Source organism: Perognathus longimembris, chromosome 16, assembly GCF_023159225.1.
Source record: "Perognathus longimembris pacificus isolate PPM17 chromosome 16, ASM2315922v1, whole genome shotgun sequence".
NCBI lineage: Eukaryota > Metazoa > Chordata > Mammalia > Rodentia > Heteromyidae > Perognathus > Perognathus longimembris.
In genome coordinates this window covers 4173115-4298761 of record NC_063176.1, presented here as the reverse complement: position 1 = coordinate 4298761, position 125647 = coordinate 4173115, and the positions used below count along the sequence as shown (strand labels likewise).

The window sequence follows — 125647 nt, the reverse complement described above, 5'->3', positions numbered from 1 at the left end:
TGTGCACAGTGTGTATGTGTGTTCCATATGTGTATGTATGTGTAAATGTCATTTGTTAATATGTCCATTTAGCAATATATCTGTGCTAAAACTCTTCACAGCTACTGAGTTTTGTCATTGCAGAATTCTGGCAAGTATTTGATAAGTTCTTGACAAGGTACAGGTAAGCTCTAGTCCCCTTGGTCTCCTGTTGTTTTAATTGGAAATCAAAAAGGGCTTTTGTGGCAAAGACTCCTTTGTATTGCAGTTCGAAGCCAGCCAGGGCAGAAAATCTCTCTCAAACTCCATCTCCCAACTAACCAGCAAAGAGCCAGGCTGGAAGCATGGCTGAAGAGACTGATCTCTTACCAGCCAAATGCCGGAAGTGGAGCTCAAGTGGTAGAGTATTAGCCTCAAGCAGAAGTGCTCAGGGACAGTGCCCAGGCCCTGAGTTCAAATCCTGTGAATGCCATCGGGGACAAGCCATCCCAGCAAGAAGCACCTAGACCACTGGGACTCAGCCAGTTCAGGGAACAAGGATCATGGAGTGGAGTAAGAGGAGAATTATATCAGATCCTAAATGGAGTCACTTTGTCTCGCCCTTTCAAAATTAATCAGAGCCAGGAGATCAAGAGATAGTAGCTTGTCCATCTAATGTCCATACCTGAGTATAAGAACTGTCCAAGTAATCCAATTTTTAATTTTGTGCGCTAAAATCTTCCTTTTGCCTTAATATTTTTTTTGCCCAGCCCCTGTCTCATGAAACTTCTTCCAGGATTCATTCAAGGACTGGCATCTACCACCAAGGGACCCTGCTGCTCGCCTTCTCCAGTAGGGGCCACATTTCTGCCTTTTACCCCTAATGCCGATGCCCCTTGCTAGCAGGAAGCAGCTAGAGAGAGTCTTCGTCCTTTTTCATAACTATTAAAAGGCTGGAATGTTAGGTCCTCTCCCTGAGGGCTCCATGCAGATGCCCCCACCTCATTAAGTCTCCACTCAGTTACCTGGGTAACCAGCAGACCTGGAGGCAGTTACCTCCCCTTTTCCTGAGGTCACCTCCTAATCCACCTGGCCACACACCTTGCCCCTGCCCTAAATAAAGCAGGACTGGGTGGGGGGTCGCTCTCTCTCTCTCTCTCTCTCTCTCTCTCTCTCTCTCTCTCTCTCTCTCTCTCTCTCTCTCTCTCTCTCTCTCTCTCTCTCTCTCCCTTCTCTCTGGCCATGGATCATCTTGGCCACAGGCCATCAGTTCAGTAATAAACTTTCTCTCCTGCCTGAATACCGCTTGGCGTTCTCCTTTACCAGCTACCTACTTTAAAAACCTAACAGATATGACAGAAAGAACAAGTAAGCTGGCAGTGATTTGAAGAAAACGTTGGAGATTAAGGAGAAGGTAGGAAGTGGGGGTCCAATTAACCACTAGAGCTAAGGTAGATTAAGGTCCCTCATGTATGCTGCCTCTGCTTTCAGTAGGTGGCGCTATTACAAAAAAATAAAAGTTTTCCTTAAGGCTCCTGTTTCTGGGATGGTGCAGGCAGCTGACTCTTAACTTACCTGAATTAGGTGCCCAAGAAATCGAGGTGTCAGGCTTGCAAAGGTATAAGAAGACGATTGACACAGTGACAAAAATCCTTAAATATTGAAAAATGAACAATAAAGATGGGGATCGGGTTGTGGGGGACGCTAAAATGTTAGGATTATATTTCTAGAGATTTTACATTACAGCTTCAGCACCCACCAGGAAATCCTATGCTGAGCATGCCCCCGGCCTTGCTCCTGAATGCAGGGCTCAGGATCCAGGATTAGGAGTGAGACCTGCTTCCTAAGTAACCCTGGGGATCTACAAGTAACTGCACATGCAAATGTTTTGACTTCAGTTGCATCCTTTCCAAAAGTTGTATTCTTGCCACAGGGTAAGCAGATAAAGACAGAGGATGGCTCTCTGCTCACTTTGAGCCCAAATTGTAGTTAAACTCACATTTATAGTGTATCTTTCCTACATATTGGTGCAGGAAAAAGGATAGCCCCAGAACGATGTATTATGATTGGGGCCTTGTGTGGGACATGCCAGGCCTGTTACATCAGAAAGAGGCAACTAGCTGGCCCCGCCTGTTTCCCAGCCCTGGTGCCACGTGTGGCTATTATGCCAGAACCCAGAAAGGAGGTTCCAGCCAGCCCCGCCTCCCAGCCTAGGGACCACGTGTGGCTAAGATGGTGCCTGGTGATGAACCCGGAGACGGTCCTGTGGGCTGTGATGTAGAATTAGGCCACCTCTTAGGATTGGTCCCCCGACCCTCCACTCTTGACGGACAGCTCAGGCCCTCCTTTCACAGTCCCTAGATAGGTGCACTTACCCCTCCCCTTCCTGGAGCTCTCTGACCTATTTAAGAGAGAAACGTATTTCAATAAGGCATGACATGCACAAGACATTCTCCCATAAGTGTCTGAGTGTCCTCCTGTGAGTGGGGGCTCGGTGCAGACAGTCCTTGGAACCTTCTCTATTCTTGGCTTGCACCAGTCGGGATGAGCTTCCCCATCTCTCGTGCATGTCGGGAGAGTGCTGGGGGCTGAGACCCCGAAACCTGACGTCCAACGTGGGGCACAAGGAAGTGTAGGTTTAGAGCTATTGGCAAGCCAAATAAAGCAAGTTCTGAGAGGTAAGGGTATCCCTGGAAAAGACGGGGCAATCTCAAATGCAGCATGATGATCCGGCGCTCAGGGTGCTGAGGCTCATGCTTCAAAGCATAGGTTTAGACATCTCAGCGTCCCAGGCCAAAAGGGTCTGGGAGACCTTGATGCGCTGGGCACCTTGACTGGCGGAGGCCAATCTCTTCAGCTGGGCTACTTGGAAACGGGGAGAACAAGTGGTGAGGAGGAGGGAAATTAATTTGGGAGAGGACCCCCCCTCTCGGAGTTTACCCTATCCTATGCCCCCTCAAGGCCTGTTTCTCCCCAGGCCCCCAAAAGCCTGGGGACAGTAAAGGCCCTTTTAAGACTCTCATTCCTCCTGCTTCTTGGATGGAAGGGAGATGGCCCCCTGGCTGCCCAGGAGGAGAAGTGCTTATTTGCTTAACATCTGTTTTAAAGGTTTCTCTCCATGTTATTGATGTTTGCTAAGTTTGGAGGTTGGTTGAATTCTGCTTGTTGTTGGCTAAATCCTCAATTTTCTGTAGCATTGACCTTGTGGTGGACAATAGAGTGGGTTTTATCAAGGTCCTCCCACCCCTGCCCCAGGTAATGGGCGTGCTGAATTCATGGAGGCTTGGCAGGGATGTGGAGACTCCAGCTCCTGGTAACCCTGCCCCCCACCCTAAAGCCTGCAGCTGTGGCCCTTACAATTCAATGTATCTTGCAATTCAAATGTGCCTTGCAATTCAAATGCTGGAAGGCGAAGGTGTCTTGCTCTGAGCCTGCTGAGGCTCTGCCCAGCTCCACCGCCATTGTGTCTTTGTTCTGTTTGAGTCTTGTCTTTCATCTCCTGGACCTTCTCTGGTCATTGCATCCCACTTCAGCCCCCCAGTGGAGCTGAACTGGTTTCTCAAAATGTGGCTTCTTCATTTGTCAGATAATTTGTAAAAAATTTTGTTTCCTAGGAAATGTTTTGGTTTTGTAACTGACCACGTGGTTCTAAAATATGGGCAAAATAATATCATTTTGCCACTGGAATTCCAGAAAACATACATGGCCAATTGAAAAAAAAAATTCTAAGCAGGCCCCAAAGCTTGTGCACAACTGTCTGTATGTCTGTCTGTTGGTAAAACATGTAAAAACTAGCATCATGGTTAAAAATTACTTGCTTTTGACTACTATTTTAACTTGCTCTTAAGTCTTGTGTTAACTGATGTTTGCAGCCTGTGGGTGGGGTCACAGTAAACAGCCTGGTGGCAATCCTGACTCTTATCACCAGAAAACCAGTGTGTTATTTATAAGGTCCTCTCCCTGAGGGCTCCATGCCGATGCCCCCATTTCATTAAGTCTCCACCCAGTTACCTGGGTAACCAGCAGACCTGGAGGCAGTTACCTCACCTTTCCCTGAGGTCACCTCCTAATCCACCTGGACACACCCCTTGCCCCTGCCCTAAATAAAGCAGGGCTGGGTGGAGGTCTCTGTCTCTCTCTCTCCCTTCTCTCTGGCCATGGATCATCTTGGCCACAGGCCATCAGTTCGATAATAAACGTTCTCTTCTGCCTGAATACCGCGTGGCGTTCTCCTTTACCAGCTACCTACTTTAAAAACCTAACATATATGGTGCCGTGACTCGGATAGGGCTTAAGAGTCAGGACAGGCGGAATTCCCATCTATTTTTCTTCTTTTTCTGGGAGTATCCCCAGTCCTGACGGCCCTTTTTCCGCGAACCGAACTGCTGCGAGTAGCCACGCGGCACTTTTCACTAATACCATTGCTGGCCTCCACATCCACCTCCACCTCCACACCACTAGTCTACCCTGGTGAGTGAAACTGCTGCTGCTTGGGTTCCCTGCCGCTCCGTGCGCCGCTTCTGCTGCTTTTGCCTGCCGCTTCTGCCCTGTAGCTCATCCACTCACCAGGCGCCTCTCTCCCGTGCTTTTTGGGTTTTGCATCACAGTCGCACCCGAGCCGGGACACTGCTAGCACGCCTCTTGACAGTGCAATGAAGCCTGCTCGAAATACTCGCTCAGATACAGTTTTTGCCACTGCAATGGTAAATGGTTAGAAGTCACTTATATTCAGGCTCTCTCTCTCTTTCTCTTTTCCTCTCTTTCTCTTCCTTTTTCTCCCTCTCTCTCTCATCTTCCTGCTTACTTGCTTACTTTATAAAATTCCCAAATCGTACCATCGTTGTGTGCCTTGCTCACAAAGCTGCCTCTTTTCACAGACCTCCAATACTGAGGCTTGACCACCAATGTGCTTTGTCAGCAAAGATATCTAAAAGTTCTTTTCTCTAGCATTGACCGCGTGGTGGATATTGGGTTTAACAGGCATCAGCTCAGGCGCCATTATGCCATGCCACGTGTTCTCTATTAGTGTGTTTATGTCCTCCTACCACCCCCCTCAACATGGCATCCCACTGGAGTTTATCAAAATATGATTTCAACATTGGATAATCTGAAAATTGTTGTTTGCTAGCAAAATTGTTTTTCTAACCCACCACGTGGTTTTAAAATATTGGGCAAAAAAAAAAAAGTCATTTACTATTGGAATTCCGTAAGAGTCTACTACTGAAATTCATTTTTGCATGCTGTAAAACCTATGTGCACAGTGTGTATGTGTGTTCCATATGTGTATGTATGTGTAAATGTCATTTGTTAGTATGTCCATCTAGCTATATATCTGTGCTAAAAACTCATCACAGCTACTGAGTTTTGTCATTGCAGAATTCTGGCAAGTATTTGATAAGTTCTTGACAAGGTACAGGTAAGCTCTAGTCCCCTTGGTCTCCTGTTGTTTTAATTGGAAATAAAAAGGGGGTTTTGTGGCAAAGACCCCTTGGATTACAGTTCGAAGCCAGCCTGGGCAGAAATTCTCTCAAACTCCATCTCCCAATTAATCAGCGAAGAGCCAGGCTGGAAGCATGGCTGAAGAGACTGATCTCTTACCAGCCAAATGCTGGAAGTGGAGCTGTAGCTCAAGTGGTAGAGTACTAGCCTTGAGCAGAAGTGCTCAGGGACAGTGCCCAGGCCCTGAGTTCAAACTCCGTGAATGCCAATGGGGGCAAGCAATCCCAGCAACAAGCACCTAGACCACTGGGACTCAGCCAGTTCAGGGAACAAGTATCATGGAGTGGAGTAAGAGGAGAATGATCCCATCCTAAACGGAGTCACTTTGTCTCGCCCTTTCAAAATTAATCAGAGCCGGGGGATCAAGAGATAGTAGCTTGTCCATCTAATGTCCATGCCTGAGTATAAGAACTGTCCAAGTAATCCAGTTTTTAATTTTGTGCCCTAAACCCTTCCTTTTGCCTTAATATTTTTTTGTCCAGTCCTCATGAGACTTCTTCCAGGCTTCATTCAAGGACTGACATCTACCACCAAGGGACCCTGCTGCTCGCCTTCTCCAGGAGAGGCCACATTTCTGCCTTTTACCCCTAATGCTGACGCCCCTTGCCAGCAGGAAGCAGCCAGAGAGAGTCTTCGTCCTTTTTCATAACTATTAAAAGGCTGGAATGTAAGGTCCTCTCCCTGAGGGCTCCATGCAGATGCCCCCACCTCATTAAGTCTCCACCCAGTTACCTGGGTAACTTGCAGACCTGGAGGCAGTTACCTCCCCTTTCCCTGAGGTCACATGCTAATCCACCTGGCCACACCCTTTGCCCCTGCCCTAGATATAAGGCAGGGCTGGGTGGGGGTCGCTCTCTCTCTCTCCCTTCTCTCTGGCCATGGGTCACCTCAGCTACAGGCCAGCAGTTCGGTAATAAACTTTCTCTCCTGCCTGAATACCGCGTGGTGTTCTCTTTTACCAGCTACCTACTTTAAAAACCTAATATTGTTCTTTATGTCTATCTACTTCTCCATTTTTTTCTCCTGTGCTCTCATAAACTCTATAAGATCAAGGGACCAGAGTCATTTTGGAGCGAGTGCACAAATGAGGCTATTGACCTCGATTTTCCTGATCCGGTCTTGATATTTTACTTTATAGGATGCAGGTCGACATGTGTGCTAGATGCATGGACTGTGGCGGTCTGTGAAGCTGCCTCTACAGTCTGCTCCCAAACTAATATCTTTAACCAGTCTGTGTAGAAATTTGCAGGCAACCCAAAAGGAGGTGTGTAATCCACCTCTCCTGCCTGCCTCCATCACACATGACTAACGAGGACTGCTGATTAGGATGGAAGACACAGCCACTTTCGATCCGCTGAAGCTGAGACTTTTCCATTGTCCTGATCCTTGATTGTCCTCTTGATTGTTATTTATTTGTGCTCTCTAACACCTGCTGGTAAGGTTAAATGATATAATTTGATTTGATGGCACCTATACTTTGGTGGAGCTACCAAAACTGTTAGGTGAGATTAACTGGTTAAGGCCTTGGCTTCACCTGCCTACAGAAGATCTGCTTCTGCTTTTTGACTCTTTAAAGCATAAAGCCCCCACTGATGTTATTACAATAACTCCATCACTTCAAGTAATATTTCAAAAAATTGAGACAGCCTTAAATATGGCACAATTGGCTTGTTATAGGCCCCAATCCCCCCTTTGACTTTGGATCCTTCCTGGCTCAGAGCCATTCCTCAGTTGTGTGAGCCTCTCCAATGGGTACATGCATCGGTTGGAGGGACTCCCAGGTTTTACTCCCAGCTAGACCCGCTAGCTGATCTGGTAATTAAGGGCAGGTATATTTCCCTGAGACATTATGGGTGGGATCCTGATGTGCTAGTTATTTCCTGCTGGCTATCAGACTTTGAGTGGGTCAAAATAATCAGGTGTCCATGCTGTGGAGGATTTCATGGGGAAGTTGGACTGCCATTATGGCACTTCAAGATGGGTGACTTCATTTTTGAGGTTACAGTGGACTCCCCCCATACTTTTCTCTACCAAACCTCTTATTAAAGCTGTCAATGTTTTTACTGATGGGAGTAAATTGGGATCTGCCACGGTGATATACTCCACCTCCTCCCCTGCCAATAGAGATAAGGGCACCCACTACTTTGAGCCAGTTACAGGGTCTGCACAGTGTAAGGAGCTATACACAGTTGCCCTGGCACTAACCCATGTTCAAAAACCGATGAACCTGTTTTCTGATAGTTTGTATGTGCTCAATTTGTTACCAACTCTAATGTCATCGGTCAAGCTATAATCGAGAGGCATAGTAAGACCCTAAAGGACCAATTAATAAAACAAAAAGGGGGAAGCAACCCTCATGACCAGTTAAGGACAGACATGCTTACATTAAATATTTTAAATTTTTCAAAGGCTAACTTCTGACAGCTTTTCAGAGGCATTGGTCAAATCAGACACCTTATTTAAAGGTGGAAGTTCGATGGAAGGACCCCCTTACTGGATCATGGCGAGGTCCTGACCCATTCATTAATGTGGGAAGGGGCTTTGGATATGTTTTCCCGATCAGGGAACCAAGCCCAATTTGGGTACCTGCTAGAGACCTAAAATACTGTTCACCAGAATAACTACCCAAGAGCACCCCCTCTTGAGGTATGATTCCTTGTTTGTTTCTCTCTAGGAATAAGAAGACCATGGTGGATTTTTTCTGAGACTTGCCTGCGTGTATCAGAAATTGTGGTCAACAATGGAAGCAGCCAGCCTCCCTTCCTTCCAGTTGCCCAGCCCTACCCCCTCATTCAGGGGTATCCACCCCTATCCTTTCTCTACTAAATGTTACTTGCTTTGTTGGACTCTACCTCAACATCTTAATGCCGCCCCCCCCCCAATGGCGCGGTGTCTCTCTGTGGTGATATTGCCTACAGCTTATTGTCAAAAAAAATTGGAATGGAGTTTTCACTGTTGTTTCCCTTTTGCCGGATGTTGATGTCATCCCCAATAATTAGTCTTTACTTATCCCCGCTGTCTGAGCTTAGGCATTGCTGTCGGGGTGGGAACAGGTGTTGGGGAGTCTTGGTACCTTGCTTCATGTTTACGATAAACTGTCTACTAATGATATGCATCAAACTGCTAGCACCACCGTAGATCTGCAACTTCAATGTGACTCTTTGGCTGCTGTGGTCCTCCAGAATTGCCAGGGCCTGGACCTGCTCACCACCAGAGAAAGGGGACTCTGCTTTTATCTTGAGCGGCGCTGAAACAGACTGAACTCCAATTTTCTCTGGACTGGGCTAAATGGGTGGCTCCACTACCTTCTCCCCCTTGTGGGCCTCTTGGTTACCATGATTCTTGTGTTTACATTTGGCCCTTGTGTTGTTAATAGGCTTCTCCAATTTCTCAAATGAGCCAGAGCTGTCCAGTTAATGGTGGTTGGACAGGAATATGCTGCCTTTAGCAGATTGGGAACCCTATGAGGTTTGCCATGACCCCTACCAGGGTGTACAGGCATGAGGCAAAAATAACAGGGCCTCCTCTTGAGTGTCAGTTCCTCCCCGGGAGTCCTTCTACTGGCTGGCAGCTCCTGCAGGTGGGACTGCCTGAAGAGCTAGAGTGGTAGTCAATGACGGGTGAGATCCTCAGAGGGGGACAACCAAAGACAGGCACACTCTCAAGTAGGGCAGCTACCTGCTTTAAACCAAAAAGGGGGAGATGTGGGATATGCTAAGGCATGTCACATCAGAAAGAGGCAACTAGCTGGCCCCCCCTGTTTCCCAGCCTTGGGACCACATGTGACTAAGATGGTGCCTAGTGCTGAACCCAGAGGCGGTCCTGTGGGCTGTGACTTAGAATTAGGACACCTCTTAGGATTGGTCCCTTGGCCCTCCACTCTTGACAGACAGCTCAGGCCCTCCCTTCACAGTCCCTAGATAGGTGCATGTACACCCCTCCCCTTCCTGCCACTCTCTGACCTAATTAAATTTCAATAAAGCGAGGCGTGCTCAAGACATTCTCCCAGACGCGTCTGAATATCCTCTGGTGTCAGGAAGCTGGGTGCGGGCGGTCCATCCACCCTTCTCCTTTCTTGGCCCGCCCCAGTCAGGGCGTGCTTCCCCATTTCTCCCACAGGTCAGGAGAGCCCTGGGGACTAAAGACCCAGACAGGCTTGGGCAGCATTAAGTGATTGCAAATTATGTCTCTGTCAAAATGGGCTCCATTTTCAGATTCTTCTTGCTAAACCAAACAGCATGTGGCAGTCATTCTCACATTTCGGGTTGCTTTCCTTGGTCTCCTCTTCCCTGCGGCCCTTGCCCTATTACTGTACATCACTCATGTCTTACTTTTATTGCCATTCACTAAGGGACACTTTAGTAGCAAGTGGATACTGTCTTAGCACTGTGACCTTTTCTGCAAATATATTCCCCGCAAATGTTTCTAATTGCCTGCAGTCTACATGACTAAATAGAATGAATGCAAATTTCCCGGAGTGTGAAGGAATGGAGCCTACTCAACACTCACTTCTTGTGTTCATTCACTTTGTCATTTTTGAGTGAATTCTAAATTATTCTTACAAACTGAGCAATGGTGGCTTTGATTTTCCTGATTGTATTCTTAGAATTGCACTGTATCTCCTGTTATTTCCAAATGCTAATGCCATCTGAGTGTTTACAATAGAGTAAGAATAAATTCATTGATCATGATCCTGACCCTTATCCCACTTCCCATATCTTTTTACTTAGAGCTCAATGTAAGTGATTCATGCACAATCATTCCTATCAACAATACACAATGAACAAAGTATCATAAACAGAAACAGGTTTGCTCAGGTAAGGGGTTGGCAGGTTTGCAGTGGAGTCTTCCCACAAAGTCAACTTTTGATGAGGTTGGGGGGGGGGGAAATCCAAAAACCCAGTAGGTTCTTTTGTTCCCCCCACATACTGAACTTTATTGAAAAAGAAATGATGAACAATTGTCTTCATATTTCTAGGTTGGGAGCAAATAGGCAAATATCTAGCATCAACAGTACAAGTGACTCACTTCCTATATTGAGGAATGTCCATGGGTAGCAAACACAAGTCCGCTGTGATCAGTATAAATAGAAAGAAAGTAGCCTTTAGGTGAGAATTGTATGAAGGAGATAGAAGGCACTCGACTTTCATTTTTATTTACTTATTTAGTGTCAGTTCTGGGCCTGGGTGCTCTCTTTCAGCTTTTTGCTCAAGGCTGACACTCTACCACTTGAGCCACAATTCCAATTATATCTCTTTGATTAATTGAGGTAAGACCCTCACAGACTTTTCTGCCCTAGCTGACTTTGAACCAACATCTTCACGTCTTTGTCTCCTGAGTATTTAGGATCACACGTGTGACCTGACATCTCGAGTAGGTTCTAATGAGCCACATTTCTGCTTTACTCATTGTCCCCACCAAAGCAGTGGGACTTCCTAAGTGGAGAATGCAAATAGAAAGACCAGGGGACAGAAAGAGCGGGGTTAGGGAGGAAAGCCAGATTGCCACATGATGCCACAAATACACTTATGCAGTACACATTAAGCATATGTAATCTGTGTTGTTTAAATAATATAGGAACTGTTCAGTGTAAAAGGCACATTGAGAGTCAATTACATTTGTATCATTACCTCAGTATATATACAATCATATATAGATTGAAATGAGACATGGTAGATTTAACAGTGTGTTTCTTTTCTCAAGTTGAGATAGAGACAGAGAGAAAGAAAGAGAGAGAGAGAGAGAGAGAGAGAGAGAGAGAGAGAGAGAGAGAGAGAGAGCCAGAAGTGGTTCTGTGCCTCAAGTGGTAGAGTGCTAGCCTTGAGCAGGAAGAGCCAGGGACAGTGCTCAGGCTCTGATTTCATGCCCCAAGACTGGCAGAAAACAACAAAAAAAGATATATACCTATATATACCTTAGATATATAAACACACATGTAAATATATAATCAAATTAATATACATAGATACATATCTTATATATTTCTAAGATATTTATTGATATATGTACATATACATGTAGATGCACTTACCTATGTCATTTTGGACTTCTCTTTGCCCTCCTTCTCTCTTCCTTCATCCACCCCTTCTCCTCTGAAACCAGCAGAAATACCCTGCCCTGGTCTTTATTTTGTGGAACTATGATTTTGCCTTTCTAAAGAACTACACTGTTTGAGTTCTCTCTTACATTAGAGCTGAATTTCTTGTATCTCTGGCTGCATTTTTGTGGTCACTGTTTGGTTTGGTTTTTTGCTTTGAGGCAGCCTGTTTCTACATAGCCTTCTTCTGACTTTGTATTTGTTCCGCAGCCCAACCTGGCCTCCTATCTGCTCTTTAGCTTGCTGTGTCCTCCTGCTCATGTTCCTTCTCCCCGAACTTCCCCAGTTCCTGTATTAACAGACTTGACCACTGTGTCTAGCCATTCTATAGCAATTAGTTCATTAGGAGCTTAAATGGACTTGTATTTGTTTTTTAGGTCCGCAACCAGCTGAGAATCAGGTTCTTTTTCTTTTTTTAAATGATTTTTAAAAGTCAGTATACATTAGGAGGGGTGCATAAAATGTATCCCTATCATATTCACTTTCTCTGCCACTCTCTTTTGACCCTTCTCCCTTCTTAAAACCATTTCAACAGAGCAGAGGACAAGGTTGATGAGAGGACTTGGTACCCACAAGTGTGCTGAATTTCTGTGAGGAAATTGACTTTACTAAGATTGTAAGGGTCTTGGATACCAAATAAAGGTATTTAATTGGAGTTGTGTGCCGGTTCTGTTCATTTGAGGCACTCTAATGTGTAGATTGTAAGATTCCAACCTTGAACCTGAAGATTTTAATTGTGGTGGAATTGAAATCGCCTTATGTTTTATTTAGGCTAAAAATACTCTGAGCAGACATGATGGTATATACTTGTAATCCCACCATTCAGGAGGCTCAGGTAAGAGGAAGCCTGAGTTCAAGATCATTCTGAGATACATATGGAGACCCTGCCTACAAAAAGAAAACAAAAAAGTCCATACACTCATGCATGCATAGATATGTGTGTATATATATTATTCAGGAGTATCAGAATTCTGTGTCAGGTCATTAGCCAGCAGCTACATACATCAATAAATCTTTTGGTACTTTCTTGTATGTAATGTACATGTCTGGGGGGCTGGGGATATAGCCTAGTGGCAAGAGTGCCTGCCTCGGATACACGAGGCCCTAGGTTCGATTCCCCAGCACCACATATACAGAAAACGGCCAGAAGTGGCGCTGTGGCTCAAGTGGCAGAGTGCTAGCCTTGAGCGGGAAGAAGCCAGGGACAGTGCTCAGGCCCTGAGTCCAAGGCCCAGGACTGGCCAAAAAAAAAAAAAATGTACATGTCTGTAGGAATTTTGTGCCTTATCTGACAAATGAATATGTGTGAGTTCTTAGGGACAAAGATTAAGTTTTATACAAATACACATAGGACATACAGATGCCAGAAAACAATTTACAGCATTCAAGAGATTGGGGTTTGGGGTATTTTTTATTATTAAGTTTTATTGACAAGGTGTTGTGCAAAAGGGGTACAGTTACATAATAAGTCGGTGAGTACACTACTTGTGCTATCTTACACCCTCATTTTTCTTTCCCTTCCCTAGATCAGGTAGGCATATATACAATATCCAGTGTACCAAAATCATACACAGTAGCCACGTAGCATACACCAAAGGAAATTCACCTAGAACTTCAGCAATGGAATCCTCCTGTGTCCTTGTCTTGGCACTGTTTTTGTTTATCTTAGTCTTATATGATCATGTGTACAAAGCTGTTGAGCTATTGTGATCCACTGATAGGTTTATTCTAGACCTTTTTATGTATAGTAGTGGTTTGGTTTTAGATACATAATGCAAAGTCTCTTGACCCAAACCTGTAGAACTACTATTTGAAAAGAAGTTTGTTGTTTTGAAGACCTGGTCTCTACTGTCCCCCCCAACCCCCCCCACACACACATTAACAGTCATATATCAAGGAGACTATGCCCCTTTGTTCTCTGTGTTCTAGGTTTGTCTCGCTCAACATCATTTGTTCAAGTTCTGATCATTTCCCTCGAATACCAATATTTTTTATCATTTCTAATTGCTATGTAGTATTCCATTGTGAAAAGGTACTACATTTTTTTGATCCATTCATTTTGTAGAGGGGCATCTGGGTTGTTTCCACATTTTGGCTATTGTGAATTGTGCAGCGATAAACATGGATGTGCAGATGTCTTTTTGATATCCTGAGACCTGTTGTTCAGGATAGATGCCTAGGAGTGGTACGGCTGGGTCATAGGGTATGTCTATGCTGAGCTTTTTGAAGAAGTCCCATACTGTTCTTCAAAGTGGTTGTACTAATTTCTACTCCCACCTACAATGGAGAAGGGTTCCTCTTTCCCCGCATTCCCTCCAGCATTTAATATCTTGTCTTTAATATATATATATATAGAGAGAGAAATACTTCCAAGTAGCACTTGGAAACTTTTCAGAAATTAGGAAAATGTAGGTGTTTATCTTTTCTTATTTTAATCATTGTTTTTTTAGAATAAAGAAATATAATCACAAAATAAGAGTAATCTCAAATGTGTTCACAAATCTGTTCACAAATGACTTGTAAAGGCCTGACTATAAAGATACAGAATCACTAGAAATATTAATCACAGCACTTTGATAGCAGTGGAAAAGTACATTTCTGTAGCATGAAGGATGTTTTTAGACAATATGGAAAAACCTTTTAAATACAGTTCTATACAGGTAGTCATGGCTCATGCCTGTAATGCTAGTATTACAGGCTGAAATCTGGAGGCAGGGAGGTCAAAACCAGTACAGGCAGCAAAGTCTGAGAGTGTCCACTTCCAAGGTAATCAACAAAATGCAGAGCGAGTTTGCTTCAAATGGTAGAGCACCAGCCAAGTCAGCCATCCACGTGAGGGCCAAGCCCCTACATGCAAAACAAAAATAAAGAAGACAGCCACAAAACAAAAATTCCCCAAACCAACCCACTGGTCTACCTACAGTAAAACAATCTCCCCAGTCCTACAATCTGTGTGTCTTCAGTCATCACGGAAAGGCTGACCTGACGTATTTATCACAGGAATGCAAAGCTCACAGAAATAAATGTGGCATTTGGGACTTGCCCTTTGGATCCTAGCCAAGGCTGAAAGAGAAAGGGAAGATCAAAGTTTGAGGCCAGCCTGGACAGAAAAGTTTGAGAGACCCTCTTCTAGCCAATAGCTTGCACACGCCTGTCATCCCGAGACACACGAGAGGCCAAGACAGGGAGAACTCTGCTAGAAGACCCCGGCAGACAGGCAGTAAGGTCTACAAGAATGTTAGCCCAAAAGGGACACGATGTGGTAGCTTCCCCTTTGTGGCCCCAGAAATGACAAAATTCTTGAAAATAGGTGAATCAAGTTTAGGCCTGTGGCCTCTACACGGCAAATCTTTATTAATATGGGTGTAATATCATATGGAATGCACAGGAAATCAGGACCCCACCAGATCAGCGAAAGCCAGGACTTACCTAACAATTCGTTGTAAGATTGATCCCACTTCTCATTAAATGTCTGGAACCTAAAGGAAAAATAAATCACACATAACATATTTTTTACCCTCTCCATGAAAGTCATTTGACCACTTAGTCCAGATATCACCATAGGTACATAAAAAGGCAGAAACGTTAGTCCTCCATATGTTTATCCTCTGTCTACCCATCTGCTTAGTGGAGACCATACACAAAAGCTATTTAAAAAATTTCAGCCAGTTGCTTCCCACAGGCACCAAAGCCATCTGCAACAAGGACATCAAACTTCGTTTGTTGCAGTTTAGCCATAGATTCTGGTTTAAAACTGCACCATCACAGAGATTTTCATAGCAATCAGAATAGTCCCCAAACACATTCTGCAGATGTGGGAAATATTCCCAAAATGTGTCTTTGGGCACACCAAATACCCACTTTTGGATCCACTGTGTGAAAAATTCTTCCAGTTCATCTTGGTTGACAGAAGTAGGGAAACTTTTAAATTGTATAATTGGTGCTTTCTTTGGATCAAGAAAAAGGGAAGATGAAGATCTCAGGACTGTCACCTCATGCCCTCTCAGAACAAGTTCACTGAAGATTAGCTTTAAGTTCATCCAATGGCTGAATTCCTTTGGACATGCCAATACCCTTCCACAACTCGTTTTGCTGATGTAATAACTCATTTGCATCAGCAACATAATTGAAAATATTTGATGAGGCATAGGCATGACAGTAAAATGCAAAACTTCCTTTCAAATTGTGTTCTTTATGGACATTACTTGCTCTTATATTAAGAAGTTGACCAAGAAGTTAAAATATAACTTGCATTGCTTGTAAAAGCGATTATAAATAATGACTAATTGGAGCATATGGCCTGAGATAAGAGATGAGAAAAGCAAAGAAAGACATGGTCCTGTTGCTATGTGTTTGTTTAGTATGTTCTCTTTTTTTTTTTTTTCAAATTGTTATTATCAAAGTGATGTACAGAGAGGTTACAATTTCATACATTAGGCATTGGATACATTTCTTGTACTGTTTGTTACCTTGTCCCTCATACCCCCTCCTTCCTCCCCCTTTCCCTTTCCCCCCCTTAGGTGTTCAGTTCACTTACACCAGTTTTGCAAGTATTGCTTTTGTAGTTGTTTGTCTTTTTTTACCCTGTGTCTCTCAATTTTGGTATTCCCTTTCAATTTCCTAGTTCTAATACCAGTATGCACGGTTTCCAATACACTCAGATAAGATTACAGAGATAGTGTAGGTACAACCACAGGAAGGTGATACAAGAACATCATCAATAGGTCTGGGAATATAGCCTAGTGGCAAGAGTGCTTGCCTCCTAAACATGAAGCTCTCGGATCGATTCCCCAGCACCACATACATGGAAAACAGCCAGAAGGGGCGCTGTGGCTCAGGTGGCAGAGTACTACCCTTGAGCAGGAAGAAGCCAGGGACAGTGCTCAGGCCCTGAGTCCAAGGCCCAGGACTGGCAAAAAAAAAAAAAAAAAAAAAAAAAAAAAAAGAACATCATCAATAATAGAAGCTACAGATACACATGGGACGATGAAAGTAGTTACAACTGTGATATAACAATTGTTTCCATAACATGGAGTTCATTTCACTTAGCATCATCTTATGTGTTCATAAGGGTATAGCTATTGGGCCTTGTGATGCTCTGCTATGGCTTGCCTAAACCTGTACTAATTATTCCCAATAAGGGAGACCATAGAGCCCATGTTTCTTTGGGTCTGGCTCACTTCACTTAGTATAATTTTTTCCTGTTTAGTATGTTTTATGATCAGATTTTCATCTAGCTAGGTACTGGGGACTTGCATATAGAAGTCACTTCTGTTAATTTGGCACTTTTTGAAAGGAAATGTACAAAACACTTGCTTAAAAAGAAACTTAAAGAAAATTGCATTACTCTCATGCACTTTGCAAATACCTCACAAGCACAGCTAGCAAAGGGCACCAGGTTCTCTGGGGATATTTTATGTAACTTTTAATGTGCTTTCATAAGTTTGTTGAAAACAACCTGAACGTTGTCAAGAATAAAGTCAAATGCCACATTAAAAAAAAAAAGAGTCACTTGTCTTATGTATGAGATTCTAGCACTGTGCCCCAAACAGTGAAAAGTTACAGATACCGTTGTTTATGGGGACTGTCAAGTGTGAAGTACTACAATGGAGGCCACTCCATAATGTAAATATATCAGTACAAACAAAAAAGAAATCATAATTGTGAATATATATTTACCCAATCCTAGCATTATATGAATGACAGCGAAAGTAAATCTGAACCATCCCAGGTTGTCTCAATATCATGGTTTAAGAGATTTGTTTTGTAAAACTTTGATGCTGAGTATTTGAAATGCCCATTGTTCCCCAAGTTACAGTGTATAGTGCTTAGATTGATATTTAACACATAAATATGTAATGGTCAGAACGACCAATTTCAACCATTTCATTCTCCAGTAAGATTTTTTTTTAACTTTTATTATTTGTGCCACCACTGGGGTTTGATCTCAGTGCCTATGTGTGGACACACCTGGATCAGAAAGAGGAAGTCAACTAGCTGGCCCCACCTGTTTCTCAGTCCTGGGGCCACGTGTGGAAAATCAGGCCGCCTCTAGGATTGGTCCCCGGCTCTTCTGCCCTTACAGACAGCTAATGCCTCTCCTTACAGTCCCTCCATAGGTACACATACACCCCTCCCCTTCCTGTTGATCTGATTGGCTCTTGTGCCTTATAAGTTACACGTGCTCCCCTCAATAAATGAGATCTTGCACTGACTTGTTTCGAGACGCGCCTGTCCTCTGATGAGGGAAGACTGTGGGCAGGTGGTCTGTCAATGCTTTCCTTTCTTGGCTCATCTGGTCAGGGCGTGCCTTCCCCATCTGTCCCGCAGGTCAGGGGAGCGAGTGGGGTCTAAAAACACTGACACCTGGTGCCCAACATGGGGCAACAAGGAAGATGTTCACTAAAGTGAAACTATCGGCTGGCCAAGCCAAGCGAGTTCCGAGGTAAGGGTATCCCCAAAAATATTGGGCAATCTCACACTAAGCATGATGATCTGGCTCTTAAAAGTGCTGAGATTCATGCTCAAAAGCTGAAGTTTAGAGATCTCGGACCCCCAAGCCAAAAGGGTCTGGCAAATCTTATGGACCTATAGACCCTTTTGAGCCTCGACCTAAGCTCCTAGATTCCATGCCAAGCGCCACTGTCCAGGCTGCCCTCTGGTTGGTGGCCGCCAAAAAAGCAACAAGGAAAATATTAGATTTTGCTCAAGTCAGGTGTTAGGTTAACCTTCTCTAACCAGTCTATGCAGAAAGTTGCAGGCAGCGCAGCAGGAGGTGTGACATTCTATTGGAGCCACTGGGAGACACTGCTGCCTGCTTCCACCAGGGCCCTTGCTCATCCCATTTGGGTTAAGATGGAGGACTGCCTGACAGTCATCTGGATTCCTTGGCTGCCGTGGTCCTCCAGAATCGCCGGGGCCTGGACCTGCTTGCTGCCAGAGAAGGGGGACTCTGCCTGTTTTTACAAGAGGAATGCTACTTTTATGCTAACCGCTCTGGAATTGTTTATCTTGAGCGGTGATGAAACAAACTGAACTCTGGACTGGGCTAAATGGGTGTCTCTCTTACCTTCTCCCCCTTGGGGCCCCTTGGTTAATTCTTGTATTTACATTTGGCCCTTGTGTGGTTAATAGGCTTCTTCAATTTCTTAATGAACGAGCCACAGCTGTTCAGTTAATGGTGGTCCGACAACAATATAATGCCTTCCGAGAGGCTGATTGGGAACCCTATGAGCTTGTCCATGGCCCCTACCAGAATGTACAGGCATGAGGTGAAAATAACAAGGCTTCCTCTTCAGTGTCAATCTCTCCCCACGAATTTCCCCCCGAGAAGAACTGCAGCCAGACACAGGTAAGAGGGGGTGCCAGCGGGTAAGAGGGGGTGCCAGTCTGACCAACCTAAGACAGGGCCTTCAGCTTCGCTCTGAAGAAGTTCCCAATGACGGGTAAGGAAGACAAGGTAACCCACCCAACCTAAGACAGGCGGGTTTGATTCTAAAACAAAAAGGGGGAGATTTGGGACACACCTACATCAGAAAGAAGAAGTAAACTAGCTGTCCACCTCTGTTCCTCAGTCCTAGGGCCACATGTGGAAAATCTGGCCGCCTCTAGGATTAGTCCCCGGCTTTTCTACACTTACGGACAGCTCAGGCCTCCCCTTACAGTCCCTAGATAGGTGCACGTACACCCCTCCCCTTCCTGCTGATCTCATTGGCTCCTGTTCCTTATAAGTTACACATGAGTCCCACAATAAACAAGATCTTGCGCTGACTTGACTCCCAGACATATCTGATTGTCCTCCGGTGAGGGAGGGCTGGGTGCGGGCGGTCTATCGACCCTTTTCTTTCTTGGCTCGTCCGGTCAGGACGTGCTTTCCCCACCTGTCCCCCAGGTCAGCGGAGCACGTGGGGGCTAAAAACCCCGACAAATATGTACTGTTCCACAGCTTTAGTGCTTTAGGCGTGAGCACTGTCATTTGCGCCACAGATCCACTACTGGCTTTTCAAGAGTTAATTGGAGATAAGTATCTCAGGGAAATTCCTATCCTGCCTGGCTTTGAATAATGTTCTCATATCTCAGCCCTCTGAGTAGCTGGCGAGCTACCAAGTAAGAAATCCTGCACTATCAGGACTATCATAAACAAGGCGACAGAGGAAAAGTGCTTTAATCCACAAGAAAGGAACAATGCACAGATAAACCACAGTGATTTTCCTGGAGTTTGAAGCAGAGTTCAGGGAAAGTGTGAATAGGACACTGCGTGGAGAACACAAGATTGTACTACAGCTTTACAACATAAGGGAGTAAGAGCATAATGTCTTTGTTGTCCCGTCCTGCAATACTGGACATAAACCCAGAGGCCCTGCTGCTAGTGTGGAAGGGTAAAAAAGGAGTCTTCCCAACCATTCCCAGTCAGAATACCAATCCTGGATATCTGCTGCTGAGAAAGCCTGCTCTCCTCATCACCCCTCAGCCCCTGTGGGGACATTCAGTTAGCAGACAAATGCATTGCCCGGGAGAAAATCTCCATCCCTCCTGCGCCTTCGCTCTCCCAGACCAAGAAAGTCCAGTTGCTAAGTGCCATGGTCCCTTGCACTTAAGGGCCTGAGAAGCTGCTAGCTTGCTGCCCCAAGAGCTCAGCTGCCCATGGGCCAAGTGGTCCCATATGTTTTCTGTGTAGCTTGAGCAGTGCCAACTGCAGAGCGCCCTAGCAAACCACTGAGTCGCTGCCATCACTGACACTGCTAACCAGAAATCTGCTGGCTGCTTTACCCACAGGCCCAGCACACAGCCTGCAGTTCCCAAGCAGCTTGCCACTGGGCACTGGAAACTTGCCAGGACGCCTGTGCTGAGTTGGTCATGAAACACTGGCCCTTTGAAGGAGACAGGGGCCTCTGCCCGCCTGTCTTTTGGGTTCCCGTAACAGCAAACCCCAAGCCTGAGTGTGCGAGCTTACTGGAGTTCTTGTGGAACAGCCAGGAGGCCTTGCAAAGCCTCGTGTGACCCAGGAAGACACTTTCCCGCCATGCGCAGCTTACTCCCGCAGGCCTGAGGAGCAAGTGCTGCCCTTTCTCACACTTTCTCAGCCCCAGGGTGAAGCTGAGTAGCACCATGAGTGCAGTTTTGATGCTTGAAGAAACGATTTCACCACTGAGCACTGAAGCATTGCTCCAAAGCAATCCACATATATTCAGTGATGCTTCATCCTACCTCCTGATCTTCTGCTGTACAGAAGAAATGTACGAAAGCCAAACCCTATTGGAATAGCATGCTTTGCATATAGGATTTTAACTGAATTGCTACCTCTCTTTAAAAATAATCACCAGACTTTGTCTTTTGAAATGTATGATAATAATGAGTAGTCATTAAACTTGGTCTTTCGGCGAGCCTGTGGTGGACGTTATTTGCTGAGTTTTTGTTGCCTGTTGATTGTGTTTTCTGTTAAAAATTTTCAGGTTCCACCATGAAATTCTAGGCTTTATCACTGACCCACCCCCCAGGCATCAAATAAACCCCCCAGAGTCCAACATCTACAGTTGGCTTTACAAACTAGAGCTGCAAGTGACCCACTCTGCCTATGAGAAATACATCTGAGCTGACAATGCAATCTCCTATCCCTACATAAGAAGCCACCAAGACACCCATAGCTCACTGATGTCACCCACAGTTGATGGTCTTCGTTGACACTCCACCAAAACACTCACCTGGCATCAAAGCCAATACATTAGATGTAGCCAATTCCCTAAGGCAGATTACTGCAAGCAAATATGCACAAAACAAACAAAAATGTGATGATAGAAATATATACTTCTTAGTAATGATCTTCAAAGGAAATATGTTAACCTCCTCACTGAAAAACAAATAGACCGAGTGGATTAAAAAGAAATACAATGCAATGGACTCTGTCTAGCTGTGTGATCCACGTGGACTAAAAGTGAAGGAATAAAAACTGTTATGCACAGAAATGAATGCCAGATGAGAACAAGAGTGTTCATACTAAGGAAGATAAAATAGACAGTAGCAAAAACCTGTGAAACACTACAATGGTGGTCACTTCACAATGTAAATATATCAGTACAAACAAAAAAGAAATCATGATTATCAATATATATCCACCCAATCCTAGCAATATATGAATAAAACATTATTAACCTAATACTAGTGTGTTGATATTAAATAACCCTTAGTACAATAAGCATTCAACTTTCATTAAAGGACAGATCATGCAGACAAAAAAATCACCAAAAAACCATTAGAGTTAAATCATACCATAGGCCAAACTGAATTAGCCAATGTTAACATTCAGTTAAAGCTGCCTGAATGGACATTTCTCTCACTAGCATAAGGAAAATTTTCTAGCATAATCTATATGACAGACACAAAACATATATGAAAAAATTCGGAAAACTACCATTATGAGATGTATTTTCCTGATAAAACATTAAGTTAAAAATATAGAGAAATATAAAAGTACTCAAAACAGAGATGAAAGAAAATTCCTTGAACAAAGGATGTTTCAATTAAGGAATCCAAAGGGAATTTAATATTTTATTGGTTCAGATAAAGTGGTTTACAGCCCAAGTAGACACAAGAGGGAACTTAACACGAAGAGGAACAGAAAGACAAATGACAATCAAGAAATTAGAAAAGAAGTAACCAAGCAAGCCTCAAATTAATAGAGGCAAAGAAGAATAATGACCAGAAACAAAATAAACTACAGACTGAAAGATAAAGGACCAATGAAGTAATAAGTCAATTTTTGAAAAAAAGTTCACGAACCGTTAGAGAACTGATGAGAAAACAAGAGGGCAGAAACAAATGAAAAAAAACAGGATATAGGGGGAAATATTCCAATATATGCCACATTGCATGACATGAGAAGCAATCGTGCTAATTCTTTAGAAGGTTGGCACTATTTAGCAATGGCATCAGGCAGTCCTAGTCTTCTCTTTGCTGGGAATTTCTACCATATGTTTCAATATGTCCAAGTTGCCTACATACTTGCAAGTCAAGTTTGTAGGTTATCTGTCCAGAAATAGATCTAGTTAGCTTACATCTTCCTATTCATTGCTTAGATGTTGTTTCTGATAATCTCGACAGCTGCATTTCTGGAGTATCAATTGAGGTATATATGCCATTTTATATGAGTTTGCTTTCATCAGTGAGAGCTAACCTGACATACAGGTTGTCCATTTTGTGGTGGACAGTATTTGTTGCTTGATTTCACAGATTTTCAGTTCACAGACATTTTCTACACTGTTGAATACAGTATCTATATCCAAAAGTACATGGTTCACAGAACAACTCTGTCAATGCCATGGCTTTTCTAGATATTTCAAGTCTCTATTTAGGAAGAGATCCCACACTGAGATGTCAGTGTTATTTGGAAAATGTTTTTTAAACTAACTACTAAAGAGTGATTTTTTGAAGGGACACTATGAAAAAGTCAAGTATACACCTACTGTTTGCTTTGTTAACTTTTCACTTTCCGTGGAAAGGATTCTCCTGTATTCTCTGTCCACTTTGATCAAACCAGCACTGCAGTGGTTACTTTCTTGGGGCACCAGCTTTGATGGGTATTTGTTTTACCTACTGCATAGAACTGGAAAGTGTACCATGAATTGATGTGGCAAATCATGATTTATTAATCTGATTAGCCAATCATTTGAAGTTTATCATTCAACCAAGAGTCAGGGGCTGGGCATTTGTCCCAAAGCATTTCTCTTTATTATTCAGCTCAAGGCTAGCACTCTACCACTTGAGACAAAGCTCCACTTCCAATTTTCATGTTTAATTGGGTATTAAAGTCTCACAGACTTTCCTCACAGGCTGGTTTTAGACGGTGGTCCTCAGCTCTCAACTTCTTTAGTAGCTAGGCACGAACTCTCGAGTTCTGTTTTGCAAAATCTCTATTTATTGACAAATAAGAAAAGTAAATTTATCTTTGTAAAATTCCTGAGTCATAATGATGGTGTCCTGGAGTTACTGGCAAAGATGGGAAATCAATCAAGGTTAGAGAAGAGGTGATAATTAACTAGTAATTCAAGGTTGAATAAGGTTAGATCTGGAAATATTCTTTGGAATTGTTACTGGCAATTGGCAAGGTTAAGACAAAATAAATGATCAATAGAAGAAAGTAATGTGAATTAGTTCAATAAATACAAAAGCCGAGTAGTTGTGGCTGGCTAAATAGCAAGAAACAAGAGTGTGTTAGGAAAGAAAGGATTAATATATGACATGAAAAATGTTCCATTTCACCTGTTATCTGCTACTGTGAGCACTGAAGTCATTTTCAAGTCGACTCTTCTATTCATGTTACTCAGAATTCCAGAAATTTCACTAAATATCTCCATTGCTGCTCATAATGGTCATTTATTGCTTTATTCATTTATTTGGTCCCATTTCATATCATTTCACATAATAAGGGCACACATCTATAACCTCAAGAATTTGGGCTAGCGTTTATTAACTGTCTCACCATGTAATTTTGCATCCACATGCACTATACTGTGCTTTGATTAAATTAATACTGTATAGTACATGTTTATCCTTTTTTTTACTCCCCCTTATTAGTATTGTTCAAAAGCTTTCAGTAGGCTCTATGTGCCATCTTTAAAATAGACAATACATTTTGGTATTGTTTATACCCAAATCATTCTTTTTCTTTTTCTTTCTCCCCTTTTTCTCAAACCACACAATAACTATACACGGTAGTAAATGTAATAATAGATAGACATATATTATATATAGTATCATGTATAAAATATAGGACTATATAAAAATACAATACTATATATGTATGTATATGTGTGTATATATACATATAGATGTATACGAGGCAAGCACTCTTGCCACTAGGCCATATTTCCAGCCCATATACATATAGATGTATAACAGACAACAAAGAGACTCTGTACTCTGCTTGAGAGAAAATATGTGATATTGTCCTTCTAATTACTTGTTTTACATACCAATATGCAGTTCTGCCCATTTTTCTTGCAAATGATATGAAAATTTTATTGCTGTAAAATACTCTAATATATACGTGTACAGATCTCTTTGTACTCATTTTCTTATATAGGTATATGTATCTATATCTGCATACATAGCCCTATTATCATTATCCATTGAAAAGTCAAAAGGCATTTAAACTGACTTCATACCTTGGCTATTGGTAAATAACACTGCAATAAACACCCACATGTGCAATTACATTACTTCAGAAATTACTTCAAGATTGATATTTCCAGATCATTACATAGTTCTATTTCTAGGTTATTGAGAATCTTCCATGTTGCTTTACATAGGAGCTGCACTGATTTGCGTTACTACCAACAGTATACAACATTTCTTTTCCCACCTATAACCTGGTTAGCATCTGTTGTGTTCTTTTCAAACATTTTACATTTGTGTTAACATTTCTTTATAATATGGGGGCGGGCTTGCTTTCCTTGTGATATCTTCCTACGTACACATTGTGTACTCTGAACATATTTTCCCTTTCCACTCTAGTCTCATTCCTCTCAATTCTCTCTCCTCCTTTCTCAAATAGCATTTGGTAGATTGTATTATGACAATGTCAGAGACGTGTTTGTTCTGTGTCCTTTTTTCTTCTTTTCTCCACAGTATTTAGTCCTTTCTCTCTTCCTCCTTTTTCTGAACCCTCCTAGCAGCTCTTCCTTTTATATTCATTGACCTTGGCCACTAATTACTATCATCATCTGCATTATCATCATTAGATTAGCTGTGAACCCCCAAAACGAGCATGAAATTCAGTATTTGGCGTTTTGATTTTTGCTTATAGCAGTAAACATGATGATTTCCAGTTTTATCCACTTTCCTGAAAATGACATCATTTACTTTTTCTCTACAATTATGTTTTACTAAAATATTCCTTTTTTGGATATGCACAATAAAACTTTGGGTTTTATGCTTCACGCAGATCAATAGGCTCAAATCCCCATAGCTCCCAGTTGATCCAGTTATACTATCTACATAAGCCAGGAAAGTAAAACTTTTATAGGAATTCCAAAATTAGAATTGTACATTATTTCATGTACATGCTGAAGAGACCTAATCCCACTTTTTCTTCTTCCCAATCTTAAATACCTTTGGTAAAGACGCAAGCAACATTTTATGACAAGGAACATAACAGTGGCCACACAGGCCAGCAGGAAGCCAATGACATCCAGAGAGTGGTACTGGTACCAGGTGAGGTTGTGGGCAAGTGGCCCCAGGTGCTTGGCTCCTTTGTGGTGAATGACAAATTGGATTCCGAATACAACTCATGATTCCACAAAACTAGAGAGAAAAGCAAAGGATTTTTCTTTTGCTGACTTCAAGTAAAAGCCAAGAGCTTCTTAATGACACTGCACTTAACCAGTGACAAAAATCTTGTTAGACACAAGAATTTCTAAAGTAGAAAATAGAATCAGTTAAGTTTCAAAGGCAAAATTAAAGCTTGAATTATCCTGTAACCAATTATTAATGTAGCTGTTGTTCAAAGTTCAGAATTTTATCATCCTTTAGAGACAGAAGGACAATTTAATGAATGAGCTTTTTGTCAGGAATTTGTATTTATCTTTTATCATTGGTTAATTAGTATATAACAGTTTGTTGCCCCTCTCTTTCTTTGTGTGTTGGAACTGGGGCCTTGGCACAGTCCTTGAGTTCTATTTGCTCACGGGAAGAACTCTATCACTTGAGCCACAGCTCTCCTCTGGCTCTTTGGTTGTTATTTGAAGATAAGAATTTCATGGATTTTCTGCCTGGCCTGACCTCAAACATCAGTCCTCAGATCTCAGCCTCTTGAGTTGTTAGTATTACAGGGATCAGCCAATGGCACCCAGCCTTCTTTTTATTTCTTGACCTGCTTGTTCCATTATAACCCTCTCACTTTCCTTTTTCTTTAATAAACCTCTTTTAGAAACATCTCAGTTTTTCCTGTTATACAAGTAAAAGAAAGGAAATGGAAAAACAAGAACAATTGAGTTCTGGACTCGTGAGTAATAATGTGCTGATATTTAAGTACATCTGATTACTCATATTTTCAAGTAGAATACCAAAGATGATTACTAATATTTTCTTCAGTCTTTCTTCCACAGAGTTCTATCTTGATGTCACTATTATTGATTTTGGTAGCATGGGCATCAAATATGCATGATTTTTGGAACTAGGGAATAGAAGGGGAACATCAAAATTGAGAGACAAAGGATAAAAGACAAACAATTGTGAGGGTAATATCACAAAACTATATGCTGTAAACCAACTGTACAACTCATGTTGTGAAATACTACAAAGGAGGTCGCTCCATAATGATAAATGGATGAGTACAAACAAAAGAGAAATGATAATTCAATGCGTATTTACCCTATTCTGGAATTATATGAATTAAACATTATTAACCTAATACTAGTTTGCTGATACGAAATAACCCTTAGGAGACTAAATATCCAACTTCCATTAAAGGACAGATTATGTAGGCTTAAAAAAGGTTTATAATCCATCTTCCAGTCAGGGCCTTACACTAAGGGCCTAGGCATTTTCCCTAAGTTTACCTCCTCTCTTTTTTTTGTGCTGAAGCATAGCATTCTACCACTTGAGCCAAAGTTCCAATCGCAGCTTTCAGTGTTTAATTGGAGATAAGAGTCTCACAGACTTTCCTGCATGGACTTTTTTGAACTATGATACTCAATCCTAGTCTTGTGAGTGGCTATGATAATAGGCATGAGCTCTCAGTTTCTTTTTTGCAAACTCTCTACTTTCATATAGACAAGTAAGAAAAATACATTTGTTTTTGTGAAGAGAATAATATTCCTGAGTCATAATGACAGTGATCCAGAATACCTGGCAAAAATGGGAGATCAAAGTTACAAAACTGACAATAATTAACTAGTAATTCAAGGTCAAATAAAGTTAGATTTGGAAAACATTGTCAGTTATTTGGAAATAATTGTCAACGAGCAACTGATAAGGTTTAAGACAACACAAAGTGTAAAACTGGAGCGAGTAATCTGAATCAGTTCAATAATTCAAAAGCTGAGTAGATATAGCTCACTAATCAGTAAGAATTAAGAGTGTCTAAAGGAAAGAGAGGACTAACATCAACTTACAAAATATTGCATAACCTGTTACCTAGTTCGCTGGAGCACCAAGGTGATTTTCATTGTGAGCTCTTCTAATCATGTTTACTCAGAAATCCAGAACATTCACTAAATCTCTCCTTTTCTGATCATGCTAGTCATTTATTTTTTCATTCATTCAATTGTACAGATTTCATCTCAGATAATGAATGCATCTATAACTTCAAAAATCTGTAGTAGTGTTTATCATCTATTTTACCATGTAATTTAACATGAGAGTGATCTTCATTGTTAGCTCAGAAAATGTACATGAAAACATTTCTTCTGTTAAAACTTAATGGCAAAGAGCACTAATACTTTGTTTTTATAACCTATACATTGATATTTACTAAATTTTAAAAAATGAGATAGATGATATATTTAAATTTCAATAGAGGGTAGCCATCCTTACCTATTTCTTTTCTGAATATTATGCTCATCATTGGTCTTATTGATCGTATCTCTGTTTCTGTAGCACTAGGAATTCAAATGAGAGTGCTTTGCTTGGAAATTGTTGTAATAGCTAAGCATGTATGGCATTGCCTTTACTGGATTCAAACCATTACGATACTGTCACCACTTCCTACGGATCTGGTTTTACAGACAGTCAACATCATTGTCTCTCAGACTCCACTATTTATTTATTGTCAGTCCTGAGGCTTAAGTTCAGGGCCTGGACAATGTCCCTAAAATCTGTTTTCTCAAAAATACTGTTCAACTGCTTTCATTTACCACACTACTGGCTTTGAAATAGGATCTTCAGATCTCAGCCTCCTGAGTGGCTAGGATTACAGGCATGAGCCACCAGCATCCAGAATAATGCCTGATTTTTTTTATATTCATAAAACAGAACTGTTAAATATTTTCCATATGTAAAAGCAATCATCTTTTCCATCATGTAATTATTTGAACCTATCTTTTGTCAGGAAGAAATAATATTCTTCAATTAATTTCTTTCTTCCCTGTAGTTTGCTTTGCAATTTGTGTTCTGAGCTCAGACTATGACAGCAGAGTCTTAAAAGGTGGTTTGGGGAATCTTTGCAATTTTAAATGTTCTCTATATCTTCAAAATTGCTTTACAATTCGCTCTATATGTTACAATTCATGAATAAGTACAAATATAATTTAGGGTCTCAGATACTCAGTGTAAGTACTCGAAGCTAGAAGTAATTGTAGAAAAAAATTAAAACAAGAAGCAGGATGTCATGTTTCAAGAGGAAGGAAATGTAGCACTACTCTCTAGTCAGAAATTGTCTTCAAGAGTCTCACTGGTCTCTTGAAAGGAAGAAACACACATTTTCTTGCTACACAATTATATGGGATAATTCAGTGACACAAAATGATCACTTGGGAACTCAAGGTGGTACAGGAGAAGAAGCCTTCATTTACCACTGAAGATTTTACTTGGTGGCCCACATTAAATGAAAGCCTTTGAGACTCTACAGATCTTGCAAAAAAACAACAAAAACACACACACACACACACACACACACACACACACACACACACACATCCTGAATTTCAAGAGGGATGTGCACTACATATTATTCCATGCCACTAAACACATAGCAACAACATTGCTGAGTTACTCATCAGATATATCCTGGCTATTACCACACCAAGTGATGTGTTGGTCAATTCAGGAGACCACAGTATTTTTTTGATCATGAGAACATGACACAAAGAATGGACAATGGGGGGCTGGGGATATAGCCTAGTGGCAAGAGTGCCTGCCTCGGATACACGAGGCCCTAGGTTCGGTTCCCCAGCACCACATATACAGAAAACGGCCAGAAGCGGCGCTGTGGCTCAAGTGGCGGAGTGCTAGCCTTGAGCAAAAGGAAGCCAGGGACAGTGCTCAGGCCCTGAGTCCAAGGCCCAGGACTGGCCAAAAAAAAAAAAAAAAAAAAAAGAATGGACAATGGACAACCTGAAGCTCTTCCACCCAAGGCATGCCATTATCAGTAATTTTTCACTTCTTTTGTAGTTATTTATCTTCAGATAGATCTTCAGTCCACGATGATTCTCCTTTCCTCACTTCCTCTTACTCGTTTTTTATGTTTATGAAAATCTCAGTTGGCTTTGACTCAACAGAGGTTAACTTCAGTTACTGTCGGTTGTCTCCTGTATTCCAGAAGTCTGAATAATATTGGTTACCTCTTTAAACCCATCCCTCACTTTTATGTTTTGAACAGACATAAAAATAGTCCACCTGATTATGCTTTATTTAAATATTCCCTTTTGGTTATGCAAAATAAAACTTTGGGTTTTATGCTTCACTCAAATCAATAGCCTCAAATTTCCTCTGGTCCCACTTGATTCAGTTATACTAACGACATAACCCAGGGAAGTGAAAGTTTTTGAGGAATTCTGAATTAGAATTGTACCTTATTTCAGGTTTAATCGGGAGTAAGATACACAGGAATATACAGAAGGTACAGGTTTGGTAAACCCTGAAGGGTTTGTTGTTTGTTGATTGTGCTCTAGTTCATTAGGATGGTCTTGATTCGTAGGCTCTTAGTCCACTCTGTGTGGTGTTGAAAGCTCTACTCCCTCTTTTTCTTCTTTCCCATCTTATCAAATGTTTGGTAAGCAAGTAAGCAACATTTTATGACAAGGAACATAACAGTGGCCACACCGGCCAGGAGGAAGCCAATGACATCCAGAGAGTGGTACTGGTACCAGGTGAGGTTATGGGCAAGTGGCCTCAGGTGCTTGGCTCCTTTGTTGCGCATGACAAATTCGATCCAGAAGACAGCTCGGTCCAGAGGCTTCATAGGCTGATCATGGTGAATGGTTGATAGCCACATAGCGTTCTTTTTATAGCTAAAGGCAAAACAAATTGATATCTGTTTATGGAATGAACTAGAAATATGTTAGAAGATTTCAGTAAATGTTAAAAATGATTCCATAAAAGTTGAAGAGAGCTGGGGACCGGTGTCTCATGCCTGCAATCCTAGATATTCAAGAGGCTGAGATCTGAGGATCTTGGTTCACAGTAAGCCCGGGCAGGAAAGCCCAAAAGACTCACACCTCCAAATATCCATGACAAAACCGGAAGAAGTTCTTTCTCTTAACTGGTAGCTCACTACCTTTGAGATGAAGAACTCAGAGACAGTGCCCAGGAAATAGAAATGATTTTGTCTACTGTTTCCATAGACATCTTAATGTGAAAGGGTGGAGCTTCTTAATGACATTAGATTTAACAATTTAGAGAGATATTTTAAAAGCATGATTTACTAAAAATCGACAGGAGAATCAATTAAGTTTCAAAGGCAAAACAAAAGCTTAGCTTCTCCAGTAAGCAATTACAATTGCATGTGTTGTTCAAAGTTCAGAATTGCATCTTAAGTTAGAGACAGATGGACAATTTGGTGCACAGTTGTTCCCCCCACCACCTTGAGTTATATTGGTCTTTTATCAGTGCATTATTTTATAATAATAAAATCTCTCTCTCTCTCTCTCTCTCTCTCTCTCTCTCTCTCTCTCTCTCTCTCTCTCTCTCTCTTTCTGTCTCTCTCTCTCTCTCTCTCTCTCTCTGTAAAATTTGGTCCTGGAAATTGAGCTCAAGGCCTTGGCAATGTCCTGGAATATATGTTTGTCACAAAGGAAGAGTTTCACCAGTTGAGTCAGGGTACTACTTCCGACTTGTTTTTTGTTAATTGGTGATAAGAATGTTATGGACTTTCCTGCTTGTCCTGACATCAAACCTCAGTCCTCAGGTCCCACCCTCTTGAATACCTGGGATTTCAGGCATCAACCCTGGAACACAGACTTCCTATTATTTCTTGACCCTAACACTTACTTGATCCATGGTTATTCTATAACTTACCTTTTCCTTCAAATGGGTACTGAACTTAATATACTTCTTTAATGTAAGGGGTAAAAATAGAGTTAAATGCATTAATAACTACTGATATGTTTGATACCATAAGCTGTAGTATGCATTCTCTAATTAAATAAACCCTTGTTTTTTTCAGTATCAACATTGTATCTATTCACAATTTAAAACAAAACAATATTTCAGAAAGTTACTTTTACATCCAGTCAGTCTATGAAAGACACATTGGTTTTCATAGGAAGGAAGAGAAAATATGCCTCAGAAAATATTTGTTAGGAGTCCAATACGTGTTTGGAAATCAAAGTGAGAGCCAGAGGCTGATAGCTTCCTCCTGTAATCTTGTCTATCCCAGGAGGTTGAGGGCATAACAAGCACAGCTCAAAGTAGACCGGACAGAAAAGTCCTTAGGTTTCATCTTCAAAATATCCATCGAAAAGCAGGATGGGAGTCAGAGCTCAAGGGGCAGAACGCCAGCTGGGGAATTAAATGAGCTAAAAAAGCATTGAGTTCAAACCCCAGGGCCTTGAAAAAGCATCAAAGCAAAATTGCTTTTAAATGTACCTACTATACTATTACTGTATGTACATTCCAAAACATAAAGCTTTATTTTGCAGTCATGGTGAAAGGAGAGACCTACAGAATATTGCTCCTAAGAGTGAATTTATAGTAGTATTAATGAAATTATTGCATGTATTGACATAATTTGAATTGCAAATTATCGCTATTAAACAGCAATTTGTGAATTCTACTTTTGAGGTTAATTTTTTTAATTATAATATTTCTCATTATGAAAAACATATTTCTGAGGGTCTAATAATATCCACAACGTTTTTCTATTAGGATTAATCAGGTAAATTCAAAAATCATACTGAAAGAATTACAGAATTCAGTATAGATAATTTAGGCATCATAAAATGCAATAGCAATTAGAACTTTGATAGCTTACTGTTTAACAAAAATATAGACCATTGTAGAAGTATTTTTTAAAGGAAAACTTAAAAAAACACAAACTGAAATGATGGGTGTGTTCATCCTTTTCTCTATAGCAACATGTAGTATTTATGGAGTATTTATTTTATAAACTTTTATTTTATCAACAGTAACTAGTGAGATCTTAGGCTGTAAAAAAGTGTTATAACTGAACTGGAGTGATGCGTGTCATTTGTGGAGGGAACATTCATGCTCCCCCAATTCATTGCTTTCCTCAACTTCCTTGCAGTCATTGTGTTACCATCCTAAGTGATTCCTTTCAGTCCACTTTTGCTCTCTTTTAGAATTCTCAAGGGTTTGAAAATTCTTTCCCTTTAAAATCTGTGGTGAAAATAATAACTTATGATGGCTGGAAATGAAAGTACATCCCTGAAATCTCAGCATTGCAAAAGCTAAAAGATGATCCTCCTGAATTTAAATCCACCCTCACCTATACAGCCCAACCATGTTTCTACATACACACTGATATGCACACACACACACACACACACACACAGCTATTGTGATTTGTTACATACATGATAGGTTAATGATGAAGTCTTCAATAGTAATCAACTATAAACTGATGGTAACTCTGAACTGATGGTTCCGACGCATAAATATAGGCATACTACCTGAACAGTGGGTATTTACCAATGAGGAGCAATTCCCTAGGTTTAATGACTAGAACACCACACCCTCACACACACACACACACACACACACACACACACACACAAACAAACACACACACCACACACAAAAAAAACATACTCAAGGTTATACTCACAGAGGGTTGTTAATGACGGTTTCCAGTGCTCTGAGCAAGTCTTTACTTGACAGTGTTCTTATATCCAGTTGCACAGCTGCTCCTTTGGCCACCATGTGAGCAATGTTATCATGTTGTTCCCCAAACAAAGGAATGCCCACCATGGGAACCCCGTGATGGATGGCCTCGTAGATGCCATTAGCTCCACCGTGAGTGATGAAGGCTTTCATTTTGGGATGACCTACAATTAGGTGAATTTCAATAAAATTGTTCATTAAACTTCTTAGTGACAATGTACAATATGAGGCAGGGAAAGGAATATACTTTTCCAAATAACAATTATTGAACCTATGAAATTACCTTTAAATGGCTTTCTTATCTCACCTCAAATAGCCCTTAACTGACTTGAGATATTATTAAAATTCTTAGGGTATGTGCCTTAGATTTTGTGCAAATTGAAATTTGAAAAATGAATGTATCACTTTCAGTTGTCGAGATAGCAAAAGCACCCAATGGATAATATAGAACAATTCCTGAAGCAAAAAAAAAAAGTTCACGTTAAATTATGCTCTCATCAACTTAAAAATAGAGCATTAGCCAAATGAATGAGGGATGCTTGAAACGCAATATATTATCACTTCCTCTTAAGAAACAAAACTCTTTATCACCACATAAAATTCAGACTCATCTATAATAAGACAACAGTATTTGTTTCAGTGGCATTAAATTGCTAATGTAATGTTGGAAATGAGGGACAGATAGATGACCTCAGATAATTATAGAAAATTCTTTGTCCATGGTAAATATACTTTGATAAATAATATACTGTTCATAAACTGTTAAAGCTTATTTTCCACAAGATGGGATTATAAACATAAAATTATGGTTTCATTTTTGAGTTACTTCTAGAATATCTCCATGTGTTTCCTGTTGTATTGTCATCAACTACTTCTACAGCTACTCATGCTTTTGGTATTTGATTTTTCATTGTCTTACCAAGGAGGTCGTTCTGGGGGAGCCACTTGTACAGCCGAGTATTCTTTCCTAAGCTGTCTGGTTTCTTCCCATTAAATCTCCAAAGAATCTGTGAGGTAAACACACTGTTATTTTAAGTTTGAAAATGTCACTTTTTTTTTTTTTTTGGCCAGTCCTGGGGACTGGACTCAGGGCCTGAGCACTGTCCCTGGCTTCTTCTTGCTCAAGGCTAGCACTCTGCCACTTGAGCCACAGCGCCCCTTCTGGCCATTTTCTGTATATGTGGTGCTGGGGAATCGAACCCAGGGCCTCATGTATATGAGGCAGGCACTCTTGCCACTAGGCCATATCCCCAGCCCGAAAATGTCACATTTTAATTAAATTATTTTCATAGAATGGATAAAGAAAAAGACAAGAAGGGTCATTTTGAGGACAATACCAAACTGAGAGAAAAGAGCTATCAACACTTCCCATACTTAATTTTCTATTCAATAAGATTGAATACAATCTTAATTTTAGTGTACTTAGGTACATTAATGTAATACATGACAAATAAATGTATTCAAGATATTTTTACGTGGTGAAAATTATAGATCTGTTGCAAGGTAAGTATCATATATTTACTAAACTAGCTCTCATCTTCTAATGTTAGCTAGTAGTCTTTATAAAGTGACACTAGGGTAATATTCTCTTATTCCAAAGAGTGTTATTTTACTTTAACATGATTTGATTGGCTTTTACTGCTTATTCATGACAAATAGTTTATATACACAGTTGTCCCTGGAGAGAAGGTCTGTGAAAAAATACTGTCCAGTTAACCAACCAGATATAGAGTCCAAATACTTAGCATTATGTACTTCACAATACAGAATATTGTATTTTATTTTATTTTTTTGCCAGTCCTGGGCCTAGGACTCAGGGCCTGAGCACTGTCCCTGGCTTCTTTTTGCTAAAGGCAAACTATGCCACTATGCCACTTGAGCCCATGCACCACTACTGCCTGTTTTCTATATATGTGTGCTTGGGAATCTAACCCAGGGATGCATGTATACAATGCAACAGCTCTTCCCCCAAGGCCTTTTTCCCAGTCCGAGAGTATTGTATACAGGAATATTATATTACGTAACACTCAGCATTATGGAGTGAATACATAAAACTCCCATGCTACTCTTCCTATGAATAACCTCACAAATCTGTAGGTTATAAACTAACATTCAGACTCTTGAAGACATGATCAACATGGGAAAATTTATCTGGACAGACAGACAAATGGACCTCAGAACCAATCCTGTGGTGGTTGCCAAGGGACAATGGTAACACTCACATCAACAATTCACACTGTTGTGCTGTATGTTAAGGCTACAGCTTCTTCCTCATTACCAACACACAAGCAAATGTTATTGTTGTAAGTATTTTTTGACAAACCTGATCAAATCTTTGTAAATAACTCTTTATAGTTAATGAATTCATTTTAGTAATTACAGGAAACCAGTTTTAGATTATGAACTGTTAGTTGTGAAGTCTAGGAAATTTTGAACATAAAATTCATGATACTAACAACTTATTAATTATCACTACTCTGGGAAAAATCACTGAATGTAGAAAATAGATCTGGCTTGTAGTTCATAAGCCATAGGGTTGCTGAAATGAAACTAAATTGTAATGGTGCTACCTTTATTTTTCAGGCGACTATGTACCCATTCACATGAACTGTAGAGATCTGGTTTCAGATATGAATAAAGGCTAGTCCAGTAGGACAGGTTGGGTTTTTTTCTCTTAATGAACTAAGCTGAATAAATACATGGAAGGAGAGATTAACCTCCCCCTTCCTTTCTCTGAATAACCTCCTCATGGGTCAATTTCAAAATTGAAGGAAATGATTACTTGGGAACAAGAAACTGTATAAGATTTCAATGTACACTAAACTGCATGTCAAATGCTATTGTAGGACTCCATTTATTAAGTGTAGTTTACCTCCCTTCTGAAGCATGTCTAGTATACTGATGGGCTTAGTATTCTTGTGATCACTGGATGAAATTTGATGCTTTCTGTGAGGTCTTGCTAGCAATATTATGATAATAACATTTCACTTTGTGACTTTTCTGTTTCTTTCTGATGACAAAATTCATGTTTCATTCATTGTCAATCTAAAAAAATCCAAAATTCCATGCTATTTCAGCATCTTCCATGCATATTTTCACTTTTAGTTGCTTAAGATAAATTAGAGTTATTGTAACAGGAAACTAGTATAGTCAGATACGTACAGAGTTTATGTCCCATACAGTGAAGACCACTACTGAGGTACTACATCTCACCTTTTGTGGAATTTGTGCCAGTGCTGATGCAATTGCATTGGCTGTATCTTCTGTTAGGTTATCAATCATGGACCCCAAAGAAAATACCACCACACCATTGTCCCCAGAGCTTTGCACAAAATCTTCCATTTCCTGTGAAGTAAAAGTGTACATCATCTCTCACATGCACACAGACACCAATACATAGAAATAACAGTTAAGCAAACATGATTGAAAGTTTGGTTATATCAAAGTAGCAATGTGCTGATTATGCTTGCCTACAATGGTAGCTAGAGAGGAGGTTGAGATCTGAGGATCCTATTTCAAAGCCTGCCTGGGCACAAAAGCCTGTGATACTTCCATCCCCAAATAAGCACCACAAAGCTCTAAGTAGAGCTGTGGCGCAAGAGATAAGCACTAGTCTTGAGCACAGAAACTCAGGAATAATGCCAGGCCTTGAGCTCAAAACCTACAAAGGATTGGCACAAAAAAGTGTTTTCAATATAAGGAGAGAAAATCAAATATTATTAGAAATTTTTAGAGTAAAAACAGTGAAATTAAAAAAAAAAACATGATTTTCTACTAGCCACCATTAAGAACACAGGTAGTAGTATGAAGAATATTAAAATCATTATGCTACATTTTCCAAACATTTCCATCAGGTTTCCAAGTTATTTCTCTAACAACTTTTTCCTATTAAGAAATAATGTTAGGCCTTATATGTTGTTCTTACTTTTTATTATAATTGATTTTCTCTATATTTTTTTCCATTATGATTCCTCAACTGATTTCTGAGCATTGTTCACCTGTCATCTTACTATCAAGGACTAGGATTGTGTGTTGCAGAACCATATGCATTGCAAAGGAATCAAATAACACAGACAAAAATGAACATATTTACCTTAGGCAAGGGTTTTGCAGGTTTGCAGTGGAGTCCTCCAACAAAGTCAAAATTTGGTAACGTAGGGCGAGGGAATTCCAAGTCCCAGTAGGATCGAATAAGCCAGATGTCTGCTCTACTCATTGTCTTCAATAAGGTAGTGGGGTGTCCTGAGTGGAGAGTATAAAATGTAAAGAATACGTAAAGATACAACAGAGTCTTTTCTAATAAAAGGTTTTTTTTCCTAGAGGATTGCTATAATTTGTACTTAATGATTAATAAATGTTTTTGTTGGTAAATCAAAAAATCTATGAGATGTGGACTGGGAATATGGCCTAGTGGCAAGAGAGCCTGCCTCGTATACATGAAGCCCTGGGTTCAATTCCTCAGTACCACATATATGGAAAATGGCCAGAAGTGGCACTGTGGCTCAAGTGGCAGAGTGCTAGCCTTGAGCAAAAAGAAGCCAGGGACAGTGCTCAGGCCCTGAGTCCAAGGCCCAGGACTGGCAAAAAAAAAAAAAAATCTATGAGATGTAATTTACATGCATAATTTACTTGGGTGGTAATGAATTATGTAGGTACATGTGTGGTGTTTGTATATTTTTGTATGAAAGGCAAACTGGTAAGAGACAATTTCTATGGTACCTTCTTATATTAGTAGTCATGATTAATGATTAAAATAAGTAAGTGTATTACAGCTAGCATTGTACTTCATGGTGAAAGTTAAAGGCATTCCCTTTAAAATCAGGAGGAAGATAAGGATATCAGCTCTCTCCACTCTTTTTCAATATTGTACTAGAATTACTATCCATAGCAATAAGGCAAGATGCACATATAAATGGGATCCAAATAGGGAAAGAAGTTAAACTCTCTCTCTTTCCAGAGGACATGATTCTGTATTTAAGGAACCCCATAGACTCTACTCCCAAGTTACTTGAGCTTATCCAAAACTTTGGTAAAGTTGCAGGATAAAAAATAAATCTTCAAGAATCAACAGCATTTCTGTGTGCCCACACTATGAAGAGCAAGGCTGAAATCAGGAAAGCAACTCCTTATACAATAGCCTCAAAAACACAAAATAATTAGGATTAACCTTAACTAAAGAAGTGAAAGACCTGTATGAGGAACACTTTAAAAAGCTGAAAAATGAAATTAAAGCAAAACTAAGGAAATGGAAAAATCTCTCATTCTCCTGAATTGGGAGGATTAACTTGGTGAAAATGGCAAACTGCCAAAGACTTTCCACAAATTCAGTGCTATACCTGTCAATATCCCAACACCATTCTTTAATGAAATAGTGAAAGCAATCCCAAAATTCATAGAGAACAATAGAAGAACCTGATTGGCAAAAACAGTCCAAAGCTGGAAGATCCATGGTGGAGGGATAACAATAGCAAACTTCAAACTCCATTACAAATTTAGAGTAACAAAAAGATCTTGGTACTGGCACGAGTATAGGCCTGGGGTCCAAGTAAATAGAACTGAAGACCCAGAAATGAACCTGCAGACCTATGGCTACTTAATCTTTGATAAAGGAGCTAAAAATAGGATGGAAGAAAGGCAGCTTCTTCAACAAATGGTGCTGGCACAATTGGTTAAACACCTTTAACTAACAAGCTAGAGACTGAATTAATTCCAAATGGATCAAAGAACTTGAGGTAAAATCATGTATCTTGAATACATCAAGGGAAGGAATGGCACTGGTTGAAACATTTTGATTAATGGACCATTAGTGCTCATTATCACTAGCTATAAAAGAAATGAAAATCAAACAACACTAAGATTGCAACTCACCCCAGTAAGAATGTCTATTATCTGAAGGAAGCTACTTTTTATTTACTTTTTGCAGTAAATTTGTTTTGAATTAGGGGACTTGTGCTTGCTAAGTAGGTGTTCTACCACTTAGCCACATCTCTAGCTGAGAAATAGAATGTCCATTATAAAAAAAAAACTTATAGCAACAGATGCTGGAGGGTATGTGGCCAAAAGCAAACTGTACTACATTGTTGGTGGAAGTATAAACTTGTTCAACCATTCTGGAAATCAGTATGGGGTTTCCTCAGAAGGCTAAAAACATAGAGCTCCCCTATGACCCAGCAGCCCCATTTTTGGGCCTTTACCAAAAAGATTACAAGCAAGACCACACTAAAGCCACCAGTGTTGGGGATTCAGCTTGGCCTTGAAGGGGGAAGGGCAATGAGAGTGATCCCAAGATGCTGCCCTTCCCCCGCGCCCTGGGGCAGTCTGGAAGTTAGCCACACCTATCTCCTTATGGGTCCAGAAGCAGAAGGAGTAGCTTTGAAACCAGCCCCCCACCCCTCACCAGCAAGCACGTGTGCCCCATTGGTGAGGGCAATGCCCAGAGGGCGGTACTATGGGAAGTGATGTTAGCCCATGAGGGAGGACCTAGGGAGCTGCCCTTGGATGGACAAGCTCACCAGCCTATCGTTAGTTCTTGATCTGTCACCCCCTTTCCTCGTCATCATTGCTATATGACTGTTAGCCCCTCCCTTATTAAACCAGATTGCTCTCTGAGACCCGTGCGTGCTTGGCTTCCTTGGTGGGTATAAGGAGGGAAGAAGGGGTCTCATTCGGCCACGTGCACCTGAGGCTTGCCTGTGTTCCTTCACTCCATCTTGGCTGCCCGAAGGTCAAGCGGCCAGGGAAGAGGGTGAAAAGGGGAGCACTGATAAGGGAGTAAGCTTAGTATCCTCACACCCGGGGAGGTAAATCTAGCCCAGGACACCAGCACAACTATGTTCATTGTAGCACAATTTGCCATCACTAAACTATGGAACCAACCCCGATGCCCCTCACTAGAAGAGTAGATCAAGAACATGTGGCACATGTACACAGTGGAATTGTATGCCTCTATCAGAAAGAATGACATTGCCCCATTTGTAAGGAAAGGAAAGACTGGGAAAAAATCATACTAAGTGAAGTGAGCCAGACCCAAATTATTCCCTCATTGGGAATCATTAGTGCACATCTTGGATAGTCCTAGTAGATCAAAACAGCTCAATAGCTACATATAGCTGAACACATAAAATGATGCTAAGTGAAATGAACTCCACTTTGTGGAAATTAGTGGTTTATCATTGTCATTATTTTCAACATAACATGTGAATTAATGCCATTTTCTTCAGTCTTTCTTCCCCAGGGTTTTAACCCTAATGTCACTATTACTGATTTTGGTACCATGGTATTGAATATGCATGTTTATTGGAACTAGGGAAAGGAAGGGAATATCAAAAGGGAGAGACAAAGGATAAAAAAGAAACCAATGTGAGGGTAACACCCACAAAACTATATGCTGTAAACCAACTATATGTAAACTATATGCTCATGGGGATGGGGGAAGGAATTGGGAGATAGGAAGGCTGGAGAAAATGAGGGAGGAGGTAACAAGTTGGAAAAGGAATGTACTCACTGCCTTACATACAGAACTGTACCCACTCTGTATATCACTTTGACAATAAATAAATTAAATTTTTAAAGGGAATAAAAATAAGAAAAAGTGGTTGTATATTTTACTATGATTTCTTTTTTCTTTATTCATTAAATAAATATCCCATCTCCAGAATTAATAATTCTATCGTATTCACAAAAACTCTTTTCTCTGAACTTCTCAATATAGTTTTCTACATAAAAAACTGGTGCTTGAAAGTGTTTATTTGTTACATAGCCACATTTGCTAATATCACTGGCAAACTTTCACAAATACTGGGGGTGTTCATGGGTAATATTTATTAAATGCAGAAATATGTTAGCAAAGATAGTGAATAATCATATGTACCTTCCCACTGAACTAGATTTTACCTCTATGAAACAGATGGCTGAAAAAGTAACAAGTTATGTTGAATCTGCTATGAAACAGTATCTCTCTTAGGAACAAGGGAAATTTTTAGATAATCCAAAAAAGTGGGCAGCAATGGCTCAGTGTGTAACGCTAGCGATTCAAAATTCTGAGAATTGGAGGACTTAAGTTTAAAGCTAACCTGGGTAGAAATATGTTTCAAGTAGTATAGTACCAGCACTAAGCAAGTAAGCTAAACAAGCTGGACATCCCTAAGTTCAAATCTTGGGACAAGCAAAAAGAAAAAGAAAGAAAGAGAACCCAGATAAAGTATTTTAATTTAAATAGGGAAATTGATCAAGGACAACAAGTTCCTATTTCCTGTCTCCATAGGCAGAGTTAAAAAGGAATCTCCTCATCTACATGTAGCCATCCATCAGTGTCTTAGGGATGTAATTAGTGATTTTGATAATAAAGAAAAATGGACAATTTTCACCATGGATGAAGTCGTTGACACTGGATGAACTCCTACAGTTTACCATATAAGAAATCATCCATTGTCTTCTCTCTGACCCTATAATGGAAGCTTTTCCATATTCAGGAATCTGGTATACAATCTTACATTTCATTTAACTGTTCCAACTACAAAAGACAAATTTATCTTATTTCACGTGCGTGTTACAATACCTCCCTCAACTTTCAGAAAATTATGATTGTTTTACTAATAATGAACTATGACTTACCTAAAACTTCACTGTAAAAGTTACTCCATTTCTTTGAATTATATGTCTCAAACCAAAAGTCAAAATACAGCATGCATATGAAGTTTTCTACCCTCTCCATGAAGGTCATCTGACCACTCAATCCTGACAGAATGACAGGCACATAAGAAGGAGGGACCAGAAGGCCTCCACTATACTTCTCTGTTGTGTAGCCGGGATAGAAGCGAAGAGTGTACACCAAAGGAATCTCCAAGAGCTCAGACAGAAGCTCCCCACAAGCGCCGATGGCATCTGCAATCAGGACGTCGAATCTTGCTTTTCGTAGCCTTGCCATCAGTTCCTTATTCAAAGCTGCTTCTTTACAAATATTGAGCCAAGTATCAGAAAATTTCATATATAGGCTCTCCAGTAATGGCGAATATGCCAAACATGTTGTTCTTGGTAATTCATATGTCCACAGTTCCACAAATTCTCTAAAAGCAGTGATCATTTCATCGGTTTTTGAAGATGAAGGGAAAGTTTCAAATTTGATGCTGGATTGTTCATCGCTATCAACAAAAATAGCATATGATGGTCTCACAACTGTTATGTCATGACCCCTCAAGATGAGTTCATCCAGTATTACCTTCATATTTATCCAGTGGCTGTATTCCATCGGCCACACCAGTACTTTCCCACAGCTTCCAGAACTAAAGCAACAACTCAGCTGCAGTAGCAGGAGAACCAAAATCCTTTTCCCAGGCATCTTGACTGGCACTGGCTCCTTCAAACTATGCTCATTTCTGTCAGTTTCTGGCATTTATATTCAAGATAAAAAAATTGATCCTGAAGTTAAAAAGTAACTTGGGTAGGTCAAAGTAAATATGCTAAATGGCTAGTGAGTACATAGGTACAGAATGGCAGATCTATAAAAGAAGTTTTAATTTCCTGATGATTACACCTGTAAATTTAGCATCTGTTTTGGAATTAAATGCTATCATGTAGCTTGGAGTCAATGTGTTAGTTACCTGCTGTATGTGAGTCCTTTCATAATAACTCAAATATTGGCATGTCCTTTTGATTCCTTTCTGACACAGAAATAAATTAATTTCACAAATACTCAAAATTTCTTAGATAGCACTATTCAAAAAATTTTTGTAGCAACTCTGCTGAAATGTAATTCACATTTATCCAATTCAGTTTAAATTATAGCATAAATCTTTTGTAGTACACATTCAGAAGGATGTAATTACCTCCACTATCTGTTTTCAAGCATTTAATACTCTACTAAGGACTTCTAAAAATGTGCACAGGAAGCCACTGAGATTGCTGATTCAAAGTGTTTGGACTGATTCACTCCAAATTAGGGGGCTAATTAAGTAAAAACAGCAGCTATTCTCCTAGAGTGCATGGGGTAGAGTGCCACAGTGAAGTATGGTTGTGTTGTGATATAGGTATTGCACAATACAGAGGTACAGTGTGGTCTTACAAAGAAGGAATCAAGCACATGGTGTGCATCCATAAAGACTCTAAATACAGATTATATGTCTACTGTATCTCAGTTGGCAGCCATATTTCAAATGTCCTGAAACTAAAAACACATAACTATAGGGAATACTGACTCATAATAAATACAACGACTTGCTGCTAAATCACAACACAAAATGGAGAAAATATACCCACTGAAAAATTAGGGGTCAAACTTTACATGGTATACAAGAGAAAATATGAAAATGATTTTGATCATGAGCAAGTCACTGGGTCTAATGCCCAGAAACACCACACACACACACACACACACACACACACACACACACACCCTTATGGTTATGCTAACAAAGTGTTGTTAATGACTGCTTCCAGTGCTCTGAGCACGTGTTGCTTGATATTGCGTATATACAGCTGAATGTCTTTGGCCACCATGTGAGCAATGTTATCATGTTCCCCAAAGGAATGTCCACCATGGGAACCCCGTGATGGATGGCCTCATAGATGCCATTAGCTCCACCACGAGTGGTGAAGGCTTTTGCTTTGGGATGACTGACGATTAGGTGAATGCCAATACAACTGTTCATTAAAAGTCTTAGACATAAAATGAGAAATGTATAACCTGAGGTACTGAAAGGAACAGTCTTTTCAAATAACACTTATTGAACCAATGAAATTACATTTAAATGGCCTTTGTATCTCATCACAAGTGGCACCAAATCCACTTGAGAGTTAAATAAAACTTTTAAGGTACATGTCTTCCTGAATTTTCTGGAGATTGATTCAATCACTATTTGTGTGCCACATCACCACAGAACATTTTCACAGCTTCCAGAACAAAAGTAACAACCCAGTTGCTCAGCTATCCTTGCAGAAAATCATTCCATCCCACAGATTTGTTGGCAACATATGTGGGGCATGCCTGGATGCCTTGCGTCAGAAACAGGAAGTCCCAGCCAGCCCCACCTGTTTCCCAGCTCTGGGGTCACATGTGGCTATTACACCGAACCCGGAAAGGCAGTTCTAGCTGGCCCCGCCTCCCAGCCTTGGGGCCACGTGTGGCCAAGTGGGCGCCTGGTGGTGAACCCAGATGCGGTTCTGTGGCCTGTGATGTAGAATTAGGCCACCTCTTAGGAGTGGTCCCTCAGCCCTCCACCCTCGATGGACAGCTCAGGGTGCCCTTCACAGTTCCTAGATAGGTGTGCATACAACATTCCCCTTCCTGCCACTCTCTGACCTATTTAAATGCGGAGCTTATTTCAATGAAGCGAGACATGCACAAGACATTCTCCCAGACTCATCTGATTGTCCTCTGGTCAGGGGAGGATAGGTGCGGGCAGTGCGTAGACTCTTCTCTTTTCTTGGCCTTTCCCAGTCGGGGCGAGCTTCCCCATCTCTCCCACAGATCAGGAGAGTACTGAGTGCTAAAGACCCAACAACTGATGCCCAACATGGGGCCCGAGGAAGCTTAGGTTTAGAAGTGAAGCTATCAGCGAGCCAAGTCAAGCGAGTTCCAAGAGGTAAGTAAGGGTATCCCCAGAAAAGATGGGGCAATCTCAAATGTAGCATGATGATCCAGCGCTCAGGGTGCTGAGGCTCATGCTTCAAAGCATAGGTTTAGACATCTCAGACTCCCAGGCCAAAAGGGTCTGGGAGACCTTGGCGCACTGGACACCTTGGCTGGTGGACACTAATCTTTTCAACTAGGCTACTTGGGACCATGTAGAACAAGTGGTGAGGAAGAGGGAAATTAACTTGGGAGAGGACTCCCCTATCAGGGTTTACCCGACCCTATCTCCCCTCAAGGCCTGTTTCTCCCCAGGCCTCCCAATGCCTGGGGACAGTAAAGGCCCTTTTAAGACTCTCACTCTTCCCACTTCTTGGATAGAGGGGAGATGGCCCCCTGGCTGCACAGGAGGAGAAGGGCTTATTTGCTTAACATCTGCTTTAAAGGTTTTCTGTTCTTGTTATTGATGTTTGCTAAGTTTGGAGGTTCAGTTGAATTCTGCTTGTTGGCTAAATCCTCAGTTTTCTCTAGCATTGACCTTGTGGTGGACAATAGAATGGGTTTTAGCAAGCGCCTCCCACCCCTGCCCCAGGAAATGGGCATGCTGAATTCCTGGAGGCTGGGCAGGGATGTGGAGACTCCAGCACCCTGTAATCCTGCCCCCCACCCTAAAGCCTGCAACTGTGGCCTTACAATTCAATGTATCTTGCAATTCAAATGTGCCTTGCAATTCATATGCTGGAAGGCGAAGGTGTCTTGCTCTGAGCCTGCTGAGGCTCTGACCAGCTCCGCCGCCATTGTGTCTGTGTTCTGTTCATGTCTTGTCTCCCATCTCCTGGACCTTCTCTGGTCATAGCATCCTACTTCAGCCCCCCCATTGGAGCTGAACAGGTTTCTCAAAATGTGGCTTCTTCATTTGCCAAATAATCTGCGAAAATTTTTGTTACCTAGGAAAAGTTTTGTTTTCTAACTGACCACGTGGTTCTAAAATATGGGCAAAATAATATCATTTTGCCACTGGAATTCCAGAAAACTTACATGGCCAATTCAAAAAAAATTCTAAGCGCCCCCCAAAGCTTGTGCACAACTGTCTGTCTGTGTGTTGGTAAAACATGTAAAAACTGGCATCATGGCTTCAAAATTACTTGCTTTTGACTACTATTTTAACTTGCTTTTAAGTCTTGTGTTAACTGATGTTTGCAGCCTGTGGGTGGGATCACAGTAAACAGCCTGGAGGCAATTCTGACTCTTATTACCAAAAAAAACAAACAAACCAGGTTTTAAACCCAAACTGATCATGTTTGGGAACAAGCAAATGTGTCTAAGGAAAACTCCAAAAAGTTCAAATACACAACGTGCGATTTAAGTATAATGATGTAAAATCAGTGTGTTATTTTTTATGTCTATCTATGCTAAAAGTCAAGTATACATCTGATCCTGACAATTCTTCAGTATAGACTAAGATTTTAGTTTTCCATTTTTCTCTCCTGTGCTCTCATAAACTCTATAGGATCAAGGAGAACCAGAGTCATTTGGGAATGAGTGAGCAAATGTGGCTACTAACCTCAATTTTCTTGATTAAGGTTGATATTTTGCTTTATAGGATGCAGGTCAACATGTGTGTTAGCTGTGTGGACTGTGGCGGTCCATGAAGCTGCCTCCACAGTCTGCTCCCAAACTAATATCTTTAACCAGTCTGTATAGAAATTTGCAGGCAACCCAGCAGGAGGTGTCTAATCCACCTCTCCTGCCTGGCTCCATCACACATGACTAACGAGGACTGCTGATTTGGGATGGAAGACACAGCCACTTCGGATCCGCTGAAGCTGAGACTTTTACATTGTCCTGACCCTTTGACCTCTTGATTGTTATTCATTTGTGCTCTGTAACACCTGCCAATAAGGATAAATAATATGATATGATTTGATTTGATGGCACCTATACTTTGGTGGAGCTACAAAACTGCTAGGTGAGATTAACTGGTTAAGGCCTTGGCTTCACCTACCTACAGAAGATCTGCTTCTGCTTTTTGACTCCTTAAAAGATAAAGCCCCCACTGATGTTATTACAATAACTCCATCACATCAAGTAATATTTCAAAATTCAGACGGCCTTAAATATGGCACAATTGGCTCGCTATAGGTCCCAATGCCCCCTTTGTCTTTGGATTCTTCCTGGCTCAGTGTCATTACTCAGTTGGGTGAGCCTCCATTGGGTACATGCATCAATGGGATGGGCTCCCAGGTTTTACTCCCAGCTAGACCAGCTAGCTGACCTGGTAATTAAGGGCAGGCATATTTCCCTGAGACATTACGGGTGGGATCCTGATGTGCTAGTTTTTCTCTACTGGCTGTCAGACTTTGAGAGGGTCAAAAGAAACCATAATCGAGTGTCCATGTCTTAGAGTGTATCATGGGGAAGTTGGACTGCCATTATGGCTCTTCAAGATGGTTAACCTCATTTTTGAGGTTACAGTGGACTCCCCCCATACTTTTCTCTACCAAACCCCTTATTAAAGCTGTAAATGTTTTTATTTATGGATAAAAAGTGGGATCTGCTGCGGTGATATACTCCACCTCCTCCCCTGCCAATAGAGAAGAGGGCACCCACTACTTTGAGCCAGTTACAGGGTCTGCACTGTTTAAGGAGCTGTACACAGTTGCCTTGGCACTAACCCATGTCCAGCAGCTGATGAACCTGTATTCTGATAGTTTGTATGTGGTCAATTTGTTACCAACTCTAATGTCATCAGTCAAGCTATAATGGAGAGGCATAATAAGACCTTATAGGACCAATTAATAAAACAAAAAGAAGGAAGTAACCCCCATGACCAGTTAAGGACAGCCATGCTTACATTAAATATGTTAAATTTTTCCAAAGACCAACCTCTGACAGCTTTTCAGAGGCATTGGTCAAATCAGACACCTTATTTAAAGGTGGAAGTCCGATGGAAGGACCCCATTACTGGATTATGGCAAGATCCTGACCCACTTATTAGTGTGGGAAGGGGCTTTGGATGCATTTTCCTGATTGGGGAACCAAGCCCAATTTGGATACATGCTAGAGACCTAAAATGCTGTTCACCAGAATAACTACCCAAGAGCACCCCCTCTTGAGGTATGCTTCCTTGTTTGTGCTCTCTAGGAATGAAAAAGACCATGGTGGATTTCTTTCTGCTCCTTGGAAATATGGGAAACCTGCCTGCGTGTATCAGCAATTGTGGACAACAATGGAGGCAGCCAGCCTCCCTTCCTTCCAGTTGCCCAGCTCTACTTGCCTTGTTGGACTCTGCCTGCTTCTACCTCACCACCAGAGAATGGGAACTCTGCCTGCTTTATCCTGAGCAGCGCCAAAAGGGACTGAACTACAATTTTCCCTAGACTAAGCTAAATGGGTGGCTCCTTGACCTTCTCCCCCTTGTGGGAGAGATCCCCCATGATCCTTGTGTTTACATTTGCCTCTGTGCTTAAATTTGACCATTGTGTGGTTAATAGGCTTTCCCTATTTCTTAAGCAATGAGCCAGAGCTGTCCAGTTAATGGGGGCCCAACATCAATATGCTGCATTTAGCCGATTGGGAACCCTATGAGATTGGCCGTGACCCCTACTAGGGTGTACAGGCGTGAGGCAAAAATAACAGGGCCTCCTCTTAAATGTCAATTCCTCCCCCTGAGTCTTTCTTCTGGGCTGACAGGCCCTGCAGGTAGGACTGCCTGAAGAGCTAGAGTGGTAGTCAATGACGGGTAAGATCCTCAGAGGGGGCAACGTAAGACAGGCACACTCTCGAGTAGGGCAGCCACCTGCTAATAAAACCAAAAGGGGGAGATGTGGGGCATGCCCGGATGCCTTGCATCAGAAACAGGAAGTCCCAGCCGGCCCTGCCTGTTTCCCAGCTCTTGGGTCACATGTGGCTATTACGCGGAACCTGGAAAGGCGGTTCTAGCTAGGCTCGCCTCCCAGCCTTGGGACGACGTGTGGCCAAGAGGGCGCCTGGTGGTGAACCCAGAGGCAGTACTGTGGGCTGTGATGTAGAATTAGGCCACCTCTTAGGATTGGTCCCTTGGCCCTCCACCCTTGACGAACACAGTCCCTAGATAGGTGCACATATACCCCTCCCCTTCTTTCCCCTCTCTGACCTATTTAAGTGCGGAGCTTATTTCAATAAAGCGAGACGGGCACAGACATTCTCCCAGACGCGTCTGATTGTCCTCCGGTGAGGTGGGGCTGGGTGCGGGCATCCAACGACCCTTTTCCTTTCTTGGCTCTTGTGGGGTGCTGGCTGTATACGTAGAGGGGCAGTCCCCGATTGACCTCCCCTCCTCCTGCCCTGGGACCGAATGGCTGGAAGCCACTCCTATGCCTTCCTGGTCCGGAACTGGAAAGAGTAGTTCTGGCTTGGCCCGCCTCCCATCTCGATCTCTGGTCCACGTGGATGCCTTCAAGATGGCGCCGTGGTGCCCAGGGGTGGTCCTATTGGGGCATGAAGTCAGCCCGTGGGGGGAGTCCCAAGGTGCCACTCTGGCCAAGACAGCCCTGCTCAGCCAATTAGCAAAGCCCGCCTTCCCGCCTTCCCCACCATAATAAAAACCTTCCCCCCCCCCCCGCCCCCTGGGCAAGGAGTTCAGTTCAAAACCCCAGACTGCCTCCCTGGAGTCTTCTGACACGTGAGAAGGGGCAGGGGTGGGAGATTTCAGTAGTTCACTCTCCTTGGCTAAACGCAGCCCAACGAGAGCTTCACCTTCTGCAGTCGGAAGATAAGGCCGAGTGCTCTCTCATAGTTTTTGGGGTTCGGGCATTTCCCCAGGAGATAGGGGAAAAGGGATTCATCAGATCCCGACAGGCCTGCCCAGGTTGGGGCAAGCTTCCCATCTCTTCCGCAGGTCAGGAGAGCTCTGGGGGCTAAAGACCCCGGCATTGTTTCTTTTCAAATTCCCTCATCTTTTGACACGGGCCTTGAGAAAGGATAAATCAATCAAGAAGTTAATATACCTCTTACACTTCAAAGTATTAACATAATGTGAACAGTCTAAACATGCAGATTGCAAGTGGACAAACAGAAAGAGGACCTTTGTGTTCACATGCGTTTAATGACTCTTTCATAAGAGCTGTCATCCAGCTAATATTGAATGACCTTTATGTGTATCTCAGTTGTTTTACATAAAACATTCTAGAGCAGAGTCTAGAACAGAAAAAAAGTAACAACTTTTCTATTTGTAGTCTCCTAGACACAAGACTAGAAATTGAATAATTATAAAGTCAAGTTTGAATTTCTTATACCTAAGTTCAAAGACTTTTTTTGTGGCAGTAGACTTTGAACTTAGGAACTTGGGCTTACTCAGATTTCTTGCTGGCATTCTACCACTTCAACCACACCTCAAGACCTGCTTTTGGCTGGTTATTTTGGAGACAGAATCTAATAAACTTTTGCATCTGGCTTGGCTTCAAACCTCAGTTTTCTAGATCTCAATCTTTTGAGTAGCTAGAATTATAGATATGAGCCACCGGCAATGAATGTACAATTGTACATTCATAGGCTTTTGTAAAAACTTTGTTGACATAAAATTCCCATATCATATCATTCACCTGTGCATACTTCAAACTAAATTTCATGAATTCAGAGGTAGAAGTCAATGCTCAAAATATGATTTATTTATTTTTTTTGGCCAGTCCTGGGCCTTGGACTCAGGGCCTGAGCACTGTCCCTGGCTTCTTTTTGCTCAAGGCTAGCACTCTGCCACTTGAGCCATAGTGCCACTTCTGGCCGTTTTCTACATATGTGGTGCTGGGGACTCGAACCCAGGGCTTCATGTATAGGAGGCGGGCACTCTTACCACTAGGCCATATTCCCAGCCCTCAAAATATGATTTTTTTAAAAGGTAGGCAGTAAATACTATGTTTGGCGTGGTGGAGCACACTTGTAATCGCAGCACTCAGGAAGAGGAAGCAGGAAAAGAAGGCTAGATTGGTGTACATACTGAATGCCTAGCTTAAAAACCTAAAGCAAATGAGGGCATCCATGGCTCACTTTCCATAATCCCAGCTACTCAGGAAGCTGAGAGCTGGAGATCATAGTTCGAAGCCCACCTGGGTGGAAAAGTGTGCAAGACTCTATTACCAATTATTCAGAAAGTCTGGCAGCTCAGGTAGTAGAGCACTATCTGTGAACAAGAAAGGCAAGTGGAAATGTGACACCTTGAGTTCAAGCCTTGGTATGGTTCTAAACAAGCAAACAGTTATCCAGAGAAATGCCTCGTGATGGGCAGAGAGATACTGAACAAAATGAACACATTGTACTGCATAGCACCTTCAGAGTCATAGTTTAATAGAGGCTGAGAATAAAACTTTGAAATATTGACTGTTCATTACGATTTCAGTATTTGCATCTTTCCAAAATTCATGTTGAAATTGAATCACCAATGCAACTCATTTAGAGTCAATGCTTTAGCAGGTGGTTTGGTCGTGAGGCCTACATATTTATGGAATGCTTAATGCTTCATGATGTGGATCTTTATCCCTTCAAGGTGCAGCCTTGGAATATAAGAGCAGCCCTCAACAAATCAGGAAACTGCCAGCAGTCCAGGCTGTGAACTTCTTTTCTAGAACTATGACAAATACATTTCTAATCTTTATGAATTTACCAAATCTTAGGCAGTTTGCTAGCTCAGCACAGCACTGAGACAGGGATTAGAACAGTATGAGATAAAGACATGGAAATCACTGGCTTTCATTAGTGTGTGATCATAATCAATATTAGAAGTAGCTAAGGCAAGTCCTTAACAGAGAGATTTCTCTGCTTCTGTCAGGGAAAGAGGGGATAGGTAGAATTCTGGCACAGCTATTGAATTCTTCCCATATCATCGCAACTCTTTTGGTTGTGGTTGTTGTTGCCTCTGCCTAATTCAGTGATACAATGGGAAAGATGATTCTAAAGCTAGACATTGAAAGTCAGTTCTTATGCCATTTTGCCATAATGTAAAAGGTCTTGATAAACTGAAATGTGCCTTCATCCTGGATGATGAAGTTGGCGCTAACCAGTGCTTCTGTCTTACCTGCAGTCAAGAGGGCCTGTGAGTTCTTTGGATAACATTGCCTTATATGCATAGAACCATAAGGAGAAGGAAGCATTTGTAAATTAGTATATCATCCTGCAATCTGGGGCTAGCACCATGACTGAATCTAGCATCATGTGCAATAAGAGGTAGTGTGTAGACAGTTCTGTAGAAATAAGTAAGGAGCCGGGGCGGGGGGGGGGCAGGCCTGGAGAAATGAGAACCGGGAGTAAAGGGAAGAATAAAAGTTGAATTCTAGCAATATAAAAGTATCTTTTGACCTGTGTTTTTGATACACATCTATTGCAAGTGTTGGCGTGGTATAAATGCAGAAATTTCTTAGAACAATGTTAAGTAGTGGGACAAAGGGCGAACTAATTCAGCAGTGATGCTTGCTAGACACTATGTTGAAAATGAACTATGTGACTTGTGGGAAAGGAGAGTTGTGAAGGAGAAAAACAGGGAAGAGAAGACACTGTTTAAAAGGAAATGTCCTTATTACCTGACCTATGTATCTTTAACCCCTCTGTATATCACCTTTATAATAAAAACAAATAAAATAAAATAAAGAATTGCTGTCTGTTGACACTTCAAAGCATGTGTTCTATGGTTCCTAGCAGACTGCTCATTGCGTGCTTATACATCTAGAACGGCCTCTGAAAATAATAACAAAACGTGCTTTTTGTGATATGGGTTTAATTTTTTTGTTTGTTTTTGTATTCTGTGTGTAACTCCTTCAGTATGGTAATGAATAACAATAGAAATAATCTCAAACATTTCCTGCTATTAAGTTTAACGGCCCTATCTCTAAAACCTTATAATATTACTTAAGATTAATTTCATTTCTGAAGCATATGAAAATTTGCCTCCTATGTGCAAGCTCATGTATTATAAGCCACATTCGTTCTCCTTATATTGTGTGTCTAATCTAAATTTCCTCTGAACAAAAATTTCCTCACAGATGCTTGATCAATTAGAATTTTGTGTAACGTACTACGCAACCTGGATCTATGCCACTGATTATTTTAGTAGGACATGCATATTAGTTAGGGCCAATGCATTGCATTGAGACTTTTCTGGGCTTTCTAGCATAGAAGTAGTCATTGCTTCTTTTATAATTACTTGATAAGGAGAAACTCTCTGCACCCAATGTTTCCCCATTGTGAGAGATCAAGCAGCAGAAACTAGAACTGAGAAAAAATGAGTCTCATCTTGGAGATGGTCAGGAAGTAACTAGTCTGTAATGGAATTTTCCGCTCTGTTTACTTCTAGTTACAGTAAATGGACATTCAATTTTAAAGTCTATTTTGTAGGAAGTTGTTAATTATGGCATACAACTTTGTCTTTGTCCTAGTTCTCAGAGTTATAAAATGTTTGGATTTATATCGACAATTTGAGAAATAACAAGAATGCCTGATAGAAGGAAAATGTTCTTTTCTAACTTAAAGAAATGTTCTTACTACACTCCCTTTACCTTTTCAGAATTTAAGGCCTTTATAACATTGACTAAGATAATTTTCTTTTTTGTGACTTAAAATTTTTTATTGATATTATAATGGTGATGTACAGAGGAGCTATAATTATATAAACTAGATAAAGCATATCTTCTTTTTATTTTTATTTGCTTCTATTTGTATATTTCTATCATTATTGTAAAGGTGATATGCAGAGGGGTTACAGTTACATAAGTCAGAAAATGAGTAGAATTCTTTTTGAACAGTGTCACCTTGTCTCTCATTTTCTCCCTGTTTCCGCCCCCCCAAACCCCACACCCCCACCAGTTGTTTAGTTCATTTCCAACATTGAGGCTAGTGTGTATTTATTCACTCTTTGTCCTTCTATTTCTGTATCCCTCTTCCCCACCTAAAGACAGATAAATGAGCAAACAAAATTTTTAAATGAAAACAACACAGAAAGTAATCTACTGTTTCCATTTTCTGAACTTCATTTCAATAAATATTTATATGATAATCTGAGCATAGGCACTGTGCCTTTGTTTTTCTCTCCTAAAAATATTCTCCTTTAGTTTCACTGTGTGTGAATGCCTAGCGTCGGCTATCACTGATCATGTTCCAGTGTATTTTAGATCTAGTTTCTGCATAGGAGTGAAAACATGCACCGTTTTTCTCTTTGACCTTGGCTTGCATTACTTAACATGATTTGTTCTGGGTCCATCCATTTCCCTGCAAATGACATATTATTATTCTTTCTAATGGCTGTGTAAAATTCCATCGTATATATGTGCCACATTTTTGGACCTAGTCTATGGTAGGGCATCTGAGCTATTTCTACCACATAGCTATTGTGACTAGTGTGGCAACAAACGTGGATGTGGAAGTGTCTTTACAGTATCTTGGCTTTTGATGTTCAGGGTAGATGTCCAAGAGTGGAATGCCTGGGTTGTAGGGAAGATCTATGTTTAGTTTTTTGAGGAACATCCAGACTGCAATTTAGAGTGATTGTGCTAGTTTACATTCCAAGCAACAGAGCAATAGGGTTACTTTTGAACTACATTCTGCCAACACTTGGAATTCATGATGTTGGCCAATTAAAAAGAGTAGAGCATATTCATCATTCAGAGGTGTTTTACTATGGTATTTCCAATCATGCATATATTGTGCTTTTATCCAATTCACACTATCACTGTTTCGCATCCCTGTCCTCCTTCATTTTACATTTTTTAGTAGAAACTTCCATCATTTAAAGATATTTTAGAAAATGAGCAAATACTTTAATGGCATTAATAATGTTGAGTTGTGTTCTATTTTACTGTCCCTGAAGTGACTCTAGCAGTAATACAGAGGATGAATTTGACCAAAGTACAGTATATGCATGTATATAAATACCAAGGGCAAACTTTTGCACTTCCAATATATGTTAATTTTGCAACCAGGGGGAAAAAAGAATGATAATCATGTATTTTATGAGTTAAAAAGTACAATAACAATATATTAGTTCAATTGGTGCACAGCTGATTGAAATGCAAATACTTTTAAGTTATTATTTTATATAAATACTCATATTTACAAATGCTTCTCAATATTAGTTTTCATACCTCCTATATGCTAGGGTATTGCGCTGCCACTAAGCTTCACAACACATTCTGATTGATCACAATAAAATTAACTGATACACTGAAGGGTTGTTGTTGTTGTTTTTCTTTTAGGTCTGACATTGGTACTTGAATTTGGAACCTGACACTTTCACTCATTGGCTAGTCCTTCATGATCTGAGGAGGTGACTTGTGAATGGGCCCTGAGATGCAGGAGTTTCCTCACGAGTGACTGGTTGTAGACTGTATTCCCACAGAGACTTTCAAACACTCCAGTGTTGGTAAGAAACAGTTCTTGCATTTTGCTTACCCCTTGCCACAGTGGCAATGTTGGTATAACATTCACAACTAGACCTATACATTTTTCCAAGTACTTCGTATCACTTGCTCTGCCATGTGGCATTTGGACCACCTCGAAATTCAGTGCAGAAGGTTTTCTGTACTGCACTAAAATATTCATAGTATTTGTCAAAACGGTCACCTCTGGTGTCCCTTTGCGATGAGCTCATCAAGAATCCTCTCTAGGTTGAGCCAGTGGCTCATTTCGCAGGGCCACGCCAAGACTTTCCCACAGAACCCCCAGTCCACGCAGCACAGCGGAAGCAGCAGGATGGACAAGGTCCACTTGGGAGGCATGATGCTCCCTCGCTGTGCTGCTTAGATTGAGTGTGTGTTGAGTGGAAGTAGAAATATACGTATTACATAGATAAAAGATTAATTCCCAGTGTCCTAAAAGAACACAGACTGAAAGAACTTTGTCCATTTGGTCACTGAAGTTAAACATCCATATGACATCTATACAATGGATGAAATACAATTAAATATTGGTTAGGAATTCATTCTAGCATTCAAATAAATTCATTTTCCATATGCTAAAAATGATACTTTTACATTAATTTCTATATAAAACAGAAGAGCTCATATACATCTAATATCTCATAGAATAAGAGGATTGTTATTTGGGGGAAACCTTGGTCAAAGTCTTTTTCAACTCACTTTCATATTTATATTTCGTTGCCCCTGACATGAAGAAAAGAACACAAGATAATTTTCAAAAGGTTACACTGATTGCGAATCTCAGAAGATACTCTCACTTGCATGTAAATCAAGATTTTTGCAGTTCTTTTGGAATTGGGGGAGGCTTGTCAGCTGATTCCAGAATCACAGCTGACCAAAGATAGATACTCAGTAGAATGGAGGAACCACACTTGAGGAATGCTTAGCAGGAAGTTTTTATATCACTGGAGTGGTCAGTTATTAATTCCATAGATGTAAGGAGTAAGGGTGACATTGAACTTGTCAAAAATGAAAATACCAGTTAAAAATAGGAGACTTTGGAGAGCCCTGATGATACCTTCTATGTGCAAATATAATCTCTGTGAAAATCGTCATAGAGAATAAAATGTTGGATTATGCACAAAAAGCAGAGGACTGAGTGATGGGTTTCTGTGGGAATCGTAGCATTTAAATGGCAAAGTTGAAGAAGTACTTGGTGACACTAATGCTAGCAAGAACATAAAAGACGAAATTATGAACACCTTCTTTGAGAATTTTTCAAGCAAGTTCATAAGTTAATTATTGAATACATCGGTGTATATAAACATTGGGCTTGTAAATGTTTGAATAATAGGGGAAATGTAAAATTTTGAAATACAGATGTTTTGATCCAGTCATCAATATAAGTTTCCCTTTTAATTCCACACATTTACAAGCACCATGTGGCCCTCTGTACATTGCTTCCAATGCCCAGAGATTAGAAAGGCAATCACACTATTATTCCAAGTCTGAGTTGACATAATGTTTCTGGAATTAAGTCAAATAATCAACACCTTCTCTACAGACATTACACTAATATCATATAAATAACATGTCTAATAAGGTACAACAGCATAGCCCATGGAGAAATTGGCTTGGTTGAGAGAAGGAAATGATGAGGTAATGCCTTTGCTAAGTCTTTAAGACTGAGTTATTTAGCAAAATGAAAAACTTTCTTTAAAATCAAAGAGAATAATGATATGTGTGCAATCTATGTAAGCTAATAAGCTTTATCAAGTGTTATTTCAGTCACTTATGATAAAGGCATGGATTTTATTAAAATTTAAATTTCTTCACAGTATCTTTTGGCTAGGAGGCAGATCCAGTATAGGTTTACTTAGAAGATGGAAAGCTGTAACTAGCATCAAACATTCAAGTTGTGTATTATTTTATCACTAGGATGTGAGTAATTTTTTGTGACATTTAATACAGCGTAGGCCAAAGAAAACCCCCAGCAAGAGCAATCAAGGGTGATCCAGTGACATATAAGTATACTAAGAAAATATTAACAGTATAAACTTACAAGGTAAATGTCTTTATACAAATATGTAACCTAGAAACAAAAATGACAGTGTCAAAAAAAGTATACTGAGAAAATGTTAACACTGTATTCTTAGAAGGCTAAACCTTTCTATGAATAAATGTGCCTGAGAAATAAAGTAATGAATCAAATGTAGTAGAACTAAGTCCAGGTGCCAGGGGTTCAAGCTTATAATCCTAGATATTCAGGGCCCTATTGTTGAGAATCATAGTGGGAAGGCAGAGAGGGCAGAAAACTCTGTGAGATTGTATCTCTAGTTAATTACAAAAAATGCAGAAGCAGAGCTGTGGATCAAGAGGTAGATCACTTGTCTTATCCACAGAAGCTTAGACAGAGTGCCCAGACTCTGAATTCTGGCCTTAAGTAGTCTCTCTCTCCCTCTCTCCCTCCCTCTCTCTCTCCCACACATACACACTGTGCTTACAAATTTAGCAACAGATAAAAATATTGACTTTATAAACAACAGTAACAAAAAAACCCTCTTGTTTCCATGTTTTGGAGTTCATTTCACTTAGTATCATCTTACATGGTCACATGTACATAGCTATTGAGCTATGTGATCCTCTTCTAGGACTATGTGTATCGTGTATATATATGCTTATCTGAATTAAGGAAGGGAAACAAGCAAATGGTGAGACAATGGACAAAGGTTGAACCAGTGCAACAATGATACCCACAGAAAAATATGTTGGAAATGAACATTATACCTTGAGGAGGATACAGAGGAAGGAAAGAGGGAGAAAAATGAGGGAGAAGTTAACAATGTTGGGCCAAGAAATGTACTCACTACCTTACATAGGTAACTGTAACTCCTCTGTACCTCACCTTGACAATAAAATTTTAAAAAAAAATTGACCAGTCCTGGGCCTTGGACTCAGGGCCTGAGCACTGTCCCTGGCTTCTTTTTGCTCAAGGCTAGCACTCTGCCACTTGAGCCACAGCACCACTTCTGGCCGTTTTCTGTATATGTGGTGCTGGGGAATTGAACCTAGGGCTTCATGTATACGAGGCAAGCACTCTTGCCACTAGGCCATATTCCCAGGCCTAAAATTAAATTTTTGAAAAGAAATAATATTCCCAGATCAAAGAAAACAAATTCAGTATTAGTGATTTTAAATATTTCTACCATTTTACTAAAAAAATGAAATTATTTTAATATATGTCTAAAGATATAAAAGCAAATCTGAAATATGAGCCTTCCAAATAAACCGACAAAGAGATCGAAAACATATGAATCAATTCATGTTGCTCAAATTTTCTATCATATTGTTATCCTATTCTAAGCTTTACTGTAAAAATAACTTATTCTGTTCTACTTCAGTATTTCTTTAGTATTAACCAACTATTGTTTCTCATGCATCCAGATCTTACAACTAAGCTCTACAGTTATATTATGTTGGTCCTGCCTACAAATTATACATAGTTTAAAAAAAATAATTTGAGATATATTAAATGAAGATTAGCCATTTCTCCATTCCCTTTCAACATTTATTTGTAAAGTACTTACTCAGTAGAAAGTCTTTTTTATTAGTTCTTCCACATTTGCTAATCTGAATATTATTGTAAGGAATGGTAAAGTATTGATAAATATGTTTCATGGAATTTTAGAGGCTCTAGGATTTCTTCTCAAAAAAAAGAGCTAGCAATTACAGAGGACTGAAGTTAGAAGACTTTGTAATTTATTTAAATGATCAACTTTAATGTCATTGGCAATAATTCATATAAAGATACATTTGTACATGCCATTTAGAGTAGGACAAAAGGTTACCTCTACAGAATTTTTTACTGAAAAATCAATCACGAAAAACTTCAGAAGAAAATAAACTGATGTCCTAAAGTATGTCTGGCTTTTGTTTTCACTGGGAAATGAAAAAATTAGGGAATAAACAAATAAGTCCATTTGGAGAAAAAAGAGCTGCTTAATGAATAGAGCAAAAGAATGCAGCATATTTTCAAAATATATACTTTTTAGACTTAACTTATTAAGGCTCTATAAAAAAGATGATCATTTTCAAGATTTTACTATTCTTTATATAGGATTAGTTGGAATTAAGGGATATCTGTCTAATCCATGCACTAGTTCTTGGTAAAATACAGGCATATGAATTGATGTCATTTGTATTCCTTACACAGTTATTGTCATTACATTTTGTTGCTTAAAATTTCCCAGATTTTGAGTTGGAGAAAATGGTTACGATCTGGTGGACAAGATTGGTTTTTGTTCAGTTACTTCACTAAATTTTAACTTTTCCTTTGATAATGGATCTGACTCATACTGTCTGTCCTTTGGTGGATTTTGTTTTTTTGGGGTTTTTTTTTGCTGTTTGTTTGTTTGTTTGTTTTTGCCAGTCCTGGGGCTAGAACTCAGGGCCTGAACACTGTCCCTGAGCTATTTTTGCTCAAGGCTAGCACTCTACCACTTGAGTCACAGCACCACTTCTGGCTTTTTCTGTTTATGTGGTACTGAAGTATTGAACCCAGGGCTTCACGCATGTTAGGCAAGCGCTCTACTACCAATCCACATTCCCAGCACCTGATTTCCACCTTTTATGTAAGAGAGTGCTTGGGGTAGTTAGCTTCAAAATTTTGTTGGTTTCAGACTCCAAGGAGTAGCGGGGATGTGGCAATAAAAACAATCCCTTTTTTTTTTTTTGAAGGGGGAGCAGCTGGTCATGGGACTTCAACTCTGGTCCTGGATGCTGTCCCTGGGCTCCTTTTGCTCAAGGCTAGCACTCTACCACTTGAGCCACAGTGCCATGTCTGGCTTTTTCTGTGATTATTGGAGATAAGAGTCTTATGAACTTTCATGCCCAGATTGGATTCCAATTATGACTCTCAGATCTCAGCCTCTTGAGTAGCTAGGATTATAGGCATGAGCCACCAGGGCCCACCTCCTAACACTTACTTAATACCTTTTATATGATAGTTAATACTTCATATATGATAGTTTCTATGTACCAAGTTTTTGCATATGTAATTGGTGTCTTGCAGTGGCATTGAATGTCTGTCATTTCCTTTAACATGTGTTATTTTCTTTATACTTTGTGTCTTAAGGATTTAGCAGATATGAAACAGAAACAAGGGACTGGGAATGTGGCTTAGCAGTAGAGTACTTGCATGCATGAAGCCCTGGGTTCGATTCCTCAGCACCACATGAACAGAAAAGGCCAGAAGTGGTGCTGTGCCTCAAGTGGTATAGAGTGCTAGGCTTGAGCAAAAACAAGCCAAGGGGGGGGAGGGGAGATAAAGTGAAATTTGAGAAATTGAGAGTGTCTTCAAAGGAACTGTACTATCTTCATTACAATAATATCAATAGGCAATAGAGGTGATGACTAGAAACACTTAGCTTCTTACATGAGTGCTCTCTTTTGCACAACTCTTTCTCATTTTAGAAATGTAAACATCTCATTTTGGGGAATGGGGAAGTTGGGAGGAATAAAGTCTGTGGATAAGCCTATTAAAAAATCCCTAGATTTTTAAAACGTTATCTGTTTTGTTTTGCCAAAGCACTGACATTTATAAAAAGTTTTCTTTTAGGGGCTGGGGATATAGCCTAGTGGCAAGAGTGCCTGCCTCGGATACACGAGGCCCTAGGTTCGATTCCCCAGCACCACATATACAGAAAACGGCCAGAAGCGGCGCTGTGGCTCAAGTGGCAGAGTGCAAGCCTTGAGCAAGAAGAAGCCAGGGACAGTGCTCAGGCCCTGAGTCCAAGGCCCAGGACTGGCCAAAAAAAAAAAAGTTTTCTTTTAGCATTCTTAACTAACTGAAGTGATGATGTGTCGGACTCTTGTTCTGTTTTCAGTGTGGAGGGAGCAGGAGCTGGGCCGCGTGTTCGCCTGTCTCTCCTGGACTCTGCCACAGGTTTTCCTCCATCCCGGTTATCCGCCCAGCCTCTTACAGTTCTATCCTGACTGCTACAGCACACACAGCGTGGATGCTTTTAGAGGCGAAGTATACAAACCACTGTGACACTCCTTCGATAGAAAACTATGTTTTTTAAGTTTGTGGTTGATAAAATGAAATCAGCGTTATGTATGTCTCTCATTGTTAAGCAGCAGTGAGTATAACATAGGAACATAGAACATTACTTCCGAAGTTTATGTAATTTATTTCATTTGGAACCCTCTATTGTTGGATTAACTCAAATCCTTCCTCTGTAGTTGAGAGAAGGAAATCAATGAAAAGCAAAAAAGAAAAAAGAAAAGGAAAGAACGAATTCATGCTCTATTACAACATGTGAAATTTTTAAAATAGTAAAAAATGTTTTTATTTTTTTTCCTTTTTTATTGTCAATGTGGTGTCCACCTGGGGTGCAGTTATGTAAGTCAAGAAAGGAGTACATTTCTTTTTGGAAAGTGTCACCCCTCAATTATTCTGTGGTTTCTCTGTCTGTTTGTGGCAGTCTCTCACTCCACTTCTGAAACTCTGGGTCTTAGGGTGTGTCATTTTCTGAGCAGGTGGAGGTCAAAGGGGAATCTTGTGGCTGCTATTGCTGCTTAGCCAAGATTAGGGCCTGTAATGACAAGGGGTGTGAAGTCATTTCCCACTTTCCTGTGCATATGTGTGCTAAGGATAGCACACACAATCTTTATCATTCTTGTAATTCTCTGCTTATGCATTCCTGGTCACTTACTTGAGTTGATGTGTCTGTTAAGATCTTAAGTGTTGCTGAGATCAGAGAGCTAGGGGCTCTCCCTAGCTCTTCCCTGTGGCTCTGATGCCAACTTCCTAGGAGATCTACAAGATTGTTTATTGTTATTAACAGAGGAAATCATTCATCTCAGACCTTTTATCTCCTACAATATTTCTTGATTTGTTTGGTCTGCTAGGACTTGTGAATTTCACTTGTGAGCGCCCTTCATCCTCAAAGTTCTGTTTACATTCTATGAACTCCAAAGAATTCAGCATATCATTGTTACACAAGTAACTTTGCTTTGAAAAATGAATCTTCTTTTCAATAGGACCTATTTAGAAATAGTAGTGCACCTGTGTCAGGAAAGTGAGGGAGAAACTGGAAAGGCCACTGGCAAATGACAAAGAAAGAATGACAAACATGGGTATGTTAATGATCATAATGATTCTAGACTTTCTATCTTAATTAAGTATAGGAAGGAATATTTGCAATTCACATGAAGAGGGAATAATCAGTAAGATTCTTGTGACTTCAATGAATAGGATTTCTCTCCAGGACTTGACCAAACTTAGAAAGATTTCCACTTTCTTTTTCTTGTTCTACTCTCTTTTTTTCTTCTTTCCTGTCTTATCACACTTTCGACAAGAAAACAGGCAACATTTCACAACCAAAAATATAGGAACTGCCACGCAGGCCAGCAGGAAGGCAATCACATCCAGAGAGTGGTACTGGAGCCAGGTGAGGTCGTGGGTTGCCACCCGAAGGTGCTTGGCTCCTTTGTGGCGCATGACAAACTCAATCCAGAAGACAGCTCGGTCCAGGGGCTTCACTGGCTGATCGTGGTGAATTCTTGATAATCTCATTACATTTTCCTTATAACTAGAAGGCAAATCAACAGACAAAATTACTTTCTGTGTTTTACGGAAAAACGTGATGGTAGATTGTGCTGTACAAGCCCAAGGCTGCAAATGTGCTAAGAAAATATTTTATTTTTACATAAACTAAGTTAGTGGCACAAAAAGTTTTAAGAATAATGTTTTAAGAATTATGAAGGGGTATATATGGAAAAATCCATTCCTAATGCCTTGTTTTGCCAGAGCAAAAACAGTAGAATATCCAATCATTTGCTTTATAGACTAGTTTTCCCACTAATGAAGTTTGATATTTGATCAACACTGAGATTTCTCCACGACAAAGACGGTAAGCCAATATTATGCAAGAATGCCATTTTAAGCATCCATAGCCACTAATGTCTGACTAGTTATTATGATAAACACAAGGAACTGATAATTAGCACTAATGGGCCATTTTACAGTGCTCAGATAGTTGCAATTTGAGAATTACTGAATTGCACACATTTATATATACTTGTGACATAAAAGGACAATGACTGTAAAGGCAACAATTAGTTTATAGAACTGAATTAAGGTAGTATGGTATATGAAAAGTGGCATGCCGGGCTGGGGATATAGCCTAGTGGCAAGAGTGCCTGCCTCGGATACACGAGGCCCTAGGTTCGATTCCCCAGAACCACATATACAGAAAACGGCCAGAAGCGGCGCTGTGGCTCAAGCGGCAGAGTGCTAGCCTTGAGCGGGAAGAAGCCAGGGACAGTGCTCAGGCCCTGAGTCCAAGGCCCAGGACTGGCCAAAAAGAAAAAGAAAAAAGAAAAGTGGCATGCCTAAGTATATAACTTTGGATGGTTACGCTGTCATTGAATTAGAGAACTTGAGGGGAAAAGAGCGAGAAAGCATAGTAGTGGATCTCAATGGACACAAATGAGACTGAACTATACAACTCATTGGTGGATATGGAAGGGAGGAACTGGGAGAGAGTAAGGGAACAGAATTCCTTATACAAAAGAAAATAAGTCATTACCTGACTTATGTAATACCTCTACATTTTATTTCTATAATTACAATAAAGTAATATAAGTATGAACCAATAGAACCATAGTCTCATATCAATTTGGAATCACAACACTAACAACTATAGAATTAGCAGTTTTCATAATTTCCCATATAACACTGAGTGTATAGCTACGGGATTAAAAGCAAGTCATGTCAACACTTGACATTATCTGACAGAATTAATATGTATTACTTTTGCCTCCTTTTAGCATTGCTAAGAGTGAATATGGTTATAGTTTCTAACTGAATATGGTATACGTGCTACTACAGCGGGGGATGTTTTCTTTGAGCATAGGAAAGGTGAATAGTCATGCTACCTTTCAACTGTAACTAAAAAAGCCCAGGAATTACATAGTCATCTCAGTGCATTTTAGGCAAACTGTATTTGTGGCAAAAGCCTTTATTTTCCAAATCGGATTATTATTCAATATTTTCTACATTTAAAGTAGAAATTTAAAATATGTATATAATAAATTTTTATGCAGATGGATATGAATTTTTTTAAATGAAGCAGGATAATCAAAGACCATATTAGTATGTTTGTGTAATATTTTTACACTGGGGTATGTGATTATTTACATATTTTGGATAATTAAAAACTACTGTAATCCATTAAATTGTGTATCTTGTTCTACTAGTTGCTTTCCAGAAACAAAACAATATCTACAAGATGGGAGTTGGTAGGTAACACTTCTAATCTTACTCAGGAGGCTGAGATTATCTGGGAAGCATTCCTGGGGGTGGAATTCAGGGCCTTTTTGCAGTCCTGTGCATTTGTTCAAATGGTAGAAACACATCCCTGAAGAGAAAATGCACAAGGACTGCAAACAGGCCCTGAGTTCCACCCCCAGGAATACATCTAAAAAATGTACGTATGTACTCTACAATGGAGTACGTATGTATGCTACAATATAACAGTGTTCCCAGATAATCTCAGAGTTAATCCTAGATTGGGAGTTAATGCAAAAGTATTTTACATTGTGTAATTTTCCACTTGGATATTTCTAATCGTTATTTGTGATCCTATAACCTTGTGTCAATAGTTATTAATCAATAAAATCTGATAAATTTATTAGCTTGAAGATAATTTTGAAACTTACCTTCATATATTTAATAAAATGAAAGAAATGATCAGAAATTAGCATACTAATAACATTGGAAATTATTGAAGGTATATACTTCCAACACGGTGCTTATTTTGATTTTGATAACACCATGCTAGTTTTGACATTTAATAACATTAGCTATTAATATAGATATTTCTGAATGATTAATACTCCTGTAATCCCCACAAATTTTCGTTAAATAAATAGGATGTAATATTTAAACATGATTAAATTATACATCCACAAAGGTTATTGAGAAAAATACACCATAATAGGTAGAATCATTAAACAATATTTTGAAAAATATTGAAAGAGTGTTTGAAGTCATTTTTCCCAACTTCAAGAAATTACATTAGCAAGTAAGAAATGAAATATGTGGTTTTTATATTAGCTTCATGGTATTTCTTTGAAAATGAATCAAGAAGTATGAAGCACTGAGGATTTTCTAGTGGGATGGACAAGTTAGTGAGTGACAGGAGAGCCTTGGGAAAGCAGCAGGACTTACGAAGGATCATTAATGACCGTCCTCAGGGCCCCGAGCAAGTCCGCGCTGGTCATGGTGTTCATGTTCACCTCCACAGCTGCTCCTTTGGCCTTCATGCGAGCCATGTTGTCATGTTGGTCAAAGAACATGGGGATTCCTACCATAGGAACCCCGTGATAAATGGCTTCGTAGATGCCATTCGTTCCACCATGGGTGATGAAAGCCTTGGTGTGGGGGTGCCCTGGTTTGAGGATAGAGTGAGAAGGTGAGAAGGTGGGAAATGGGTTCGTAGTTCAACCTCACACACTGACTGAATTTTCAGAACGGGAAGAATAAAGGCTACCATCCCTGTTAGAGTACCACCTTTTCTTCTTCCATAATTAAACACTTGAGACGTTGCTAAGCCAGAAACGTGAATCCTCTGGAGAAGAATGTGATTTCTTCATTATCTGAGAAGGTCTTACTGAGGAGGTGACATGTGACAGGACCTGAGGCGTAATAAGTGTGCTAACTGAACATACTGTGTCGGACCCAGGGGAAGGATGAATCTATGAAACTAGAGACTGGATATACGAAAGTGTAACAGTATGAAATGGTTTTCCATTTGTTTGCTATTTAAAGAGTTATTTACCGTGTCTACAGACCAACTCTATTGCTCTTCTTTCCCCACAGTCTTACCCAAAAGATCGTTCTGGGGTAACCAGTCAAAGATCCGAGTATTGGATCCTAATGTTGCAGGAGTCTTTCCCTTGTATCTCCATAGCACCTGTGGAAGGCAAGGTTGTATTTTAATTTTTTTTTTGCCAGTCCTGGGGCTTGGGCTTGGGCTCTGAGTCCCTGGCTTCTCTGTGCTCAAGGCTAGCCATCTACCACTACACCACACTCCTAGCCACAAGGTTGTATGTCTAAGGATCATTTTACACTGAGGATGAGTTAAGGTTGTCGAATTATTTAGAATTAAAATGGACACAGATTTCTGTGATAGGTCAGTAGTCAAATCATCCCGTGTGGCTAGTAGCCTATTGATAAATGGTTTCATTGGATGCTAATGTGAGGTAGATTCCGTGTATAAAGCTTTTCAGTTTCTAAGATGAGCACTGTTGGCTCACACCTGTAACCCTATCTACTCAGGAGGCTGAAATCTGAAAAACGTGGTTTGAAGCCAATTGGGACAGGAAAGGCCATGCAATTCTTGTCTCCAGAAACCTATTCAGAAAACTCAGAAGTGGAGCTGTGGCTCAAGTGGTGGCACTCTAGCTGTGAGCAAAGGAAGCTCAGGGACACTGCCCCATGTCCAGGCCCCAAGGTCAGGTCCCAAGGTCAGGTCCCAAAAGCAGAATCTCCCACACCACCTTAGCCAAAGCACAAGAGCCTTTACAATATTAAGATAAAGGGCTTGGAATGTGGCCGAGTGGTAGAGTGCTTGCCTAGCATGCATGAAGTCCTGGGTTCTATTCCTCAGTACCACCCACACAGAAAAAGCCACAAGTGGCGCTGTGGCTCAAGTGGTAGAGTGCTAGCCTTGAGCAAAAGAAGCCAGGGACAGTGCTCAGGCCCTGAGTTCGAACCCCAGGACTGGCAAAAAAACAACAACAAACCAACAAAATAATAAGTAAAATGTGGCTTCTTTTGAATAAAGTGGACTTTCAAAATAAAAATTTTCTTGAATGTTTATTTCAAAAATTAAAAGAAACCTCAAAATATTCAAAATATAAAGAGATTATGTGTATGTCTTTAGTTATATAAAATTGTGCTTATTGTTAAATATTAATAAGATTGGTATTAACAAAGTTAACTGTAACTAAAAGATTAATGAAGCATTTTCTTTCCTGAAGTCAGGGTTAATACACTGAGGTAGAACCAAGATCCTATTGTTTATGACCATTGATTAAAGTAATGTTTGTGTACTATTAAGCTTGTCAAGTTTAGAAAGACAAAAAACTGAGTAGCATCTCAAAGTTCATTTAAATGGTAGTTTATGTCAAGATTCTTCAAGTAATCACATTTTAAATATGTATGTAAAAGTGTACCTCTACTTTTTGTTTTCTAATATTTCTATTTCTGAAGAATGTATGCCATGTTGGATACAAAGCTGAAAAGGATACCAAGCAGGGCTGAGTTCTTTGTGCTTCACTATAATCCAAAAGGCTTAGTGACATCTATGGTAGTTTCAGTGTTAGTCTCCTAAAGTACTATCCACAATAAAAATAACTGGGGAATGTATTTTTTTAAAGCTATGATTTCTGCCTGCAAAGTCCTTCATTATATACATTGTCACTCCATTTAGTAAGATGCTTCTCTGCTTTCCTGGATCAGTGATTTACCGACCTTCTGTGGAACTTGAGCAAGGGCTGAAGCAATGATATTGGCCTTCTTTTCTGTGAGGTTTGTGATCATGGAACCCAGAGAAAACACCACCACACCATCTTCTCCCGAGCTCTGAACAAATTCTTCCATTTCCTATAGACATAAAACATGTTTATTGCAGCATTATTTACCATAGCCAAGATACAAAATCAGTCCAGATACTCCTGAAAGGATGAATGTTTACCAAAATGTGGTGTGCATACACAATGAAATCCTACTCATCAACCAAAAAGAATGAGATTTTACCAGACCTATAGCAACACAAGTTGCATAGTTTCCTTCATTTGTGGGAGCTAGAATATGGCTATAAATCAATCAGTAAACATACTGAGTGATATATAAGTGGTTACAAATTAATTAATTGAACCACATTATATTCTATGGAGGAAAAATGCTGTCACTCTTTCGGGAAACAAAGTTAAACCCCAACAAAAATAAGTACCAAGAAATTGGTACTTGCCAGAGGGGAGCAGGGGTGGGCAAATGGAATGAAAGAGAGAAAGGACTAGAATATCCATAAGAATACATCGCGTGCACCACTGAATTGAGAAAAATAAGGGAAGGGCTTGATTAAACTGGGAGGAAGATATTGATGGGATTGTACAAACCCAAATGCATTGTATACAGAAAGTTTGTTGTTTTTTCTGGTTAAAAAAGGTACATAAGCCTAAATATCGACTAAGTCACTACCAAAGTATAGTATAATAACAATTTCACATATCAGAGAGCTCTCTCTGATATGTGAAATTGTTATTAGGAAACTTATTTTTCCCATTTAGCAAAGCTGATTGCAACATTTTTAAAATATTCCATAAATGAAAGCCCAAGATAGAATCCATATCAAGGCTTTAAAAATCATTTGCATGCCACTTATATCTAATAAATACAAATAAATTATCTATATTCCTATTAAACAAGCATTAAATGTTATATGTGTCAAAATTTTCCTTCCCTGACTAATACGGCTCACAAAAAATGTATATAGGCTATGACCTAGAACACTCACTAGGTTTTAGAAGAATATGTAACAAACTCCTGTTAGAAGACCCTCATAGTTAAGCAATTCTGCTTGATGAAAGTCTACATTATTATATGAGGTGAGATTGTAATGGAATCACTTGTCTCTCTTATAAATAATGTCTTAGTTGTCATCAATTTTTGTGTGTGTGAAGTGGGAAGATGTATGTGTATAAGTATGTGGGTAGGAAGGTTTATCTAGTGAGCTGTCTCTCTCTCTGTGTATTGCTTTGACCTTCATCCATTAACTTTCATATAACAATGTTCAAAAACTTCCCTTCAGAAAGTAAAATATAATCAGAATCATGAAATAAAATTTTTTTTTGAAAATGTCTTATTCAACATAAACAAAAATGAAGAGCTCTCCTGGGAGCAACATTTAACCCTCAGCATTTTTGGAATTTGCATTTGTTTCCTTTCTAAGAAAATAATAAAATTATTCTGTCCCTACTACCCATTTCTAATATATGCATGGTACATACTATATTTATATATGAATATTTATGCTTCTCCATGTGTTTTGGTTAATATACATGTCATTCTAAAATTTTCTTCCATCTTGTTATATATTATGTAATGTTTTGTCATCACCAATAATCATAAAATCATTAACTATTTGAGACTGCAAACTTTATAATTTACTTTATGCTGTGTTCTCACAATCTATTTCTAGCACTTTCTGTTAAGCCTGAGAGGATTTGCCACCCAAACAATTGATGAATTTTTTGTCAATAAACATTAAATTCTTCATTATCAACTCAAAAGTTTTTCCACCAGTTATTTGATTTTTCACAAGAAGGTTACCATTATCCAAGTATGAAATCAGAAAGCACTGTATTTCTCTCCCTCAACTCCTTCTTTTTCTAATTCATCAAATCCTATGCACTTCATGAGGTCTCATGAGGCATCTTTCTTGGTCAAAAATTCTGGAAAATCATCCAGTAAATACAACACTTTTAGAAATACTAACAATTTCTATGGTTCTGGTTTGACATCCTCGTATTCCAATAGTACAGCACAGACACACAAAATATTAGCAAAAAAAAAATCTGTTGCAATTTGAAGATACCCATTAACACATTTCTGTGAATGAAGGTATCAATGGTAAGCAAATATCTGATAGTAATAAAACACATAAATTTTTTTCTAATTAGAGACCTACCTTAGGTAAAGGTTTGGCTGGTTTGCAGTGCAATCCTCCAACAAACTCAAAATTGGGTAAGTAGGGGTGAGGGAAATCAAAATCCCAATATGTCCGGATTAGCCAGATTTCAGCTTTGCCCAGAGTTTCACATAATGTCGTGGGTCTTCCTGGAAAAACACAAGGAGGAATATATGTCTTTGCTGAGGAAAAAAGACATCTCTCATTTCCTTTATAACTATTAGGGAGAAAATTCCAATCCTCAGAAATACTTCCTTTTTCTAAATTTGACTTTTCTGGTACTGGGGATAGAACTCAGGGTGTTGCGCTTGCTAGGTTAATGCTTTGCAACTGAGATACATCCCAGCCCCAGGAATACTTTCAATTTAAATGGAAGCAAAATGGTTGGGTGGAGGGATGTAGGAAAGGAAGAAAGGGAGGGAAAAATGAAGGAAGGAAAGCCATTAGAATCACTGAGCCCTTTGCAAGAAGAACTGCTCTGCACAAATAAAGCTCATTAACACTAACAAAGGACTGCTATCTTACGTCACTGAGTTTTCAATGTGGTGTTACAAAACTTAGGTTTCACACCTGCTGACCCACAAACTGCCTTTTACATAAAAATGGAAACTTAAAAAAGACATGTCAATGATGAAATCAGTAAATATGTAGAATAAGAAAATTACTAAAATAATAGTGAACTAAATAGAGTCCAACAAATACAGGTCTGATATAAATTTAAGCATTTACTAAGTAGGAGAAAAATAAAATTCATTTAAGTAAGGAGTTAGGGAAGAAGTATAGTAAAAATAAAAAGTAAAATATTAATATCATTTTTAAAACAGTGTTTCTATATTGGGACTCAAAAGTCATGAATCGTACTGATAAACACATGCCATTTCTTGAAAATAATGAGGTTACCAAACATAACGTAACTTTGTCATCACTGGGGTTTAAACTAAGGGAACAGGCACTTGCTAAACAAGTGTCCTCCCTCTGGAGACACACCTAAGCTTTTTAATAGAAAATATGATAAAGTGGAACTTGTCTAGGAATTAAAATGATACCCTTTAATATAAATATGAATTAAAATTTTAAGTGGTAAAATGGGAACAATCCTATTTTGTGTCAAACAATAAACATATTACATGATTTTAAAAGATATTATTAAATTAGAAATATAGAAGAAGTTTTCTTAAACCCATAAAGATTCCAAAATAGCAAAAGGTTAATTGATAGTAGCCCTTTATTTTAGTATTTTGAGCATTCTCATCATGGTCAAAAAAGTCATTGGTATATTAGATTACAACTATCCAATCACATTATACATTTCTGTAGCAAGATGACAACTAACATACAGTTATCTAAATGATGCTGAAGTAGATATTTCTATTTGTCTGTCTATCTAGCTACCTATCTACTATCTATTTGCCTGTCTTTCTAATTATCTAAATAATGATGACTTGTTATGAAGTAAATCTAAAAGAATATAGAAGGAATGTGACACTTTGCAAATAATAGACACATCCATACATGATGTAATCGCTACAATTCATATGCAAAAATATAGAAAAAGTTTAAGATATGTTTATCTATAACTATGTCTGCACCTGAAAACTGGTCTTCGAACTGTCACACATTCAATCCTACCTCCGCAAGAGCCTGAGACATGAAGGTGGCAATTGAAAAACAGCCAGGGCAGGAAAGGACGTGAGCTCTTATTTTAGTTAAGCGCCACAAAACTGGAAGTAGCACTGTGGCTCAAACAGGTAGAGTGCTAGCCCAGGGACTGAGCTTAAGCCCTCCATGACCTAGACCCCAAAAAGGATATCTATATATTTAAAGGTAAATATATTGAATAATTTTATGAAACTTGTCTAGACTATATATGGTAACAATTCAAAATATATCATTAAAACCAATACTTGAAAAGTAAATAGTGTTAACATGGTAATGGACTAGAGAAACAATTTTTTTTTCTTTGACCAGTCCTGGCTTGAACTTAGTGCCCAGGCACTGTCCCTGAGTTTCTTTCTCTTAAGGTTAGCACTCTATCACTTAAATCACAGCTCCCACTTCTGGCTTTTTCTGGCTTTTTTTTTTTCCTGGCTTTTTCTGGTACTGAGGAGTCAAACCCAGGGCTTCGTGTATGCTAGGCAAGCACTCTACCACTAAGACACATTCCCAGCCTGAGAAACAAATTTTAGAAGAATGTCTATTTTCCCAAGTATATCAACACAATCACTGAAAATCATTCTAATGTCTCCAATGACCAGTTTTGTGGCACTTCGTTATGGCAATGAACTTAATATGTGATTCAAAACCTATGTGGAAAGCAAGGAGTGAAAAATCAAGAATTTTCAGAAAGAAGTCAGAGGAGACATTATTCATAAAGGTATCAAGAACTAATATAAAGAAATATTTGATAACCATAGAAATGAAACTAGTTCAATAATGAAATTTAACAATGACAAAGTAAGCATGATAGACAACTAATTGAAGAAGGATCCTTTGATAAATACTGATGGAACAGGTCATCTCTATGAAAGCTAGGGAAAAAATAAAGGAAAGGTTGAGATGGAAGAAGTGAAGAAAAAAGAAAGGAAATAAAGTACAAGTAAAGACAGAAGACATTGATACCACCTTTTAAAATAAAATGAAAGTTGCAGTACATTGAATACTTTAAAGATAGAATTAATTTATAGTTACATTGAAAACAATAAAGAGTGAAACCTTCAGAAAATGTACAATAGGAAAAGATTTATTTGAGGTCATAAAGAAAAACTTTTATGAAGGATATGGTTGAATTATTCACTCTTTTAAATTAAAGACACAAATCTACATCTCATAAGACAGGAGAATAATAAACAGTAATACCTAATCATAAACAGTGATACCTAAAACTGAAGAGCTTATTTAGTATAATTAGAGAATTTTCTTGTGTTTCCTTAGCGTACAAAAACTTATTACAATACACAAACAAACCTAATAGAAAATGGGCAAAAGATATCTGAAATTCATGCATAAGTGGAACTTGCTGACAGTAAATTGATTAGATTCTTTTTTTTCTTCTTCTTTTTTTCCAGTCCTGGGCCTTGTACTGGGAGCCTGAGCACTGTCCCTGGCTTCTTTTTGCTCAAGGTTAGCACTCTACCACTTGAGCCACAGCGCCACTTCCGGCCATTTTCTATATATGTGGTGCTGGGGAACTGAACCCAGGGCTTCATGAATATGAGGCAAGCACTCTTGCCACTAGGCCATATACCCAACCCTTGATTAGATTCTTCTCCTCAGAAATATTTAAAGAGATATCAAAGTAGCAGAACATAAATGTCAGATCTATTACCTGAAGTAAAAAATAATATATTTGGGGGGCATAGGTATGGCTGAAATGATAGACAACTTGTTTTAGAAAGGAAAAGCCCTTAAATTCAAAACTCACCACTAAACTAGTAAACAAATAAGAAATCATCTCTTTGGGGATTTATGGAATTATCACACAGTGGTAGCTCCATACATTTGTAAAAGTGTTGAAACTTTGAATTATACTTTTTAAATGTACATATTTTATAGTAAATAAATTTGACCTAATTACAACTGTTAATATGCAAGTCAAAATCAGTATTTCGTGATATAGCAATCAGAAAAAAGACACATTTACATAGCAATTTTTCTTAATGGATAATTTCTTGATAGGATGTTGAATAAAGTTAATAGTTTTGAGAGGAAATGGGAAGCCTGCTATTGTTACTTATATATACTTTTGCTTCCCATGAATTTTCGGACTTTTGTGTTCATTACATTTTTTTGACATTAAAACATGATTATACTAATAGTGAATGGTACTCGTCCATCAAATAAACAACAAGAGAATACACAGGAATAAAAATCAGATAGACTACTACCTTACAACAAAAGTAAAACATAATAAAAGTGATAGAGTTGAGCACCTGCCATGTACATCTTAAGGACTGCATTTAATTTTTAGTACAAATACACACAAGACCCCCATACTTTTTCAATGGTTAAATATCATATGCCATATATCACTGCATAGTATCTTCTTGAATTATATAATCTAATCTATTCTCACTAATTATCGCAATAAAGAAAATTTAGTTATTTTAGCAAGAGCTACAATATTTTATTTCCTAAATCTGGTATATTCTGTGTTAACCTTAACTCTTAGTATTAAGCCAAATATTAAAGCACTGATAAAACAAATCTCTAACTTGGCTGGTGCTTAACTTTTTTCACATGTTGGCTTTTACTGGCTTGCTTCTACAACAAAAAGTATTGATCTCCAACTGAGTTAATAGATATCTACAAGATCATTGTTCAATTCAGAAAAACAAACTTGCCAACAACAAAGCTAAGTAAAGAGTTTTTGTCTGTTTGTTTTTTTCTTTTTCTTTTTTGTTTCCAGTTCTGGAGCTTGAACTCAAGGCCTGAGCACTGTCTCTGGCTTCCTTTTGCTCAAGGCTAGCCCTCTGCCACTTGAGCCACAGCGCCACTCCTGGCCATTTTCTATATATGTGGTGCTGAGGAATTGAACCCAGGGCTTCATGTATAGGAGGCAAGCACTCTTGCCACTAGGCCATATTCCCAGCCCCTGTTTTTTCCTTTTTGCCTGTTGTGGGATATTAACTCAGGAACTGGGCTCTGTCCCTGAGATGCATGCTCAAGGAGAGGGCTCTACTACTTGACCTTCAGTGCCACCTTCCGGTTTCCCTGAGGAGCATATTGGAGATAAGAGTCTCACAGACTTTCCTACCCTGTCTGGCATTGAAAAGTGATCCACAGATCTCAATCTCCTGGGTGGATAGGAGTATATGAATGAGTAACCAGCACTGACCTAACTGAAGTTCTTTTTTTTAATTAATTAAATTTTGTTGACAAAGTGTTGTACAAAAGGGGTACAATTACATAATAGGGCAGTGAGTACATTTCTGGTGATATCTTACACCTTCGTTTTTCTTTCTCTTCCCTAGATCAGGTAGGCATATATACAATACACACTGTACCAACTGAAGTTTTTGTACTAACTGAAGTTTTTGAGGTAAGTTTTCTATAAATCTTATGGTCTACCTGAAGAGAAAAATATTTGTTTGTAGAATAAAAGATAAGTTTTTCATCCTAAGTAGTTTTAAGCAAAGACTGTATGTGCATACAGATAGCAACAATATCAAGAGGAAGAAAGAAGATCTTAGTCTTCAGCTCAATGTGATTTAAAAAAAAATACTGGGGCCACGAATGTGGCCTAGTAGTAGAGTGCTTCATGGCATGCATAAAGCCCTGGTTTCGATTCCTCAGCATCACACATACAGAATAAGCCGGAAGTGGCACTGTGGCTCAAGTGGTAGAGTGCTAGCCTTGAGAAAAAAAGCTAGGAGCAGTGCTCAGGGCCTGAGTTCAAGGCCCAGGACTGGCAAAGAAAGGAAGGAAGGGAGGAAGGGAGGGAGGAAGGAATTCTTTTAAGTGTGACATATTTATTCAAAAAAGAATCCACTTCTTAATCATTTAAAACATGTCTAAAACTGTTTATTACTAAAGGAGCTCTTTTAAAAATAGTTCTATTAATAATGTTTCTACTTGGAATTCAGAATTATGGGCCAAAGTATATTTCTCCCAAATATACATGTTTAATGTTGAAGATATGTGTACAAAAGGCCATTAGAGTTGAAGGATAAATGAATTGAAGCAGAGGAACGCAGTCCAGGATATCTGATGTTCCTCTGAATGGGTAAAGAGCAGCCAGGATGCGTCTGTACAGACAAATGACCATGAAAACTACAAGAGAGCTATGTGCACGACCAGAAGAGAAACCCCAGAAGAAACCAACTCATACCACCAAGTGTGTGGAATTTAAGTGCAGCAGCTGTAGCAGTCAATAACTCAAATTAGTTAATATATTCATACCCAATATTATCTTTTGCTTGGTATTACAGGCATGTTCATGATTCTCAAAACACTTGGTTCAGAAGCTTGTGTAAGCTGAAGAATCCAGATGAAAATTATGTGCATAAAAAAACCATAAGGCAAATCAACAGTAATTTCACAACAATGTCATCACTGAAGTAAGAAGAGTATGGTCAACTCATCAAGAAATACGATTGTTATATCACTGCTGTAACTACTTTCAACGTGCTATGTGTAACCGTAGCTTCTATTATTGATGATCTTCCTGTATCCCCTTCCTGTGGTTGTACCTGCACTATCTCTGTATCTTATCTGAGTACATTGGAAACCGTGTTATACTGGTATTAGAACTAGGAAAGTGAAAGGGAATACCAAAATAGAGAGACACTGGGTAAAAAGACAAACAACTACAAAAGCAATACTAGCAAAACTGTTGGGTGTAAATGAACTGAACAACTCATGGGGGGGAGAGGAAAAGGGGGAGATGAGAGGGGGGAATGAGGGAGGAGGTAACAAACAGTACAAGAAATGTATCCAATGACCAACGTATGAAACTGTAACCTCTCTGTACATCAGTTTGACAATAAAAATTTTTTAAAAAGAAATACTTCATTTTACAGTTTTATATTTATACCTCACACTTCCAAATATTTCTGGCATAAACAAAGGAGATTTTCTTTTTTGAATAATAAATAGGGCATTCCTTATTAATATAGATCTGACTCCTAGGACAAAGTACACAAAGTTGTGGAGCTTTTTGATATTCTATATGTGACCAAAAAAATTCTCCCTAATCAACTTCTGTATATTTTGGGTGATTTGATAAGAACCTATTAAATTTCATTAGATGAAACCATTCCCATGAAAACTAAGAAAGAATAATGAAGAACAACCATCCTTGTCTTCGTTCTTCAACTTGTTACTGATACACACTCTGTTGCTATCAGTTATCAAGTATTGTGTAACAAAAGTTTTTGAATATCTCTTTCTTTCACTTTTGACACATTTCTTGAGACATTTCTTAACCGTTTTGATCTAGTACATGAAAAGCAAATCCTCTTACCTAACACTTCACTGTAAAATTGATCCCAAAAACGAAAGTCATATTGTGGGAGCCAAAAATCAAAGAAAAATGCAAATATCATATTTTTCACCCTTTCCATAAAGGTCATTCTGTCTGTGAGTCCTCCAAGGGACACGGGTACATAGGAAGGTGGAGCTGGGAGCTGCCCACAGTATTTCTCAATGATGCCACCCATCGAGATCCTCAGTGTGAGCACGAAAGGGATCTCAAGCAACTCAGCCACCAGCTGTCCACAGGGAATGACAGGGTCGATCACCATTACATCATACTTGGTTTTCTGGAGTTTCCTCACGAGTGACTGGTTGTAGACTGTATTCCTACAGAGAGTTACAAATTGTCCAGTGTTGTGAAAAAACAATCCTTGGAACTTGCTTGATGCTTGCCAGAATGACAACGTTGGAATGACGTTCACAAATAGGTCTGATAAAGCTTCCAGAGACATCTTTCTTTCAGGTGGCACTTGGACCACCTCGAAATTCAGTGCAGAAGGTTTTCTGTAGTCCACTAATACACTCTCAGTATTTGTCAAAACTGTCACCTCGTGTCCTTTTGCAGCGAGTTCATCCAGAATGATCTCTAGGTTGAGCCAGTGGCTCATCTCGCAGGGCCACACCAAGACCTTCCCACAGAACCCCCAGTGCACGCAGCACAGCAGAAGCAGCAGGACGGGCAAGGTCCCCTTGGGAGCCATGATGCTCGCTCACTGCGCTGCTTACATTGAGTGTGTGTGGCATTGATGGGGAAATTTAACAATGATAGAAATCAATGATTAATTTCTAGAGTTATGAAATAACACAGGCTGAGAGAACTTTGTCCATTTGGCTGATGAGGGGAAGCACCGGTAGGACATCTGTACCGAGAATAACCTTAGGGACTAGTTACAAATCGATTCTCATATTCTAATAATTCTACTGTAATGTGCTAAAATGGTATTTCATATTACTTTCTCATTTTTTTTTGAATTAGACAAATTTTATTTCCAAGTTCTTCAAAGATTACCGAAAGTCTCCTTCTCAAAGTATCCCCAAACTCAATGAAAGGCACATCTTCCAAGTAAAACCCTTGGGACATGAAGAATTCCTTTGGTTGTATTATTTTCACATTACTTTGTTTTTAACCATTTGAAGAGTTCTGTTTGTAGGTAACAATTTAAGCATTTTTAAAAACAAAATAAGTAGTTTTGTTTTTTTAAGGTACCACCACAACTGTAAAGTACAAGAACTTAAGAAAAAGGACAAATCTGCTTCATGTACAAGGTAGGGAAACTAATACACATCATTAACATTAATAATTTCAAGTTTGCTGAGATACATCTCCCAAGTTTAGTGTTTAAAACAAATTATATTCTCATTTAAAAATGAAAATCTTTTCATGTAAAGGAAAAGAGACATCTTTTGGTTAGTAAAGCCTATTTATTCCTCTTAATTTTATACTTTATCTAGTAACTGTATCTAGTATAAAAGTCTTAGGAACATGTTACAAATACTCAATTGTTTTAATAAACAAATGTTTTCCTTCCTAAATGTAAACATCCAGTAAATAAAACATACATAATAGTCCAGATATAGCAAAACCAGAAATTCTTATGAAAGAGGTGTATTTTGGTATACTTGGTGGCTAGGGTGGTTGTCTTAATACAAAATCACTTCAGCAAAAGAACTAGGTCATTATTATTTAGAACTGTACTCCTTCACTCAGTTACCTTAGTTGAGTAGAAAATCATCAATTTCTGTGTAAATCTGCCTATACACCCAGGCCACAGAAAAGATGTGAAATAGATCTACTAGTCATTTGGCTAGAGAAAAGTGTTTTCTTGAGACTTGGAGGCTTTCCTCAGCCAACTTCTTTTCTATTTAAAATAAAGCGCAGGACCCGGGTTCCCGGAAGGGGTTGCTTCCTGCGGGAACGCCCACCAGCAGGGCCTCCTTGCAGGCGTTCTGTAAGCAGCACTGCTGAAGTTCTGCGGCTACCTGGGAGACCTGGATCCGCTCCATGCCGGCCTCCAGCTTGAGTTGCTCCACCAGGCGCTGGCAGGGCGCTGACGCTGGCCCGGGACGACAAGGCGGCTGTGGGGTGCCCGAGGGCGGTGGGGTATCCCTCATATTAGTTTCTAAACGCAATAGAAGCACTAATATAAGTCTAATCAGTACTCTGATATGTCTTAAGGAGTGAGGGCATTGAAAAATCTTAGGGAAACCCAGAAGACCTTTTCTTAAAAACTTTGTTACATCCTTGCCTTACATTATATGAAGAAGAAAGAGGACAGGGTAATTTTTCAAGGCTTACACTGTTTCAGAACCTCTGAGGAAGCTCCTGTATCTTTTATGTTAACAGAATTCTTTTTGCTATCTTCTGGAATGGGAGCAGTCTTATAAATTAATCCAGAAGCATAAAGATAGATACACAGAAGAATGGCAGAATGGGAGGGGAGGCATGTTTTGCAAAAACACATCGTTTATCACTGAGCAGTCCATATTCAGTATTAATTAATTAAAGCTATCCATATTAATTCCATATGTAAATAGGAAGGGAGACATCGAACTCATCCAAAAGGAAAATTTCAGTTAAAATAGGAGACTTTGGAGAGCCTTGATGATACCTTCTACGTTCAAGTTTAATATAATTAAAAATGTGTCCTAGAGAATCAAATGAGGGATTGTGTCCAGAAGGAGACAACTGAGTGATGCATCAGTGTAAGGTTATTAGCGTTTAAACAGCACATTTGGGAAGTAGTGGATGATAATTATGCTAGCATAGACAAAAATCCAAATTATGAACATTTGTGGGGAATTTTTCACCTTTGTTCTTAAGTCAATTATTGGACATATCTGTGAATATTTGCATTGAACCTGTGAATATTTCCATCGTATGGGAAATGTGAAAGTCAGAAACATAGAATTTTGTATCTGGTCACCAATCCAAATGTTACTTTCTCTCTGAATCCCTTTTAATTCACAGTTTTAACATACCCTGGAGAGCCCACTGGCCATATCTTACAATGCATGGGACGAGGAAGGGCAATCACAACACTATTTCCATTCAAGTTGAGCTCACACATTATTGCAGGAATTAAGTCAAGTGACCAATACTTACTCTCAAAATATAATAGCTATATGAGATTTGTCCTTACAAGGCAGAAGAGTGTAGCCCATGGAATGACTGGCTTGGTTGAAGGAAGGGAATCATTACATAATGCCTTTGCTAAATATATGAGACTGAGTATCAAAAATAAGTCTAAGTACCTTAGCCAAATGAAAGATAGTCATTCATATCAAAGACAATAATGATATATATGTATTCTATTTGACCTAATACGTTTTATCAAGTGTTAATTTCAGTCATTTATTAAAAAAATGAGGTATGAATTGTTAAAATTTCAAACTTAATAAAAGCACCTTTTTTCCCCCCTTCAGAGGACCCAGAATAGGATTACTTAGAAGATGGAAACTTAGAACTACCATCAAAGATTAGAGATTTTTGTGTCATTGTATCTCTAGGATTTAAATAAGTCCTAGTGACATTTGATAAAATATAGGCCAACGAAAACTCCCCCGGAAAGAGCAATGAAGCAATAAACAGAATAACCAGAACTGTCACTCAAGCATGTAAGGCAGTGTCAAATAAGCGCACTAAATAAATATTAACAATGTAATATTAGAAGATAAAAGTTCTTATACAAATAGCCTAGTATCAACTGTGACCAAGTCAAAGTAGTACACTGAGAAAATATTAACACTGTAATCATCAAATATTAAAATATTTTTAAAGAATAAATATGCTAGATCAATAAAGTAAATAAATGAAAGCAATACAGAAATAAAGCTAGGTGCCAGGGGCTCAATCCTTACAGTCCTAGTTATTCAGGAGGCCAGGGTCTGAGATTGGTGGTTGGAAGCCAGAGACGGCAGAAAAGTCTATGAAACTTCTGTCTCCAATCAACAACCAAAAAGCCAGATGTAGAGCTGTGGCTCAAGTGATAGAGCACTACTCTCGATCACAAAAGCTCATGGACAGACAGAGCCCATGCTCAGAGTTCAAGTCTTAAGACTAGCACATGGGTGCACGTGTGGGCGTGCGCGTGCACACACATACACACACACACAGATCTTTATTTCCATTTTTTTTTCATTTCTTTATTGTAAAAGTGAAGTACAGAAGGGTTACAGTTTCATACATAAGGCAGTGAGTATATTTCATATCCAACTTGTTACCTCCTCACTCATTTTTCCTTGCCTCACCCTCCTCATCCCCCACCCACCACCATCCATGAGTTGTACAGTTGGTTTACACCATATAGTTTTGTAAGTATTGCTGTTGCACTGGTTTGTCTTTTTGTCCTTTGTCTCTCCATTTTGGTATTTCTTTTCCCTTCCCTAGTTCTAATAAACATATATACAATATCCAGGGTACTAAAATCAGTTATAGGGATATTAGGGGTAAAACCACAGGAAAGAAAGACAAAAAAAAAAGGGCATAATTTCACATGGTATGTTGAAAATAACAACAACAATAAACCACTTGTTTCCATAACTTGGAATTCATTTCAATTAGCATTATCTTATGTGTTCTTCTGGATATAGCTATTGAGCTATTTTAATATTCTGCTAGGACTATCCTAGACATGTACTAATTATTCCCAATGAGGGAATCTATAGAGTCCATGTTTCTTTCCGTCTGGCTTACTTCACTTAGTATGATTTTTTCCAGCCCTTCCATTTCCTTACGAATAGGGAAGTATTGTTCTATTGTTCCTTCTGATAGAGGCATAAAATTCCACTGTGTATATGTACCACATTTTCTTGATCCACTCATCTACTGAGGGGCATCTAGGTTGGTTCCATATTTAAGTGATGACAAACTGGCTGTGATGAACATAGTTGTGCTGGTGGCTTTAGTGTGTTCTTGCTTGTAATCTTTTGGGTAAATGCCCAAAAGTGGTGCTGCTGGGTCATAGGGGAGCTCTATGTTGGGCCTTTTGAGGAACTTCCATATTGCTTTCCAGTGTGGTTGAACAAGTTTACATTCCCACCAACAATGTAGTAAGGTTCTCTTTTGGCCACATTCCCTCCAGCATTTGTTATTATTAGTTTTCTTGATATACCAGGATAGAATAAAACCAGAAATCAACAAGAAACTTTCAAACTATGACCTTTGTGTGGTGGGTGCAACTCATTCAGCTTTACTGTGCTTATTGTTGGAAACTTAATGTCTTATTGGAAAATGCAAAAAATTGTATATAATGTGGTAAAAAAAAAAAGGCTTATCCTAATGCTGAATACGCACCATGGCTTGTAGCAAGAATGAGAGTAAGACAAACCTGTGTAATGAATCTACAGAGTCAGAGTCATGGACACAATCTGACAAATTGACCACCAGGAAAAAGTCCTGGCAAAGATCACTACTCTGAAAATCTAGTATAGAATGATATCATTATAGTTTTTAGATTTGGTTTAAAGAAACAGAATATTCCAATTTATTGGGAATTCTCGCCAAGGGCAAGAATTCTACAGAACTGTTACAAATATGAAGCTGAATGAGATGACCTTGCTTTTGCCTACCTGTCAATCTTGTTCCTCTGACTCCCTATAATTTGTTATGAAGCTACACACTGTAGCCCTTACCTTACTCTTTGTCAAAATGGTAGGCTACTTTATCATAAGCATAAAAATTAACTGATATAGCCAGGCACCAGGAGGGTGAGATCTGAGGTTCGCAGCTCAAAGCCAGCCCAAGCAGGAAAATCTGTGAAACTCTTATCTCAAATTAACTACCAGAAAATCAGAAGTGGTGCTGTGGCTCAAGTGGTAGAGTGCTAGCTAGCCTCCAGCTGAAGAGCTCAAGGACAGTGCCCAGGCCCAGAATTCAAGCCCCATGATCGATCTAAACAAAATTAACTAATATAAGTTTATAGAATAGAGAGAAAAATAACACAAAGTACTCAAGTGCTAAGTAAGTTTTTCTTTATTTTTACATAAAAGTGTACTTTTGATTAGAATTAGTTACCATAGATTTTCAATATTACTGTTTTCAACATTAAATGTGTGAATTGAATACATTAAGTATAATAAATCAGTGTTACAATTAGTTCTGCAAATTAAACTTTTCATAAAATTATGAATTCATTTTTCTAAATGCTTTGTGTTCATTCTCTCTAATAATCAGTGCTTCTGAACATATTGCATCTCTGGAATTATGATTGATTTCTTTCTTGAAGACAATACCTCAATATTCCATAAGAGGGCACTCAAGTTTTCTTGCAGATAGGATACAAATTACATCATAACTCAATGTTCTCAATGAAAAAAATGCCTACTGTAATGCAAATCACTTCATGCTCTAATACTAGTAACATAGAAGCAGAAATGTTTATTTTTATTAACAAAGGCAATCATCAATCTTCTCAAAACTCTTTCCTCTCCTACAGTATTTTTCTATTTGTGTGATCTATTCAAGTTTGCAAATTCCCTACATCCACCAAGTTCTGTTTATACTTTGTGAACTCCTAAGAATCAGCTAATCATTACTAAGGATGTAATCTAGGTTAATTTGAAAAAATGCTTTTTTGAACAGACGTATTTAGAATTAAGTGTACCTGTATCCTATGTTAAGGGAAATCAGTAAGGCCAGTGAAAAGTGACCAAAGAATAAATAGGAATCACTGACAAGTTAATGATCATATTAAATTTTAGAATTTACCTTTCAGCTTTGAGAAAATAATGCAAACATCATATATGTTTGCAAAGAATAAGAATGCCCTATTCAAGATTTGCCGAAATTCAGAAGACCTCCTTCTTTTCTTGTTCTATTCCTTTTTTTGCTTTTTGCCTGTCTTACAAATTTTTCGAAAGGAAAAGAAGCAACATTTTACCACCAACAATATAGGAACTGCCACGCAGGCCAGCAGGAAGGCAATCACATCCAGAGAGTGGTACTGGAGCCAGGTGAGGTCGTGGGCTGCCACCCGAAGGTGCTTGGCTCCTTTGTGGCGCATGACAAACTCGATCCAGAAGACAGCTCGGTCCAGAGGCTTCACGGGCTGATCATGGTGAATTCTTGATAATCTCACTGCATTCTCTTTGTAACTAGAAGGCAAGTGGTCATAAATTAATTTGCATCTATATTGGAGGTAAATACATGAGAGATTGTATGTGTGATACAAGTCAATGGCCATGGGTATGTTAAAAAAAGATTTTAATATTTTCATTATTTTTGCTATTGCATATGATTGTACAGAGTGGTAAAGAGGAGGATGTGTAGATAAATCCAGTCTTTAACACAGTAGGTTCAAAATCAGAAAGTTCAATCATGAATGTTAGACCAATTTCATATAAAAGAATTTGGCAATTTGGTCAACTATGATATCTAAGACTGCTCCAAAACCCAGAGAAGAGATAATAGCTCAATATTATGAGATAATGTCATACAAAATATCAATATTCAGAGTCACAAATATATGATTAGCTCATATGACAGATACAGGGAATTGGTTTTCAACATTAGTTAAGGTTCACAGTTCTCCATACTTTGTTCAGGGATACTCATTTGAATGTTGTGATATGAAAGACAGTGCCTTTGTAGGCAATGTCAGGATTGAAAGCAAAAACTAGAATGATTTAAGAGCATATCCAGCTGTTTATAGGGTTTTAGTTGGTTAAAATTATATAGATAGACAGAGAGAGAGAGAGGGAGAAAGGGAGAGAGAGAGAGAGAGAGAGATTCTCTAATTAAGTTGGCACCAAAATAGAAAGAAATGTAGTGCTCATAATTTTCTATGCCACACTGGGTGGATTTCTATGCATTTGAAATTATGTCTTCATTTGATGATTATTAAGGTTTGAGTCTACATTAGTAAATGTGAATGTGCTTTGTGTCAAGAATAAATGCTCTAGGACATGAGTGACAAGATGTCTTGGTACTAGACAGATCTCTATGCACTTGAGGATTTGGAAAAAGGATCGCGGTCCACACAGCCTTCGGATCATTTGATTCCATGATCCCGTTGCAAAGGATGATTTCCATACCTTGTTTGAGCATAGTGAAATGAAGCCCTTCTGCCTTTCACATGTATTGAGCTATCAGTAAGGTCAATATAGTGACTTCACAAAGTCATCTTAGTAGTTAAGACAAACTGTATTATTGGTAGTTAATGCCTTTTGTTGCTAATCAATTTTTTCTTTAAGATTCCCTACAACTATAGAGACTTTAAATTTGAACTTCTTTATGTATGTCTGATAACTTTGCTTATTTAAGTAAAACTGAAAAGAGTGTGTTTTTTTCATGAAGTGTGATAAACAAGGGCCATATTCATACATGTATTATTTCATGTGTTGGTATATTACTAGTTTGTGACTGTGCTAAAATAAAGTGATTCATTACATTTACTGTGATTTGCATATTAAAATTAACTTTGTGTTTCTTGTCTTTAGTAAATGAAATGGAATACAACAATTTCTCTATCTATGCATGTATCTTAAATATACACAGGTGTTTCCAAATAATCTCAGAGTTAGTACTTAGGTCTAGAATTGATGTGAATGTATATTTAATTAAATAATTTTACATGAAGATTTTTAATTCAATTTATGTATTTGACTTGTGTCAAATTCATTTGCAATCAGTAATAAAATCACTGACATTTTCCCATAAAATGATACAAGCCAATAACATATTTAATATGCACAGTATGGTAATTATATATAGTATGTAATTATATCATATACTATCTAAGCCAACAAAATTAGAAGGAAAAAATTCCAAAGGAATCATTGAAGTGCTCAACCCTCTGTCCAGATATACAAGTGATTTCTAAAAAAAATTCTGAAATTATTGTCTAGTGAATTCATAAATAGCTATTACATAGTAACGTTTTACAAAATTCAGCATTAATATTTCTCTTTCAACAGTAAATATTGGGTACAACATCAGAAAAAAAAGCTAAGAAGTTGGAAAGTGAAATTGCTTTTCTTATATTGGTTTTTTTTTAATTGTAGATAAACCAATTACACAGGTATGAAACATGGGAATTTTCTAGGATGATGGATAAGCTAGTCTGTGGTGTGGTGGGTGAGCCTTGGGAAAGCAGCAGGACTTACGAAGGATCATTAATGACTGTCCTCACGGCCCCGAGCAAGTCCGCGCTGGTCATGGTGTTCATGTTCACCTCCACAGCTGCTCCTTTGGCCTTCATGTGAGCGATGTTGTCAGGCTGATCAGCAAACATAGGGATTCCTACCATAGGGATCCCATGATAAATGGCTTCGTAGATGCCATTAGTTCCACCATGAGTGATGAAAGCCTTGGTTTTCGGGTGCCCTTGTTTGAGGATAGAGTGAGAACATGAGAAGTGGGTTCAGACTTCAGGCTCACACACTGACAGAACTTCAGTGACAGAGGGATAAAAGCGACAAAGTCAGTCCTCACATAGCACTACATTTTATTCAACAGTTGAGCACTCGAGACATGGTTAAACCAGAAAAAAATGAAATCTAAGAAATAAGAGGATTCCATAGAGCTTATGTTTCTTTGGTTCTGGCTCACTTCATTTAATATGATTTTTTTTTCTAAGTCTTTCTATTTTCTTATGAATGGGGCAATGACATTCTTTCCCATAGAAGCACAGGATTCAATTTTATATATGTACCACAATTTCTTGACCCATTCATGAGGGACATCTGGGTCAGTTCCATATTCTAGCTATAGTAAATAATACCACTATGAACATGGTTGTGCTGGTGGCTTTAGTGTGGCCTTGTTTGTGATCCTTTGGGTAAATGCCCAGAAGTGGGGCTGCTGGGTCATAGGGGAGCTCTGTGTTTAGTCTTTTGAGGAATCTCCATACTGCTTTCTAGAGTGGTTGAACAAGTTTACACTCCCACCAACTGTGTAGTAGGGTTCCTTTCTGGCCACATCCCTGCCAGCATCTGTTGTTATTAATTTTCTTGATAATGGCCATTCTTACTGGGGTGAGGTGGAATCTCAGTGTTGTTTTGATTTGCATTGCTTTTTCGGCCAGTGATATTGAGTACTTCTTCATGTGTCTGTTGGCCATTCTCATTTCCTCTTCAGAGAAGTCTCTCTTTAAGTCTTTAGCCCACTTATTAATGGGGACGTTGTTTCTTTGAAGATTCATTTTTGGGGAACTTAACTTTTTGAGCTCTAAGTATATTTTAGATATGAGGCCCTTGTCTGTTGCATGGCCAGCGTGGATGTTCTCCCAGTCTGTGGGCTTTCTATTTCCTTTGCCATGCAGCTGCGTAGCAGATGACCACAGTAGCTCAATAGCTACATGTGTATGATCACATAAGATGACACTAAGTGAAATGAACTCCAAGATATTGAAACAAGTGGTTTAACATTGATGTTGCTATTTTTAAGGTGCTAGGTGAAATTAGTTCTTTTTTCTTTTGTTCATCTTCCCTATGGTTTAACCCCTGTTGTCACTGTATTTGATTCTGGTACCCTGGGTATTTTATACATGTTTGTCTGAATTAGGGAAGGCAAGGGGAACATGAAAATGGTAAGACAAAGAGTAAAAGGCAAACTAATGCATCAGCAATACTTACAGGACAATATGATGTAAACTAACTGTACAACTGGGGGAGTGATTGGGGAGGAGGGAAAGTGGGAGAAAAATGAGGGAGAGGGTAACAAGTTTGATAAGAAATGTACTCACTATCTAACATATGTAACTGTAACCCCCTCCTGTCCATCACTTTGACAATAATTGTTTTAAAGAAATAAGAGGAACTAGAACTTTCATTTTCTGAAAAGGTGACATGTATGACGAGAATCTTAACCACAGATGCTCTTTTTTGACTCAGGGGAGCATGAATCTATAAAACTAATGGCTGAATATTTGAGTGTGCTTGTTTAAAACTGGAATTCAAATGTGAAATATTGAAATATGTATCCATTTATTTGTTTTGAAATGGTCACTGAGCATGGTCATGGTTGGTTGACCAACTGTGTGGCTGTTCTTTCCCCTCCGTCTTACCCAAAAGATCATTCTGGGGTATCCAATCAAAGAGCCGAGTATTGGATCCTAAAGTTGCTGGTATCTTTCCTTTGTATCTCCATAGCACCTGTGAAAGGCAAGGTTTAAATCTGGCACATCAGTTCACACGGAAAGGAATGCTAAGCCCTAGAACAACTCATGGATTCATCTCTAGTCTATGCCAAACACACTTTGATAATAATTCTCAGAAACATGCCTATATATAATGTTTTCTCCTACTCTCTGTATAATTCCTCAAATTTGGATTATGAAGCTGAAATACTTCAGGTATTTTGGTAGCAGCCAAAGCAGTCCAAAATGAGTTCAGATGGCCTGAAATTTTCTTATCTCTTCTAGGAAACAGAAATCACTACAAAAGCACATATTCCTACACTTTTACTGCAGTTTGGTAGGCAAATGGTCAAATGTACAAAATACACAATTTATATGTTACAGTTTTCTTTCTTAAAGTCAATGGCACATATATCTAGTGTGTAATGAATGGTGACTTAACACTTGAGAAGACTACGCTTAGCTGCAGTCTTATTCCAATCAATAAAAATATGTTCTGATTTCCAGGATCTGAACATCACTGACCTTCTGTGGAACCTGGGCCAGTGCTGAAGCAATGAGATTGGCCTTTTCATCCGTGAGGTTTTTCACCATCGACCCCAGTGTAAAGACTACAACGCCATCTTCTCCTGAGCTCTGGACGAATTCTTCCATTTCCTGCAGACATCACAAGGCTTTTATTAAAGCGGAACAATGTCAGAAATGAGAGGGAAAAAGTTCACCTTTACTCCTAAGTAGTGAAATTCGTCAGAAGTGCCAGAGACATTATTACACTGCTCCTTTGATGACACATGGATACAGCTGGTGCTTTTAGAAAAGAAGTAAGATTTTGAAAATTGTGGCTACAATATATAGGAGTATTAACAATGCACTAAGTCACTATAAAAGTGAATACATACCTCAGACACAAACTTGAAATTTTTACTCAATCATTTCATAGCTGCTGCTGCTGCTGCTCTGTGTGTGTGTGTGTGTGTGTGTGTGTGTGTGTGTGTGTGTGTTAATTAAAGTGCATAAAATCATTGCTATCAGAGACCTACCTTAGGTAAAGGTTTGGCAGGTTTACAGTGCAATCCTCCAACAAACTCAAAATTAGGTAAGTATGGACGAGGAAATTCAAAATCCCAGTATGTCCGGATGAGCCAAATTTCAGCTTTGCCCATTGTCTCACATAAGGTCGTGGGTCTTCCTGGAGGAAATGAGGAAAGTTACAGTAGACTGCTATTAGCACACACTTTTGCTCAAGAAAAGACATACCATTTATTACCTTATAAGCTATTAGGAGAAAATTTACTTTCCATATAATACTTATCATTTATATTATATGCTATAAGGAAAAAAAGAAAAAATAGAGGAAGGGCAGAAAGGAGAGAAGGAGGTTAACTGGAAGGAAGGGAAGGAGAGAAGGACAGACAGAGAGAGAGTATGAGGATGTTAATTTACCTCAAATTAACTACCAAAATATCAGAAGTGGAGCTGTGGTTCATGTGGTGAGTGCCTCAAGAAAAAGAATTTCAAGAACAGTGCTCAAGCCCTGAGTTCAAGCCCTAGAAAACATACACACACATACACACACAGAAACACACACAATGCTGAAGCACAATTTCCTATCCAAACTCAAGCCTTTCTGCAAAGGCCAGATGATGTGCTTCAAAGTGTAAAGGTGTAGAAATCTGAAGTTTTTCCCACAACCTCATTCATATACAGAAATATATAAAATATTCATGCAGCCTAGCCTCAATGCTACAAATAAATGTTAACATGTTGTAGTATATAACAAGTACTACCTATTTTGACTTCTACAATAGAAATGAACACTATATTATGAAAATCATTAGTTAACATTTGCCTTTATATGGATTTTCAGTATAAATCTCAGCTAGAGGAACCTCTTTAGACAAACTGACTCTAGGTTCAATGGTTTCTCACAGGTAAAACTTAAACCAAATGAGCAATTCCTGTTTACCACAAAATGATGCTCTCTACCAGAATCACTAAGAGCTGGAAATCAGAAATATGAAATTAGTAATTCAATATACTAGCAATATCTCAAATGAAATATAAAATTATTTACATATTTAAAGATGTGGAGGCAGCATCTGAAAATATAAAGAAAGCACAATTTCCTACAAAACAAATAGATGTCTAGACACAAAAAGTAACGACTAAAATTTAAAACAATGGGTAGATTAACACATAGGTTAAATGCTTATAGTTAAATATGGAACCAACCCAGATGCCTATCAGTAGATGAATGTATAAAGAAATTGTGGGGCTGGGGATATAGCCTAGTGGCAAGAGTGCCTGCCTCGGATACACGAGGCCCTAGGTTCGATTCCCCAGCACCACATATACAGAAAATGGCCAGAAGCGGCGCTGTGGCTCAAGTGGCAGAGTGCTAGCCTTGAGCGGGAAGAAGCCAGGGACAGTGCTCAGGCCCTGAGTCCAAGGCCCAGGACTGGCCAAAAAAAAAAAAAAAAAGAAAAAGAAATTGTGGTATATATACACAATGGAATTCTATGCCTCTATCAGAAAGAATGGCATTGCCCCATCCATAGGAAATGAAAAGACTTGGAAAAAATCATACTATGTGAAGACCTAAAGAAACATGAACTCTATGGTTTCCCTCATTGGTAATAATTAGTGAATGTCAAGGATAGTCCTAACAGATTTTCATGATAGTTCAATTGCTATGTACATATATGATCACATAAGGTGACGCTAAGTGAAATGATCACCCAAATATGGAAATAAGTGGTTTATCATTGATGTTGTTATTTTTAAGGTACTATGTGAAATTATTCCTTTGTTCTTCTGTTTATCTTCCCTATGATTTAGCCCCTGTTCCCACTGTATTTGATTTTGGTATCCTGGGTATTGTATATATGTTTGTCTGGATCAGGGATGGGGAGGGGAATATCAAAATGATGACACAAAGGGTATAAGTTGAACCAATGCAACAGCAGTACTTAAAAGACAATTGTAAACCAACTGTACAACTCCGGGGGCAGGGGAAGGATTAGGGAGGAGGGAGGAGGGGAGAAAAATGGGGGTGGAAGTAACCAGTTTGACAAAAAAGGAGGAGAAGGAAGGAAAGGAGGGAGGGAGGGAGGGAAGAAGGAGAAAGAAAGAAAGAAGAAAGAAAGAAAGAAGAAAGAAAGAAAGAAAGAAAGAAAGAAAGAAAGAAAGAAAGAAAGAGAGAGAGAAAGAGAGAGAGGGAGGGAGGGAGGGGGAAGGAGGGAGGGAGGAAGAGAGAGAGTGAGAAAGAAAGAAAGAAAGAAAGAAAGAAAGAAAGAAAGAAAGAAAGAAAGAAAGAAAGAAAGAAAAGAAAGAGCAAGCCAAGCATTGGTGGCTCATGCCTGTAATCCTAACTACTCAGGAGGCTGAGTTCTGAGGATCACAGTTCAAAGCCAGCTGGGCAGGAAATGTCTGTGCGACTCTTATCTCCAATAAACCACCAAGAAACCAGAAGTGGCTCTGTGGCTCCAGTGGTAAAGTGCTAGCCTTAAGCTGAATTGCTCAGAGATAGCGGCCAGGCCCAGAGTTCAAGCCAGATAACCGACCAAAAGCAAAACAAACAAAAATCCTTCTTACTTCCATTTCTTGGAGTTTGTTTCAATGAACATTACAACTTTATGGGAAGGGGAGTGGGGGGTAGTGGGAGAAAATGGAGAGGGGGTAACACTGTTAAAAAAGAAATGTACTTATTACCTTACTTATGTAACTGTAACCCCTCTGTACATGACATTTACAATAATTATTTTAAGTCTGTGCGATTCTTTTCATTCAATGGTCCAGGTGCAGCTCTGTCATCCCAGCTATGTTGGAAGCAAAATTGCAGGTTGAACTGGTATACACCTGCCATCTCCAGCAACATGAAGGATTCGTCTTTGTAGGAGGATAACAGCCCAAGATGGCCTAAGCATAAAGTGAGATCCTATATAAAAAATAACCAATGCAAAAATGGGGCTGTGGCACCAGTCACATTTGAGAATACCTGTCTAGCAAGTTGCAAGGCCCTGAACTCAATTCCATCACCACACAAACACATATGCCAGCTCACTTCACTGATACAGAACACAGGCTCTGGAGACTCAGGGAAGTTATCCTTGCTATGTATCAGTATTCCATTCAGGACATTTGGGATTTTTCTGCTCTATAGTTTAAAATGTCATTTTTCTAGCCTATTTTCTCATACACAATTAACAAACAACTTTGTAATGGGAACTGCACAGAAATTTAACATTAAATCTCCTGTGTTCAAACACAATAGTATAAAAATTGCTGATCCTCTTTTAGTATCAGTTTTCCATTACCAGATGGTGCTAATACTTTAAGAAGATAATTTCACAGAAAAAGAAAAAAAATTTTTTTTACCGGTTCTTAGTGGACTTCAACAAACTATTTGTTGTTTAAATATGCTTAGTAACATGAGGAGCACAAAGGATTTACGTAAATAAGATATTTAATTTCTCAAAAGGTAGGATTTCTGAATCTAGATTATTATTCTGTAGATGAGAAGTTGGGAAGTTTTGTTTGCCAAAGACTTTTTCTAATGTTATATAATTTGTCACTGAGAATGAAGATTTCATTTATACAGAAGCCACTTAGTTTTGCATGTATTTATGACAGATTTATATGCATAATATAACTCAATGGCGATATAATTAAGGTATTGTCATATAGTGTTTTCTTTACATAAGATTTTTTTTCAATTGACTTAGCATATGTACACAAATGATTAAGAGCTTCTGCATTGCAAAGAACATAGGTAGCAAGATAAGTAGAAAGCCCATAGACTGGGAGAAGACCTTCACTGACCTTAACACAAACAATAGCCTCATATCTAAATATACTTACAGCTCAAAGAATGAAATTTCCCAAAAATGAGCCTACAAAGAAACATCCAACCCCTTAAAAAGCGCCTAAAGACTTAATGAGAGACCTCTCTGAAGAAGAAATATGAATGACCAATAAATACATGAATAAATGCTCAACATCTTTGGCCATTAAAGGCAAACCAAAACAACATTGAGATTCCACCTTACATACCAGTTAGCATGGCCATTATCAAGAAAACTAATAACAACAGACGCTGGCAGGGATCTGGCCAAAAGGGAACACTACTACACTGTTGGTAGGAGTGTAAACTTGTTCAGCCACTCTGGAAAACAGTATGGAGGTTCACCAAAAAACTAAACATAGAGCTCCCCTATGGCCTAGCAATCCCACTCCTGGGCATTTACCCAAATGACCACAAGCAAGGTCACACTAAAGCTACCAACACAACCATGTTCTTTGCAGCATTATTCACCTTGCTAAGATGTGGAATCGTCCCAGATGGCCCTCAGTAGATGAATGGATCAAGAAGATGTGGTATATATACATGCTCATATATATATGAGTTCTTACGCTTCCTTTAGGATGACGTTCAGCTATTTGTCAGGAAATGGAAAAACCTGGAAAAAATTATATTAAGTGAAGTAACCCAGTCCTAAAGAAAAGTAGGTTGCATGGTTTCCTCCATTTATAGTAACTAGAATATGTCTATGATATTCTTAAAAGGGGTTCTGAATAACCCAATAGGACCACATATAATGAAGCATTTCAACATGAAATCCAAGAAATGGAAACAAGTGGTCCTTATTATGTCTTGTATGTAACTGGATTTTAATTTGTTTCTTGAAGTTTTCTGTACCTTGTGTCTTGTAGATAAGATACTACTCTATATGTTTTTACTAAACAATTTCCTTTAACAGCAAGACAAAAAGAGAGAAGGAAAGATGAGAGAAGTGGGCCAAAATGAGCATAACAGTGTTTTGCACACAACTTATGTAAAATTATGATGGAGCCAGGTGTCAGTGGCGCCCACTTAAATCTTAGCTACTCAGAAGACAGAGAACAGGAAGACTAAAGTTCCAAGCTTGCCTGGGTTAAAGTTTGTGAGCTTTTTGTCTGAACAGAAAAAGCTGGGCTCAGTGTAACGTGCTTGTCACATCAGCTATGGACTAAAACATAAATAGAAAGAATGTCATACAGAACAGCCCAAGAAAAATGCATCACCTAAAAAACAACCACAACCGAAAGGACTACAGGTATGGTAGAATCACCTGCATCTCAAGGGGAAAGCTCTGAGCTTAACACTCCAATACTAGCAAAAGAAAAAAGAAAGGCAGCATTAATAACAGCACATTTCAAGCCCTGATGCTAAATAACAGTCCTTGGTACTGCTTTCAGAAGTGACAAAAAGTCATGCAATAAGAAAATGTAAAAATAAATAAATAAATAAACAATAACAAAAATACTTTAAGGAAGGGCACTTCATGATTTCAGATAAAAAGGAAATATAAACAACCAATCAGAATTCTACTTGATGGTCACATTATTTTACTTTCATTTCATAAAGAATCTTTAAAACCTCTTTAAAATCTTTAAGTCGTCAAAGGGTCTGGGAAAGTTTACACTGACTGCTAAGGTCAACATCCCCAAAGCATAACACAAATAGTAAAAGGCAGGATCGGGTATAAATTGAGGGTTTCTAATTTTCAACGTTATGCATTGTAAAGATTTCTACAGAAAGGTGAAGATAAAACAGCTCTATCAACATATTTATCATTTCAAAATATTTAACAGTAAATTTCTTAGCGATGTCACAATTTATTTAGTAAATGTACTCTCATTTATATTTTATTATTAATTTATTTATTGTCAAAGTGGTGTACAGAGGGGTTACAGTTTCATACATAAGGCAGTGAGTACATATTTATCAAAGGGAGGTATCCTCCCTCATTTTTCTCCCTCCCTCACCCCACTCCATCTCCCCGCCCCATGAGTTGTACAGTTTTGTAAGTATTCCTGTTGCATTGGTTTGTCTTTTACCCCTTGTCTCTCCTTTTTGATGTTCCCCTTCCCTTCCCTAGTTCCAAAAAACATATATACAATATCCAGGGTACCAAAATCAGTAGCAGAAACATCAGGGGTAAAACCCTGGGGAAGAAAGACAAAAGACGGTGGCATAATTTCCAATGGTGCATTGCAAATAACAATGACAATGGTAAACCATTTTTTTCCATAACTTGGACTTCATTTCATTTAGCATCATCTTATGTGTTCATATGGACACAGCTATTGAGCTATTGTGATCTTGTGCTAGGACTATCCTAGACGTGTACTAGTTTGAAGACTTATTTATACAGTTAAAAGGCATGAGATTATTTTCCTTAAGAAATAGTAATATACAGGTTAATAGTAACATCCTTTTATAGGCATTTCCCACAATACAATGTTCAAGGAATTGTATGAAAGTATAATTAACTTTTCTTGGCACATTCACTCCAAGAATAAAAATAAAGACGTATGAGTTCATTAATAGAAGAGAAAATTCAGGAGACTCACCTAGAACTTTGCTGTAGTATGAATTCCATTCTCCCCAGTAGGACTGAAATATGTAATCTTGCAGATGATAAGATAGGGTATTTTTAACCCTTTCAGCAAAGGTCATCTGGTCAGTGAGCTCTGACAAGGCTGCCGGTACATAGGAAACTGGAGCTGGGATTTTCCCACAGTGCCTCTCCACTGTTGAGGCTGGGGAGAATCTCAGGCTGTACACGAATGGGATTCCTAATTTCAGAGCCACCAGGTCTCCACAGTTTGTTACTGGGTCTGCTATTAACACATCAAAACCACCTTTCCGAAGTCTTGCCATTAGTGTGGGGTTGTTTAGCACACCTTCACAGATTTCTATATTCACTCGAAAGAAAGTGTCTAGGAGCTTTCCTAGTTCTTTGTAGAAAGTCCATAGTGTCAGCGCAGTTGGCCTGTGCTGTAACCACAGCATAATCATATGCTCAATTAAGGCATCTATATGACTCTTCTGGTAGGAAACCGCTATCTCTTCAAAATTCACAGAAGGATCAGAATTGGAGTTGATGAATAGAGTTGCTGAAGAAGCCAGTACAGTGACATTATGATGTCTTTGAATCAGCTCTTCTAGAATGATCTTAATATTTAACCAATGGCTACCATCAGTTGGCCAAATTAGCACATTCCCACTTTGAACAATTTCAGTCAGAGTCAAATAAAAAATGAGCAGCTGAACAATCTTCTTAGGTCTGTTCATTTCCACTGTGGAAAGCATCCTATTGTAGATTTTTTTTTTAAGATTAACAGAAAACTTTAATGTATGTTGGTAGATTTTTTTTCAACTAAAACAGTACTAAATGTTTTGTAGACCAACTGATCTATAGCATCAAAGGAAAGCAATGTCATTCAATTCTATTATGCACTAACATGCTTATGCCACAAGTAAAAATGAAGTCTGAATTTTTAAAGGAAGAAATTATTAGCATAGTGTCCTTGTACTCTGTGTACAGCCAGAATTCTGTGTTTGTGTGGGCATGAGTGTGTGTGTGTGTGGTTAATGGAGGTATGAGTCTTACAGACTTTTCTGGCTAGGCTGGCTTTGAACCAGATCCTCAAATCTCCGCCTTGTGAGTAGCTGAGAATTACAGGCATAAACTACTGACGAATGGCTGAAGCATACATTTTAATATAATGTGTAAGATCTGCAAGTTTATTTGTATGCCAAGTTATCCATATATGTCTAATTTTTTATAGTTAACTTTAAAATTTATCTTAAGTTCCTAGCACCCTGAATAAACATGGGCTCTTTTACACAAAGCTTCATGGAAGATTAAGATACATGAGCTACAGAGTTCAATAGCCCCAGATGAAGAAGCTATTATTTTATAACTTTTGTGACCCTAGAGAATTACCTAAACCCTGTCTGCTTTTATTTTTCAAGTATAAAGGAGAAATAATGATGATAATTTGTTATATTACTTTCTAAAATAGCAATAATACCTCAAAGCTAATTTGAAACGTTGGAAGAGTATAGTATAATATTAACAGATTAACAAACCTTCTGACAGGTTAGCATTTAATAAATGTAACCAGTTCATCAGTGAAGTACGTGTGTGTGTGTGTGTGTGTGTGTGTGTGTGTGTTTAGACATGGATATTATTTGTAATTCTTAATGAAAGCCAAGCTGAACAAGGATAAGCATAGGAGAATGCCATTTTCAAACCATCTAAGGCTGCTATTACCAAGAAAAATATGAACAAATAAGTTGATTAAAAGGACATAAGCCGGGACACCATCCCATGTGTCTCTGTGTTCAAATCCTGTGTCCTGTCCCCTGGCTTGTCTCCGGTCACTGGAGCTGAATTGGTTTGTTGGTATGGTTTTTGTTCTTTCTTTCCTCTCTGGCATGTTTCCTAACACTGTTAAGGGTATTTGTGGGCCTTGGTAACAAGTGGCTGACTGCTGATTACTAGTGCTCTAATAAAGACTCCAAGATTCAATCCTTCAATATGTGGCTTCTCAGATAAAGTCAGATATGTTACAACACAAGCTACTGTGAGGATTGTAGTTTGGAGCCAGCCCAGGCCAAAAAAAAAAAAAAAGACCACGAGCATCTTACCTCTAATGAATCACCAAAAAGCTGGGAATGGGTCTGTGGATCAAGTAGTAGAGTGCCAGCCTTGAGCGAAAAAGCTAAGTGACAGTGCCCAGGCCCTGAGTTAAAGTTTCAGTACAGGAAAAGTAGAAGGAAGAAGGAAGAAGGAAGGAAAAAGAAGCAGGAAGAGGAGGAGGGAAGTATTTGCCTGACGCCATCACTAGTGGAAGGCCCAGAGCAGTGGAATGGGAGAAATAATGCCAGCTCCCTATACTTCACTTCTTCCCCTAGCTCAAGGATTCCTGAAGCTATCCACGTGCGAAGACGAAGCCCAAACCTTCACTCTCAGGTGGAATTCACCACGCAGAGAGCAGGTTTTCTCTGTAACTTTAACTCAGATTGCAACTTTGCCTGGTTCACACAGGCTTTCTTATTCCTCCCCTGAGGGTATCTCTTGCATTTGAATCCTGGGCTCAATTTCCACTGCTAGGAAGATTTGACTAACAATACCTAGCTACTTAGCGCCAATCCCAGCCATTCTTTTCCATAAAGTTTACATTATAGGGGAGAATTAGCATTGTGTACTCACTGTCTTCTTAACCTCTCTCTACTAACAAGTGACCTATGGCATTAACCACGTCTTTTCTGTGCTGCACTAACTCTGAGACTCAGAGTTCCTCTCCACAATGGGATGCAACAAGCCCTGGACAATCCACCAAGGTTTTAACATTTTAACTTCAGTTTGAAAACAACAACATTGTAATCACGAATCTCCTAAATCTCACCACCCTGGAGAATCTCATTCCAATTGGATGGCTCATATTGATTTCTCTGCAGCCGAGCCCACTTCCTAAAAGTGGGTGCACCCTAATATTTTCTTCACTATTTTTCCTTAGGGACTTCTAGAGAGATTCTGTAGCTATGTCATCAGAGTAAAAGCATATGTTTCATCAAATAGGTCATCTAGGGGGTATCTTGGAACATTCCTCAATTAATTTGGATTGAATCTTCCCTCTTTTGAATTTTATGGGCATCTAAATTGAATTTGGAAGCAAGTATATTGAAAGATGCAGATATTTCTCCTCCCTCAAATAACACTTCAAATTGGCTCCTAATAACTAGTCTTTTAAAAGATTAACCTTTTATCACAATGCTTCTGTTTACTTCTTTTTGTCCCTTGTCACAATCTGTAACTATTCTTTTACATTTATATGAACTTGTTATTCTTGGTACCTCTCATTTAATATAACAAAACACTGAAACATTTTTGATAAGGAAAAAAAAAAGATATAAGCTTGGCTGGGAATGTGGCTTAGTGGTAGAGTGCTTACCTAGCATGCGTGAAGCCCTAGGTTCAATTCCTCAGCATCACATAAATAGAAAAAGCCAGAAGTGGCGCTGTGGCTAGCGCTGTGTGCTAGCCTTGAGCAAAAGGAAGCTAGGGACCGAGCTCAGGCCCTGAGTTCAAGCCCCAGGACTGGCAAAAATTAAAAAAGAACAAAGAAAAACCAAAAAGATATAAGGCAAACATTAAGAATGAACATTGTCATAGGATATCTCTCTTTAGCCAGGCGTGCTCAGTAACTGTTCAATTTTTGGAGTTAGAATAAATACCAGAATGAGAGAAAAAAAAAACTGAGAAAGAAAAGTAATGCTAAGTACAAAACATACTGCATTTGTGAATTCACATAGGCATTTTCTGAGTTGAATTCCCACAGATGGAAAAAAAAAAACAAAAAACCTCATTCTAAATATGTCTGATTTAGGAATAAAAATTAAGTTCAGCAAGGTACTGTGGTTCACACTTGTAATAATAGCTATTTAGGAAGCTGAGGTAGGAAGGATTTCAGTTCAAAACCAACCCAAGGAAATTTTGTGCATCCCCTCCCCCCTCTTATCTCAATCAATGGCGGAGCACTGTGTCACGCATCTTTTGTTATCTCAGCTGTGCAGATGCTGGAATTGAGAAGAATTCAGTTCCAGACCAGCTTGGGCAAAAATATTTGCAAGATCTCATCTCCACGGCAAATGCCAGATGTGGGGAGGTTGTGCCTGCCATTTCAATTAGGGCAGGAGACCTCACTAGGAAGACCAGACCTCAGACCACCCCAGACAAAAGCTGAGATCCATCTCCAACAGAACTAGCGTAACAAGAGCCTGAGGTGGGGATCAGGTGGTAGAGGACCTGCCGAGAAGCACGAAGAGAGCCTTAAGGTCAAGCATTAGTACGCCAGAAAAAAAGGAAAAAGCAGTTCATAGTTAAAATAATCAGACCAGCATTTTTTTTTATCATATTGATTACTAGCCCTCAATGTTATCTCTATCATACCAACATCTTAAGGGTATGTTGTTTTGAAAATACTGTTTCTCATTATTGTGGGTGGCCATTTACTTAATTGTTATATTACAGGATCATTATATTTAATATAATACAACATAATATAAATCCAACACCTGCTTCTTTTATAGTAAACAGAAGCTAAAAGGCCGTTTATAGCACTTAATGCTTATGGATTTTAAATATTTTTCTCTTATACAATTGTTATATAATTCTCTTTTAAATATGTACATAAAGTTGGGAAACTTTTTATTGATACTATGAAAAAGTAAAAATTTACCTGGTTCAATTTAAAAAACATATTTGAAATTTGCATAGCCTTTGTTGTGTTCAGGGAGAGATTACCAACCTTTTTCTCTTACAGCCATAATGAATATTCTCAGACAACACATCTCAAGACTGATTCATAACAGAGGCCTGTGCCTTAAGGAATACAAGTTACCTAGTAACAATGTGGCCCAGTTAACCTCATGCAGTGAATTAACAGTAGGGAAAACAGAAACCAGCTTTGAAAACTAAATATTTCTTTCACAAAGAAGGTAAGCACCCAGGCCGTTTAAACCAAAACTATTCTTAGTAATTCAGTTTTCTACCTGAAGTTTAAATTAGGAGACAGTAATTCTAAAACTAGAAAGTCTCACAGACTTAGCTATGCAAAAGGCAATTATATGCATTGTAATTTTGCATGAAAAAGACAATTTATTCCTTGTAAGGACCAATAAAGAAAATATGTGTAACTCTTCTTTCACAGTCTCTAGTGAATGGGAAAACTCCACAAACTACTATTACATCCATGAGTTTGAGTAAAATACCTATGATTTGAAATGAAACAAGTTATCTGACATCATAATACTCAATGCTTACTAATCAACAGAGATTAAGAGCCCATTCGGAGCTTCTTATTACATTCTGCCAATGACAAATATTCTTGGGGAAAGTTGCTCTAATTATTTACTCAGGTGTTACTGTTTAAGACCTGAGTGGATGTGGTCCCATTACTAAGAATATCATTAATGCATTTAAGAGAAATAGGCAAATTCATATTATTTGGAAGGAATTCTTATAAGGCAGATCATTCCATTTAGCGCTGTCACTTAACGCATTCTACATCTACGATGGCGTTCACAAAAATGAGCTACTCCATCATGTCAGTATTTTGGCTTCTTACCTTGTCTTTTAAAAATAAGCAACCATGCCCGTGGCCGGAGCCATGCTGTGTTTTAGCAAATACAAACTTATATAGTCATGCTAAGTCGGAAGAATGTAATTCAATTAGAAACATGAATGTCTACATCAAAGTCAGGTGTAAGAACATCTGAATAATTCTTCCTTGTGTTCCTATGAACAAACCAATAAAAAAGCTTAGTATCATGTTTTGAGACGTGGAGAGTATTTATTGTGCTCCCGTTACCAGCATTACCTAACAGGCCCCACGAGAGAAGGTGAGATTCTGAGACTCTAGCCTGAAGATTACCTGAGGGACAAAGTCCGCATAGGAATAATCACCATCACACTCAGAATCTTGAGATCTATATTTCTAAGATAAAGATGAATAATTAGTAAAAAAAAAAAATAATTAATTAATTAAAAAGAACAGATGTGGTTTGATAAAAAATGTAATTATCCTAAAGCCGTATTCTGGGCTTTAACTGATGTACTGCACATAGTTAGATGTGTCCATCAGCTTATCTCATACAAGAGCTATTGTCACGTTTCTAGTTTTATAGTGCTTTATAAAATTTCCATTTATTCTTCACCACTCTTTGTTTTATTAGTTTATTTTTTGTTGGTTGTGGGGCTTGAACTCAGGTCTTGGAGCTGTCCCTGGGCTCTTTCTTTCTCTCAAGGATAATATTACCACTTAGAGCCACAGTACCACTTCTGGCTTTTTGGTGGTTAATTGGGGTGAAGTCTCAGGGATTATCCTGCCCAGACTGGCTTTGAATCATGATCCTCAGAGTAGCTAGGATTACAGGTTTAAGCCACAGATGCCTGGCTACCTCTCTCTATTTTTAATGAGAAAGAGTTTGGGCTTCATATTGTGACGCATTTACTTTTATCTTTGTAAGTTAAGGTATAATCATTTTAGCTATCCCTGTTTATCTTTAAGGTCAGACTACTTACAAATTGCTTCACACCCAGGACATAAACATTTGTTTCTAGATTCTAATACAACTGATTTCCATAGCCAATAAGATGATGACTACTGCTGAGAAAAAGGGATATTTATTTGCAATTGGTTCAGCAGATCTTGCTTATATTTACTGAGGGCTAGTATTCTGTACTTGTATCCACATTCTCATATATGTATATTTCCTTTGATTCCAATAAATCAATTTTATAAATGTCTTGGAGCAAGTTTGTAGAAAAGAAGTTGTGTTTTAAAAATGTTACTACATAGGAATCTTGAGTTTCTCTTAACAATATTCATTTTCACCACTACACATTTCATTTTGCCATCTCCAAATAAATTTAAACGCCATTTAGTATTTTTATTTGTTAGCTACTAAACCACAGATAGGAAGTAGACAATATAAGCTCTACTTAATAAAAAGTTGACAGTATGTGTTGAGGTCATTAAAATTTTGTTCATCTTAGCGTTATTACATTATTAAATGAGTAAAAGGCTAAAATAAAATGTTGATGTTAACAGAAGTTAAAGTCTCAGAACTTAATAATTATCATGGAAAGTAAGCTTATCAGTTCAGGAGACATTCCCTCTTTATCTTATTATCTATGGGATTAGGCCTATATTTCTGAAGTTTATCATGAAATCAAATTAAAACAGAAAATATATAGCATTTAAGACTGTATGAAATATAAGTTACAATTATGTACTGTGAAATATTTTGGGTCCCTGTAAAGATAATCATGTTTACAAATATGTGCATTGCTTGACTTAGAATAATTTTATTATTGATTAACTCAGGAATATATTATATAAGAAAGCAGAAAAATGATCAAGCAACCTACCTGTACTAGAAAAGCAATAAACAAGAAGACAAAGATGCCTTCAGACATTGAAAGAGCATACTCACTATTATGACACTAAATGACATTCTCTCTGGGCTAACTCATAGTTTTTTACTAAGTCCCTCCCACCACAACATAAACAAAATTAAATGCACATTAAATAGTTTCTCTTCCATGTTCTCTTTTTTCATATTTGTTATGTCAGCTAACCAGGCCATTTACCACACACTGAAATCATAAATCTCAAAATTATTCTAATCTTTTATTTAGTTCCTCTCAACAGTTTTCAATGTATTATTAGGCTAAAAACAGAAGAAAATAGCATGAAGTACAATAGAATTTTTGAGATGAGTGAATTGGTTGAACTATTCCTACAATAATGACACTAGCAGAATTTTTTTCCTCAGGTGGATTCCATGCTTCACACTTGAACTTTCACAAGTAGGAAGAAAACAGCAATCCCCAGTAAATCTTAGGCTACTTGAGATCTCCAACGTCAGACATCTTTTCCTTCCTCACACTTTACAGGAACATGAATATATACTGATTTCACATTTCTTTATGTATCACCTCAACTTTAATGAGTTTTGGAATATTCACCTCTCCCTGTCATTTAACCTCATCTCTTCTATCCATCTATTCTGTATGTTAATCTCCCTAAGAGACTATACAGATAATAGTAGGAAACGTACAATCAGTGAAGAATAAACAATAAAATTTGGATACATTGGAAATGGGAAAAGCCTGTTTAATATTCAGATGACTTTTAGACAATATGACCACATCAATATGACCAGTACAGCTGTGTGTGTGTGTGTGTGTGTGTGTGTGTGTGTGTGTGTGTGTGTGTGTGGTTAAACTATGGTTTGAACTTCCTGCTTGCTAGGCTGAACCTCACCTCTTAGAATAGAATTCTCATAGAATTCTTTCTGTCAAGTGTTGATTCTATTTTCTCCATCGAATAAGCAGCATATCATACTTCAGTAATTCAAGTGAGATTAGTAAGGATGGATCATTTCAATGCCTGATTTTGTTTGCTCTCCTTTAACTTTATACCTTAGGGAAAAAGTGATAAAAATCTTCAAGCATTTTTAATTTTTACCATTTGTCTTGACTAAGCAATGATCAGAAACTGCACACACACACACACACACACACCTCTTTAAACATACACACCAACGTCTATACTAACTCATTAAAAAGTTTAAAATCTTCCCCTTCTTCCGTATAAAACTCCAGTTTCTATGAAATTTCTATTCTAGCGTTTGTAACATCTAAATGAGGTCTAGTTCATTCATTAACTATAAGGTGGTTGTCACCAGATTACTTAGCCAATGCCATCCAGTTAAAATTATAAAAATAGCACCCTGCAGTTCTGCTGTATGTTTTTATTTTAAATCTTCCATGCTAACACATGACAGTCATAAGATACACAAGTATGGGTAGTTATAGAGCAATTTAAAATTGTGCTCATTCATAGTCAAAGAAGAAGACCCAAACTGCTACATACCTAATGCTGCACTGTAGTAGGAATCCCACTGATTCCAGAGAGAATCAAAGATGTAGTCCTGTAGGTGGTAGGAGATGAAATTCCTCACTCTGTCGGCAAAAGACATCTGGTCTGTGAGTTCTGACAGGATGGCGGGCACGTAGGAAGGAGGGTATGGCACTTTTCCACAGTGCTTTTCAACGGTCGAGGCAGGGGAAAACCTCAAGGAGTAGATGAACGGAATTCCCAGTTTTATGGCTATTATATCGCCACAAGGAAATACTGGATCAGACAGCAGGACTTCAAACTTGCCTTTCTGCAGCTTCTCCATCAGTCTTGGGTTTTTCAGAACACCGTCGCAGAGCTCCTTGGACACCACGTGGAAGTCCTCGATGACCTTGGCCATCTCCCGATAGAACGTCCACATGGTGGAGGGAGAGGGCCTGTTCTCCAGCCACGTCAAAACAAAGTTCTTGATCACGCCCTCGATTCTTTCCTTCCCAAAGGGCACTTGGTATATTTCAAATGTCAGAGCTGGGTTCGATGTGGGTGTGATAAAGAGTGCACCAGAAGCAACCAAGACAGTCACATTGTGCCCTTTCTCAATGAGCGCATCGATGATGATTTTAACATTTAACCAATGGCTTCCTTCCATTGGCCAAACCAGAATGTTCCCACCAAGGCTGGTCCCCAGCAGACTGACATGGAGAGACAGCAGGAGAATGTTCTTCAACATGGTGCGTCTTGAAGTCGAAGGTTTCAGGAGATGTGACACAAATGGGGTTGTTGACTGTGGGTGCACAGAGGAAAGAAAAAAAGGTGCTCAGATTCCATCGAAATCATCCACACCTTAAGAATCTGCCCTCTACCAGATATCAGTCGTAATAGTTCAAGTATGCAATTTGGTAGTGCACTATGTTAGGCCAATTACAATTTTATTATTGATTTTTTTTTGTAGTTCACTCATAGTTCAATATTTATGGTAATCATAGGCTTAAGAATAATGTGGCTTTTACAGTCATTATTCTAGTTTAGATCATGATTCTTTATGTCTGATCCTTGTGAGCCGGTTCTTTCAACCTTCTTTTTGTATTTCAGAATTGCTCAATTTTTCCCACTGAGTTGTGAGAAGTCATTGTATATCTCAACTCTACATTTAGGCTTCAATATGGTAACCTTAGGCTGGACTAAATACTGCCTTCACTCAGATATGAGCGAATAATAAAATATGATAATATAATTACCACCATAATATGTGTTAATTATATAAAACAGGAGCTGTACCACAGGTACTATAAATATTATGTGATAACAAAAATAAAACATGACTATGTATTTAAAGAAATATTTACATTGGTATAGCAACAAATGTATTACATGTTTAGCATTTATTATCTTTCATCTGGGATCCTTCCTCCTGCTTGTTGCTAGAAAAAATGACAGTGTCTTCAGATGCAATGACACATGCAAAATATTTACAGAATATTTCAGAAATATTGGGTAGAGATTACTTCCAGCATTGAGGCATTAAAAGAGTGGCAGAGAATAGCAATGTCGTGTGATTTTGAAACAGACTTTGAAGCACAGAGCAACTTTGATATGTACAATTCATTCACAAAGGTAGTGTATATTAAACTTTTTATTGTTTCAACATCTCAGGAATGTTACCAGCATCAAGAACCACATAGGGGAAATTTCATATTGATTTGTGCTCTTGAATAAAATAGGAAACTAAAGGAATCATACTGCTAAAAAAAAATTTGAAATGCTAAAAATGATTTTTGCCATAGTGAGATTCTAAAGTTCTTATTTTAGTTATTCTGACATCAAATAGGAAATATTAATATATTTGAAATATATTTAAATTTTTATCTAGGCAATAGTAACAAAGATATACTCTAACTGGTCACAAAAAAGACTTCTTTAAAGTATTATTTCCTCACTCTTTATGAAAAAAAAAATCAACTGTATAAACTGTATAAGACTTACCTCATCTATCTTTAAAACATATGCATATATTTTTAATTATATTAAATGTGAATAAGAATTATTACATAGTATTATAAAATAAAGTTCCATGGAATAGTGAGGTCTTAATCTTCTTGCGTATAGTGATGAAATTTAAATTCAGCTTTGTCTTTACCATGTATTAGCTCAGTTCTCCTTTATTTATGTGTCAGTCTGTAAAGAAACAAATTAACTCTCCACTGGAAAGAATTAGACTTATGAGATTAATCCTTAAATAGACCGATAAACTCACATTTAGACAAAGCTCAGATAATGACCCTATGATTCTCCTCCTCAGTACCTATAAAATTACTTGAAACACAGAATATGAATAGAAATATATCTCTGATTATGTCAGAATGGAACCGAAAACTTTTTCAGGAGAAAGCCATACAACAAAACAAAAGTGAAACACAGCATTGTAATAACTGACATTTCTTTGAAAAGCAAATGCATAACAATTCCAAATTTACCAATTGTCATGAGGTTCCCAGATCTCTTACCTGAAGTTTCTGGCAACAATTTAGTACTACTCATTTGCCACTGTGAAGAAGCTGAATTTAAATAAATCCTAGCTAGTAAATGATAGGATGGGGAATGTAATCCTAATTGTAAAAAAAGATTAAGTGTATTTGTTTACACTTAATCCCCACCCACTACTTCTGAAGCTGATTAAGTTTTGGTTAGAGGTGTATGGTGTCACTGGAGCTCCGGCAACCTTAAATATGGGATACGACCTTTGCTGTCTACCATGGAAATGATGACATGATGATTGAAGATGATTTGTAAACCTGGGGTTATTGTAAAGAAGAATGTGCCATTCGTGTCCTTCACACTGATGCGACATAAACTTATTATTTTTTTATTAGTAATCCTAAAAATATTTTAATTAAAATGTTCTTACTCAACTTCTTTCGTTTTCCCCCTGTGGCAGTGCTGAGGTTTGAACTCAGGGCTTGGTCCCTGATGTTCTCTCGTTTTGAGCAGTGCCTCCTGAGCTTTCTGCTCTGTTTATCTTGGAGGAGGGGTCTTGCCTTTTGCCACAGCTGGTGAGACCATGATCCTCCTGTTTCCACTTGCCCCTAAACTGGATAAGCTGTACCCCACCATACCTTATCCTTTCTGGCAACATTTTTTTTTTTCGTCTGTCATAGCACTTGAACTCTGGACCTGCACACTGCACACTGCACATTGTGCAGCCTGGGCTCTTCAACTCAAGGCTAGTGCTCCAGCGCTTGAGCGGCAGTGCCATAGCCCTTTCTGTTTGGATGCGATCCTCTTTGGTTTAAGACTGTCATTAAGCCATGGTCCTACAATCTTGGCTTACCAAATAGCTAGAATTACAGGCTTGAGGAAACATAACTGGCTGGACTATTTTCTTTTCTTTTTTTTTTTCTGAACCTTATGATGATGTTATTGGGTGACTTTATAGGCCTTTGCCATTTTTTTTTTATTTTTTATTTTTTGCCAGTCCTGGGCCTTGGACTCAGGGCCTGAGCACCATCCCTGGCTTCTTCCTCTCAAGGCTAACACTCTGCCACCTGAGCCACAGCGCTCCTTCTGGCCGTTTTCCATATATGTGGTGCTGGGGAATCGAACCAAGAGCTTCATGTGTAGGAGGCAAGCACTCTTGCCACTAGGCCATATTCCCAGCCCCCTTTTGCCATTTTTTAAAGCCAGAGTTGTTTGAATCACTGAAGAAATGTTGGAAGTTGTGGATTTCATCATGCACCATCTTTGATAATAAACATTGTTATTATGTTTCTTTATATAAATACTTTGACATAGGAAAAAATAAGTAGTGATGAAACACTTTGGGGCATGGTGTCTCAAATATGTTATATGTAGTAATAGCTGAGCACTGAATTCCACATAATTATTCAATGTTTTAATTCTTCAGCAAGTGTAACAGTAAATTCCATACTTTTGTAGAGATACACTTTTTATATGAAAATATTGGAGAGAAGAAAAAGGAAAGGACATAACACACCGCAGAGGTCTTCAAATTTAAGTCTACTTGGACTACCCATGCTTGCCTGTAAACATTCTTTGCCTTTAAAAATTGAGATAAAAGTTCCATCAGAGTATAAATGCATTTCTTGTCGAATAATTTCTTCATTTTCGAATTGCTAGCAAAATTTACTTATCAGCCAAACTGAACTGATCACCAAGAAAATATTTCCACACATGATTTCAGATTTAAATTTTTGATGAGTTCTTGTACATCTACCAATAAATCTTTTGCCTTTACAGCTAAAAGATAATGCTGTCAGAATTTCTTTTATTCTTACATTTTACTATGTCACAAAAGAAAACACTGAAGTCAATGACTTTTTTCCTTCCAAAGTAACAGTGTCTGAGAATATATGAATGTATATTTGAATTCTATTATTTCTGTATATCAGCCTTATACATAGATAATTTCATTGGGTACACTTGTAGCATTCTTAATCAGAAAAAATGTTTCTTTAATGACTGCTATTTTCAGATTGTTTACACCATAAAATCTGTAACTTCACTTGAATTGTATTAACTCTAATGTAGAGAAGATCCAATGCAGTGATTTAACAACCTTTTTGCTTAGCATAAATCGACATTGGGTAATGCAGACTGCAGTTTCTCCCTAATATCAAGGTATACAAATAAGTTGTTTTGCAAGACAGCAGTGTTTTGTACCATGTGCTGCAATATTATGAATATTTAATAAGTACTTGAAAATTTTATATCATGTGTCTTCTTATCATTTTCAACTGAGTTTATTTTTCCCTCTTAAAACAGATAAGGTGATGTAGAGAGTGAGCTTCTTTTGCTCGAGCTATAGGGTCACATTCGGCCAAAAGGGCAAGTTGAGTTGCTTGATCAGTTACTTTATTGCCTGCTGTCAAAGGCCCTGGGAGACCAGAGTGAGCACAAATATGTCCTATATAAAAGGGACAACGTCTAATTAAAATATGTTGTTGGATTAAGGAAAACAAGCGAGTGGCATTTGTAGTTGGTTTAATATAAGGTACAGTTTCAAGTAAGGGGATGGAGTGGGCAATATAAGCGCTATCTGTATACAAATTAAAGGGAGTATTAGGTAATTGAATAAACACCTGTAAAACAGCAAAAAGCTCAACCATTTGTGCAGAGCGATAAGGGGATTATAGGAAAGTGGTTTGGTTGTCAATAGGAAAGGCTGCCATTCCATTTGAGGATCCATCAGTAAACACCAGGGAAGCGTGGGAAAGAGGTTGAAGAGAAGTTTGAGTGGGGAAAACAAGGGATTGGTATTTTAAAAATTGGAGGAGTTTATCAGCAGGGTGATGATTATCAAAGATTCCTTGAAAGGAAATACAAGACACCGTCCAAGCGTCATCATTTTGCATTAGCCACTGAATCTGGGTGGGAGAATATGGCAATATTATTTTATCAGGGTCTCTGCCAAACATTTTTCTGCTATGTTCTCTTCCAACTTTAATTAGTTCCACCACCCAGGTGGCATAAGGGGTGAGAACTTTAAGCGGGGAGGCAGGTAAATGTACCCAAAAGAGGGGTCCCTCTTGCCAGAAGACTCCAGTAGTGTAAAGCTGGTGGCACAAATAATAAATTGGAGGGGTTTATTGTAAGAAATAAAAGTTACTTGTTGATTTGTGATGGCAGTTTCCACTATCTTTAAGGCCTCTTGGGCGGGGGCAGTTAGTGACCGACTAGAGGTTGGATTTGGGTCCCCTTTAAGGATGTCAAATAAAGGCTTAAGTTCGCCAGTGGTTAGTTTAAGGTACGGCTGAAGCCAATTAATGTCTCCTAAAAGTTTTTGAAAATCATGCAAGGTACACAAATGAGAAGTCTTAATCTGTAAATTTTTGACTAGTAAAATAATAAGGACCTAAAATAAGACCAACAAATACTTGCCAGAGTTCTGCTGTATATCAAGGTGTACAAATAAGTTGTTTTGCATGACAGCAGTGTTTTGTACCATGTGCTGCAATATTATGAATATTTAATAAGTACTTGAAATTTTTATATCATGTGTCTTCTTATCATTTTCAACTGAGTTTATTTTTCCCTCTTAAAACAGATGTAATTATTTTTTAAAAGTCCAAAAATTAGGTAGCTTCAAACAGCAGTCATTTTAGTTTTAGCCCTTTGCTAGGTAAGTGTATTGTAGTGGGGCAGATCTACCCACCTGCTGCTGATGTTAACTCACATCACTTAGTCACCTTGAGGCTTGATGTGGTGCTTAAATTCATGTGTCAACTTCACTGAGCAAAGTTGCCCAGACAACTGGTTAAACATTGTTTTAGATATTTTTGTCAAGTTTTTTTTCTTTTGCTGACATTAACAGATGCCCCTCAGTAGATGAGTGGATCAAGAAAATGTGGTACATATGCACAATGGAATTCTATGACATTGCCCCATTCGTAAGGAAATGGAAGGACTTAGAAAAAAATCATACTAAGTGAAGTAAGCCAGACCCAAAGATACATAGACTCTATGCTTTCCTTCATTGGGAATAATTAACACACATCTAGGATAATCCTAACAGAAGATCACAATAGCTCAATAGCTATGTCCATATGGACAGATAAGATGATGCCAAGCAAAATAAACTCCAAGTTATGGAAACAAGTGGTTTATCATTGTTGTTATTTTCAACATTCCATGTGAAAACATGCCTTCCTCTTTTGTCTTTCTTCCCCATGGCTTTACCCTTGATGTCACTGTAACTGATTTTAGTACCCTGGATACTGTATATGTATTAGAACTGGGGAAGAGAATGGGAATATCAAAATTGAGAGACTAAAGATAAAAAAAAAATGTGTGGGGCACGCCCGCCCAGATGCCTTGCATTAAGAGGCAATTAGCTGGCCCCGCCTCCCAGCCTTGGGACCACGTGTAGCCAAGATGGCACCCGGTGGTGAACCCTGAGGCGGTCCTGTGGGCTGTGACATTGAATTAGGCCTCCCCTTAGGGTTGGTCCCTCGGCCCTCCACTCTTTTTCTTTTTCTTTTTTTTTTTTTTTTTTTTTTGCCAGTCCTGGGCCTTGGACTCATGGCCTGAGCACTGTCCCTGGCTTCCTTTTGCTCAAGGCTAGCACTCTGCCACTTGAGCCACAGCGCCACTTCTGGCCATTTTCTGTATATGTGGTGCTGAGGAATCGAACCCAGGGCCTCATGTATATGAGGCAAGCTCTCTTGCCACTAGGCCATAGTCCCAGCCCCGGCCCTCCACTCTTGACGGACAGCTCAGGCCTCCCATCACAGTCCCTAGATAGGTGCGCATACCCCTCCCCTTCTGCCACTCTCTGACCTGTTTAAGAGTGGCTCCTTTCCACCATTAAACTGAGTCTTTACACTGACTTGGCTCCTGGACTGTCTGTGTGTCCTCCGACGAAAGGGGGGCTAGGTGTGGGCAGTCTGTCTGCCCTTTCTTCTTGGCTTGCCCGGTTGGGGCGTGTTTTCCCATCTCTCCCACAGGACAGGGAAGCGCAGGAGGCTAAAAACCCCGATATTTGGCACCCAATGTGGGCAAGGAGTACGTGCGAGGTGAAACTATCAGCGGGCCAGTCCAATTGAGTTCCGAGGTGGGGGTACCCCCGAAAAGATGGGGCAGGCTCAAACTCAGCATGCTGATCGAGCACTCAAAGCCCTGGGCTTCATGCTAATAAACATAGGTTTAGAGATCTCAAACCCCCAAGCCGAAAAGGCCTGGGAGACCTTGAAGCACACTGCACCCTGGGTGGCGTCTGCCGACTTTTTCAGCCTAGCTACTGGGGTTGGAGTAGAACAAATGGTGAGATGGAGGGAAGTTAGCTTGGGAGAGGAGCTCCCTCTCGCAGTCTTCCCAATCCTCCAGGCCCTTGAGGCTTGTTTTTCCCCAGGCCCCTAGGGGGGAGCATCTGGGCCTGGGAGGGATCTGCGGGGGGAACGTCTTGGATGGGAGGGAAACAGCCCTCCCGCTGCCCAGGAGGAGAGGGTGTCAACACCTCACTCTGATGAGCCCGTAGAGGAGCCTTGGCCTGATCCCTGGATCCCAGGCCAAGTCCCTTGGCCCCAGGACGAGAGGCAGATGAGGGAGGTGGGGGGGGGGCGGCCTCCACCACCTCATCACCCCTCCTCCACCGAAGGCTTCCCATCTTGAGCAGACTGGGAGAGGATTACCCTGGGGACAGTAAAGGTCCTTTTAAGACACTCACTCCTCCCGCTTCTGAGGTGGCCTCAAAGAGTCTGGAAGCATTTGCTGAGAAATGTTTTGGATGGAAGGGAGGCAGCCCCCTGGCTGCCAAGGAGGAAAAGGGCTTATTTACTTAATATCTGCTTCAAAAAAGACAAAGAAAGGCTTTCGGTTCTTGTTGATGTTTGCTAAGTTTGGAGATTCAGTTAAATTCTGATTGTTGTTGGCTAAATCTGCTTTGAAAGAGACAAAAAAAAGGCTTTCTGTTCTTATTGTTCATGTTTGCTAAGTTTGGAGATTCAGTTAAATTCTGCTTGTTTTGCTAAATCCTAAGTTTTCTCTAACATTGAGCACATGGTGGACAATAGAATTGGTTGGGGGTGGAGCCCACCCATCCCCCAGGTGATGGGCGTGCCAAATGCCTCAAGGCTGGGCAGGGACTTGGAGACTCCGGCTCCTGATAACCCTGACCCCCACCCTTAATGAAGGGGTCTTGCTGTGAGCCTGCTAAGGCTCTGACCAGCTCTGCCACCATTAAGCCGTGCCACGTGTCTGTTCTGTTCGTGTCCTGTCTCCCATCTCCTGGACCTCTGGTCCTAGCATCCCACTTCAGCTTACCATTGGAGCTGAACTGGTTTCTCAAAATGTGGCTTCTCCATTTCCTCGCCAGATAATCTGTGAACATTTTTGTTTGCTGGAAAAGTTTTTGTTTTCTAACTGACCACGTGGTTCTAAGATATGGGCAAAATAATATCATTTTGCCACTGGAATTCCAGGAGACTTACATGGCCAATTCAGAGAAAGAAAATTTTTTCTAAGCGCGCCCAAAGCTTGTGCACAACTGTCTGTATGTCTGTCTGTCTGTCTGTTGGTAAAACATGTAAAAACTAGCATCATGGTTTAAAAATTACTTGACTTTTTAACTACTATTTTAACTTATTTTAAGTCTTAATTGATCTTTGCAGCCTGTGGGTGGGGTCACAGTAAACAGCCTGGAGGCATACTCCAAGCCAAAAAAACCCCCAAAACTCCAAAAGGTTCCAATATGCAGCATGTGGTATAAGTATAATGATGTAAAATCAGTGTGTTATTTTTTTATGTCTATCTATGCTAAAAGTCAAGTGTATATCTGATCCTGACAATTCTTTGATATCGACTAAGATTTTGCTTCTCCATTTTTCTCTCCTGTGCTCTCATAAACTTTATAGGATCAAGGGACCAGAGTCATTGTGGAACAAGTGTGCAAATGTGGCTGCTAACCTCGATTTTCCTGACCCAGAATTAATATTTTGCTTTATAGGATTCAGGTCGATATGTGTGCTAGCTGTGTGGACTGTGGACATGTGTGCTAGCTATGTGACTGTGGCTACAGGAAGCTGCCTCCATAATCTGCTCCCAAACTGCCTGGTTTTACTGATTCCTTATTCTCTCTCTCTTTCATGGAAAACTGCTCAGGGAATCTAGGAGTCCTGTGAAGATTTTGACAGGCCCAGAGTGCTCCTGCCCTGGCTCTGCCCAACCCCTCCCAAGATTAGAGTTGGGTTTATAGCAGACCTATCATGACAGAGTTGCAACCGAGGCTTACTCCAAGGTTAAAAGCATCAGAGTTGTGTTTGGAGGCCACAGGGTTGCATTGGGGTAGCATTGGTGTCTTCCCCCTCCATGTCTCAGAAACTGACACGGCTGCTGCAGAGAGCCGACTTGGTTGGCCTTTGGTCTATGTGGATTTTGTGACTAGGAAGATGGTTAAAGGCCCAAGCCTTCTAAAATCTGTTTAAAGTTGTCATCCTGCTTAAACCAGTAGGGCACCAGCCTACAAAAGCCAGAGTACGCAGAGTAAGCAACCAGGGAATACTGGGAGATTTCAAATGTCTTTAACCAGTCTGTGTAGAAATTTGCAGGCAGCCCAGCAGGAGGTATGACAATCTATCCAGGGGACTCTGAGAGATGCCACTACAGCCTTGCCCAGATCCAACCCATCTCTCCTGCCTGCCTCCATCACACATGACTAACAAAGCCTGCTGATTCAGGATGGAAGACACAACCACTTCAGATCTGCTAAAGCTGAGACCTTTACATTGTCCCAATCCTTTGCCCTCTTCATTGTAATTCATTTGTGCTCTCTTCCACCTGCCAGTAAGGTTAAATGATATGATTTGATTTGATGACATATGGATCTCATTCAGTCTGCTGTTCTCTAAGTATTACAGCAGAATGCTAACAAGTACTTGTTGGTCAATTCTTGACAAGGTACAGGTAAGCTCTAGTCAGAGCCAGGAGATAAAGAGGAATAGTTGTTTACCAACCTAATGTCCATACCTGTCCATTTTCCATCTGGACAGAAACTTGCATTCTTGCCTTTGTTATGTGCTATGCATATATATATATATGCCTCTGACTGGTTACTCCCAACCAGTCCATTACCCCTAAACACTTCCTTCCTGCCCCCAGTCCAGTTATCCCTCCGTCCTTGTAATGGGCCACAATTGGGTTTATGTTCCAAATGGAACTTTTCTGGCTTGTGCCCAGGGTGTGTTCTCCCATGTTATTCATGTTAACTGGTCCTGTGAACTTGTCAGCCTTTTGCCTGACCTTTTCAAAAGTCTCTTTTAACAGGATAACATCCCTCACCGACGTCGCCACCTGGGAACTTGCAGTTCAGGCCATCCTCTTACTACACTGCTGTGCCCAGCACAGATCTGGACCCTGAAGACCCCCAGCCCCAGGGACTCCTTGATGTGCCCAAGCTGCAGGAGGCAGCCAGAGGAGACCATGACACCCTTTGGCCCTGATAACCATTCTCGTGGAAATGATGAGAACTTTTACCAACCAAACTGGACGGTACCAGGCCAAATGATGAATCAGGGACCCCTGACTACTTCGCCCCTTTTCAGCAGGAAGTAGCTCCAGAAGACACAACCTCTGCCCATACTCCCAGCCTGGTACCCCTCCTCTGTTGTTAATAAAAAACAAAAGGGTGAGATGTGGGGCACCCCCGCCCAGATGCCTTGCATTAAGAGGCAATTAGCTGGCCCCGCCTCCCAGCCTTGGGACCACGAAAGGGGGGCTGGGTGTGGGCAGTCTGTCTTCCCTTTCCTCTTCTTGGCTCACCCAGTTGGGGTGTGTTTTCCCGTCTCTCCCTCAGGACAGGAGAGTGCGGGAGGCTAAAAACCCCGATTCCAATGCAGCAGCAATACTTACAAAGGTAAACCAACTGTACAACTCATGGGGGGGGGGGGGTCGGTAGAGGGAAGGGGAAGGCGGGAGAAAAATGAGGGAGGAGATAACAAGCTGGATAAGAAATGTACCTACTTCCTTATGTATGAAACTGTAATCCCTCCGTACAACACTTTGACAATAAAGAAATAAATAAATTAAAAAGAAAAGAAAGTAAAACCATTAAAAATTTATTGATTAAAAGGCTAGGTGTAACATTTCTTTTTAAATATGCTGTTTTGACATATTTATATATAGTTAGTTTTGTAACATACATATGCGTTATATTTCGAAGTAAGTAACAAGATATCCACTATGTATAAAATTTCTATTCCATAAGCAAAGCTATGAGAATCCCAATAATCTGGAGTTTTCATATTAACTAAGCACTACGGGGCTTCATCCACATGGGGGCAGCACAGGATAAAGCCAGATGAAAAGTCCTCTCTGCCATCTGACCTGTGAAGGACTAACTGTTGAGAGCTGCTCATGGATACAGCCTGTGTGTACTGTAAAGCATTTAAAAGCCTTCACACGCAGCTCCTCCTGGAATCCTGGCAAAAGATACTGGGCAGAAAGAAATCCAATTGTGTAGAAGGAACTCCCAGAGGAAAAGGGGGATTAAAAATCACAGTTCAAAAAAATAAAAATAAAAATGTAGCCAAGATCTCATTAGGTTTTGATTGCTGTTGTAACAGAAGGCCATGCTCCTAGTTAAATGAAGGAATGCGTAGCATGCACTTTTTCATTTCTTATCATCTTTAATTAGCTGTTGCATATACAGCCATATGTTTTGGAGTTTTCTTTCTCTTCTAGACACAATGGAATGGAAAGGTGGGGTGGGGGGGCTTTCCAGGAAATGTTACACTAGAAGTTCTGAACTTCAGGGTCCTTTCTGAGCTAGAGAGATAAAAAGAGAGACAGAGATGGAGGGCAAATAACCATTCTGATTTTATTTATATATATATATATATATATATTTTTTTTTTTTTTGGCCAGTCCTGGGCCTTGGACTCAGGGCCTGAGCACTGTCCCTGGCTTCTTCCCGCTCAAGGCTAGCACTCTGCCACTTGAGCCACAGCGCTGCTTCTGGCCGTTTTCTGCATATGTGGTGCTGGGGAATCGAACCTAGGGCCTCGTGTATCCGAGGCAGGCACTCTTGCCACTAGGCTATATCCCCAGCCCCCTTTTATATTTTTTTTTATCTTTTATTGCCCTTGGTTTTATTTATTTCTCTGTATATCTGATTTGGGTAATTTTTCTTTTAGTTCTCTATTTCCTTCTTTTTCTTCTCTCTGCAGTCATTATAGTGAGTCATCACAGATAATGTTGAATACTGAATTCTACCTGCCTTTTAATATTCAATTTTAAACCATACCTTCTCTTCTTTGTATTAGTCATCCTTAGTTATACTGTCTTTCCACTTATTAGAAAAACGGATCTTGTGTGCACATTTTCGTTAATCTCCATTTCCTCATTCAAAATTCGTCTTCAGCTCAGGAATTCTTTGTAGGTAATTAGATTGCCTAATTGTCATTTATAATTCCTTTGATTTTGAGATTATTGCATGGACAGTTTAGTGAATGTTCTATGGATGATCCGTGAATAGGCATCTATCATTCACTCTATCAAAAGTATTACTAATGTTATTAATATCTATATTATTGTTTTAATGTTTGTGTGTTTCATGTTGTATACCAAAATTTCATGTTTATTATTTCTTTACTATTTGTTATTTCTCTCATATGTGTTATTTCACTGTTAAAATATTTTCTCTGCTTTTAGTACTCATCTTTTTCTTTCTGCCTTTTGTCTTCCCTTCCTCTTATTTATTTCTCCCTAATCCTTTTTTTTTTCAATTTTTGGCTGCCTCAAATTATGTAACATATTTTTATTCATATATTTAATTTTCTTTCTGGTCCTAGGACTTGAGCTCTGGGCCTGAGCTGTCCTTGAGCTTCTTCTCTTCTGCTCGAGGAAAGTGCTCTACCTCTTGAGCCACAACTATGTTTCTGGCTTTCTCAGTGATTAATTTGAGATAAGAGTCTCACTGACATTCCTGCCTGATTTGGCTTCCAGCAGTGATCCTCAACTCTCAGTCTCCTGATAGCCAGGATTACAGTTGTGAGCCACTGGCTTCCACCTCATTTGTTTAATTTTAAAAGTTACTTTTTAATTTTATTCAGTTCCCACAGATATTTCATAATTTAAATCATCTTACATTCCATTACATATATTATAGTTAAACTTATTTTAGAGAAGGAATTGTAATGTAGAATAAAGTTATTGTCCTCCACAAGAGAAAACATTTTATACTCATATTCAGAATTTTCTCTTTCCTGTCCTACATAAAATGAGGAACTTAACACAGGTTTTATTGAAAAACTTAAGGATTCAGGGTCGTTGGCTGTCAATCTTTAAGTTGTTTCTTAGACCTTTAAATTATTCTTTTGTCTTCAGATCATATTAGCATTCTCCTCTCAATTTGTATCTAATTAAACATATATGATCACTACAACCAGTACAATTTCACCAATCAAAGTTATTAAAAGGTAAATTTTTATAATTTTTCCTTCTGAAGTGTTTTTTATTGTCCTACCCACCCTACTAAGCATATTTTTCTTTACTTTTTAAGTTTTTTTATATTCCTACATATATATCCCCCACACTCTTCTTTGTGTGTTGATATATACATTAGACACACACAGGTTTTGATCACATTGTTGACAGTGACATCTTTTCTTAGAAGCTATCACATTGTACGAATCGCTACTGTAAATCTGGTAGACAAATTGCCACTGTCGTTGCAGTCATGTTTCCTGTTTGACACAAACGGTGTACCCAGCGGCGTGAGATGGGGTCACTCTGACTGTGTGAACATAAAGAAACCCTGAAGTCATGCCTAGCCCCAGACAAAAACAAACACAACCGAACCGATGACAGCTTTGGCCTCACTCCATCCTCCTGGACACAATGCTTAGGATATTTGTCACAGAGAATGAGTAGAGAAATAAGCAATTGTACCGTGTTCAAAGACAAGCAATTTAGAAGAATGGAGAGTGAGGAAAGAGGAAAGGGAATGAGCTCTTTGATTACCTAGTGTGGTCATGAAACTTATCTAATGAAATAACTTGCGAATAACGAGGAAGTGAGTCGTGCGGATATGTAAAAGAATAGTGTCGCAAGGAAAGCAATCTGTCCTGGAGGCATGCTTATGCACAGAATGCTGAAAAACAGTAATGTCTGAGACAGGACTGGTCATGAGATCCAGGTAGACACAAACAAACATAAACAAGATCACACAGTTCCTTGTAGGCCACTGTAAGGATATTGTCTTTTACTCCAAGTAAAATGAAATGGCACAGGATTGTTTTACACTGTCAGTGATGAACATTATTTGAGTTATAATTTTATATAGATTTCTGTTTATTCACCTGAGAGTAGACTGTAAAGAGCAAAGGTCAAAGCATGCAATAAGCAAAGGTCTTGCTACTAGGGAGTGGGGAAATGATCTTTTGGAAGATGGGAGAACTGATCAAAATTTTCAAAATAAAACTAGGAGTATTTTGGTTTTATTTCCTTGAAGAACTGGTGTTGACAGCGTAAGCACTTACTGGAATGAGGTAGATTTTGGTGATGGCTCCCAAAATCCAGATAACAAGTTTTCCAGAAAGTAAAATACTAATTAATGTACCTGGGGCTGGGGGACAAGAAACTAAGATTTTCCACATATGATTTGTGGCAAAATAAAGAGTTTGGGTGAAGTTAGCAAGAACAGGGTAACAAAGAGAGTTAATGCCTTACAGGAAGAGGCTCAAAGAGGAGAGAAAACCTGATGTTAGTGACTACAGCCAACGTCTCCTAAGAGTTGGAAGTGACAGGAGCAGAGAGGTGCGGAAGGCAAACGTGAGTTAAACAGAGTTTTGTGTTTGCTTTGAATACAAAAAGGGGGAAAACCATATTTAGGATTTGATGGACGGATCAGGTAAGAAATAGAGAAATATTAGAGTGATTTTTCTTGAAGAAGCAAGGGCATGAGGTCCACCATAGTCTAGAGTGGTTGGCATTGTTTGACAACATGGAAATTCCACAAACAAGGAATGGCAGTACTGGGCAAGAGTATCCCTGACTGGCAGGAAATTCATGCCCGTTAGTCATCATCCTAAAAGGGAAAGGTTCTTTAGAGGTTTGAGGACAGCAGAACATGCTAGAATGGATCCAGAAGCAGACAAAGAATGCTACCAGAATGTTGTAAGGGTTGAACACATAATTATAGTCAAGAAAATCAAGAAACATAAATGTTTTAAAGTTGAATATAATGATATAAAGACAGCCCAATGCTAGGCATATATATTAATCGATAGCTTTCAATTTTATAGTTAAGAATTTAATGATCTATCTTAGAGATTTTATTTGTTAAATATTTGACAATAGATCTTCCCAACTTCATGCTTTCTGTCAGTCCTTATCATATTTCTCTTTCAAAATCCTAAATTCAACCTTCCTACTCTTTCTTCTTTTTTTTTCTTTTGGCTGGCTCTGGGGCTTGAACTCAGGGACTACACTCTGTCCCTGTCCTGTTCTATTTCTCAAGGCAAAAATACAAACCAAAAAAGCCCACAACTTCATTTCTGCCTTTTTCTTATTAGTTCGTTTATTGGAGATAAGAGGCTCAGGGATTGGACTTTCCTGCCTGGGCTGACTTTGAACCGCGATCCTCAGGTCTCAGCCTCCTGAGTAGCTAGGATTACAGGTGTGAGCTACTTATGCCTGGTTCCACGCACTTTTTACTAAAGAAAAGTTCTGTGAGATGAGCTTACCCCAGCTCTTCTTGAATTATATTTATCATTCTCCTACTCTTCCAACACATTTCCCTCTCCTTTATTGTTTTCTCCATTTTACTTTCCTTCTCTTTGCTTCTCTATTCCTATTCCTCATTTCTTTTTGTTAAATGTTTATTGTAAAGGTGATGTACAGAGGGATTACAGTTACAGAAGCCAAGCAATGACTGCGTTGCTTTTTTAAATCATGTCACCTTTTCTCTCCCTTTCAGTTTTTTCTCTCCTGACTCCCTTCCCACACAAGTTCCGAGAGAAAGTTCCCCATGGCGCCTCTCTCCAATGGTGCATCTCTCTTTTTGTTGAAGTTTTCTCTTAGGTCTTGTATGGACTGCTTTACTTCCTTGACTTGTTTATGTGTGATTCTCTCACATCCTTTAGCTGAGTGACTATTTTTTTCATTAGACTTCCTTTCCTGCTCTTGGAATTGATTTGGTTTTCTTTCTGTAGGCTCTATAAATTCTTCTAATAATCTTTGGTTCGTCTCATCATGCTCACACATAGCCTTGTGCAGACTTTCTATCTTTTCGTTAAAAGTGTTTTTAAAGCATTTTGAGAACTAGCTTTGAGGTTCTTCATTCTCTGCTCTCATGCCTGGTTATTTTGTGGGGGAGCTGAGGTTCCTTTACTTGCCTCTTTTCTTGTGTTGCTAGGATTTGTTTTGCCCATTTGGAAACAAAAAGAAATCCAAAACCACAACAGAATACAATATAAAGTCGAAAAACAACCCAGAGCCCTATAAGTGCATAGACTTTAAATCAAAGATAGATATCCCTTACCTATATACTCCTTGCTCTCTCTCTCTCTCTCTCTCTCTCTCTCTCTCTCTCTCTCTCTCTCTTTATTTTTGGTGTAGAATATTGTGGGGCAAAGGAGATTACATATTGTTGTACATAGAGAGAAAATCTGTTGTAAGGGCCAGAAATCAAACCAAATTGAAAAGATAACAGGATTAGCCACCTAGAGAGAGTCAAAAATGATGCAAATTCAGTCAAATTAGTGGACAAACAATAAAGGAATAGAGAAATAAAGAAAATAAAGAAAAAGAGAAGGATCAGAATAAAGGAAAACACATAGAAATGAAATTAAGAGACATAGAGAAAAATAGGAAGAAAAATAAAGGAAATAAAAAATAGGATAATAAAAAAGGAGAACAAGAAAAAAAAACCTAGAAACTAAAAATAAAAAAATGAAACATCAGAAATACAGCCAGAATTAAATATGCATACAAATAAGAAATAGGCTTATCAATTACCATAGACTGTATATCTAAGACAAAACAACAACAACAAAAGAAAGCAAAGTAAACAGAAAACGTGCATTCTCCAATTTGTTTGGGGGACTTCGTCTCTCCTCATGTCGGGTTTGCAGTCTCTGTGTGGATTTTGTGCTTTAGCGTCTGTGACCTGCAGCTCTCCTGGTCCCCTCGATCTGGGTGGCACCTGTGGGGGCGGGGGAAGGGGTGGAGTTCTTTAGTTCACAGGTCACAGGTATCTCTGATTGTAGGTGGGGATCCACACTGCTGAAGTCCACAGGGTTGCGCCACACTTGAGTTCTGGAGGCTTTTTAATATGGGTGTGATTGTTACCTCGATCACTCTCAGTACAATGGGGAAATAGCTAAGATTTTAAGGATTGTCTGTGCCTCACTTGTAAATCGAAGGGAAAAGATGAGTTCTCTAACCAGTTTGTTTAAGTGTCCAGAAAAATGTTCTGCCTTACAATCTTGGGTCCTCCTGGTACAGACGAGGCAGCACTGAGAGGGGTTTGCTCTGTGTACTAAAATAGGTAAGAGGTAGCTCTTATCTACTGCCTAAACTTAGCAGACCTTGGGTGTGGGTGTGGGCTATGGCTTCTCTGGAATCCAGAGCCTTCCTCCATATGGAAGGGTAGTGAGTACCTTAGTTCTTACTCTTAGCCCAGCTTGGAAATACACTCAGCTTTGAAGACCTGTCCAGTATTGTGTTGTGTGTGTGTGTGTGTGTGTGTGTGTGTGTGTGTGTGTGTGTGTGTGTGTGTTTGAGAGAGAGGGGTGAGAGAGAGAGAGAGAGAGAGAGAGAGAGAGAGAGAGAGAGAGAGAGAGAAAGAGCTTCTAAACAGTTTGGGGTTTATAATTTCAAGGTGCTCAGCTGGCTGTCAGCCATGCAGGAATTTGTCTGGAATGCTGTTGACCTTGTTATTGCTCGCTTCTGTGGGGCAAGACTGACTCCCACTGGGTTGGTCTTTTTTTTTTGATGCCAGAGAAGGTGGTATAATATTATCAGTTTCCTTTGCCCTTTTCAAAAATTGTATCGTTTCTCTGGCGAGTGTTTCCAGCCAGGTGCTCTGGCTGCCTCTTTGCCACTTTCTAAAATGTATGCATCTATCATCTCCTTGGCTTTTGCTAAATACTTGTTTTTAATCTATCTTTTCCCCATGCGTACTCTAAGATTGGTGTTTATGTGCATATTCATTCAGGTACATAAGCTAAACATGTTTTATTTATGTTGTTGCTTTATTTTAAAATGATATCATATTATACAAATTCATATTGAAAAATAAAAAGTCTTGATAAAAGGCAGGTAGCCCGGTACTACCATCTCAGCCCTATTTAACAGAAAAGATTTTGCAGATCCCTAGATTAAGTCACTCTGACTGGGAGAATGAGAAAAAAAAGAAATTCACTCTGAAATCCCTTCTAAACCCAACTCTAAATGAGATAAACATGAGTAAATAAAATGTGAATGTCTAGCAGCACAAATACCCAATCTGGTAGGGAACGAAATGGGTCAGCTGAACAGAGAAGGATGATTTCCATCATTTCAGCATCTATGTATTTGTAACTTTTTAAATTGGGATATAGTGTTTAGTTGCCTTGATCCTGTTTTGACACTGGGCACCTAATGCTTTTAATTAAGACACTATTTTCTTTTATCCATAGCAAAAACAAGGTATCTTTCATCTTACCTGCATAGTAGGTAAAATCTTGTACACAGCCCTGTGTGATTTCAATGGAAAACAGAAATTTTCTAAGGTTCAATATCTCTTCCGTGGTTCTATTATTTATGATTGAAGAGAGTAAGTAATTACTGTAAAATCTAATACATTATTTATCCCAGTCGAACAAGATAAGTAAAAATAATATAACAAAAAATATTTCAATATTTATATTAGCACTTTGTATTAGTATTTGAAACAAAGATGATAAAGTTTGAAGACTTTTCTCTATGAGACAAGTCTCTGAGAGAGTATCGGTAGAGGTTTGTGCCTGCTTCTTACAAAAGGGTATGTCAGAAATTATATTTTAATTTCTGATGCCAGGTTATACAATGCCGTGGAACTGTGATCTTGTTCTCCATAACGTTTGCATTTGGAGTCTTGAGGGTCTAGGTAAGAGGCTGCCATGCTACGAGGAGAGGTCATGGGTAGCACTTTGTTTCCTTTTGTCATTTGAGTACCCATCCTCATGTCATGGTAGCTAACCTGACATGAACAAAGCCTGCAGAATACTCATCTGCCACTCGTGTAAGGCTTCACAGTTGAGTTTGCCAGCATAATGAAGCAGAAACAATACATATTTCTTTACCTTTATGAAATTTCTGATCTATAGCATCTTTGAGTATGATAAGCTGTGTGGAGGACAATTTATTGCATAACATACTTGAAACGTCATTTAACATTATGGCCTATATGTCTGTGTATTTAGTACATTCATGAGCATAAGTCAGATGAAAAATACTCAAATATTGCATTAAGTGATCAGGCCATTTGTAATTTCACACTACAGTCTGAAGTAATTCACTCTTAATTGAAACATTGTACTTTTTTAAATGAGAGATCAATAAAATCCAAACACCAATCGTCTCTAACATTTTTCCACGTTGAAGTGGGTCCATTTTTGGCTGATGTATTAAGCATATGAATATTTTCCTGCATACATTTTATTCATATTTGAGAAAAGACTAAAAGAAATGCTGTGGTACTTTAAGTAGAATTCCTTACAAACAAGTAGGGAAAGAAGAAACTGAATTCTTTAAGCACAAGCATTTGAAAACTGGCCCACACAGACTCTTTATCAAAATAACTTTCAAAGTTCTAACAAACAAGTTATTGTTCTGGACAGAAATTATTGAGGTGAGCTTAATCCTTAAGGGCCATTTCAACCCATCAGTGTTGGAAAAATCTATGATCTAAGTCAGAACTTAGGTCTTAATAACTCATATTTTCCCGTAACCGTTTCAAGTGTAGCAGAGGCAGATGTGGAAGGAGTTCTCCATCTGTCTGCCCCACTCTCTTCAGCTCATAGGTAACTGGCGTGTCCCACCACAATTCAGCATTTGATCCTAGCTTTACCTCCATTTTTCTGTTTTCCCTTACTTCCAACTCCTCACTGTCCACTGATAATAAATAGTGTTGGAGGGAACCAAACAGAGTGAGCCAAATGTATCAGTGCAGCATGGTAATTTTTCTCTCGTGCTTAGAGCTAGACATTTTCGTGCAAAAATTCTGCCCGAATCAAGTTAAGACAAGCATGCTCTTCTTCACCTCCACGCAATCAACCCAAACATCTGCACTGCCTCCTTCCTCTGTAGACATGTTGGCTTTTTTCCCAGAACCTATGCTTATTTATTAGAGAATCATATTTGGGGAATTTTAATATCCTTCCTAATGGTGGGGATTATGGAGAATCTCACAAGGACAAGATGCTTTTGTCCTCTAATAAAATCCATAAAATTTAAGATTAGGCTCTTAGGATTCACTTACTCTTTAGAAGATCTGCCTGCTAAACTTAAATCCTGTTTGTATAGCACTGTTTTTTGGCAACTGCATCACAGAATATCTCATTCTTACTCATGTCAGGATGCTCTTAGTATCTGGAAAATGTCACTCTATGAAAGCCTTAAACAAAACACACCTGTGATAACTAAATAGGGCAGCATCAACAAGATGTTACCTAAGGCAGAAGCAGGGGGTACATTTGCCTCTCAAATCTAGACATGCCTGACTTTGCTGTCCTTTTCTTTCTTTTCATTGGTGTTAGCTTGTTCCTAAATATACCCTCGTAGCAGATAAATCAGATTTCACTTCACTTTGCATGGTATCCACAGGACAGATG

General features: G+C 39.1%; 2 protein-coding genes and 1 pseudogene across 4 annotated transcripts; all 3 read right to left on the bottom strand.

The window, feature by feature from the left end:
- Positions 1-30218: 30218 nt before the first annotated feature.
- On the bottom strand, positions 30219-80208 carry LOC125364900 (UDP-glucuronosyltransferase 2A3-like). 2 transcript variants are annotated; one of them, XM_048364670.1, is made up of 7 exons: positions 80108-80208; positions 76994-77864; positions 70033-70181; positions 67815-67946; positions 66165-66252; positions 65508-65727; positions 62230-62865 (listed from the first exon to the last, which is right to left on the bottom strand). In XM_048364670.1, the coding sequence occupies exons 2-7, from the start codon at positions 77703-77705 to the stop codon at positions 62586-62588; spliced, it is 1581 nt and encodes a 526-aa protein (XP_048220627.1). In that variant the 5' UTR covers positions 77706-77864; positions 80108-80208; the 3' UTR covers positions 62230-62585. The 2 variants fall into 2 exon arrangements, with proteins under 2 accessions (XP_048220628.1, XP_048220627.1); XM_048364671.1 differs by lacking the exons at positions 62230-62865; positions 65508-65727; positions 66165-66252; ... (2 more) ...; positions 76994-77864; positions 80108-80208 and adding exons at positions 30219-30498; positions 33273-33492; positions 34248-34335; ... (1 more) ...; positions 37422-37570; positions 41942-42671.
- Positions 78868-80004, bottom strand: LOC125365010 (annotated as a pseudogene).
- A 3608-nt stretch (positions 80209-83816) lies between the features above and the next one.
- Positions 83817-106922, bottom strand: LOC125364897 (UDP-glucuronosyltransferase 2A1-like). 2 transcript variants are annotated; one of them, XM_048364667.1, is made up of 8 exons: positions 106847-106922; positions 104359-105126; positions 95475-96105; positions 89120-89268; positions 88605-88736; positions 88008-88095; positions 86107-86326; positions 83817-84096 (listed from the first exon to the last, which is right to left on the bottom strand). In XM_048364667.1, the coding sequence occupies exons 2-8, from the start codon at positions 105070-105072 to the stop codon at positions 83817-83819; spliced, it is 2214 nt and encodes a 737-aa protein (XP_048220624.1). In that variant the 5' UTR covers positions 105073-105126; positions 106847-106922. The 2 variants fall into 2 exon arrangements, with proteins under 2 accessions (XP_048220624.1, XP_048220625.1); XM_048364668.1 differs by lacking the exons at positions 95475-96105; positions 106847-106922 and having other exon boundaries at positions 104607-104682.
- Positions 106923-125647: the final 18725 nt, after the last annotated feature.

Coding starts and splice junctions, on each gene's coding strand:
- LOC125364900 (XM_048364671.1), bottom strand. CDS start 42,665: ATGCCTGGGAAAAGGATTTTGGTTCTCCTGCTACTGCAGCTGAGTTGT. Junction 37,571..41,941: donor CTTTTACAGTGAAGTTTTAG/GTAAGTCATAGT, acceptor CTCTCCACTCAG/GACACCCCACTACCTTATTG. Junction 36,674..37,421: donor CTGCAAAACCCTTGCCTAAG/GTAAATATGTTC, acceptor TTTACTTCACAG/GAAATGGAAGATTTTGTGCA.
- LOC125364897 (XM_048364667.1), bottom strand. CDS start 105,072: ATGTTGAAGAACATTCTCCTGCTGTCTCTCCATGTCAGTCTGCTGGGG. Junction 89,269..95,474: donor ATACTACAGCAAAGTTCTAG/GTGAGTCTCCTG, acceptor CATTTCCTCCAG/GAAGACCCACGACCTTATGT. Junction 86,327..88,007: donor ACCCCAGAATGATCTTTTGG/GTAAGACGGAGG, acceptor TCCTCAAACAAG/GGCACCCGAAAACCAAGGCT.